Source organism: Passer domesticus, chromosome 3 (assembly GCF_036417665.1).
Source record: "Passer domesticus isolate bPasDom1 chromosome 3, bPasDom1.hap1, whole genome shotgun sequence".
NCBI lineage: Eukaryota > Metazoa > Chordata > Aves > Passeriformes > Passeridae > Passer > Passer domesticus.
Window position 1 is genome coordinate 43,445,715 of NC_087476.1, and position 144,179 is coordinate 43,589,893.

The 144,179-nt window shown below is 38.3% G+C and overlaps 1 protein-coding gene and 3 long non-coding RNA genes across 8 annotated transcripts in view; 1 reads left to right on the plus strand and 3 right to left on the minus strand.

Moving 5' to 3' along the window:
- LOC135298044 (uncharacterized) overlaps positions 1-9,144 on the minus strand; it is a 16,256-nt gene extending 7,112 nt beyond the window's left edge. The window contains exons 1-2 of the long non-coding RNA XR_010360012.1: positions 8,864-9,144; positions 7,297-7,375 (exon numbers count right to left, since the gene is read on the minus strand). This is a non-coding gene — a long non-coding RNA (uncharacterized LOC135298044). The remainder of the gene's footprint in view (positions 1-7,296; positions 7,376-8,863) is intronic.
- Positions 9,145-10,666: 1,522 nt separating this feature from the next.
- Positions 10,667-16,069, plus strand: LOC135298046 (uncharacterized). The gene is made up of 3 exons (XR_010360013.1): positions 10,667-11,005; positions 12,001-12,154; positions 13,583-16,069. It is a non-coding gene; the product is annotated as an uncharacterized LOC135298046 (long non-coding RNA).
- Positions 16,070-30,098: 14,029 nt separating this feature from the next.
- LOC135298047 (uncharacterized) lies at positions 30,099-83,445 on the minus strand. The gene is made up of 3 exons (XR_010360014.1): positions 83,342-83,445; positions 82,953-83,236; positions 30,099-30,227 (listed from the first exon to the last, which is right to left on the minus strand). It is a non-coding gene; the product is annotated as an uncharacterized LOC135298047 (long non-coding RNA).
- A 15,245-nt stretch (positions 83,446-98,690) lies between these two features.
- Positions 98,691-144,179, minus strand: part of HACE1 (HECT domain and ankyrin repeat containing E3 ubiquitin protein ligase 1) — a 45,989-nt gene continuing 500 nt past the window's right edge. For 2 of the 5 annotated variants that reach the window (XM_064412801.1, XM_064412803.1), the window contains exons 2-24: positions 139,980-140,034; positions 138,788-138,877; positions 136,848-136,952; positions 135,484-135,559; positions 135,042-135,173; positions 134,095-134,177; positions 131,747-131,843; positions 129,013-129,114; positions 127,322-127,428; positions 123,356-123,602; positions 118,007-118,344; positions 116,944-117,012; positions 116,171-116,258; positions 114,862-114,973; positions 114,682-114,779; positions 114,410-114,497; positions 113,651-113,800; positions 110,680-110,876; positions 105,916-106,047; positions 105,112-105,210; positions 104,736-104,806; positions 100,025-100,138; positions 98,691-99,598 (exon numbers count right to left, since the gene is read on the minus strand). In XM_064412801.1, coding sequence (XP_064268871.1) covers positions 99,496-99,598; positions 100,025-100,138; positions 104,736-104,806; positions 105,112-105,210; positions 105,916-106,047; positions 110,680-110,876; positions 113,651-113,800; positions 114,410-114,497; positions 114,682-114,779; positions 114,862-114,973; positions 116,171-116,258; positions 116,944-117,012; positions 118,007-118,344; positions 123,356-123,602; positions 127,322-127,428; positions 129,013-129,114; positions 131,747-131,843; positions 134,095-134,177; positions 135,042-135,173; positions 135,484-135,559; positions 136,848-136,952; positions 138,788-138,877; positions 139,980-140,034 — 2,753 coding nt within the window. In that variant the 3' untranslated portion in view covers positions 98,691-99,495. Of the gene's footprint in view, positions 99,599-100,024; positions 100,139-100,174; positions 100,925-104,735; positions 104,807-105,111; positions 105,211-105,915; positions 106,048-110,679; positions 110,877-113,650; positions 113,801-114,409; positions 114,498-114,681; positions 114,780-114,861; positions 114,974-116,170; positions 116,259-116,943; positions 117,013-118,006; positions 118,345-123,355; positions 123,603-127,321; positions 127,429-129,012; positions 129,115-131,746; positions 131,844-134,094; positions 134,178-135,041; positions 135,174-135,483; positions 135,560-136,847; positions 136,953-138,719; positions 138,878-139,979; positions 140,035-144,179 lie in introns of those variants that run through there. The other 3 variants (XM_064412802.1, XM_064412805.1, XM_064412804.1) reach the window with 3 other exon arrangements.

A 144,179-nucleotide genomic window follows, 5' to 3' on the forward strand; every position in this document is an offset into this window, starting at 1 on the left:
GATTGATTTGCTTGTCATGTCGAACAGAGTCTAACACAAGTTTAAGGAACAATTGACCCTGAGCAGATCTGCAGCAAATTCTTCTGGGCACCAAGCAGAAGGCAGCTGAAGATTTTCAAGATAACTCAAATTGTCTCAGTTATGAAAAAAAGCAACACAGCTCACTGTGGACTGACTTGAGAGGATTTTCATAATTACGACTAAGAGAAAAGCTTCTTTAAAGCTGCATTTGCATAAATACAGTTAAATCTCCACTTGGATATGCTTGGCAGGAAAAAAAGTCAATACAGATTTGGGATTGTATTGTCTTCATTCTTATTTCCACTTCTAAATACAGTTGTTCTAACTTAATTCACACTGGGATTCTTGCTGAAAGAAAGAAAAGGGGAAATGAATTGGTGCTGGCATCCCAGGGCAGATGTGCATGGTGGCTGCACATCCCTGGCAGCACTTAATGATGCCCAGTCACGCATCTCAGGCTGCAACACTGGCAGGGTGAGAGAAATGCATCCCTGAGGGATGCATTTAGGCCCTACAACACTCATAAGAATTAAGGTGCTGTCTGCTTGCACCTCTCTGTCCATGAATATCTATAAATCCCAATTCTAGAGTAACTACCTCCTAAAAAAGAAAACCTCAGTTTTCAGTTGCTAAACATAGTAGTAGGCTTGAAAGTCTGTTTCTGACTACCCACTTTTCAGACAGTTTCAGCTTTTTAATTCCTGGATAGGCAGAGACCCCATCCTATGTATCTGTGCTGAATACCCTCACGTGTCATCCCAGACATTTCCAAAGTCTTTAAAAGCAATTAAAGCTAGGAAGGAAAATAACAGCTCCAAGATGGTGCGCACTCCTCTGTGATACATTTATTTCAAGGATCCTGGCTAGCAATCCCTGAAAGAATTACAATTGGATTTTTGTACAATTGGATTAGGGTGAGCTGCAAAATATTTTTTCAGATAGAAATACACAGTTAAACTGAAATTTGAAAACATGTCCACATCTATGAGATTTTCACTTGGAGTAAACTCAAATGAAAATTGTATCAGTAAAGTTGAAATTAGTGCACTTAGGTTTGCTCATAAGAGAATACTTGTTATACTTGTTATATCATAATATAATACTTGTTATATATATATATAAATATATATATAAACAGTCGTCATATGCATTCTGGGTTTTTTATGCAGGTTATACACTTATGTAAATTATGGCTCTTTTATTTTAATCAATTCATAATGTTATATAATTTCAACATATTTCATTCACAAAACATTCTGATAGCCCCAATCCAATGCAATTTTTTTACATGAAGGCCAAAATATTATTTAAAATGGCTGAATTGCCTATAAACTGTAATCCCAGCTTCCGATGATTTCAGGCAAGTGAGAAAATCAATAGTTAAAGAAATGTCATTTGATTATCATTGTATTTATTGCATCTCAAAAGAAAGTGGGTTGTTCAGATCTGATGGCTCAGTAAAACACAGCAAGCTGAGGAGCACTGCCTGAGCTATAAAAAGCAGCAGCTCCTGCAGGCCAGGCTCTGCTGCACGTGGGTCACCCTGAAGAACACACTGCCAACTGCAGCTGTTGACTGGCACCACAGATGTCCATTGCAGACTGCCTAAAACATTTTAACTGCTCATTAAGTCCATTAAACTCGGGAGGTGAGGTGACAGTCATATGTACACAGCAGCAGTGTAAATTAAACATGCAAGTCACATGCTTCTATTTTCAGACGATTATTTCAAATTTGGCCAATAAAGAATGAGTGCTTTTACATCAACAGATTCCAAGGTTGAGCTGCTTTATAGCATGCAAACCCAATCACCTCAACTGGCTGTGTTCCCACTGGCAAAGCAAAAAGCTGGCCATTAAACTGCTATATAAAGTGATAGCGTGGCTATTGGCAATGTTCAAGTTAAGGTTGTGTCAGCAATAGCTTTTCCATTACAAATTCACATTTTTCACGGGTTTTATGCCTTGAGGTAAAATCCAATTGTAATTCTTCATTCAGTGTCTCAACTTGGCTGTGAGGTTTTTTGCATCCATCATGTTGCACCCATGGTATTTTTTTTTTCACTGATTCATTCTCAGTACTAAGCACAAAATACTACGAAATGGGCACAAGGAATCACAGCAAAAGGGAACAAGCAAAGTCTCTGCCATTTTTCTGAAAAAAGAAACAGGAAAGAGGCCTCCAACTCCCTGCCAGCAAAACTTCCCTTTTCACCTCAGGGTATCCTCTCCCATGCATCATGTATTCTAAGCTAAAACCACAGTGGAGATAAAATCTGCACCCTTGTGCACAGTTACCTAGTGCAATGCTTTCACTTGTATTTTTACCTCAGGCTACCTGAAATACATAGTACCCTGAGGTGAAACACAGCTATTGTGGTAATCAAGAAAAGCCCTAACAGAGATCCTAATCCTGCCAACAGTTAAAGGTAATTTTCAAAGAGGCAGTAATAGCCTGACATCAGGAGCTGTGCATGCAGAAAACATCACACTCCCTAGAGTTATAACTGTGGCATTTTCCCTTATACCCAATTTTAGAGATGCCAGATATCTGTTAGCATGCCAAGCAGCCACCTGTGAAAAGCTGGCTGTGAGAAGGGCACCTGGAACAGCACATTTTTCGATTTCTTGTTTCAACTTAGATGGTCTTTACCTGTGCTGAGCAGGCATTGTAACATTCTCAGATGGTGTTTATTCAGAAGTCAGTACTGGATTTGATAAATAAGAACATTTACATAAGAACAAAATATAACATTTATATATATATATATGAAAAAAAAACCTTAAGTGAAAAGGACGAATGAGAGGAAAGTAAAGTCTCTATTTCTCTCATTTCCTGCCACTTCCCACTGTCTAACCAGCTTCTCTGCAGCACCCATGGTTTTTCTGGGGCTGTCGTACTTCAGCACAAAACTGGCAGGAGCACGTGTAGGTAAAAAAGCCACATGGGTTTTCTTTGTCACCTTGCATCTATACTTGAGTTATCAGTGTGCTATGGCCCTAAAGAGAGTCCTCTGAACACAGGCTGCTGGTACACTGTGGTGCAGGCACAGCGTACACACTGTGCCCCCACAGACACAAACATAAATAGTTATGGAGGAAGGCAACACAATCAGAGGCATCACTTTGAGTCTGAAGTTCTAGTCCTTGCAATAGCTTATGCTTATTCAAACCACTTCTTCAAAGTTACAGAAAAAACTACTGGATAATTCTTTTGTCAGCATGTTTTTAATGAGAAAATGTGATCATTGAGCATCTCCTGTAAGTAATATTTTAAATTTGATAACAATTGTTTGGGTTTTTTTATTTAATTCCCACCACAAAAAAAACCCCAAACCATCATATTTTGCTTTGAGTTGATGACTCCAATGAAAGCACTTCATTTCTTTTTTAAAGCTGTGGCTTAGCATCAATATACAGCTTCATACAGCCAAGTTCTACCACGGTGTACATATTGGTGCAGGTCTCCATTTCTCTTTTCATCTTCTACAAATAAATGTTTCTGGAGCAAAGACATGAAAGTCTGGCCCAGTGAATATAAAGAAATTATTCAGAGAGAAACAAGTCCAGAGACAAGAAAGAGACTGAGTCTGTAGCTGAGAGGTTTGTGCTGAGAAGGAATTGAAAAGAAGAAAGCAGAACCCGAGCAGATCAGTTCAGCATTTTTCTGCACAGACTGTTGCTGAACTTTGACAGCACAGTTAGCATTGCCCACTGTGAGAAGGACACCCTGAAGCCACTTATAAATTAAAGACTTGACCTTCCAGCATGTATTCTTGTATGCTGTATATACCAGCTGCCTTAAGTCCTCAAGAGCTATAGTGGCATTCTTTGCTGTTCTGAAAGATGTTATGCAGTGTTGCTTTCTGCTTTAATTACTTCAATTATTTAAGGGTAGCATCAGCAACATTCAAGACACATTTAAATAAGAATTTTCATTGTGAACAGGACAAAGTATTTAATGGGAATGCTATCAGTACAGCAAACAAATATCCTGACCTTGAAAATTTTCAAAGCCGATGGATACAAGACTGAATACAAATATTTATTTAGTTGAAAATTTGCTGCACTTGGCTTTATCATTCTGAGTTACCCACATTTCAATTTTAGTAAATATGCTCAGAAACCATGGTTTGTGACAGAAAGGAGACTAGTGGATATCGTTGCCATGGAAACAAAAACATTTTTCTTCTGCTCCAAAAATGTGGTCTATTAGGGACCAGAGAGGGAAAAAAATAATATGTGTATATAATTAATTTTAGTCTCTGCCATGATTTCCAAAGCTTGTTTCCATTAGTGTTTTCAGAAACAGAGATACTTTACCACAGTAGGATTTTTTACAGGCAGTGAGGTAGTCCTGTGCTAATGCAATGAAGCAAACGTGCATTTCTCCTTGCTATTTCCCATGCTTCGGTAGGAATTTTATTTCCTCACTTGCTGTTGCATTGGATAAGACATTCAGACAGGATTTAGATCTGCATTTTATATTTGGAATTTGGAGTGATTTCCTTTTGATGTATTGCTGTTAACAAGCCAAATAAAAACAAGGGATACTTTCTATAAGCTGACAATATGTTAAAATGTGGGTGATCATTGTTTATTCCATAAAAGCTTTGTCAGCAAATTCCTTCTCAGACTGAGCTCCTTCCTTTGTTCTACACACAGATGGACCCTGAACTTTAATTCCAGTAGCAAAGCTCTAATTTTCTTCAAAACTTCTGTGAGTTCTGACATTCAACAAGATAACAGTTTTGCCCTCAGTCTGGACACAACTACAATCCCCCTCACATACTTCAACGTGCAAAAAGCATTTAAGCAGTACTTTTACTTAGGCATTGTCTTTCTCAGCTTGATTTTTGTGCAAGAGAAGAGCTTTTTTTTTTTTATTAACAAATAAACATATTCTTATGAAACTTTCAACTTTATTGTTTCATTCATGTAAAAGATGCACTTCATTGGGTGGGGAAGAACACTGGAGTATTCAAATATTCTCTACTATTTCAGTTGCCTCTGTTTATAAAGTAGTAGATACTTTGTACTCCTCTTGTCTTTCAAGAGTATATTGTAGGTAATTATGTGATTTCTCATTAGCTTTTTGTTGATTTGAGCTTATTTGGTGCAGTCACTTGTGATTCTGAAACACACGCTCCATCATCTCTTTGATTTTTTCCTAATTAATTGAAGAGTCTGATCAACCACTTCCAGCTAGTTTTTAAGTACCCTCAATTATTTTTTGTTTGGGAATTGATTTAGAGTTGAAACATGTCTCAACCTAATTGTAAGACATAACACCACAAAACTCTATGAATTAAAAAATATTAATGCATACTTAACCTCTATTCTAGATACCAATATTTATACACACAGTCAGGATGCTGCAACAGGCTGAAATGAAAAAGCAGCAACCATGTAGTTTATCCAAATTCTGTTTTTCTCTAGTAAAATTTGAATCAGCCCAAGAAATATATCTCATTCAGACTAGTTGTTCAGCATCTTTTTCAATAACAGAACTTTCTAGATGACCTTTATGCCAGCAGAGGTTGGGCTTCTAGCTGGTATTACTTGATAAACATTCAGTGTGAGGTATTTCTCCAAAATTTTTGACTTCTGTTTCAATTTTTTAAAAAAGTACCACATGCTTTTAATTTCTCATGTTTGACGCTAAAATGACACATGATAAAATTGTCAAGTTATGCAAATGAGCACTATTTTCTATTCCGGCAGACCATAAATTTTCATATGAGAGAAAAGGGGTTAGAAACAGTAGGGTTTTTTGAACATTAAGTGGTGTAGTTTTTAAGTACCATTTTAAGTACTTCCATCCCTGAAGTTGAGCCACCTCTGAGTATCAAAAATCCAGCATCAGAAAACAACAACAACAACAGAGGCTGGAAGGGAAGAAAAGGAGAGAGAAAATCTGTGTGTGACCTTTGGTGGTTTTAAGACACATTTAGAATATTGTACCTTCATCAATGATTAAAAGTGTCTCTCTTTTAAAATGTATTGAACTCTCATTTTTATGTGGACAGTTACTGCCATAGAAAATTCAACCTCTCATTGAGAAAAAGGTGTGTCATAAGAATGGAGAAGCCATTCAAACAGTAAAACCAATGCACATGCAAATCATTTGCCAACTCGTTGAAAGAGATTGACAATTGGAAGTGTAAACCCATTGGGTCTGCATTTCCCAAAATAACAAATGTTGGCAGATGTTCAGCTGGCACTGACAGTTCAGGTAACCATTGCTGTGGGAGGACAGGTGCTCCCTGAAAACTGGGCACTTCTAAAACAATTTGAAAGAGACACTCAAATATTGAGGTGCCCAAAATGTTTAACTCAGTTGCAAAGAGAGATTTTTACCTCTTTCCCAAGTCTTTCACTCTTTCTTCTTTGCATGTGTCTTTTCTTCCTTGCTCTTAAAAGGACATGTCACAATATTGGACTAGAATAACAGGTATATATACACGTATTAATTGTATACATACATCAATGAACAGGTTAATTTTTAGATGCTATTTTGAATGCATCTTTCCTTTTTTTTTGGTTAAGGATCTTCAGGAGCTTTTCATTGCATATATTTACACATAGAAAAGACACTGCAATGGAAAATGCAACGTTGATTCTGCCATATTTGAGAGTTCTGGCCACATACCAAGAGGCTTCATTTTGATGCGGGGAGGAGAGGAAGGAGTGAAATGAAGAGCAAACATGGTCCACTTCTTTGAACATGATCCTCCGGGAAGGCTGAAAGATGAGTGTAGGAAGCCTGGGAGCTCTGGGTCTTTGGATGGGCAATGACAAGAACATACTGGATAAGGGAAAGAGACTATTTTTTTCCTTTTTTGGCTTGTTCTGTACTTTCCAGCAGCAGATAGATTCCTGCAGACAGTTCATTGAAAACCTTGTGATGATTTGCCATAACTGTCTTAGTCTCTAAAAATTCAAACTGTAAATTAGACAGAAAGTAGAATGCAACTAAGGTATCCAGCCTCTGCAGGCCTGCATTGGCAGGCACTTTAAAGCAGCTGGGTCTCACATTGTAGAAAGGGATTTTTGACATTTTCATTCTACAAAGCTGTATCAGTGAGTAATCTAGAGCAGTCTAAGGCCATTTTGAGCCTGCCCCCACTGGGCAGGTTTCTGGGTGCCCAGAGCTATACTGCATCCTCCTGGTGCGCAACACAGGCAAGGCACTTAGCCCGGGTGGTAACAGAGGGATTGTTGTTACCAGAGCTTAGCTCTGTTAAGCTGAAATTTCAGAGCATTATTTACTTACATAGAAACACTGTGCATAGAAACATATAAGATCTCATGTTGACTGCCTTCTAGCCATGACCACGTTGACTCCAGGAAAGCTGTGAAAACAGGGAAAGTTACTCAGCTGAGGAAGAAGCTGGTGATGGTAATCATGTGCATGCTTTGCTTCTGTGTACATTTTAAGCACCTTCTAATCTTACTTTAGAGTAGAGCAGGGATTACATATGGTTTTGTTCACAGGCATAATATTATCAGTCTGTGGAAAAGCACTGCAGACTGAAAACTACATTAGGCTGTAGAAATTTCTGAGCGAACTTTAAAGAAGCAACTTGGGTATCAGAAGCAGCTGGTGTGGCCACCCAGTGCTCAGTGCAGGCTAATTCAATCTGTTTAATTGTGTGTAGCTGGCACAAAAAGCAAAGCTAGATTTTATCAGATAAATCTAAATGCTTCTTAATGACTTGTGCTTTCATCAGTGTTTTCTCTATGCCTTGTTCTTTGTGAGAAGTACTTAGCAGTTATATAGTCCTTCAGAGAGAGGGCTGACAGCAGCTGAGAAGTAATCTCATAGAGCAGTGACACAGATATCTTTCATGTTATACATTCAGGCCCAAATTCCACACATTCATGACAGAATTTACTTGTTTTGAGATACAACATGACAGGAAAAATCAGTTTAATTTTTTTTACTTCAAATAATTAAAGAAAAATTGTCCATCCAAGAATCGCACCTGAGTTTCACCATGTTCTACAAAGGAAAGGTTGGCTTACTGGACTTGACCCTCACTGCTTGCCCATTGTGTCTGGCTGCTCCACTCCCAAACACACTCATGCTGCCTGCAGGAGTCGTGCTCTCAGCTGTATTATTTGTGTGAAGGGACTGGTGGCAAACAGCTGCAGAGAGCAGGGTGGCAGTGAACACGCTTCCCAAAGTGGCAGCGATGCCACATGGAGCATTTTCCTGCGAGTTGTTGGCAGGCAGTGCAAGGAGCCAGGCATGGCTGCCTGCCGCAGGGCCTGCCCACCCTCATCCTGCAAGCAGAGGAAAGCTAGAGAGGAATGCATTGCCCAGAGCAGGAATGCATGCCCCATCCCTGGAAGTGTTCCCAGCCAATTTGGCCAGGGCTTCAAGCGAGCTGGCCCAGTGCAAAGTATCCCTGCCCAAGATGGCCATGGAGGGGATTTGGAACTACATGATTTTTAAGGTCTCTTCCAACCCAAACCATTCCATGGTTCTGTGATTCTGTGCTGCTCCTCCCACCCACCATTCCATCTCTTTCCCTGGCTCAGAGGCCTGGGATTTGGAACCAGTCCCTCTGTAACATCAGCCCAGGATCTGAGGGCGCTGTGGGCAATAAGCAGGAACTGTGGCAGTGGCCATTCTGAGAGCGAGGAGCCCTCATTTCTTGCAGCCAACATGTCACAGCAGTGATGTATTTGCTGTGCCTTCTCACCCTCCTGGCCATGTGTGGGCCTATGCTGGGCACATGGGACATGTGGATAAGTGGCCCCAAGCTCTGGAAAAGAGCTTGGCTGATATTTAGGGGTTTCTCTGGCAGGTGCCTGTGTGTGTCCCCTGGTCATACCACATGGAGAAGCCGGAGTTCCTTGCCAGCACCCAGGTGCTGGGGTGAACATGCCACAAGTTTCTCTTGGCCTGCTCTAGTGCCAGGAGGGTAGGGCAGAGAGCTGATCTTGAGCCTGAGCAGCAGCAAGCCATCAAGCAGGACAGTGATGGCTTTCTGCTTACAGAAGGACCTGTGGAATCCATGGCTGATGAGCATAGCCCCATGGCTTATGACTAGGCCGTGACACACACTGTGGGTTGCAAAGGCCCCAGCCAGGAGCCTTGTCTTGGCTCATCAGCATCCCTGGCTACCAGACAAGTGGTGTATGTGCAGGAGGTCCCTCATCAGCACATAGGGGGTCCTAACAGCAGCCCACCTCTTGAGGCGAATGCTCCATGTGTGGAGACACGAGGCTTGATTCCATTTTCTCAGAAGGCTGATTTATTGTCTTATATATTATATTAAAATACTACATTAAAACTATACTAAAAGAACAGAAAAGATGATCAGAAGGCTACAAAGAACAAGAATAGAATAGAATGCATAACAAAAATCCTGTGATTGCTCACAGCCTCGGCACAGGTGGCTGTGTTTGGTCATCAATTGAAAGCAATCCACATGGACCAATGGAAAATGCACCTGTTGCATTCCACAGCAGCAGATAGTTATTGTTTACATTTCTTTCCTGAGGCCCTCAGATCTCAGGAGGGAAAAATCCTAGGAAGGGATTTTTCATAAAATATCATAGCTACACCCAACGCTTCATCAAGGCCAGGTAAAGAGAACAAGGATGGGGACAGTTCAACATGAACACGTGTTCTGTTGGCAATAGCATGTGCTGTTCCCATCCCCTCTCCTTACAGTACACCCAGTGCCTGGGCATTGCAGAGTCTGGATGAGAGACTGCTCAGGAGGAGGCTGGGCTTGAGCTTCTGCTTCCTAGCAGCCTCCAGCCAATATTCCTGGAGTTTCTAACTTGTGAAGCAGAAGGTAAGGAACTGCTGCCTGCTGCAGCTCATGGCTCTGGTCCCTCCAACCCCTTTCTCCATCTGCCACCCAGGAACATTGGTACATGGCATGTGGTGATCAGTTGACTGAGCTGGGCCCTGGGGCCAAAGTGCACCAGATTGAGCAGCTTCTGCTTCACCAACAGCACAGTGCTGTCCACCAGAGGAATAACATCACCTTACTGTGCAGCGGCTACGACTGGCCTCTGGGTCCCCGGCTGCTGTGGGCAGTGCCGCCGGCAGTACCGAAGCGGGAAGGGCACTCTCCCGCGGAAAGATTTCCTGGGGAGAGCGCTTAAGGCGAAAAGCCTTTAGGAGCGCGAGAATTCCCGGAGCTGTCTGCAGTGTAGTCAGTCTGCGTCTCGCAGGAGAAAGACAGGACCGCGCGGACAGGGAAAAGGGAGATGTTTATTGAAGAAGCGTCGGGCGCGGACAAAAAAGCTTGCTCGGCAAGGTCTTATAACTAGAACACAGCGACCAATCTAAAATTTTGAGAGGAGGGAATAACGCATAACAAACAGCTCAGATGTCCAGTGTAAATAAATTAGGGGTTGAATCCTGACCTCTAAACCAATCATTCAATGTCCAGGCCAGAATGTTCTGGATGAGTGGGCAAGGACCCTGAATAACAGACAGGCAGTTAGGGAGGAATTTAGGAAAGATAAAGTGTAGCTGACGGGACAATTCAGAAGAGGGAGAGAGAGAAAGCCCGGGCAGAACCATAAACAGAATGGGGGGTACAGGAATAAACCAACTTAAAACTAATGCACCCCTACATTACTGGAATGGGAGCAGCCTGTCCAGTGCAACCTCTGCTGCTTAGAGCTGGCCTTTGTGCTTGCTCCATGCTGGCAACACCTGCTATCCTTCTGGCTGGAATTCCAGCACAGCAAGACCAAGCCAAGCCCTACGCATGGCTTCCTAGGTGGACTAGGGAAGGAGTCCACCCTCAGGCAGGTGAGAACTGACAACGAACTGCTGGGTGCTCGTTCCTTTCTGTGCTCACAGCTCAAAGGCCAAGGGATGTCCTGCAGGAAGCCAAGATCCACCTCATCAATGTGCAGCTCTGAACAGCAGCCAGTGATATGTGAGGGACATCCACACCCACAACTTTTGTGCTGGCTACCTGGAGGGAGACATGAACATCTGCCAGGTAGGAGCATGCTACAAGTCACTCAGCCCCCAGCAGCACAGGCCATCCTGTCACCACCCTTCAAATCACCTTAGGATGAGAAAGAAAATTCTGTGCCGTAGCTTTCCTGCAAAGGAATCTCAGACATCCAATTCTCAGAGAATGGTATGGAGGATGACATGTAGGGCTGAGAGCAGGAGAATCCTTCTCTATCTCTTCCAGTTGCTGCACCTCCCTGCCCATGCACGCTTTTGTCAGTGCAGGCACAGAGCAACCACAAAACTCAGCAAGGGCATGGAGCCTGCCAGAGGCTGTGTCTGACATGGCCAGACACAGTGTGGACTGTGCTGCACCTGTGTTTCACTGTGCTTGGCATGGGAATGGTGACCCCTCTTGGCTCCGCTTGGCTTACTTAGCTGGCACCTAACCCCTTGCCTGCTGTGGCTGTAAGCAGATGGGCTCCTCCACACCCAAACACATGCACTGGCTGTAGGAGTTGTGTTCTTAGGTGGTTGCTTTTGGGAAGGAGCTGATGGGAAAAGCAATATTGTTGACAGTTACAAAGGGAGTGAGAATCTGTGTGAGCTCAGGGTAAGATTGCCTTCATCTTATCAAGATGTTGAAGGCATGCAAGGTTGAGTAGCTTGAGATAATTATCAGGTCTGTAACTTTACTACAGGGACTGTGTCAGTACTGCTCCTGGGTGACTGCAGCCAGCCAGCTGTGCGTCTAACAGCATCATCACCTGCTGGAAAGAGAGCACCCTGCACCTTTCCAAGGGCTATGCACACAGGTTTCCTGCAAGTAGCAGGGAGGAACTGAGGTCAGAGGGAAGCTGCTAGCACACTGGGAACAAACACTTCAGAGGGAGCAGAAGGTTCATTGTATTTTCTGCATGAATATTCCTGATGCCAAAAAAAAGGCTTTATACCTGTCCCTACTCTCTCCACCACCAATACAAAGTTAATGGAGCTTTGTCATCCATTTTCAGCTGCCAGCCTCCTTTCTCTTTCTAGAAGCTCTCCTTTACACTGAAGACCTAGGGGCATATAGCTGGAAACAACCTACCCAGAAATTGAAGAGCAAGTAAAATATATCAAAGAGACAATGAAGCACAAGAGGATGTCTGCACACATGTCCTGCTCAGCCCTCTCTGGAAAGAAGAATCAGGTATATTTCAGGAGGCATAAAAAGGCTGGAATAAATCATTGACCTTATTCCAAAGATGTAAGTCCAAGCACAGGGAAAAATTGTGATTATAATAAAAAAGAGGATGAAAAATTTAGAAAAATCTTAAATATATGTGTTAGCCAAAGATAATGTGGACAAGAAACCCTGGGGACACCCATAAGAAAAATCCAGTTTTCATGGGACCTCTTTGATATCAGTCTGTAAAGCCAGTAGCTGTGTTATATCCCCAGCAGGCACATCTGGAAACAAATCTGGGAAAACAACACACAAAACAGCAAAAAGTCTTCCTAACCTCCTTCCTAGTTCCTGCATTTGATCATGTTATTGCAACTTCTCTTTTCTGCTAATACACAAGCAAATTTAGACACAGAAATCCTCCATTTGCTACTGCAAATTGCAGAGTACTAATGGCTGAAGAGACCATGTTACTCCATCTGTAGTTACTAGATAATTTACAGCATTACAAAAAGATTGTAATGTAGAACACAGAAATGTGTGGCTTGTGGCTATTCTTTAGCAACATGGAATTTACCATGTAGTGTCTTGGTCAAATTTTAGACTAAAATTCTACAGCATTTTATATAGAAGCTTGTCTGCACCCAGTAATGTGAAGAGGAAACCAATGGCAAGGACTGATACAGGTATATTGAACCACAAGCTTCTTGAAAACTCTTCTCTAACACTTTCTGGTAAACTTCTAATATTTTTGAAACTATTTGTTACATTTTGCATATTTTAAAAATAATCACATAATGTCTGAAGATTTAGAGGGGATTGACCTAGATGGGCCTCAGCCTCTTTCTGTTCTAAAGTTTCTTAAAAGGATAATAGTCCTATTCTGTGAGCCAGAAAACGTATCACTCTCATTGCCTATGAAGAAAAATGCCTGAACTAAGTACCTTGCCTACTTTTATTTCCTTGTTTCCTCAATACATCTTATCAGGAAGACTGCTTCAAAACAGGCATTGTAAATTCTGTGGATGCCAGAATAAAATACTCAGGTCCACAGTTCACTCAGAAGATGAAAGAGCCCAGAGAATGGAGAGTCCATGCTGCTTTTCGATAGGCACATCAGGAACAAAAGCAGCTCCATTCCGAAACATGACAATCTTGCCTACGCACTGTGGATTTATGATTTTGTTTGTACTGTGAAATTTACTGATCATGAATATCTGAAATCCTTGTCTCACCTTAAGGCAGTCGATGGACCCCAATGCTGCAAAGGCAGTAAGCAAAATTATCAGGGAAGACACAGGCATCCAGAGGGGACAAAGTGGTGAAATAAGAGAAAACCATTCAGTAGGGAGTAGCTGTGGGATGTCAACCAATAGGGGGCCAGTCTTCATCTTACACTGAATTTATCAGCATCACTTCCACTACTTACACTGGTTTCTTCCCCTTGTACAGGTGGGACCTAGGGCTTAGAAGTGATAGCTGAATCTCCCCGAGGGAAAATGACATCTCTATGCATCCCAAACTGCAAATAAAGCAGCATGCTGCGGCCACAGGAGCAACTTCTACCATTTTCTAATAGAGGGGGAGAGATAAGTATAAATAGTAAGCTAGGATTTGTGGTGGAATTATAAAGACCTTCATGTGGTTTATGACAACACTTTAAATGTTACTGTCTTTCCGTGAACACTTGAAAAAGATTTGTCTTTAAAAAAATAAAAATTAAAAATTCCCACAAATTTGTCAAAAACAGTCTTACTACAATTTTACAGCAATGTAAAATAGTGTTGATATGCTGCAAAGCACTGTTCCAGGACATTACAATGCATCTTAAAAGGGGAATGAGGACCACTGTTTTCACTTTGAAAAACAGTCTAGTATTTTCCCTCATACAGAAATCTTAGAATGAGAGAGAAATAGAGAAATAAACAGCCAAATGGTAGCTTTCTGTTTCTTTGCTGATTTCCCTTTGCAATAAATAGACTGTGGTATTTGCAGATGTTGCCATGGTTAGAGGAAAAGCAGGGTGTCTCAGCTCCTAGGTACCTGCAGCTGTGCTGAAATTCCAGGACAACTGTAGCCTTTCCTAATATGTATCTGTAAAGAGCCAAGAGTGATGGTTGGAGAGGCACCATCTAACTGAGTCTTTTGGTCAAGACTTTTACCTTCATTCAGCAGTAGGGATTTTTCATCCCTACTATTCTTCCAACTACTCAGACAAGATACTAAATGCCAGGTTGTTGCCAGAGGAAGAGCTATTTGCCCAGCTGGTGGAAAAATATAATGCTCATTCTGCAAACCATACTGAACACTAACCAAAAAGAGGACACAAAATAGTGAACCAGACTAGCACTGCCAAGTCAGCTCCAAATTTGGGAAGAAACATCAGGTTCAAGCAGTCAGGTATAACTTTAGGGCGGATGACCAACAAGGACCACCAGAGGGACCCTCGGGACAAGAGTTTTCAGTTGCTCATAAGTATCACTGGTGTTTCAAGTGTACCCAAGAGTGGTTTATAGCATAAATGAATGAGGAAGTTCTTTGGGGGTCAGACACCAGTGAAGCAGGGAGCCATGACATAGTCTGTGCTCCAGCAGGGATGTGATTCATCCTAGTGCTGCCCCTGGTACCACATCTGTCCCAGCTGAGAGCCAATGTACATGTCACAGCCACACGTCCTAGCTCAGGAACATGTGCACACTCACATCATGCATGTGCTACCTCACTGTTGGCATCCAACTCCCTCGGTGAGTAAATCCAGGTGAGGTTCAGCAGACAGTTCCTTCTGGGGACTAGTTTCTGTACATTATGGACATGGCTGTGCCTCACAACGCCTCCCAGTTCTGTTTGATCAAACTTCCTCACTCACCTTATACAACAGCTGGGGCTGCACAACACGTCTGGGAAATCACATTAAAAAAAACATTCTTGCATGCTGCAACACAGCCTCCTCGGTATTTACTTGCAACTTAAAACAACAAAACGTCACTAATACAATCAATTATTAATGAGTAATTAATTTTATTCATTATAATTAATGATTACTACTACAACATCTCAAAGCCCAAAGGTCTGCATAACCAGAATCCAAATGCTAGGTAGTACTGGGACAACCCATCCATTGTACAGAAGAATAGTTTTGACCAATGGGAACATGAGCCCTTCAGTATCACTTGGCATTAAAGTGGTCAGCGATCAGTACCACCACATTTACAACATACCAAAGTCTTCACTTTGTGTTCTTTTTTATTTTCCCTTCCATGAACAAGCACTACCTCAGAGTTGGACTAGCCTGACAGTGGATGCTATCTCAATCCCAGAGCTGCTCACTTCTATAGAGGATTTCTGACATCATTTCCTATAGAAAACTCAGCCATGCAGCTGCATTTTGGGCTAGATCTGATTATGGTTTGGTTTTGATATGAAAAGAAGTAGCTAGCAACAGACAATTTAGGGGGCACAGTTTCCTCAAGGAAAATTTACGGCAACACCATAAAGAGCAGGACTGGGAGAAGGAAGGGTAGCTGCCACTGCAGGGACAGCCAAACAGCCAGCAGCCAGGTTTCCACACTGTGTAACCACTGCAGTGTATCTCTGCAGCCACACTGTTCAATGGGGAGGGCTGAAAGCTTTTGAGATAGACTAAATGTGAAAAAAACAAATGCCATGTATGCAAATAAATGTAAAACTGGCTGAAGGCTCAAAGGGATAACCCGAGGTCAAATTAGCAAAATTTTGAAGGTCATTTAATTTCATTAACTCATATGTAGCATCTTCAAGTAATTTTTAAGCGTGTTTTTCCTATAAAATATATGTTTTCATTAAACGCATCATTACTTTTATGGTCTCTGCAATCAATCTCCTTTTTCTTCCTTTTTAAACATGAGAAACCAATCAGACAGAGACACAAACATTTATATTGATGAGTTTCTTCCTAAGTGTGTGTGATAGCTTAGAGGCAAGAGAATGAGCTATCATTTCATGACATATGATAAAAGAGATGGTTTTGACTACCAGAGGAGAAACACACTTCAGAAAACAAGGCTTGACACCATAGATGGGGAGCACACCCATGGAAGATAGAAGAATACAAATTTATTTTTCTTACTCATATGTTTCTTTTTTTTAGTACATGTTGTTTCCAGTATAGAGCTGAGTAGCCTCAACTGCATCTCTCTTTCCATAGTACTTACACAAAATACACAGCCTTGTACACAAAGCACATCTCAATTCATCTCTCTGTTTCTACACAAAATCATAAAACACACCATTACTTTAACTCTGTCATCATAATTTCATCAAACTTCTTCAATCAGTGCCAACATTCTAGGGACATTATACAAAGAAATGCAATCAGAAAAGTGCATGGTATCAATGTAAGATGCCATTTATCCCTAACCTTACACTGTGAAACTGAATTTCTGGTCAACCATCAAAAAATTCCATTTATGCTACAGAAGCAGTAGGGAAATTTTCCACAAAATAGGAAAACTCTTTCCTATTCAGACCTGTAGCATCCTACATTATCAGAAAGCACAGATATTTGGAATATTCTGAGAAATTTAAAAAAGGTGGAAATTGTAGGTTCAAGGGCAGGTCTGAAGTGTACCACACAGCAACAGCTCAGGGTCTTTCATGTGCAGCCAAATTTATTAGCAGCAACCCAGTGCTGGCAGATTTCTTTTCCTTATGCTGACAGTCTCTGCAGTTTATCTACATAAAGTGTTTTCAGGATTGGGAGGCATGGGAATGATTCAGCAGCCTGGGTGCTCTCTGGGCAATCTTGCTTGGCACAGGCAGTCATCAGCTGGGGAAGGGCTGCCGCCAGAGCCCAGAGCAGTGGGGACACCACTGTCACTACAGGAGCCAGCTGGTCACCTGTGCCTGTGGCCCTGCACAACCACCTCAGCCAGCCACACTTGTGCAACAAGACACCCAAATTTAACACCCCTCAGCTACACCTGGCTCTGCACACAGCTAGCAAGCACATTACCCCATGTGTGATACTGTAAATCCACCAATAAAATAAATCCTGTATGGATAACTGTGTTGACTGTATTTGTAATGAGAAGTGGAAATCAGATGCTTGTAATGTAAACATTTTATAAAAACTGCAGCAAATAAAAAAACCCCTATGCCAAGTACAATTATGTGAGGATAGTGCATACACGTATGATTTTTGCCAAACTATAAATTTTAACTTCTCCATTGTGTAGAAGCTATACTGCAGCAACTGTCTGTCTATTATTATACACTAGCAGTGTCTGACACAGTGGGGCTAGGCTCTCAACTTTCTAAATAACAATAATTAAATGAATCACTGAAATCACTGCCCTCTTCACTGCATTCCTTTTCCCCCCTTTCTTATCTCTATGATAAGATCTGTCTACCTCACATCAAGTTTAGAAATAAATTATTCAGAAGTGGTTTATCACAAGCAAACACTATCTCTTTGCTTACAGTGGAAATATTTGCTTGTGCATTTTTGTGTAGACACCCTGTACTTCAGGAATTCAGTTTTCCTTCTGGCCTCTGAGTGACTCATTAAACAGCAGATCTATACAGCATAAGCAACCGAGGGGAGGCAATGAAAATAATTACCCAGACCTGTGGTTCTAGAAAGCTCAAATAGTAATTAAAGTAGATGGCTCTGCAGAATAAATCATGTTTTGAAGAGTGAATTATTAAGTGAATTCCTGCTGGTTTGGAAAGTAAATGCACTAGCCAGTGCAGTGGTGTATGCTTGGACAGAATTTTTGACTCTCCTGAGAGATGAAGAAAGGAGGGGGAACCAAGACTGTTCATGAACTGTCACAGCTGTACACTGGGCCCACAGAAAGCTCTAGGGGTACTTGTACCAACTCCTGGGAAAAACCAGCTGGTGTTAGGGGGTGGGCCTGGGAGCATTTCAAACCTTTTCAGCCAGAAATTAGTCTACCTGAATCCAAGCCTCTCCCTCATGTCATCTTTCTCATTCTTTGAATTTGTATTCTTTTCAGTGGAATAAAGAACAATATGAATTTATTTATTATGGATATTGTTCTGCTTCCACAGCCTGTAAAATCTCAAAATGCATTTTCATTTTGAATATATTCATGATAGAGTCTTTAAAATTCTAGCTCCCAGCATTTTCTCAATACAAGTCTGCTACTTTTGGTTTGAAAAGGAATCAGGGACCTGGAGGTCATTGATGAATGCAGTGAGGGGAGAAAGGGCACACCTACAAATGTATTCATTTTGAAATAGCATCTTGCAATCTAAATTTGGAAGCCAAAAGATAATTCAAAACACTAAAATCTTATCTGTGGTCATCTCCAATTCATCAGGGTATCACAACCAATCAGGGATTTAAACAGACATTTCAATAGTAAACAAAAAATATGAGAGATGCGAGAAAAGGTCTTGAAAATAAAGACAAGCGACACATTTGAGAGAGAAACAATGACAGCTGAGGAACTGAAAGGGACAGTTGATTTCAAATTAGTAGAGTAGAGAAATTATCTTTGTAACAACATTGTGAGTGGTGTGAGCAAGGTAAGACAGCAGATGTCAGAGGAAGAGATTCCAGGAATAAAGATATGAAGGGGACCTGCACTAGCAGTGTGTACACGTAGATGGATAAGACAGCCCGTCTCAGAGGCTTTGTATGGAACAATTCCATAAGATGAAAACACAACTCAAAAGTGAAGACTTAAAGAAAAGTCTCAACAGGTTACGGAAAAAATGAGTGGCAGGTGCTGATAAGCAAAAGCCCTCAAAGGGAGAGACAGTGGATAAGAAAGGATTCTGCCCACACACACAGCCCACATATTTTCCTTTGCACTGTCACTGCCACTGACAAGAGCTGGATTTGGCTTTTCTGCTGCTGGAACTCACAGACTGCTTGTCCCCAGACAGACAGAGCTGTGTGATACTTGGTACAATCTGTGTCAGATTTAGCAACTCCATTGTTAATTAATGATGAAGATCTGAGCTGGGACTTATTAACGTGGATGCATATAAGTGCTGTTTAACTAAATAAGCTACAAATTTAGAAATCACTCCATCTGTGTGATGAAAGCTTAAATGTTTCAGATTACTTTTATATATGACCAAATTAAGAACGTCTTAAAGCAGAATTGTCTTTGTTAATGTGTCCCAGTTGATGCAAATATCCTCAGACAGTAATTAAATAGTCTCTCTGCAAATCCAAGTGTGGTACTTGGATTAGACTTTGGACTTGCACTAGTGCAGCTGGCCTGTGAGGCAGGTGAGTTCAAAAGTCGGTTTAGTAACAAAAAATAGTTGAAAGATTTCATTAATGTTCCTGCTTAAAAAAAAAAAATTATCTGTCTAATAATTTTTGCTTAATTCAATTTATCTTTTTTTTTTTTTTTTTTTTTTTTTTTGCTGCAGACAAACGCCAAGTCATTGTGATAATCTGCTTAAGAAATTAGTACAGGCTGGAATTTTCTGTGACAAATTTTAGCTTTAACTTTCTGTCATTTCAGCTCAAGTGTGGGAGATGCGAAAATATTACTTTTAATTAAAGAAATGTGTTTATTTTTATTCTTTTACAGAACACTTTTTCTTTCAACTGGAGACCAAAGCAGAAGTATTTCTTATAGTTAAAATTAATTCCTCTTTATATGAAAATCAGAAATTGTAGCTGAAACCAGCATATTGTGTAAGATGCAGCAGAACCCAAACAGCAGTGGTAGAATACTCAACAAAAATTTGATTTTGGAGCTTACAATGGTTTAGTCATCATTAAATAGAGTGAGGCTCTATTTGAGACTTTATATGTGTGAAGTGACATAAAAGTCTTTCGCTATTGTTAATACAGTAAAACATCAAATGCAAGGAGATTTTGTAGTATAATTTTATCCAGTTGTTTTTTTTTTTTTTCTCTCCTTAACAAATCTGTGTGAAGAGAATTTTAGGCTTTATTTCAATATTCCATTTTAATTCCAAGGAAATATGCACTATAAAGACCAGTAAAAAAATCTGTATAAAAGCAATCTATGTCATGCTTTTAGGGCAACTAAAGGACTGAAAAGAGCATGTATGCACACACTCAAACATTCATGCGAAGTTATGTTCCTACCCAGCCACTGAAACACATTTCATTGCCCTGGTCTTGACATTATTTGCCAACGAACACGTTAACATTCATTGGTATTAAAAAGCAATGGAAATTAATTCATAAGAAGTAACTACAGAGATTATTTCTAGGTCTTTGCAACATTCTTTTGGTGACCCAACTTTCGCAGCCAAGGGCATTTGTAACCTCTGACACTAACTTGGATAATTAATCACAGTCTCTGAGGTAGATGTAGCTCCTAACACGACAGAAACAGAGAGAGAAGTAGCATCACCAGTCTCGTTCCTCTTTACGCCACACATCTGTGTATCTGAGCTCAAAAAGAGTTAGCCAATTTGTTGGGAAGCATTTGCTGTTCATGTAGGTTCTGGTGATAGTTCAAAGATTAAATGGTAACATCTCATGACTCTTGAGAACTAATGAATACAACTGAGGTACAAATAAACAATCTCCCTGGCTTCCTTGACTCTACTTCTAGTCCTAATGGCACAATTCTGATACTATTTACTCAATAGTTACAAGCAGAAAATCCCATGAGAATAAATAATGGCAGATCTACTTCTTCCAAGCAGATTCTTCTACTGATGATCCATGGCCTGCACTGTTGCTTTAACAGAAAAAAAAATATTCCAACTCAGTCATTTGAACACAGTTAAAAAAATATTCAGGAAAACAAAGGAGATTTTTAAAAATTCAGATTCCACATAGCTAGAAACAAGAGCAAGACACTGTAAAGTTTGAAGCCACCTCTCTGTCCAGCTTACAGCAAGAAGGTCCCTACAGCTACACCCAGTCAGGCATTATTTCCAGTCAATCCTTACCATCCTCCGTGGGGGTAAAGCAGAAAGACTCATATTCTCAAGCATAGGAGACATTTTTCACCTGGCCCTTACATGTCACCATAGAAGGATGCATACCTGAAATGACTGGAGGATTCCCAATCTTCCCACTTCTCCATATTATTCTGAACGCTTTTAAATTTCCTTCTGATCTGCTGAACAAAATATCTTAGACATCTTCTGAGAAATTGGACTGTTTTGTGCCCTCTAAAAGTCTCAGCAGACATTTTTGCAAGGAAAAGCTTGGCACAAATCAAGTGGTCCTGGAACAAATCTAAACCTGATTGAAACTGCAGTGTCACTGTGACACCAGAAATTTCCTCTAAACAAGCCACAGACACTGAAAGTGACTGACACAGAGGACAGCTTTCTACAATTTACACTCATCTACAACAAAAATTGGCCAACAGCTCCACTACCTGCTTCAGCTGCTGATGACCAAAAAAGGGAATTTTGGATGCCAGTTTAGGATAGGAAAAATACTATGTGGAATTTCCTTTTAATTCTCCACTCCCTGGGGATAAGTGGATGAGGCACCGGAAAGCAGCAATAAACAAGAAAAACAAACAAGAAAAAAAAAAAACACAAAAAAACCCCTCACATGCCGTTTCTAGGCATTTTTCTGGAACATTGTTTTTTAAGTGCCTCTGGCAAAGAACAAAATTTGTGAGCAAACTAGCCAAATATTTTATTGTTCACAGTAAATGCTGAACTCCCACTAAGATTTGTGCAGGTGTAAATGGAGTTTACAAAACACATTAGTAGAGCTATCCAAGCCCTACTAACTGATTTTTAAAAGTGTGAATATTAACCTACAATCAAATTAAATTCTGCCAAAAAACTGCTAAAAGCCAAGCACAGAGGCAAAGCTGTTCCTCCTGCTGAGATCCAAAGCTCCTAACCCCAGGTTCTGATCCAGCAAACTGCCAACACACAGACCAAAAGCCCAACATGCTCAGCTGGAGCCATCAGCTGACTTCCCAGACTGTGATTCACTGCCCTGTTTGTGTGACCCACAATAGGCTTGACCACAGGCTAAAGAAGAAAATTCAATTAGCCAGCTTAAGACTTCACTCAGTGTTATACTTCTTAGGTAAAGCTGTTAGCAAAATAAATTAAAATAAAAATAGTGAAGATTTAAGAAAACTTATTTTCATTTAAAATGAACTTCTTCAGAAAATTAATGACCTTCTCCCAAAAAAAACCAAAAACCAGCACAGTCAGATCATTATGACTTCCTAGAGGAATTGCATTGCAGCTGTGACTAGCCGTTCAGTGACCTCCCTACAGGATATGATAACCCCTTGCTCCAGTGATGGGAAGCAATGGATGTTGCTTGCTGTGGGTTTTTAAAATCCACTTCATAATCCCTGAAATGCAACACTGGAGAGAGGACAACCCTGCCCAGAGCAGCCCTGAGTGCTGCAGAAGGACAGCACTGCTCCGTGATGATGATCAACAGAAGTTGCATTACCAGTCTCAAACAGCATCAACCTGGGCCTGGTTGATGCAAAGGACAAGCCTGACTTGTACCTTAATATTAACACAAAGGCAACATGCCTTTCATGTGTCAACACAAAAAAGGAACTGCTCAAGAATGTAAGCAGACATAAAATTGAAATGCATTTCCCACATAAACTTCTGATTGACTGCAATGGAGAGAAGCTGCTTTTGTTCACATTCACATTACTACTGCAAAAATGGGGAAATGCTTTCTTCTCAATTCTCCTTTGAAAAAAAGAGAGAATATATGTGGACAGTAGTTCATGGGTCTGGTAAAACAATTTTAAAAAGAGTACCAAGATAAAACAAAATTTCTCCACACATAAGAATCCCCGAAAGAAAAATGTATTTTGTTGACATTCTCATAAGTGTTTGCAGGAATAGCAATGTAGCATGCATTCCAATTACAGTAACTATGTAAATGTAAAGGAAGCTTTTCTGTGTGTGCATTGGGAGCTGCTCTGGCAGTCCCACCCTTGGAGCACCTGAGCTGGGTCGAGGCCCCTTTGCAGCAGGCGGCTCTGGGAGCGATGGGTGCCTCGCTTGACTCCCTGCACACCCACACAGCCAGACAAGGTTTCCTTACCTGCTCGACCTCGGTTTCCCATAGCAGAGCCTCAGGCATCTGGGTCCTTAAAAGAGCTTGGTCATGGTGTAAAAACAGAATGACAGTTTGAGCTGGTACCCTGAGCAGGGACCCCAAACCAAGGAACCCCTGGGCTTTTACACCCTCTCAGTCTGTGTGTGACAGTGTGGGGTTTTTCCTCTGTGTCAGTGGCTCCTGCCGTGTCTCTTGAGTGTCCAGTCACCTGGCAGGGCCACAGAGCCCCGTGCCCTTTCCTGTGCAAAGGGTCAGCACCAGCTTTGGCCTCTTGCTTGGGGCTCCCATCACGCAGAGCTCAACCTGCAGCTCCCACCTAAGTGCATACCAAGCTATCTGCACTAACTGTATTCCTCAAAGTAATTTTATCTTTACTTCGTTACTATTCAGAAGTCTCCAGGGGAACCAACGACAGACCCAATGGGCCTGTTAAATGCTAGAGAGATGCAAAGGAATTTTGTCCATAGCAACAAAAATGTTATTAAAAAATGCAACAAACTAAAGTAACCAAGCCAACCAGTAATTATATCAGTTCAAGAAATTGATGTAAAATGTTCAGAATTACTTGAGAAAGGAAGGAATAGGCTTACCTCATGGACAGACAGACTTCAACTGGATCCTCTCAGTCCTGGGCTCTGCAAGAATATTTCTTCCACTGATTATGCACAGTTTATTTCTGTTTCCATCTCCATTTAGCTCAAGTCTCCCATTTCTGTGTGATTTTCTGGTAGCTTCTGATATCACTGCTTCCATAGCTTTGCTCATATTTCCCCAAACTCATGCCCTATTTGTTTCCATTCTTTCTCCTGAAGTCTGCATTCCAGCTGCATTTCTTTCTCCTTGCCCTCTCCTTCCCCTGAGGACAGCAGTAGGAGCACCCAAGAGCAACAACCCATCCCTGACTTCACCCTGAGCATGCCTGTCATTGAAGCATTTCAGTGTTTCCAAGAAAGTTTCAGGGAAGGTCTTTCTCACTTCTTCCCAATAACTGTTGGCAATGCCACGGTTAACAGTAGGAGAGGATGGGCAATGCTCAATCTTTGAAAAATTTCATCTTATAAAATTAACAAACTTCCATTTTCTTTTCTTTTCCCTCTGTGTGTGCATCTGAGTGTTCAGATTTAGAATTTTTTTCCAAGGTGTTACCCAAGAAATATTTCAGGTTGCTTCTCCTCTCATTACCTAATAACACATTCCTAAATACAGAATATTCAACTTTTGTCGAATTTTTAATTGTAGAATTTAAATTTTGTAGAATTTTTAACTCTTCTTTATGACAGAATACCACGTTTCCCTAGTTTCATATTCTGAAATTGGAAAATTGTTTACATGAAGAGCCATCATAAACAGATTGAGCCCAAGTGCCTGTGATGAGGTCTAAGCTTTTCAGATCAGTGTCTTCTAGAAGTATCTCTTGGACAAAGTGAAAGGCTCATCTCACTACCTGCTCCATCTATAATACAAAGTATATGAAAAACAGCAGGAAATAAGCTAAAACTCTATTTGCAAATAATAAGAGGCTTTGGCCAATTAATTTCTTAAAGACAGTTCAGCAATTTCAATCTTAAAAGCAGCCATCTTGGCCAGATGGGAAGGAGCTAGAGCTCTTTGTGTATTTCAAGAAAACTAACTGAAGTTTGAGGAGACTATGATGTACTTTTTATAATTAATACACATTTTACAAGCTTATGCACAGCCTTTCACAAGACCTTTAAGCACTGGGGGTTTTATCTGGCACTGTTCAGAGAATGGCAGGAAGCTGATAAAATGCTCAGTGGAATTTGCCATTCATTTATCTGTCCTTCTGCGGCCTTCAGAATTTACAATTTTCATTTTTGGGGGGCTTTCAACAATATAATTATAAATGAAAAGGCTTCTCATACCACACAAGCTTCCATTATGGCATATTAGAATTAAATGAGAGGAAAAAACTTTTTATTATATGGCTTTCATTGTTATTCATTGATGCATTCAAGTAACAATACTGACTCAGACTTCTGTGGTGTACTTTAAGTTTTAACAAACAGTTTATCTCTTAGTGCTTCATCCACCAGCCAGTTAATTAAAAGGAGAGAATAGTTCTTATTCCTATTATTCTAAGTAGCAATTGATGAACTGCAAAGGCTCTGATTTTTATCAGAGGTCTCAACAAACTTTCACATGGACTTTTAAAAGCTTGTGCTCTCTATGCAAGCCTGCAAAGCAGCTTAGTCTTAATACAAGGCTGTTTCATTCAGAAAGGAAACATCCCAGTTGCTTGTGTAAAAACACATATTTTCTGTAAGTGAATCAAAGGCAACAGATTCTGCATAGGTGTTAAGAACTGAAAATTACACTTTATCATGTCAAAATAAACTCAGTTTATGGCACAGAGTCATACATGATATTATTCAGATGACATACAGAATCTAGGTTTTAAAGGTTTATGCATACAGCCTGTGACCAACAGTGAACTGGAACAGTCTCACCCTCGTTTTCCATATCTGCCTTGAGGCCTAGAAACAAAATCTGAAGACCTTTGTACAAAAATGGGGCTTGTTCCTAATTTTGAACCAAAACAGATAAGCGTAGAAATTAGGTCTTGAAAGTAACAAACATTGTCTGCATCTGTTTAAAATGATGATAAAACTTTGGGGGTCTGTTTCCAGTTTAACCGCACATATCCATGTCTGCCTGTGTATTTACACCCATGCTGATAGATAGGCATGTAACTTTCCTCATGCATTTGCAAGTTATGACTCTGAGAAGATCTGAATTCACATCTCAATTCCTGCGAAATACACACAAGTCCAGGTTTTTCAGCTACTGCCCATCTAACAAAAATTGTATATGAAGAAAAACCAAAATGGTTTGTTGCTAAAAATGTTTGGAATGAGGTGGGAAAGAATTCTAGAGAACAGGACATTTTTCAGTGAAGCAATCCAGTCTCCAATGGTAGCTATGCATTGTTAAGATTTGTGGCCCCTTCTAAAAGTTTCACTGGTCATTTTGCTTTATGGTAGAAATTACTGTTACATTTCTGATTTCCTGTTTCTTGTACAGATGCTTCTGGTCAAAATACATTTTTCCAAAAAGCACAGTGAATAATGACTGCATTGCAAAAATACAACTTTTCAGATTTTGAAGCTCAGTAACAGAGTCACAGGTGGAAGTGAGATGTGTCTCAGCATCATTATCCAGTAGTTCACCCAAGATACAAACAGTAATATGAATCCGGATAGAAACCTTTTTGTGAACAAAGTAATAAGGGAAAATGTTGGAAAAAATTAACTTTAGTCTGAATTTTGGACACTGACATTGTACCTAGCCTGTGTTTCCATTCCTGTATCCATGGAATGGTGAGGGAGCAAGAAAGTCTTACCAATTTGTTCATAATGGAGCAGACTGCCATCCATGCTAAACTCTTATTGACCATTTTGATCTTAACATTCAGGAACATTATTTACAAGGATGTGATCTTATAAATCTTTGTTTTGGATTATGTCAAGATCCGTTTTTACAGAAGACAAGGTTGATGCTTGTTCTGACATTTTACTTTTTTAGATTTATGTACTGACCTTACATTATCTGAAAGGACAATACAAAATACCCTAGAAATTATAGATCTAACTTGATTATGCTGTGAGTTATTTCCTTTTTCCAGGGTATATATTACCCAGAGAAAGCAGAGGCCAGCACAGGTCTCCACTTACTGCAGTTTTTGGCAGTCTTTTTAAGAAGGGGTCATTTGAACAGCATGTTGTGTTGGAATCCAATTTAAGGGCAAGATCATAGCTCAGATATGTTGATGAGATTTTGTCAGAGTTTCTTTGCTTTCTTGTGCTCTTCCAGCATCTCAGTATTTGATATTGGATATTAAATTTATTGACATGATCAGGTCTTGAGGAGAGGAGAGCAGTTCTGGTTATTCTAGCTGCTGTGACTCATTTTCATCTATTTTGATTTTTCAGTGACTCTGTCACGATCCTTTGGATTTTTCTGGGTGTTTCCCCTAAGAGCTTAAGCAGAATTCTACTTGGGCCCACAACATCTCCTTAAATAAGTATTATTCATAATTCTTGCTAGTCTGAACAACTTGCTTCAAACGTGAAATTCTTATTTTATATTAATTTACCATGACAACAGATGAGAGATTCTCTGGTGAATCCTCTCCCATGCTAGATACCACTCAAGTGTACACAAAGTCCCTCTCTTAGAGTTAACAGAAAACACCTAAAGGAAAATAGCATCCTCTGAGAGGCTGATTTTCATGTCATTTACCTCATCCAGCTACGCATACAGGATTTCTTTAAAGCCAGTGGCAGAAGGACAGATTCCTCCATGAGGCCATTCAGAGCAAAGGCTAATTTAAGGTCTTTGAGTCAGCATCCTCACTCAATATCAAGGGACTGGAAATTTGAGCCAGCTATATCTGTTATCACAGTTAGATTTTATGAATAACACCTTGGGTATTTTACCACTGCATCATTTTTCCCCTATTATGTTTTGTTCTGGGTTTTTTATTTTTTTATTTTAATTGACTTAAAATCAGATTCTTGAATTCTGATAAATCAATCCAAATTTTAAAATATATTCTTTACCAAATTCTGGTTAGGCTTTCTGGCTGCTATAATAATGAAAGTATAGAGGCATCCTGCTAGGACATTATGATTTTTTTCTACCAGTATTCTTTTCTTGTTACCAGGCTGTATGGGCAGCTATGTGATGCAGAGACATTAAAAGAGAGCTAGAGGAGAAGTGATAATAAAGAAGTGTCATGGTTATCCTAAAAACTTTGTATGTGTAGAAGTTAAAGATATTGTACACTATTTACTTTCTTAATATAATTTGTTTCATAAGTCTCCCATAACTTCAGCTATCATAAAAAACTGAAGGGGAATATAAAAAATTGAAATTATATTATAAATGTACTATGTAGTTATCATAAGGCAATCATTTATCTTTCAATGCCAAAGTGAAGTTTTCAGTGTAAATGAGCCTAGAACAAACTCATTTGCTAAAGTTTAGGAAAAAAAGAGAAAACCTAAAAAACTATTTATCTTTTTTAAAGATGTGTGTTTTCAAGCTAATCAAAGCATAACTGCCTCTGCTCAATTGCTAAAAAGTATCTCCAACCTTACAGAATTGTTCCTTTGTTTGAGAAGCAGCAGAGTTCCTTTTATATTTCTGAAACTTTTCACCTCCATCTTCTTAGCAGGTGTTGCCATGTCAAGAGCTCCAAAGAGGGAACATATCCACGTGCTCTGGAGAGCATGAAAAAATCAAAACCAACCCTAGAAAAGGATAGAAAGGAACATGAATAAACAGCACTAAGCACAAAATCTTCTTAAACAAGTGGGTAAATAAGCTCAGGGAATTAGCAAGCTTGACAACAGTGTTTGTTGTGCTGCTAGAACTAACCTGTAATGAATAACAATTATTAGTGCCACCAAAGGGGTTCCGTTTCAGAGAAAATTTTCCCAGCCTCCTGTCATTAATCTTACCTAGGTTTATTACTAGCTATGTCACTTGCAGCTTGGGTAGCTAAATTCTTTAATATGCAATCTGTACAGGCAGCTCTGCACTTGTTTCCCATATTAGAGCACACAGACATGCATGCCATATCTGGTGTGCGTTTGTTTAGAGAGAAAGAGGAAGAAATTGTGAGCTGTGAGTGTCCTAGAACACAACCTCAGATTTAATATTCTCAAGCTTAAGAGTTTTCTAGTCATCACACATGTAGCAGGGCTGCTCTGTCAAATGCTTTTGTGGATATATGAATATTCTCAGATGCCATTATAAAAAATTAAATTTGAAGCATTATACAACTGTAATAACTGTTTACAATCACATATTTTATTTGTATGTACCAAAGTAATTCTATAAAGCCCAGTGTATATTATTCTGAAATTACTTCCATACTGCCTTTCACAAATTTCATAACCACTAAATATCCTATAAGACAAAGCAAACAAGGAGGTTTTTTTTTCCTCTAAGGTGAAAGAGTTTTTCTTTCCACTTTGCAGACTGTACTCAGCAGCTCAAAGGAGAGAGACCATTTCTCTCTGCAACCTCAGAGGAGGAGAGCAACATTCCTGATCAGCAGTGATAACTAGGCAGATAAATTATCTGTTTCCTAAGCCTCAGGAAGAACAGCAAGGAGCACTGGGAGGGGCTCCAGTGGTGAGAAGATGCAAGGTGCAGTGCCAGGGGCTGCCCATGGGGCTGCCCACTCTACTTCCCCTTTGAGCTCAGGGAATGGTCCTGGATCACCCCACTCTGACACAAGCAGTTAAAATACATCTAATTAATTGCATCTTTAAGTGGCAGTGATTAAAAAGAGGATATAACAAGTCTGGGACTTGTGACATTGTGAAAACCCTTGAGATTCATATGTGGTAAAGTGAGTTCTTTGTCTTCATCTCCCTGCCTCAGTTACAGGCACTGAGGGTCCTTGTACCTGCTTGTCACATGCAGCTGTCCCCCAAAATGAGTCTGCATATGCACAGAGTGTTCAAAGAGATGAAATCTTTATAAAAATTGAAATAGCTTAAAATCAAAATACTCTAGTCAAAAGTTATATTGCTTTATAAGCAGGAAAGAAAAAAAAAGCAGCCCAAATTTTTACACTTTAAGATAATCCACAGAAGAAACTAACAATTTCTTTAATTTAAAAATATTAAGAAGTAGAAAATTTAGTATTTGCGTGCCTTGCATGGTAAAGGAATACAAGTTATATTTTTCACAATATTTGTAGTGAAATGAGAAACCTGACCAAGTATTTATTTATAAGTTACCTGTGAGCACATTGATAGAGATAAACAGCACAAAGATAAAATAAAAATCACTATGGACATTTTACTTTGCAACATGGGAAAAAAAGACAGAATTTCTATATTCCTTTGACATTTACCTTCATTCAAGACTCGAACAATCATGTTTTATCTGCACAGGCATAGGCAGAAAGCACATTTTGCACTTGTTTTTGCAAGTGTTCTCACTGTTATACTGCAGGCTTCACAATGCTTATTCTCTCAGGTTCTTCTCTGTACCCAGCCAAGCAGGAAACAGAAATATCTCCTCTAAATTCATGACCTGTTACCAACATAGAACAGCATTTAGGAGGCCTGGTTTTAAATGACCACTGCAAAATATTTTCCCTAGCATAAGTGCTGGTGCTCACAAAGAAGTCTAGAGTAGCTCTGCCTGACAGCTGACCATACTCACTGCTGGTGGTTAATTTTGTCACATGCATTATTTTCTTTAATCTACTACCAACTTATTGGGTTATGTCAACAGCTATTCAATTCTGCCAACAGACAGACTTTAAACAAGGTTTTCTTAGAACCAGTTCCCTTTGCAATTGGGTTCAGAAGAATACCTGATAGAAGTAGACCTAGCTGTCACAATCAGCTAAGGCAGGGTCAAGATCCTGACAGTAACTATTCCTCAGAGCAGAGATTTATATGTATCATCATTAATAAGTTTGGTTTAAGTTAAGTTTAAATGTCTAAGGCAGCAAGACTTCAGGTTTCCTTAAAAGCATGAATCAGGATCTCTGCAGAGGTGAGCTGGTGTGCATCATATCATCAATGTGAAGTGCCCAGGGGCTTTAAGCTTTAACAGTGCTTTTTCAGAGCATTATTATTAGCAATACAGTAACTTCAGCAGATCTCAAATAGGAGAGAAATGTCATTGTCCTAACACTCTACAAAATTTTTAAAAGGCATTCTACACCCAGAAGCTCTTATGCCATAAATTGGTCAGAAATACAAGGGAGAGTAAGGTGGCAGCATTCCAGAATCTTGTCTGAAAGTACAACAGTTTTCAATTACAAAAAATAAAAATAAACACAATGAAACAAAATTCACTTGGTGCAGTGCCTTGCACAAATCTTGCCTTGGTGCAGAGATTGCACAATAATTTACACCAACCATTTTTATTGGGTTTTGTTCAACTTTTTCCTCAAGATCTTACTGTAACAATAAAAAAAGCCTAGACCAAATAGCCTTAAATAATATTATTGCTTTAACAGAATTAATTGGATTTGTAAACACAAGACATTTTTGAATTTGTTCAGCAACACTTCCATGGAGGGAAGAACTTTTTTAAATGCATCATACTAGAAAATTTTTTCACTTTTCATTAACAATTCTCACAAGCACACATGATTCAAAACCAATAGGCACTTCTGCCCTGACACAAGGCTGTTAAATGATAGCAAAACTGGCAGCAAAAAAGAAGCAATTTATCTGCACACCCTCCTTGGTGCAAGGTGAATGAGTTGAAGGAAGAATGGCAGACCTAATGTCTGGCATGGATGACCAATGTCAGCCTACAGAGATTCTGAAGATATAAATATACACCAGAAAGGGCATTAAATAACATTTTATTGTATTTCGAGAGCAGATTTAAGATTCGAAGAAGTGGCGACAAAAACCAGATTTTACAATGCAGTTTCCAGAAAAAAAAGGGAGAGAGAAATGGATGCAGATTGCTGTGCCATTCAGGCTTTGAACAGCAATTGGCAAGAATCTTAATTGAATTACAATGGTCTACAGGTAAAAAACATGGCAAACTTTGTTTGCCATGTATCAAAGAAGGTTAGTATGAGAGGTAAGATTTTCCTCCAGGGTTAAAAATTGGTTTCAGAGTATCTGGTGCTAAAGTCACACCATTTCTTCCATCTGTGAATATTTCCATACTTGAATCTTCCCATTAAAAATGTTGTACAAAAGTTATTTTCCTTCAGCCCAGGATATTGGCTAAGATGCTAGTTATGTTTCCTATTATAACACCAAACAAGGTTCCCTCCATGAAATGGAGAGTAGCAAGAGCTCCTAGAGAACAACTATTTTCTTCTATCTCACACAGACCAACTTGGGCTACAACAAATCATCTTCTGTCTCTTCACTGCTGTGGAGGCAGATTGGATGAGCTAAGACTAAATAGAATCATAGAAGGGTTTTAGCTGAAAGAGCCCTCAAAAGATCATCTAGTCCACTTTGCCATTCATGGTCAGGGATATCATTCACCAGATGAGCATCCAGGATACGAGAGTGAATGAATATAAAATTATTGCTTATAAAAAAACAGAGACAAAGAATGTCTTCTCCTCATTATGTTTTTCTAGGACAGTGTAAAGAAGTAAATTTACTATTAAACATTGCTTACTCTTTGTTTCACTTTGGCAAATAATTATGATACCTATCCATCCATGCATTTCATTATCAGCTTTTTCTAGGAATGGGTGGCAGCATGGAAATCATCTGATGTGCAGAGTAATTCAGAATGCACCCTATGTCTCATCAAAGAATGCTGCATGAAATTACAAACTATCACAGTACACTGTGAGTCTATCTGCATTTCTAAATGATGTCCCAGTTTTTAAGATTCTGAAAAGAAGGAACAGATGCTGAATAGATACATGCAAAAAACAAAATATGAGGAAAACAACCACAGCAGCACAATGTTTAGGAAAATCACAGAGGTATCACCTATAGAAGGGCTCCTCTGACAAATCCATTATACTGGGTGTTGTGCATAGGCATGGTTGTACATATTTTTGGTTCAGGCAACAAAACTATAAGGCTATGACATTCATGGAAAAAAGTCCCTACCTTACCTGCTACTTTCCCTCCACCCAATCAAGGCAGTTCTTTTTCAAACATTCAGACAGCACTCATAAAGTCCATTCTTGATTTATCAAATATGTCTTGGGGTACAGCAGATGCATAAACAAATAAGCTGTACACATTTAGAGAATGCCACTGAAGATGGCAGTCAGTTTTCTTTTCAACCTCAGTTTGCAGTGATGAAAATAACTGAACAAGTTATTTCAAAATGCTGGAGATAAAATACTCAAAAATATAGATTCAGTTCACACAGAAAAACTACAATACTTCCAGATTTGCCATTTCAAGAGGAGTAAGATTTCCTTTCTTGTTTTGCCACAGTGAGACATTAGTGACATTTAGAAAAAATGATCATTCCTGAACAGGGCAGTTATGTTACAATAGAGTTTACAACATTGAGATTTATTTTGGCTCGAGGCAAAGTTAAGATTAAAGAGATGGTGCCGCTCAGACTACAAAGGCTCATAAAACACTAAGCCATTATCTTGACCTTAATATAGAACTTAGGATTCAAGACATCAGTAGTCATAATAGTCTTATACTCATTTAAAATTCAGCTACAGTTTGTCACAGTCCCCTTCTAGTTTTGATCTAACCTACCCTGAACTTAAGCTGCACAAAGTATTTATTATTTCTTTATTATCTGCAAAATTCACAAGGTCAAAGGTGGGAAGCACCAAATCTCTGAAAAATCCAAGAAGCAACTGTAGTATTATCCAGGCTGTCCTCTTTTGCTGCCTTTTTATTGTAGAAGGTCAATTTACAACATAATAGAAAACAGTATTACTGCAATTTCAGGCTTGCCATGCAGGAATACATTTGCAGTGCATTGAAGACTGAGACAAATTTTCACACCACAACCTTGCAGTCATTAATAAAGAAGATTGTGGTCTCTGACAATATATGTTGCTCTCACAAAATATCAAATCTGCTTTCCCTGGAAGACGGAAGGAGAAAAATGAGTTTGTGGATGCTCTTGTCTTAAATTCTTTTAAAAAACATGCTAGAAAACTGGAACTTTTGCACCTTCTGTTTGTAGGTCACCCTAGGCTGAGCAATTTTTAAATTTCACTTGATTTGAATGCTCCAGTGAGAACCCCAACTTCACCTGTATTCCCACAAAAGTAAGGGGGTTTTTTGGTTGGGTTTTTTTTGTTGTTTTTGTGGCTGAAAACCGCACAAGCAAAAGATGGGCCAGTTTTCTGAAAGAAGAAAAAAGAAAAAGAAAAAAATAGGGGAAAAAAGTGTGCAAAGTTTCAGTAATGCAAATAGAATCTACAAGAAAAGCGTGGGGAAAAAACCACCCTGGCCCTTGGGCAATGATTTTGGAGAGAAGGCACAGGGATGCATCAACCTGGAAAACCTGAGGGATCAGGTCCAACAAATACTGGCTTTTTAACCTTTCTTCTGGCAGGAAGTGGAAGCATTAGCACATAGCTGAAATGCAGGCCAGAGGTGACAAGCAAAAACACTGTATAACAACCCTCCTGTCATGAGATTTGGGTTTTTAACCATCATTACAGGAATTTTAAAATTAATAAGAAGTTTAAAGGAGGGATTTGCTTTTTCAGGAGAACATATGAAATTATGAAACAGAATCCCATCCACCACTGAGAGACACCCTTATTTCTACCTTTAAGCCTATACACACAAAACAGGTGTTTCCAGTAGGAGTAGGAGACGTTGTATTACAGGTTTCCCAGAATCATTATGCTGAGAAAAAGGAGGCTCCTAAATACAGTAGCACCCAACAGCTGATCGCTCTGGCTAGGATTTCCTGGTAACGGTACTAATCTTCTCTGACCTTCTTCCTCATTCCTACCATTATTTTGACTTGTGTGGCCTCAGAGTGTATTCCCTAACAAAGTGGATCTTCAACTTACAAGTAACTTCTTCATTCTAAACCAGATCTTATCAAAATATAACCCGTGCATGTCTGTGGGGTCCAGGAGCCAGAGCCCCTCCACAGACACAGTTTCCATTGGGAGCAACAAGTCAAGTCTCCCACGGGAAAGAGAACACCATAAAACTGATCTGGACCATTTTATTCAGCTTCAAAACCCAGCAAGTTTTCAAATGTAGGAGGATATAGTTTAGCCTGTTTTTTCAACAGATGCATTTGTCAAATATGAGTTATGACAAAAGGTGTTTCTTCACTCAACTGGTCTAGTCCAATTCTACCTCTTTCTGGTTTTCTCATTTTATTTATGGGAAATTTTATTCTGCTCACTCCCTCTCCTACTCTATTTGCTGCAGTGCATACTCACACACAGGAGTGAAAAATGGAAGCAATCAAAGGGTCATAGAAGGCTCAAAAACCTTAAGCTGCTGTTTTCAAGTTTTATTTATGTTTATTAAACTTTCTCAACTCATTTTATTGTTCTTATGCTTATCCACCTTGCCAAACACCTCTTTGATGAATAATGAAATACTTCAAATAATGGGAAAAACAGATATTTGATCCAATTTGTCTTGGCAGGCAAGAAGAAGAGGGAAATACCAAAAAGAGGGAAATACCAGTTAATTATAAATAAAAAGAAGATAGACTATTGATAGTGCCAAAAAGACATTCCTATCAAATGATGTCTATTTCCTTCTAGGTGTTCCAAATCTTCAGGTAACTACATGATGCATATGTATCAGGGCATAAAATCTTATTCTCTCTGTGCCTTTTTTCTCTCTGTACTGTCCATGTAAGCCACTACAATTGATCACATTTTAAAGCCTTTGTTTTTAAATGGCCTATAAAGAACAAAGATGAAAAGTGTCAAAACTGCCAAGAGTTAATATTCTTCACAAAGGAAGGGAACCACCACAACCCCTATGCCTGGTTATGAAGCTATTAATAAAAGATGAATAGATGAATTTCAGTGTCTTTTCACAGTTTATTAGCAGACTGGTATCTTGGAAAATGTTCATTCATAGTGGCTTCACTTTTCCCTACAAACAAACACCAATTTTAATAAAAATGAGTCTGTCTGATCTCCTCCAAACACCTTGCCATATTTGTAGTACCTAATTTTCCACCCTCACATCACAGTGCTGTGTCTTTTTCTTGGCAGAAAAAAGTGTTGTATTAATATAGAGAGTAACAACAGGTTTAAAGAGCTGAACTTTGGTCACTGAGAGGAGAAAGGTATTTTGTAAATCCACTGACTCCTCTCAGATTAGAGTTGCACCTCTTGACTTAGGTTATGCCTCTTGGCCTAGGCTGTGCTCTGTAAGTTTTCATTAGGCTAATGAGATTGCACACACTATTTTTATTCCATGGCAGTCGGATAGTACATGAGAGGGGATATCAGGCTGTGCAGCTTCAGTCTGAGAACCCCTGATTAGATGGGTTACATTACCTCTATTCAGATCTGAAAAGAGGGGCCATTGCAGGTGTGAGTTTTCCATTTATCCCCTGGGACCACCAGAGCACAGGCCCTGGGAGCAATACAAATAGTTTCACAGAGCTACCCAGCCACAGCCCCTTGCAGGGTAAATCCTTTGCACCCTGCAGAGAAAGGAGCAGTGTTGCTGGCATCCTTCAAGCACATCTGGTAATTCTGCTGGTCTGTAATGAACAACTCTGTCACCATTCAAACCAACCACTGTTACAAGCAAACTGAGAAATATGTTGGAGGGAGATGTATATTCCTGCTTGGGTAGATCAGAGTAACAGAATCACTGAATGGGTCGGGCTGGAATAGAGCACAGTGGGTCATCTGGTCCAACCTCCCTGCTCAAGCAAAATCATCTCAGGGTACAAGCAGTGTTCGTGGAATTTAAAAAAAAATCTCCCCCTTTCTCAGTAGCAGAGCTTGAGAGACAGAAACAATTATTTTTGATCTCAGCAAATCTTTCAGCTCTGATTTCTCTCAGTGCCCAAGTATGAGACAACTTTTGAGTTGACTATATCATGTCTTCAACTAAGAAAGTTGTCTTTTAGAGCATGGTATTTGGATTGGGGGAAAAAACACCATGAAACATACACAGTCATGTTGAATTGATTATACTGCCATAAAATGCAAAATATATTTTCATCATTTTTCTGCATTTCACTGACACAGAGATTGGGCTTTGGCAATACGTGTATCTCCAATCTCCAGTCTTTTAACCACCATTAAAATTACCTATCCAAAAACTGTAAGATTTCACATATTAGCGTTTTCAAAACATTATAGCCATTTTACAGGCTGAAATTCAGGTGACCAGATTAACTTGAATTTTGGAGCATCCCAGCTGCACAAGACAAAGTTGACTTTTGCTTAGGCTGAAAAAACGGAAAACTGCTTGTGGTTTACATCACAAGCAAACCTTTATCATGCAGAGTTTATAACAAATGCAAGGGTTAGAGATTCAAGAAAATGCAGCTCTTCACTTGCAGTTAAAGGAGAATGAGATTTGCCTCCAAATAGCAGAAAGAGAGGGAGCATGACATGAGCAACAACCTTCAAACCACTTGCACATGTTTTGTCAGTCTACTAGCATTATTCTAAGTTATTTATCACAAGGAGCTGAGCAGGATTTCAATAGTCTTGCAAAATCTCTTAATTCCACCATGACCATTAATATGATTTCAGGACTGGGGTATTGCATTTACATGATCAAGTTTCTGTCTCTTCCACTCCTCCAAGCACAAACTGCTGGGAAGCAAAAGAAAAAAAGGTATTTATTTTAGAATGAGTTCTTACCCAGAGTGTATCACAAAGTTTATATTTTCCCATTCAGAAATTCTCTATCCCAAGATAAAGTTTGCCAGTATTTCAGAAATTATGTTACGGCTGCTCTGTGGTTATGGTCACTGAGGGAACAGAATAAAGAAATGTTGTTTTGTGTCAGCTGTGAAATGGAACATGTTAAACAAAGAGTTTTGGACTTTGAAATCATCCCAGAATAAGTGCCACGTGCCATAAGAATCAATTGATTTGTTTGGTTTTTTTTTTAAGTACAAAAATTGAAGACCGACCAAACTAATCATTGCCAAATCCTCTGCAAATTCAGACATCTAGCATATTCTTAAAAGTAAAAAAGTTATATGACAGAGAGAAGAAATGAGAAAAGAAATCTTGATGGATGTTTCTCCAAGAAAGCACCACAGGTGTTTTAGTGATATAATGTTTGTCTTTGATCACACAGCAATATCAAAAGTATCTCCAAGAACACTCCAATTGCACACATTTGCTCACATATGAGGTTTCTAAAGAAACTTTGGACTTTTAAGCTGACTTTTTCCATTCTAATGGGTATGTTGGGGTGCTCATTCACTATATTTAGCCATTTTACAGAACTCCAGGACACCATAATTCCTCTGAAGCTACATTGTGTAAATTTTGTGCAGTTCTGTAAGTACAAGGAATGATTATTCTGTAAGCAATCAATTAACTCTTCAAGTGTTTTAACTTCTAACTACACATCAGCAACACAGAACTGTAGGTGATTCTTAAATATCCAGGGAAGCGAAGGAAAACATGATCTGAAAACAAGGCTACAACACAGACTTCTGTGTTAGTGTCATGATTTGAGCCTAAATGAATAAGCAGTGAAAGTCCTGGTTATCCACACACTTACACCTGAAGTAATGAAGTAACTTCAGTCAGAAAAATCATGCAGGGGTTTTTGAAAATCTGCTCACTGTAAAAATTCATGGTCATTTGGATTTCAGGCTCAATATTTTGTATGTAGTCATCCCTCTCATAAATATTGAGACACTTCACAACTCTCTAATCAAACACATTCAATCTGCAAATCCCCACAACAGGTGTCTTATGCAATCCTCAATATGCAAGATTTCTCCCTGGATATTAATTATAGGAGTAAATAACACAACGATAAATGTAATTCTAAACAAACTTTGCAGACTTGCTGTAATTTTACACTAACAGTCAGCTTTCAAGAAACATTATTCAAAAGGAATTGCAGCTCCACCAGTATGGTTGGCAAAGCAAGAAATCAGGCCAGTGAAGTCATTCCTGAAACAGTCTGCCCTCTGACAGAAGCAATTTATTTAAATAGTGTGTAATTGTGCAGTGATAAGAAACTTTGTATTCCACATTTAGATGATCTCATGAGTCTTTTAGCCAGATATCTGGGAAGTCTTTGGAACCCAGAGGCCCTACGTGTAAGAAATCCATCAGATTCAGTTTCTTTACTTCCAGAATGATTACAGGGTCTTTGTTCCCGTCACCTTTTATAGTATCTACATCTTTGAGTCTGGTAACTCCTGAATCTTCCTCAGACCTTGCTTTTTCTTCCTCAGCTGCAACATTCTTACTGTTATCTTTCCAAAGACACTTTTCTTGGCTTCATTGATCTCCTTCTGTTCTGCTTAGGGAGTTTTAAATCCCACAGTGGCAGCTATTTTTCACATTACTTTTTATGGCTCAGTCATTGGTTCCACATGTAAATGTGCTGCCAGTGACAGACTACTTGGTGTGAAATCCTCTCTCTGGTGGCTTTCTTAGAATAAAAGTGACTTGGGGACCATCCAAATCAAGGTCTGGTATGGTAAGTGCCTCCACCACTCAGCATCGCCAGAGATTTAGGCAATAGCAGAGCTAAAAGTTCTTTCTGGCATGTGCACTTGATCAGCACAAGAAACACAAACATTCTTGGTGTTTTGGCCAGGTCATCAGGTTGGCACTTTTCATCATTCAGCTAGCAAAGACATCAGGGGTCACTGGGATGATGTTTCCCACATTCGCATTCACAATGTCACTACTTAAGTGGACATTTCAGAAGAAAGAATATCCCTTGGGAATTGCTGTGCAGGCTAGCACAGCCTGATGGAAATTTACAAAGTAAGACATCCACGTTTAGAGACTTCAGCTAACTGGATCATCTTAGAGGAGAGCCAGGTACATTCTGTGGATTTGATGAATTGATACTTACAGATCCTTTTTCTTTTAAGAACCAAAGCTCTTTAGAATTAGCCCTTGGAAGAATCTGTTCTGACAATATTCATCCCACTTCAGCCTATTCACTCAGTTACCTAAATTAGGAATCAATGCTTACACTTTCTCATTTATTCTCTTGAGGAACAAAGTAAGAAAATATTAGTAAGCATCACTCATGAAAATATGACACTACTGGAAATAGTCTGAATGCAAGTGCTTTATAGAAACACTACAGTCATTTTAATGTCCCTAAACAATAGCTGACATGAACAAAAAGAATAAATGTTCCTATTGATTTCCTATCTGATATTATTTTTCACTCCCAAGGTATATTATTCAAAATATATCAGCACAGATACTCTGTGAAGAAAGAGACAATGAATCACATCAAAAACATTAGTCACTAATGGGAAAAGGATTTAACCTTATGAAATCATGTTATCTTGTTTTTCTGCATTGGTTGCTTCAATATTTATAACTCAGTTCTCTCCAAAAATCATCTCATATATTTATTATTGGCATATTTCATCAGGTACTAAACACTTCTTAGATGGTTTAGACATCCATAAGGCCCTGCATGACATGAGTTAAAAGTCCTATTCAATAACACAGAAGCCCTCCTATACAACAGAGAACAATTTTTCCGTAAGTACCCAACGAATAATTGGGTATGTTAAGCAAACAGCACATGACCTGCTTTTGACATGCAACTCACACAGTGTGGACTCAGTTCCTGCTGAAGCTTCTCTTTTTGCTGTCCCCTGCTGCCCAGGGTGAGCAGCAGTGAAGCCCCATAAGGGCAGACAGGAGCAAGGAGCTCCCGAGGGGCTGTGGTCAGCACAGAAGTGGGACAGCGCTACTGTAGGTCTGGTGCTGCCTGGCATCACCCTGAGTGACAACAAAAAAGTGAAAGGAGTCCAAAATATGACAAAATTTTAATTAATCTGTCCAGAGTGAAGGAATAGATGTTAAAAGGCAATAATTACATGCAGGTGTCCAGAATTCTGTTCCAAGATCCATTTTTAAAGCCATCAAAACAAAGTGCCCAAGTATCACAGATGAGGTACGATGCATCAAAGATATATCATCTTCCCCTCCATCCTGAAATGTATCATGTAACTCAGGAGGTTTCCCATTCCCTTTGGGAGCATATTGGCTGCTTTCCAGATCTATAAGATTTTATGCTCCAAAATTTGAGCAGCTGCTGCTCAGCTACAGCAACGCAGCACTCCACTATTCCATCTGTGCCATCTTTCACTTCCTTGAGAATTATCTCAGTACCAAACTAAATGGTGCATTCTAACCCCACGGTTCCCCTGTGCCCTTGGACAAGACTGATACAACAGGCTAAGTAAGGAAGTTAATGTTTCATGTTTGAGTGCTTTCCTATAATTAAAATTATTCTTGTACTTGAAATCTAACTACTGGTCATGATTTCTGCTCTGGATCTGTGGAGAATAGAATCATAGAATGGTTTGGCTTGGCAGGGATCTTTGAAGGTTATCTAGGCCAACCCCCTGCAATGAGGAGGGATATTTTCAACTACATCAGGTTTCTCAAAGCCCCATCCAACCTGACCTTAGATATTCCCAGGGATGGGGCATCTGCAGCTTCTCTGGGCAACCTGGTTCAGAGTTCCACCATTCCCACTGTAAAAATTTCCTTTCTTCTATCTAGTCCGAATCTACTCTCTTTTAGTATAAAATCATTTGTCCTGTGACAAAAGGCCCTACTAAAAACTTTTGTCCTCATCTTTCTTTCTTTGTCCCTTTCCTTCTGTAGATCCACCTTTGTGTACTGGAAGGCTCCTCTAAGCTCTCGCTTTTTGCCATCTCTTCTCCAGACTGAACAACCCCAACTCTCTCAACCTGTCTTCACAGGAGGGGGGCTGAGACCTCTAAACATCTTCATGTGCATCCTCTGGACCTCCACCAGATCATATCTTTATTTTGTTGATGGCTTCAGACCCAGATGCAATACTCTACACTCCACTTCTCAGTGCAGTGAAAGAAATAGCCTTCAGCTTTAGCCATCTAAGAATTAAAAGTACCATTTAAAAACACTTGTGTCACGTCACAAAGAAATTTAGAATATTCTGTTCACAAATCTAATTTTACTTCACAACTACAACTGTGAAATACTAGAATTAATATACTTAATATCTGATTGTAGTTTTTTTATTTATTACTATATTTTTTAAAAACTCTAAACAACTGTCAAAATTATGGCTGATTGAGTTTAAATTAGCATGTCTTTCTTGAAACAAACTGGTAAATTCCTCATCTAGAGAGGGTAAACCCTGAACTACTTTACTAACAAATCCACTCTTTTCTGGCAAGCCTTAACACCAAGGATGGGTGATTAGATTAGCTGAGAACTGTGAGCTCCCTTTAAGACTCTCTCTACCCTAGACAGCCAGTGATTCACTTCTGAGCCTACTATTTTCTAAAACATTGATTTACATTTGAATAGAGGAGTTACTTTTCTCTGCTTACTTTTTCCTAGTATAAGTTAAAGTATTATCTCTTCCTACAAACACTGCCTGTTGTTACTCTTAAGCCATAACTATCATCATAGCTCTTTTCCTCTCCCAGGGCACTGCAGCCCCTCAGCCATGCAGCAGAGATGAGCAGATTCAGTTTGATTTCAGCATCCAGAACCCTAAGATCCCCAAATGATACAGTAGGTATCAAGACAAGGAGGTCTCTCTCATTGCCCGATAACCATAACACTGACCTGTGCTCCTCCTCCTCCCAGCATCAGGCCCCAGATCTGTATTTCTGAGCATCTGGAAGGTGCTCTGGTTAAAGCAATGAGCTTGCACTGGAAACTAACAAAGCTGTAAGAAAGTCTTTCATTTTCCATTACGCATATATGTGTGGCATTCCTCTGCACTTACTGATTTTTTTTTATGTGCAAAAATCCTCTGTGGAGATAGATGAAGATTTATATATTCTCCTGAAAAAAAAAAAGTCTTCTAAATAAGGAGTAGGAATGTATTGCATACATTCAGCTTTTCCAAGTTTAATTCATATACTCATTATCTTGAGAATCTTCTCAAGCTTTTGATAAAGAAAGACAGTGTTTCCTATCACTCCATTTCCAGGAAGTGTTACATGATTAGTGTGCAATAAACTGCTTCATTTTGTAGAGCCTGAATTCCCAAAATCACCCAAGTGATTTAAGGTGCCTTGACTTTATATTTCCAAAAGCAAAAAACTGGAGGTGATTGGGGGTCCTTAATCTTAACAGCACCCATCTGCCATTTCCTCCTGTGCAGCAGAAGCCTGTCCACATCTACTGCTGCTGTGGGTGCTCATTGCTTTGTACATCTCTCCCAGGCTCTAGGTCAGGTACAAAATATAGAGGATCACATTTGTATGTTGCTTTGTAGATGTTGACTCAGACTCTTGTTCAGGCACAGGGAGTGGGTTCAAAGCAGGGTAAACAACACAATTGAAAGAGTCTTTGTTTAAATCCATAAACCATGCAGTCAACACTCAGTTGAACAAAGCTCAGCTGAGCTTGTGTGAGCTCAACATGTATTAAGAACCCATATTTAAAAATAGTTACTCAGACTAAATGAGAGTTGATATCAATTTTATCACAAAAATACGATGGTTTGCCTGGAGGTAAAGATGAAATGTTAATGAGATGTAAAAATGCCTGTTTAAGGGAGGTAAGCTATTCTTTCACTTATTAGAACTTTTTTTGGCTTGAGTAAGTTTAGCAATAAAATTTCCTTTCATTTTTATAATCTACTTCTCTATAAGCTATATTTTCTGCTTTCAAGTTTCATTGTTAAACTGATGCTGAAGGCAATTTAAAAACTCTTAAATCTCAATTTTTCCAGGCATAGTTGCTATGGTTACATATATGCCAATATATACCTGGGTAAAAGGAGGAAAACCACCTGACTGCTCTCCTTTTAAAAGGAGAGCACTATGTTCCACAGATAAAAGCCTGACTGAAGATCATTTCAACTCTCCTTCAAGTCAGTGGAAGCAGAGCTGAGTTCCATGCCACCTTCCTTCAGTCTGCCATGGACCTCTGAACCAGAGTGAAGATTGACTCCCCTGCCTCCAAAAGCAGCACAGTTACCCCTGCGTGAGCCATACCTGGCAGAGAGGCAGGATTCCTGCATTCACCAGCTATGTGGGATGGATGCCAGGCCTCAGAATGGAGCTCGGCTCCCTTGCACAGAGAATTTCAACCATCATTCCCCCTTCTGTTCCCTCTCACTCTTTCACTGCACAGTCTTCTCGTCCAAGGCATATGCGCTCTTTGTCATCTCCAGCTCTGCTTTATTTTGCAAATAAAGAAGGGGATACTTCCCCTCCTCTTCTCACACTTCATTGCCTTTGTGATTGAGATTTGTCTTCTGGTTATCGACTCAGACAGGCTTCAGTTTTCAGAAACAGCCAAGCCATGTAAAGCAAGCTCTTATTCAGCCTCAGGGTCACCACTGAAAAGCCAGGACACATCAGGTAGGTCATAATTTGGAGCAAGAAGAAAAAAAATTCTAAAGGGACTTGGTGACACTTTTTCTTTATATCTATTGTGATTTGACCCCAGCAGACAGCTAAGCTTCATTCAGTCCTCCACAGTGAGACAGGAAAAAGAACAAAAACAGCAAAAGGTAAAAATCTCATGGGCTGAGATAAAGACAGTTTAATAAGGAAAAGAAAGAAAAGGAAAAAAGATGATGGGCAAAAAAACCTAGCTGCTTACCACCAGACAGTCCCTGAACAACAGCAGCCCTGACAAACTTCTAGCAATTTTATTGCTGAGCACAATGCTGTAAGGTATGGAATGTTCCTCTGATCACTTGAGGCCAGCTGTCACTTGACCAACATCTTGTGTACCCACAGCCATCTCTCCGGTGGGGTGAAAAGCAGAAAAGGCCATGACTCTGTGCAATAGTGAAAACATCCTTGTTATTATCAACACCGTTTTCAGCACAAAACCAGAACACAGCACCATAACAGTACTCTATCACAGCCCAAACTAGTAACAACAGCATTTTGCTATTTCAACGTTCCTGATTATCACAGTCCTTCAAGTCAGTTATCAATATTTGAAGATTAACAGTTTTGTTAGTGTGGAGGAAAAGCAGTTACCTTTCAGTTTCATCCACATTGCAAGGTCAAATTTTGTAGCATTAGCACAAGGCATTGATCCTGCCACAAAAAGCATAAGTGAATGTGAATTGGCTTCAAATCTCCCAGAGAGAGAAATAGTACTTATTTTATAAATGAGCAGATTTCTTACCAAAGTACAAATCAATTATAAGTAGATCCTAACTTCTGTGGTTTCAGAGAAAAACATTACAGTAATTTGTCCATCAAAATTTTTGAAGCTGCTCCCCATTGCATACACAGATGTAGCTCTGGACAAGCCTCAGAGCAGAGAGTTCCACAAATAAACTATTTCTCCCTGGGAGCCAAAAACCATGGCAAAGCATACAACAGATCCTTCTGCTGATTTGACCAGACTAAGCAAGAAAAATTGCCACTCACTAAAAATTACAGTGATGACCATGTAAATTATGAATATTCATTTGCTACCTCATTCTTACCATCAACTGGAGTCAAGCAATACGAGGAACCAAGTTGTGAAAATCCCTCTCCCTTGGGAAATCTTCACTCTACTCATGTTTATGCTATTGCAGTGTCATGAAAATTAGTATCAAGATTACACTGTATTAACACATTTTCACAAAGCCTGAACAACAAGAAGATAGTCATTACTGATATTAAGCTGCTGATAGTTAAGTAATTTCTATTCTTTATCAGCCTTATTATCAAATGATCTTGTTACAGCTACAGAATTACCTATAATCACTTGCACAGAGAGGATTTTAAGCCTGATCAGAAAAGAATCATTAAACATTCATTAAAGTCCTGCATGTACACTCTGTATTTGGCTTGACAGTTTGCAGGAGCAGTCTGTTAAAAAATCCTGGCTAAGAACAGAGATAAAGCAAGGTGTGTCTGAGCTGACTGCCCCACTGGGAGTTAGAAACATGACTTTAGTCCATTTATAAAGTTTTCTCATTAGGTTTCAATTCAGGAGCAATGCCACAATGGTATTTAAAGGATATTCAATCACTCATGACAGAAAAGCTAGACTGACATTGCACAAATGGTGTTTGATTATTACCAATCTATCATGTCAGTTAGCAGGAGGAAAAGATACATTTCAATTGATTTCAAAAGACTGCTGTGACAAATGCGTTCCGGGAAGCTGGGCAGCAACAGATTTCAGGCCCTGATTAATCTGGTATACACAAAACTGTATACCCTGGTCTCTTTTAAGCACACAACACACTCTTCAACAGAAAATTAGAGCAGCTACATGACCAAACACTGGATTATTTGCTTTCCAGTCTTTTATTTGATTAGCTCAGCTCTCCAAAGGGTAGTGGTTAAAACACTCATGAAAAAATCTGGACTTCTACTTATTTGTTATATTGTCATCACAAGTAAGAAGTAAAACAGCGTCCTTGAGAAAATTAACCAAAATATCTTGGGATTGTGTCAGTTGGATTACACAGGAGAAAGAAATTATATCAGCCATCTTCAGACACGGTGGAAAGAGAATGTCACCCACTGACAATGCGTGGCACAATCGGCTACCTCCAACTCTTCTGAGTGGCATGCCAGGGTCTACAGAGAGATCTTCTTTTAACAAGCAGGACTGTTTGTAAAATAAATATCTCCACCGAGTTATTTTTCTCTCGTTGTGGGCACTGGTAGTTGTACCTGGTATGTAGTGTTTTCCACAAACAATATGCAGGCTTTCTCATGGTTCTGTGCTCCCAGGTTTGTCAAGTAAAGAGAGAAGAGATACCAACCCTTCAAACGTGAAGGAAACATCAAAGAAAGCAAAAATTGTATGTTGAAATTCAGTGCACCCCAAGCAGAGAGTACTTAAGCATATTTGATTCCTTATAAATAGTTCCATTACAACAGGGAAAGCCACAGAAGTGTGTTTAGTTGTTAGTTAGATTTTTTGCTGATTAAGACTAAGAATTGTCCTTGCTGGAATTCCCTTTTCTTTCCATATGGGTAAGATAGATAGGCATTTTTCCAAGCCTTCTCCACTGAGGATAACACAGAAACAAAGAATATAATTTTTTTAAGTTCTCTTAAAAATGCATTATCGAAGGTGGAGAAAATAGAGGACAAGGCACAATTCCTTCTGAGCCTATCTAGTTAGAACCATGTAATTGGGGAATATTCCTGTATGTCATGGAAGACTAAGCACAAGAACTCATAAAAAGCACAAGCTCTTCCATCATGATTCTTTCACATTAACTCTGATGGTCTGGGCAATCAACAGAAAGAGAAGTGCTACCCCTTTTGCTAATGTGGCTAATGATTAACTACGACTGTTTAGCAGTGAGGAAAATATTCCAACAATTAATGGGAATGTGTGAAATGTAATTTTATGTCTTCTTCGTTAGCTGAGGAACTTGAGAAAATAATTAAGTCTAACAGTAATGGATGTGGGCTGATGTAGTGAAAAAACAGGAGAATTAATCCTGTGGTTCAAAGTCTTGCTCTCTGAAGCACCAGTGCAGTCATAGGAAAACATTTTTTGCCTTCACACTGGGAAACTAAACCTGAAAATGAACCAATGCAAGGCAGTCTTTCGTTGGAATGGCTGCACATAGAGACTTTTTTGGCACTTCTACCACATTTTCTTCTTCTCGTGACTGGCAAGAAGCTTAGCACTGTTGGATGTTTCCAAATAGATTGATCTATGACAAAGGCTTTAAGAGACTCCCTGAACAGCTGATAGGACTTTTGAATTCTCTCTTGTGAAACAAAAAGGAAAACAGGCAATCAGCATCCCTCCATATATGTCTATAGCTGCTGTTCTCTCACTGAGATCACAACTACATCTGAAAGTTTTCAAGTCTGATCTCAACATTTTCTAAAGGTCAGTTCCTCAGTATACACATCTTTCTTTCCAGCTGTAATGGCAACAACGTCCAAAAAAATACCAGAAGAAATCACCAGTTTGCCTCACAGTAACACTGAGCTACAAGGTTTAACCATGATTAGCTAACAGTATTCTAAACACATTTTCTCCTCGTGTAGTAAGGCTATAAAATCACAATCAGAAGCACAGCAGCCATTTATCCTTCAGAACAAATTTTGCACTTCGATAAGCTTTTACTCATGTTTTCAAAGGCACTGTTCATAAAGTAAGGGGCTGTTGAGTGAGAGTAAGGGAAGCAGAAATGAGATTGCTGATTGGCATCGTCCTTGTAGTCACATCAACCCCAGAAAGGCATTTCTCTCCAGTTAGGTCCTACGGAGTGCTCTGAGCACATGTAAAAACAAAACTGCTGAACTAATTATTTCACGCCTCTCATAAGAACAAAAAACAAATCTACTCTTGGGTCTGAAGTCTTGTGTGACAAGTTCCAGTCCATTTACTATAAACCCTTGTCGTGTGGAATTCATAACCACTGTGACAGTTTTAGCTAAAAACATGCCATTATAATCTGTCACACAACATAACTATTACCCAAAAATGATGTTCTGCATATTCACTTTGTGAGACACGGGTAAGAGGGAGGGAGCTGGAACAGGGCAGCATGACACCTGAAATGGGCTTCACTGTCTCAGACCATTTGTTGAAAAATGCACTTTGAAGTTAATCACATTACTTTCACCTCAATAACCAATGTAGACCCTGAATGTTTAATTATGCTACTGGTTTTATACCTAATCAATCTTTTTCATTAAAATCCAGTGAAGCAGACAACTGAGATAATTACTGAAGAATCATCTTAATTAAAATTTTTTGCTTCTAATTAAGAGTCATTGTTTACCTCATCAGAAAGCCATTAGGATTCAGGACAAGGTTGCCCTGTTCATTATGTTTTCACCTTTTTTTTTTTCCTAAAGCTCTGGGCAAAGAGAGTGATACAGGATTTTATGTTAAAAAAGGAATTATTACAGTTGTCCCATGAAAAGGGAGAAAATGTACAAGCCAGGGTCACCATTTTTCAAAAGCCCCATAGCATATTTACATTCAAAGTAATTGAAGAATATGTTTGCATATAAATTGACACTGCCTTGGTTCTTGAAGATAAAGAAACATCTATACTTAAAATGGACGTGACTGCCTAAATTATTTCTTTATTGCTTTCCAGCTACAGTGAAGATAATTTTTAAAGCCCTCAGTCTTCCTATCCTGCAATCAGAAACTTCTTTATGCTTTTCACTGTTGTGTTCACAAGTGTCTGACATTGAAGTCCGCTTCAACATCAAAAAAGTCCAATCAGACACTTCAGCTGGGGATTCAGAACTGCTTAGCAGTCAAATGCCACCACTGGAGATGTGCAGCTTCAACAGGCTCACACTCACTGCAAGGCACCAGCACCAGCTATACAGATGTGATGATGCTTCAACTGACAGAACTAATCAGGGAAAAATATTATCCAGTCCTAACTGGATTCAGTTGCAGGTCCCCCCAGATATGTATATACCTAGACAGCAGCAAAAAACAAAGTCATCTCCGTGTGGGAGGTTTTTTCCACCTTCACCCCAGCAGGGAAATTTCTAAAAATCTTGATGATGTCACACTGAGAGTGAGTTCAGACATTTGAAATGCTAAACTGAACATCTATAGCTGGAATTGTTGCTAATAAACACTGAGCATCTACTGAAGACAAAGAAAACTATGTTACGATCAGCACTAAACCAAAACCAAACCTATTTTAGAGAAACATCTTATACCATGTATTAATTTATTTACATCTAGTGACATCCTACAGGATATAAGAAGCAAGACATATCTCCAGTTATCAGTATTTCTCATTCTTTGGAAAACTACTGACCCATACTTACCACAAGGAATTGAGAAAATAGTATTAAAATAAGAATTGCTTTTCATGAAAATTGTTTGTAACTGTTAAAGTAGGTGAGGATATAATGAACAGCTGCCAGGAAATTCATGTAAATCTTTCAGGTACCACTGGGATTATTAAGTAACAGTTGTGCCTATCAGTAGGAATGACATTTGCCAATAATAGAAGGCAACCAGTTATGGCTCAGGAAAAAGTATCAGATAATTTTTTTAAGGGAGAAAGTGAGACCAAGGAAACAGGAGACATTTAAGAGAAACCACACAGGAGGTTTCCTGTGGTTCCTCACAGCAGCTCCTAGCTGATTTCAGATAAGAGCTCAGTTGTGCTAGCTAGTGCCAGCACTTTTTAATCAGACATATTTCCTCTAACCTCACAAAAAAGTCTGATTGCAGGAGGCTGAAACAGCTCTTACTCCTCTCAACAGGCAATTGGAGCCTGCACTCCTGAGTGGTAGGTAACCAACACTGCTGGCACACCAAGACAGAGAGACTTCAGGGGTCTGAAATGCCAGCAGCATATATTTTCCTGGGAAACACACAGGGGAGAGGCAAGTTAAGTCTATGGTTGCACCTGGATGACTTCACTGAAGTTTCAGGTGACCTAATGTAAAATTTAGATCTTCACTATAATTATCACGTGCTGACTGTACAATTTCCAGGGCACAGATATTTCTATTACACTAACACTGAACTCACCAAAATCTCTTGTCCAGTAATCTCAAGCCCTTTGGGGAAGACACATCCTGTAAGCATGTTCAGATATCAGAGATAAGGTTCCAAACATCATACCCTCTGACTTGAATGAGTAAGCAGGGAAAGACCCACACCACAACCTAGCCATAGGGGAATTCAAATCTAACACAGCTTTCCACATTTCTGCTCCTAAGTAAATATGGGACCTCATCACTGGGATCTTGGATGTCAGGGAAGGAGAACAAATGAGTCACTTTAAGAGCCACTCAAGTCTCCTAACTACTGAAGCAGCCTTGTGACCTCTCATCCAAAAGGAGAAGCCAATCATTTCTTTCTAGTCGAGGTTTGGGTGCTTGCCTAGTCATGCTAGAAAACAGGAAGATTCCCATTCCCATACCTGTGGGAGTTTAAACATCTCTTCACTTGATTCTTTTGATGCTCAGTTGTCAGTTCTGCTTCCCTGTACACGACAGGGAAGCCTATCTAGCCTGCTTTTAGTACAGAAACTTTCTAGTTATTAAGTTAACAACACTAGTCCTTGTAAAGCTAAACCCTATTCACCGTCACAGAATTGGCTACAAGTCACTTTTAGTGGTCACTTTATATTGTGCCACTATAAAGCCTTTATTGTAGTCACTAATGGAAAACACATGCCAAACTAGTTTCTTATTACAGCTGTAGGAAAGTGACATAAAGCAGTCACAGTGCCTTGCCATTGAACCCTTATTACATTTCAGGCCACCATTTTAATTGGTGCAACCGAATTAATTTATCATTTAATTATGTGTCAATTTATGAAGAAAAGAGATTTTGTATTTGTTACTGATCAAGGTTGCAGTGGCTAGAAAGTCAGAGATTTAAACATAAAAACTGTCTTTGCCATACCCACCCACTGTAATAGCTGCTTTGAAAAAAATTATCTGTTTACCCAAGGAACCAAATTTCAGAGGATCTGAAATGGAAGAATAGCTAAGAGCAGCTGTAAGGAGTCATAAGGTAAATGTGAAGATTATCTAGGCTGGGAAAATATATCTACAGTTAGAGTAGATGAGCAAACATTCTCCCTCTCAGTCTTTTGCTATCCAGGAAACCCTGAGACAAACAGCACAACAAAAAACTCAGTCTTTTAAGCATTGAAGTTACTTGGGCATACTTAGCTACAGATCCTCATGTCCATCCAAGTCATCAAAACTCACAGAGGAATTTTATGAAGTCTAAATAACACTCAAAACTGTATATGCAAGAGGAATGGGAGCTGAAAATGCCCATGTTTGCTCTGTTCCTGGGGTTGATTTTCTTGGTTGGTGGCAGGCCCTTGTGTCTGGGACAGTGATGGCAGCATCAACAGCACAAAGAGTCAGTTTTCATTATAGGAACACAAGGTCTGGCAGAATAAAAACCACCAGGAATTGCTAGCCAGCAGCAGGCTCTCCTGCTAAATGAATGAAAGGTCAGTAAAAAAGAAACATCTCCTCAAAGGAAACCTAGTACAAGTCAATAAGCTCTTGAGACCAGTGTAGGAGCCAATACTCACTTAGGCCAGTTTGAGGAAGGGGAAGCAAAGACTCTGACTACAGAAAAAGTGGGCTGTAGTTCTCCTTTCTATGGAAAGCTGATGGGCTTTTCATTTAAGGGGCAATATCACCTGCCTGCAACACTGATGGCAGCCTGGGGATGGATAAAGTGCATCAAAACCAGTCCATGTGTGACCTCTCTTGCCTTTAAAGCAGAGTTACTACAAAGCCATGAAACAGAGTAAGAAAAGAGATAATGAGGAGCTACAGCTAAACAAGCATCTTAATGGGTGCAGGAAAGCTGCTACCAACCCTCAAAACTCCCAGAAAGGCATTAGTAAATTATATCCCAGAAAGAGAATGAAAAAAAAAGCCAATTGCTACACATGGCCTGGGAATACAGGGTTAAATGGTCAGATTTACTTCAGATTAGCACAAAAGGAAAAAAATTTTTTTTCAACCCAAGCAAACATTTAGCAGTGGGACTGAAAGTTGCAAGGATCAATAATCTTGGCAATAAACAGGGAATTCGCAGAAGGACCAGTTCAAGGCAGAGGAAATTGAGAGATTTACTGACATGTTGGAGAGCATGAGACATTTGGAAAGACATTTGGAAGAACTCAAGCTATCACTGAAAGCAGTGCTAGTGGTGCATGCAGAGCAATGCATGTCAGGAGTGTTATGGCCAAAGTGGGAGAGCAGCTCCAGCATGCAGCATAATTAAGTGTAATTGGAAAGGTGGAGGAATCCTCAGAATGGGTTAGCTTGATTGCTACAAGTAATAAAAAAACAAACACATGCTGGGCCAGTCTGAAAGTGGGCCTTTGGGACCCACACACAACTAAAACAGGGAAAATTGTACCACAGGCACCCTCCCAGATGTAACTTGCAGGAATTCCACAAAGGCTGAGTTCAGTGCAGAGGAGCAGGTACAGTCTACTCTCATCTGCTGGGGGAAGCTGAGGGATCCCTGCTTCCATTACTGCATCAGGAGGAAAGCATTTCTATACATTAGAAGCACTTTGTATTTTAGAAAAGGGAATGAGATTAGAAGAGGGGAAGTGATCTGATCTAATCCTCTGAGGAGAAGACGTTCAAGGGTTTAAAGCACCATCATCCATGAAAGAACTGAACCATGCTGAGGCTGTGAACTCTCTTAGTATTTACAGAAAGATAAAGAGAAACATCAGCACTTTCATGAGGTCTGAGGAATAAGAGAGAGCAACTGGTAGTGAAGGAGACGGACAAAAGCATCCAAAATACAAAGGATGACAATGACACTCTAGTGACTCGAATTAGAAGTCAAAGAAATATAAAAAAATCCAGTAGCAGCTGTCCTGTCATGCAGCAGGATGATGGCCTATAAAAGAGAAGGGACAGATGTTCATTCATGCTTATGATCTGCCAACAGAAACAGGGAAACAGGAAGAGAAGCACACTGTAGATACCACTGATTCCTTTTTAATATAGTCATTGAGGCCTGAATGTCAGGCATCAGAGATATTTGGAGTAAAAAATAATTCAGGCTCTGAATGTGGGATATGAATAAGTCCAAAGTGGTTTAGAGAAAAAAATCCAAGGGATTTGAGACAATATTTCTGCCAGTCATTTGGAAGGAAATCTGTGAGGGACGCTAAGAAGTGGTTCTGTACAAAAGGTAAAGAAGTACACAAGAATTTTCCAGAAAGATGTCACAGGTAACATAAATTCTCCTAGACTGTTTTGTTTATGTAAAATATCAGAAAAACCCCCCAAAAAACAGCAAGGAGGAAACACTGATAGTTCATGATGCACCTAATAGAAGCTTGGCAGCAATCGGTGTGTGATTTATATGAACAGAGGCAGAAACACTGCCTGCTGATACTTGATTATTGCAGTCATTTTATCAAAGTAACTCAACTTAGAAACACATTATACAGCACTGCAATGAGTCTGGCCACAGGAATATTCACCAGGTATAGTGTGTACAGTAAGCTAATTTGTAAGAGTAGCTTACAATATATACCCAAGGTATTCTGAAAATTTGTAAAGGATGGTATTTCATACACCAAACAAGTAGTTTGTACTACCTGCAGTGCAACAGAAGGCCTGAAAACACACATTTGAGTAACTGAGTAGACATTACTCAAGGCAAATGAAAAGGGGTTGAAATCCATACTTCTGCTTAGTCAAATCACCAAACCAATTTGTGAAGTTATGTTAGTGCCGATGCTACAAGTGCAAGAACCACCCTATCTAAGAGAAGGTGTAACACCCACAGGTGCGAATTACTGGATGAAACAAGACTTTGGGGGACAAAAAATAGTGGAAATTTCACTACAAAATGTCAGGCTGCTAAAACTATTGCAAGAAACATCAATGTCATAATAGCACATCCAGGCAAAAAGGTGCAGTAACAGGAGGGTAAGACAATTTATTCTCTAATAGATATAGATAGAAATAAATATAGCTACTATAATATAGAACACATCATCTGCAGTAAATAGCAGCACCAAATCTACCAAACCCATCAGCCAGGCTGATCAGTGGGAAATTGTCACTCCTGCTAATGCACCTGCACAGTCTCCCCAGGTTATATATTTCCCACCTGCAGCTGATGGGCCTTCTGTTACCTGACCAGATGTGCTTTGCAAAGCCTGTTAAAATCCCCAGACAAATGTCACGCTCTCTCATATAATGTTCACATTAATAGAAAATTAAATATAGAATAACACAGGAGTGAATAGTAAGAGCATTAAGTACATCAAGATTCAAGTATTCAGTAGTTAAGAGAACACCAAGATAATGCTAATTCATGCATGCCTCATTCTGTCCCAGGAGGTATTAGCACTACAAAAAAAATTTCAAGTGTTTCTTTCATTCCATACAAAAGGGGTAAAGCCATGGCTGCTGCAGAAAGAGATTGACCCAGAGGTGCTGCACAAACCACCCAGTTGTGAGGTATGTCCCACTCTTCAAGGTCAAGTTACCAAAGAAACAAAAACAGAAGGTTAAACAAAGGCAAAATAAACTTACTTTGGATCGTGCACCGCATCAGTATTAAAACTGGGACTTACACTAGTCCTCCTGAACACCAGTTGAGAGTTTATTCCTTAGCTTTTGCATAGTAAGAAATCTCAGCCATTGCCCCACAGCTTGGACAAAGCCCAGGATGACACAAAGCCATCGATGGGGTTCTGAGTTTCAGTGCAGGAACACCAGAGTATTCACAGACAATAAAACTTTCCTCCCAAGGTCACAAGTCTTGCAAACTCAGTGGTGAAGCAAACTGAACCTGCTGGGAATAAACAGTCCTTGGGCTTATAGCTATGTAACAGAATATTAAAACCTTAATATCTAACTAATGCAAAGACTAGACAATGATGCCTCTCCCTGGACTGTTATAAGCAATAACTTATTTCCTATAATACCCTAACTGCAGACTGAATATGTAATAGATTAAAAGTACACTGAAAGAGATGATTAACACATGGTCCATTATGGGTTCCCTAAAGTAACATTTTCTGAAATATTAATACTTAATTATGGAGGTGGCAGAAGGCTGCAGGGTTTCCCTTCTTTCTTTTCTCTGTTCTTGTTATCGGTCTCTAAAATATTAGAGATAATGAGAAATCATGTACCTGTGTAAACTCTAATAGGAGTAATACGAAAAGAAGAACAGAGAAAGAAAAAAAAATAGGCCTCAAGCTGTTCATGGGGTCTCTGGTAATTGGAAGAGTCAATGGCTATATGATTCAAGAAAATACCTTCCCTGGAGAAGGAGACTGATTGTGCCACATTTATACAGCAGCTAACCAACACTAAGCAGGCTTTCCTTTGCATATTATTGGTGCCAGCCCGATGAGGCAGAAAATTGCATCGTGTCATTTAATTTCCCAATCTTTGTTTTCATTGTATTAATCTTTTGGCTTTACTTCACTTTATAATTTGAAGGCTCAGCAAGAAGCAAACCAAATGGAAATTCAGCTTACTTTAATGTCTAGCTGAATGTTCATTGCAGTTTTGGAAACTTTAATTCTGCGTAATCTCACCCATGAATAATAATCATCTGGTTTTGTATGCAGACATATTAGTGGTTATTAAAGACTCCCTTAAAAATTCCTGTGCCCAAAAGTCAGTCACCAAAACATGATTAACAAATAGGTTACAGGAAGAGAGCAGATAGTTTTTTTCAACAGAACCTTTTCCCTTTAGTGTTATAGAAGAAAGTAAAGTTGGCAAACTCCGTGAACTTGAGTAATAATTTTAAATTTTACAATTCCCAGACTGAAAATTTCAGCACTGAGGATGTTGAGACAGAGTGGTTGTCTTAGAAAAAGCCCAGCACATAAATATGGAGGTTTCAGTTAGATAGAAGGAAGAGGAGAAAAAAAAGCCCTGACTCTTTTCCTGTGCTTGAAGTTACTTGACTCACCAAGGACTGGGCTGGGCTGGGCCCCTCTCGGACAGCAGGGCCCTCCTGATATCTGCCCAGAAGCAGAAACAGATTAGCAGAACCATCTGTACCTCCTCCTTCATGCCAGGGCAAAATTAGGAATAAATCCCAAATCCAGGACTTCAGTTTACCTTTATCCCATCCCAAAGCACATTGACGCCATTTAAAAGGTCTGAAGGCTGACTCAATTGCTATTGAGTGTCTGAGGCACATTAATCTTGTTGTCATTTATTGCACTGTGATGAAGACACACTGCAAATTTATACAACATGTTTAATACATATTTCATGCTGTGGTTGTATGATTCCTAGTTCACCCAAATAGGATTCATAAGCCATATCTGATGATTAAAGCTTTATTTAAAACAAAATGTCTTTTTCATTACTCTGTCACTGTTTTGTCAAAAAAAAAGGGTATTTTTATTTTAACCAGAATCTCTCATAACCATGATGAAAAGTTTAATGCTTCCTCTGCTCAGATCTTCAAGGACATGTCTTACCCATAGAAGTTTTGGTTTTGCCTATTGGCTTCCAGCTGTGGGAAGTTTCCACACTTGCACATGCCTCAGTCACATCAAAAAAACATACAGCAAATAATGCTGTCCCTGTCACAAGAACAAAATTGTGAAGACCTAAATAAATGAAGCTTGTGTTAAAAAAAAAAAAAATCAAAACAAAACAGAAGAGGGTTTCCAGGAGAAAAGGAAAGGGCACTATTAACTAGACCCTGAACTGCAGTACAGCTCTCCACTTCTTTGTAAGAGACAGAAAACATTGGACCTGCTGCTGACTAAATGATGGCCCTGAGAGAATCCACCATCTGACTCATGAGAGCTGAGCCTCACTGCAGAGGTTGAGCAAAAGTATTTCCTCCCTCTCAGGGTGTGTAGCCCTACCCAGTCACTTTTCTCTGCTTGGCAAAAACAAGGTGTCCTCATGAAACCTGTCAGAAAAGTGGATTGCAATTAAAAATCTCCAGTCTTGCTCTGCTGCTGTTACTTGCTCAACTTGTGCCCCTTGAATGCACAAATCACATGGGGGGGGCACTTGCTTCCTGCCATCATTAAACAGCTGTTGAAGTACTCAATTATCACCAGGAAAGAGATGTTTTAAGGCCTCTCATGAGATGGTCATCATTCAGAGAGTTTAAAATTAGATTCTTGAATTCAGATATCAAAATGGAGTTCTGAAAATTTTGCTAGAGCCACCCATGCTCCAAATGCACCAGAAGTTACTGGACTAGAAGATAAAATATGTCAGGAAATTCTGCATCTATAATATTTTAGCTGTGCAATCAGATAGTCAATGTTCCCTGTAGCTCCCAAATTTCACAGGAAAATATGAGCAACAACTCAAAGCTCCATTAGTCTTATTGAAATACCAGAAATACCATCCCCTTTCATCTGAATTAATCTAGCCTCAAGCAAACTCAGAGCACACTGGGCTTCTTCAGTTTGCACATTGAAATAATAATTCTTCATCCATTTCAGAATTCCTATGAGCTCATTTAAAACAGACCAGAGGTACCCAAAATAGTTTCACAGATCTCAAGACACTCTGACATAAATTCAAATACTCCACCAATTAAGCTCAATGAAGATTTCAAAGTTCATTAGGACCAAGAATTGCATTTAGTTCCATACATCTAGAATAAAACAAGCTCCAGTAACAAAAAGAACTTATTTTTTTTTTTACATCCTGACTTAAGCTGCCAAGAAAACTGGCTTGCTTCAGCAATTTGCAATTGAGGCAATAATAGATGGACAATTATTGAATACTATGATATGGAATAGATTTAAAGGGCTTTCTTGCATAAAAGTTGATGTGTCTTGGAAAGTCAATTACCAGAATTTGTACAAAGTGTCATGCAGCTTTCATTGCCAGGACCTGACATGAATATTTTGCTGATATTTAATTGCAGAATTGAGAGAAGGTAAAACATGTATCAAAATAATCAAATTACAAAAGACAGTTACAACTCCCAAGCTGGTAATTTATGGAGTATTTTCTACACTTGATATCACTTTTTAGTGCACTTCATGAGTTCTGTAAAAATGTTTTTCTTTTTGTTTTTTCCAGACACTTGTTTTTCCTTCTTGTCATGATTTGATGCAGAAAAGATGAACCTCTTCCAAATTTTGGGTGCAGGAGGATCATGGGCCTTTTGCAAGCAGTCAAGGAGAGAGGGCACAGGTCCAAGGCTGTAGCACAAGCATGTCTGCAAGATAAAAGAATGTGGCATAAGACCAGGAGAAAAAAAGGCTTTCTGCTATGACTCAGTCCAGATGCTAAGGAGAAAAGTGCAAAAAATGAAGTGCTAGCCTTCCTCAGAAGTCGTTCCCAAATTCTTCACTTGACAGTTAATTTATGTCTTCATGAAGGCCTGTATGTGTGTAGACACATTCATCAATAACTTAAGCTAACACTGAATGCACAACCATAACTGGAATAATAATGAAGCAAACATAATTATAACACTCAGAAAGTTGAGGACTTTTTACCAAAAGAGAAAAGGACTGTGCAAAATGTTAAATACACTAAATGCACTCACAGACACTAACATATTGTTCAACGAATTAACCTCCGTGAGAAAATACATAGTGAAGTAGCTTAATAAGCAATTTATTATAATTTAAAGAAAAATAAAATTAAAATTGTTGGCAAAAAACTCCATAAGAAACATCATTAACACTATAATTTGCAAGAGTTTTAATTTTTTATTATGCCAATTATTCTTATCATCCAGACTGGTTTCAGTGAAAAAGTGAAAATAGACCTGGTCAGCCTAGACTAAAAAAAATTAATAAAGACCTGCTTGATAGCAGAATTAAGAGATGACATCTTTTTTCTTTCAAGCCCAGTTCCATGAAACATTCGCAAATCATTTGACAGTCATTTACATTCCTAAAAAGTTATCAGATATTCCTCTTAATGTATCATAAGTCACAGAATGTTGCTAACCAACAATAACCCATACCACAGAATAAAGGGCAGGGGGCTGGGGGAAGGGAGAGGGGAACAAAAAGAACCAAGCAGAAACCCAAAATCAAACCAATCAAACCAACCTAGCCAACCCAGCCATACTCCAAGGTACCAAAGCAAGGAAAGACTGTAAGAATCACCAAATTTTAGGTCCCCATAATAGCAGGATATTCATTAAGAGGTAAAATCCTATGCAGTCTGAAAAATGAGGAAGCAACAAGGAAATGCTCACACTGGCAAAACAAGTACAAGAGAAGTGATGTTAGGAAACTATTTGCATACAAAAATAAGGTAGTATTTTTTAATTATTTTACTAGAGTCTTGAATTTGGTGTCTCCAACTCACTGACAGTATGTTTTAGCACAGGTCAACATTTACTTGCTTCTTGCCTATCCAAAGGTAAAGGTTCAGAAGACCTGATATTAGAGAAACAATTCACAGTTTCAGAAAGTGGCCTTCAAAATGTTTGTAATGGATATTGCAGCACTGTTTCTGGAATTTGTATCAAATTGCTTTTCCAAACCAAAATTCTCAGACTTTCCACATCTATATTTGGGATGGACCATAATTTTCTTCTACAATTTAAAACAAAAGGAGAAAGACTATGAGAGTTTGATTTGGGTAGGGTGGGGGGAGAGGAGAGTGAGAGAAGAGGGAGTTCCTTCTGTGTGAGCTACAAGAAACAGACAACAGCAACAAGAAACAGCTAACAGTAACAAAAATAGTATTTTATGGTTTTCTATCTTTTCAGAGCTTTGTATGGGGCTGTCAGGGACAGTAGACTGCTTCATTTTAAATTTTCACAGAAATTCCATTTTAAATTACTGTACCTTGCCATCATTATAGCCCTCTGCCTTAAATAGTCAGCATGGCAAAATACCTTCAAGTTTTAAAACACTGAAGAAACTTGGAGAACAGTTTTAGATTCCTCAATCCTATGCCCTTGAGACTGCTGCAGCCTTCTAGTGCCAATGGAAATGGTCTTTTGACTTTTCTGGACTTTCAACAAGACCTTAAAAGTTCAGTTTCAGTTCTAACTAATTGGTTCAGATGAAAGGAAATTGTAGTAATAATTGCCTGTAGCATTGGACCCATATGTAGTTCCATGAGGTCCAGATATTAGTGCAGAAACACTGTAGCTCCTGTGGCCCTGGCCTCTGACACCACTTTTTAGGAAGACTGTCATGTTCAACAGCTCTAAACAATAAGGAATATATGATGGGAGTGAGAAGAGATACTGAAATTATGGCTACAGGCACACAATACTTTAAAGACTCCATAAATACCTGAATTTTGGTATCGTGATTACTATCAACTCCTTTACAAGGAGTCTGAAGCTGACACGCTTGCAGATATTCTGTCCTTACCTGTCTGTCATATCTTGCAGGTCACTGCTGCTGTATTTACACTGGTGTGTACTGCAGCCCTTCAGCCTCCTATGGCCATCCTGGGACCTGCAGCTTCTTAGTTCTGCTCTATTTGGGAACAATGCATCTCTTTAAATATGAATAAGAGGCCACCAACAATAAGAAGCAAACAAGAGGAATTCTGCTAATAAGCATTATAGTCTCCATGTCACACAAGGGGAAAGTAGGACAGAGAGATTTATTTGCCTGAAATTGAGAAGAAGGTCTGTGCCAGAACCAAAAACTGTAACCAGCCTGTCCTCAGGCAGCTGTTACCTGCATCCTGTGGGTGCCTTCAGCCACTGACAAAATTACCTCTGGTACCAGGGACAACATCAGGAGCAGCAATGGCACTGTGTGAAAATGTCAGCACTGTCAGCTTAGATTTAATTTTGCCCATGAATTGCCCTGTGGCAGTGCTGGAGTGTGGACACTGAGGCAATTTGCTCATCCCAACACGGGGACAATGACGTGTGCACTTTCAGAGAGATGAGTGTGCCAGCAGGAACAAAAGGCAGCCCTGCCCAGAACTCTGGAGAGCCACATCCCTCGGACTGGAAGGAAAGGAGTGAGGGGTGGAACCAGATGGAGCTATAAGGAGATTCACAGAAGAAGTACAATTGGAAAAAGTAATCTCTTGGCTAGAAAGAGTCTGGTAGCTGGGAAACGGGAACCAGTCCACACTCGGCAGCTTATGCGAAGAATTTTGACAACCATTTGGAACAAACATTTTGAGTTTGCATTTAAAGTTAAATTGGGAGGGACAGGAGAGACAGAAAATAATAAGAAACAATGCAGAGAGATAAAGAAGGTCTTAGAGTAGATATTTTAAATACCAACACAGCTAATAAATGCAAATGAAGTTCAGTGCTGATAAGCACAGAATTATGAGACTGAAAGCAAAGAATGAAAAGGAGGAACTATCTGCTTAGAGGCAATCAGCTGCACTGTAATGGCCAAGAATGAGATCTGGGGAATTATTGTAAAAGAAATCCCTAAAGCTTTCAGCCCAATGAAGAAATGATTGAAATAAACAAGATGATAGGCTTTATTAAACCACCAGAATATAACGTTCAGCTTCCACACCCTGCAAAGGGTAGGAGTGAAATGCACCAAAGCAAAAGGATTAAAACTAAAAAAGCAGCACTAACCTCACAGAATAAGATGGATTTTTGCCCTTGGCTTTTGTCTGAAGCCTGAATCTTCTCAGTTGTTGTGCTCCTTTGTTACTATAATGTCCTATTTTATTATTCCACTTCCTTTTATTATTTTTCAGCCTGTCTGATAAAACTTTATGAGAACTTACCCAGGAAAGGACAGCATCTCCTTCACAATCACTGTACTCTATTGCTCAAGTCAGGCAGATTTTTAAAGCATAAATCTAAATTATATATTGGATGGCTACCTGGGTTACCATATTACCTCAGAACAACATGCAGGAACAAAATTAAAAGCAGTATTGCTGCAGTATAGCAATATCCAGAGAGGGTGTCAGCAGAGCCTAGAATATGGCAAGGAAGAAGCAGGTTGGAAGCAGTAGAAAGGAACTTGCACTAGCAAAGGTCCAGTGTAGACATAATACAAGAGTTAAATATGGAGGAAACCAATTACTCCAGAAATTTCTCAAGGGAGTTTGCCCAGCCATCCCTCAGCACTGGACCTCCAGAACCTACTGGGTAGCTCCTAGCAGCCATTAGCATCTTCTGGTATAATCTCCAATCCCAGCCCTCAATCTCATTGCTGGCTCTGAGACCACAGAACAGAAGAATGGACATAGTGTGGCAGCCTGAAAGTGTTTAACTCAGACCTGCTGAAGGTCCCACTCAGATCAAACACACCAACAATATTTTCCCTGAGTTTTTTTTTAATACCCTAAAGAAAATGCTGGTTTTAATAGGAAACTGTTAACATTTAATTTGCCAGATTGTCTTTTAACTCACATAAAATTTTTATACCCATGCAGTCATTTGGCAAGAAATCTCATGGGTCCATTCAAAATAAGACCATTAGTTTTGCTGAGGCCCTTCTAGTGATGAGCAGAAGAGCGAGTAAAGTTTTCCTCCTCTTCTTTATAGAATTTCCTATCCTGCTGAAAGAATATTCAGTTTGTGATCCACAACAAAAATCCTTAGACTTTTTTTCACAGGTCTGGTTTCTATTAGTTGTTCTTAATCCTGATTTTGGCAGCAGTAAACAACTTCGGTGACTGTGGAGTCCCATCTTTTCCATTTTTGGGTTTTTTTGTGTTTGGTCTGTTTCTGTATGTGGTCAACATCACTTAACCTGTTCCTCATGTGAGGCTGCTCTCCCCTCCTCATTTTTTCCTGACTTGAAATTTAATAAGATATTTTTTATCCCTGAAGTAAGACATTAAAAACAACATTGACTTGTATCTGAAAAAGAACAGATGTCTGTAGATACATTTCCATTCTAACAGTGAAATATTGCCTGATGACTTTTCTGAGGTGTTTTGCCTCTACCTTGCATAATTCCCACTGTGCTTCCAAAAATGCTGTAAAGACAGACTCAGAAGCATCAAAAACTTCAGGAGTTTTTTGGTTCAATTTGGGGTTTTTTTCCAGTAGGCACTTCTATGTAGGTCATCTACTCCTGTATTTTCCTACAGCTGAATTCAAGCTCACTGGCCTTCAGCAGTTCTTCGACCCATTTCACCCTTCAGGAAAAAAGATCCTATCTGCCCTTCTCCCAGACGTCACCTACACTCTCTTTTCCAGCAGAAATAAGTTGCTGTGGCTCCAGGATCATTTGGGGCTCTAAACACCCTAGTCTTAAACTTCCTGGTGCCCTGCAGAAGCAGTAAATTTGAAAGCTTCAGGCAGATATTCTCCACCTTCTCACACTTAGTAAGGATGTTCTGAACCTGCAATAAAAATGAAAATGGAAAGGGTTTTAGGGACTGTGTTTCAATGACATTTTTGGTCCACATTTTCCTGCTCCATTTGGGCAACAAATCAACCTTTTCCTTGGCCACCATCACCCTTAGCAGATATGGCTAAATAATGATTTGTTTCTGTTCCTTGTGTCTCCTGATGGTCAAGTTGATTCTTTTCATGCAGAAGAGTAACAAGCAGCTGAAATGACAGTGACACAGGTGCTGATGTGATCAGGCTTCAAACTGCTGAGCCACAGGTGCAGCTTCCTCATTTCCTGGTGATGTATTAAAAATGCCTCCTTTGGTCTATTCCTGCAGACAGCTGTTTTCAGATGGATTTCCTCATAATTGCACTTTCCAGGACACATTGCTTCTCATTCTGTTCTAATCCTTCTATTTTGGTCAGCCCAGTTTATGAAAGCTTAAATTGAACACTTTCAGGCTGCCACAAAGGTTAAAAAACCTATTTACCACAAAATTAGACTCTGACTTGCAGGAGATGCCAAACTCCCCCAGATTCAACAGGACTCCAGTCCTTATTAGGACCTCTGAAAACATCCATGCTCCTAATCAAGACCTCTCAAGAGTGGGTCATTTTATCTCAGCAAGGCTATTTTACACTTCTCTGCTGGCAAAACAGAGCCCAAAACCTGGGGTAATTGCCACCTAGGCATTTTTAGAGGGCACAAAATCTTCATAAACAACTCTAGCACTTTGCCTGGATGCTCCCAACACGGAGGTACAGAGCTGCTTCCTTTATCCCTTTCACTCCTTGAGTATTTTTGGAGGCAGCTCCCAAAGGGCAGAGAAATGCCTCCACCACCAAACCACCCAAGCATCTTTGAAGTGTGCCTGGCTCAGGGATGGGGCTCAGCAGCCCCAAGGGGAGCTGACATGTCAGAGCAAAGTGGGCAGTACTGGAGTTAACATCTCATCTTTGGCATCTCCTGAGCATAGCTCTGGTTTTGGGTCATTGACTTTGTGACTTTCTTTGCACCAAAAGAAGAAAAAATAAAAGAAGGACATGCAGAAGCACAAGCATATAAAAAGTACACTTTTAACAGCCTTTCCTGGGCAGAATCAACTGAACTCAGATGCAAAACTACTTTTTGCCAAAGTGCATGAAAACATCATAAGATCTCATTTTATCTCTCTTCTAGATTTATTGTAGTGGTGCCCTCTCACACTTCCACTCCAAAAGACATTCCTATTACAAACCTCCTCCCTTTTTTAAAGAATTTAACTCATCTCCATATGTGCATGATGCTGTAGCTTGGCATATAAAGTGCTTAGTCCAGTTGTGGAGGGTTTTTTTTAGGAGGTTAAAATGTGTTCTGCAGGTTTTGATTTACAGACACATAAAAACTCTAAAATTTGCACTTTTAAGAGCTAGGAAGTGTACCTAAAAAAGCGAAATTATTGAAGCTGGGGGAAAATGAACTATTCCAGATTTTAATCCTAGAATCATTTACTTGAAAGGCAAAATATGTTTATCTCAGACCTCATCTCCTGGGCATCTACTTTTCAAATATGGCAAAGGCTCAATGTATTCCACTTGCAATAAAGTTGCTGGAGGGGAATAGAGGAGGAATAGAGAATTTTGCCTGTGATATGTGGTATCAGGGAACAATTATGGTATTGGTAGTTATGACTCAAAGGGTTACAAGGCATGACCAGAGGAGCCAGTACCACGTCATCAGACACACACAACAGTAAAATGGCATGCTAGCAAATTTGCTAGCAAACTGCATCCAAAAGGTAACAAGTTCAGAGAAGCAGAGGACATGGTGACTGATCCTTTAGAAATACAGCTGCTAAAAACTGTCCCTGTGCCCACATAAGGCAGCTTTCTGCACATGTTCTGAGCCTAGCCTAATGTTTAAGGTAGTCATAATAAAGTCAGTTGAATTTTGCTGAGAAATAAAATCTGCCACACACCAGTACCCAGGACACTCCAAAGGGGGCTGTAGGTGTCTCGAAGCAAAGAACAGCCCACCTCTGCTTTCCTGCATTATTGCCTGAGCCCACACTCCTAACTGTGGAAACAAAGAGGTGTAAAATCTTTAAAATCTAGTTTACAGCAAAAAGGAACAAGACTCTGCTGGCAAACGACCTAGCATATTCTTGCACTGGCTGTTGGAAATTTTGCATAATTTTATAACCCACTTGATGCCTTGTGTATTCAGAAGAGGAAACCACCAGCAGCAGCATCTTTTACAGCTTCTTGCTGGTAAGTTAGGGTTGGTAGCACATGAGTACTGATGGTTAGATATTCAGGGCCAGAACAAACTGCTGGTCTCGTTTACTGCCTCACTCTTAAATGGGTAAACAAATGTACTGCACTGCATATCTCGTGACTCAGGTGGCAGAACCCAAACTCTGCAGCAGGCTGAGGACATGTGTTGTTTTGTTTGCCAGTCAGTGTCCTTGCCCCACCACTGCCACAACCCAGTCTGGCCGCTGCTCTCCCAAGCCCATTTACTCCTCAGTCCAGGCAGGCTTTAAGAGACTGAGCCAGCAGTTCCCAAAGTTGTATTAGACCCTTGGTGGATAATTTCATGAACATAATTAACTAGGGTTTGTGCTGCCTCACAACAGGGAGTGCCCCTTTGCATGTGTGTAGCCTCCATGTATTTGAAAGATATCCCAAGCACTGAGATGAAAGGGGAAACTGAGGCTGTGTCACACCTGGTGTCACATCCTCTGAATTCCCTTGTCTTGCTCTTTTTCTCTCTATCATCAAACATGCAGTGAAACTGTCTTTTGGCTATTTCACGAGCCATGGCAAAAAATGAGTACTTTACCAGGGCTGTCTGCTGTAATACTGCAATACAGACTTCACCTCATGTGTTTGGAAGTGATCCAAATGGGAGAAGCAAAACTACACACTCAAATTAAATAAGTTCAAAAGCTAGATCACTGACACAAGCCAAAATGTAGCAAACCAAAAATGGGTCAAGTCATTGTTAATGGCCTTTATAATTGTTTTTTGCCTGAAAAAAATTGACTGTTTCATTGTGTTTATTTTCAATACATTGCCTGACAAAATTGACATATTTGTAAATGAAAGTAAGCAAATGTTTTAGATTTCCCTTGGCAATATTTTTCTATATATTCTAGAAAACATTTAGCTTATTGAGGCCTAAAACAATTGAACAAGGAAGAGTAAAAATGGAAGTGACACAATTTTCTTTTTAAGGTGATTCATAAACATCTTGGTAACTGCTGATCCAGATATTTCATTATGAACTTCAGAGAATTCATTCTTAAACTTCCCCAGTCTGTTCTGCAATGAGCGAGGAAATAAGAAAAAGGATATTAACAAAGGTGCAGCTTTCTGATAATCCATTAAACCAATAATGTACACTGCTTTTAAAAAATGAGCTTCATTTGCTGTGATTTGGTTACATTTTCTCTTTATATGTAAATGCTTTTTAGATGTAGTAGTCTCACTACTTATCTTCTGCAGCTGCAAAGGTTTTGTTTTTCTCACTTGATGGTGAGTAAAATTATCTCCTAATATATGCCCTAATGTTAGGACATGGGGCTGTATGACATTTAAGACAATTCTAGAAAACAAAGTGTCATGGCATTGAAGTGCAAAACAGTAGCACTTATTTTTGCATTTTCAGAACACAAAATTATTTGGAAATAATTCAAAACTAAGTCAGGAAATTCAGTATTGTGGGCTGTGCTTTTTCCACCACACAAGCTCAGTTGTGAGCAGGGACATTTACTCCAGAGCAATGAATCCTGCAATAGCACTCAAAAGTAAAGCATTTACTTTCCCTCATAAATTGTCACACTTCAAAACATTAAAAAAAATTTTTGTATTCTCTTAAAATCAGTTCTATAAAAGCAGAATACAGGTTTAAAGAAGCCCTAGACATACATTACCGTGACACTATAAAGCACGGTGTGTATGAGGCATGCTACACTGTCATTGTTACTGAGCTGGAGAGACCTGCAATGCAGTAAATGTTTGATAGGAAATGAAAGGCTAGGAAGGTTTACATTTCCTTTACATGTACCCAAAGCATTTCATATTTCAATGTACTTATATAAACATGCCCTTGTTTCAGGCTTTTAGCAGGAAAAAAACAAGCGCAGTTTACTACTAAATGACTGCTATCTGCAAGTGGCAATTCCAGCTAGCAGCCTGTAATTTGTCAGGGACAGATAACAGAATGCTGTTATCCTGCACCTGGTTAATCCCAGCCCAGTTTATCTTGTGTGCGTGTCTGCACAGCCCAGCAACGTGAGCAGTAACAAATCTCACGGCATATGCACACATCCTTGTTCATCACACTATATTGTCTTTTTTTATAAGCTACATGTAAAATGTTCTTCCAAGGTTTGCTAACTATAGAATGTACTTTTCAAGTCCAGGACAACTGGAACTGGATGAGAACTTCCACTCTCATTCAGCTGTTTTGAGAGAGGTAATGAGAGAGGAAGAGAGGTTTTTCTGAACAAGCGAGTTTTCACGTTGGAAATAGCCTATGTTCTAATGTGCCATGGCAGAACATTAAAGTGTGCTGTGCAGGCCTTTTAAAGAGAGAATATTACCATTTGTGGTTGGTCACCATCCATAGCCCACTATTTGAAGGAAAATATTATCCACTAATGGCAGCACACAGGAAATTGCTCCCTTGATAGAAATGGTTTACAAGTAGGAAACAACTTTGGAATGGAGATTTGCTAATAGCTTTACCTTGTCTTCACAACATTTTTTATTCTTCTTTGCCTTTACTGCAAAGATGAATCCTTAATAGAATAGAGCCTCTATCAGAGAATATTAGTTATTCATGTAGCTTCTGTGAGCTGTGGAAATAAATTATTGCAAGCTGCAAAATGTTTCTCAAAGATCATAAAAAGCACCCCTTTTATGTTGCTCCATTAGGTACAATTATTTTATTTATTTCCAGCTTTATATTTCTCTGTTAGTATCCTGTTCACTTGTCCTGAGGACAAGATGTAATTTGTCTTATCAAAATCACCTAGCCCAGTCTGAGGTCAAGTTTAACTAGGAAAGCAACTGGTAATTATGCAGATCATCATTAGTAAATTTAAGTGAAGGCAAGTATTACACAGAATTGCACGGATCCAACATAAAACCTGGATGCTGCATCTTCCATTCCATCAGCTGACATTGTAAAATGCACAGGTTTCACTGAAGCCATTTTTCCAAGTAAGATTTAACCGTGTAACTCTCTTACTACAGAATGTGCAATAATGCCTTTTTTCCATATTGTCTCTCATCTGACAATCTCAAGTGACTTGTCAGGTATTAAGGTATCAAAAAAATTTGTTAACATGCTATCAAATGAGGGGTTTTTTTCTCTGATCTTCATGCATTTGGGTTTCTGTTCCCCATATGGCTGGAATCCAGACATGGGGGTTTTTACAGAAGTCTGTTCAATGGATTGTTCTCACAACTAGTTTTGAGCTGCCAAGAGACATAATGACCTTTGTGGTGTGTTGATATTTACAGAGTGAATCCCTTTATGATTGCCACCCCTGGTACTTTTCCTCAGGAGTTTGAAGGGGCTGGAGAAAATTGGCAGAAAAAAAAGTAGTTGGTTATGTCTCAAGCCTCTGATTTCTGTCTGTCAGAGAGCAAGCAGTCAGCTTAGGAAGCAGAGGTCAGGGGAGACACTGCTTACCATGAGAATCATGGTAGCTGATGTGGGAATCTGATCAAGCAGCAAGCTTTTTATATCTCTAGCTGCCCCAAGGAAAAGAGAAATATTGATATTCACCCTGTAAGAAGAACAATATGCTTAATTGACACTCAGCTCACTGTTATTTAGATCAGAATATTGAACAGTTTAGACAGATACCTGCTGTCCTCAGGAGACTGAGTTGCCAGCTTACATTCCAGCTGAGTACCCTCTTGACTATTCAGAGAAAAGTTTGCAGGTTCAAGCCTTACAAACACCAGACCACTACAGTCTTCATGCTTACATAAATTGGCATGTATTCTGTCATCTCTATTCAGATGTCAGCCAACAGCAGAAATTAAAAACAAGCTAACCAGCTCAATCATCCCTCCTGGTCAGGAGCACAAGTAGGCACAGCCCTCCCCTCACATTGCTAGCCCATATCTCCAGAAGGCAGCACTTTTAGTCAGCTCAGGGCTGAACTCAAATGGATCAGTTCTTGAGGGGGAAAAACAAGCTAATCACCCAGGAGTGACAGGAGGAGCAAGATCCTGAGCCCTTCCAATAAATTCTCTCCACCTAGTAAGAACGGGCTGTTAGCTGTCTGCATAAGTTATCCCTACAATCCATAAAAGAAGTAGATTCTACCTGTCCAGCCTTCCCTCCAGAAATATTATAGGAGTGGGACATAATTCAACTGCTGCAGATTAAAAGTGTAATTCTGATGCCTAAGTACTTTACAGGTGAATTAAGTCTCTGTTTGAATTTTGTCTATTAAGCATTTCACTGAAAGAGAATGAGAAAATTGTATAATTTATTATTTAATATTTTCAATAGACCTCGCTATCATACTCAGAAGCAAATAGATTTCTTGAGATGCATATGTAGATGGGAGTTATAAAAAGGCTATGTCAAAAGGTTTTATGGTGATGCAGATGCAATAAGACTGCTTCATAAACACATTTTCCATGCAGTAGCTCATTTAAAGACTGGAGGTTTCCTTGTTCATCATCACAAAAATGTACGAGACAAATTCAGCTTTTTTTAATGACTGTGGAGAATATGCCTCATTCAGGCTTCCAAATTTTGGTTTTACTCATTTCTTACCTCTCCTCACAGTATGACACTTGTCCATTTCCTAAGTAAAAGTTAATTTATTTCACATCCCTCATAAAACTTGAATCAAAATGACATATTTCTTTATGCTTTTCTTTGGAATATCATCATTGCAAGCTACCTGTCTGTTGCTATCTTATTGCAAAGGTTTCATACCTTCTTGGAGATATCTCAGGGGCAGCTCCTCACAGCCACAGCACTGACTCCTTCTCCTCTGCACAGCCAACAAACTCCATCTTACATCTGGAGCAGCCAACCTGCTCTTTCACAATACCCCTCTTAATTGGATCCAGCTGTGGCCCATTAAGGGCAGGCGTCTTCTTAATGCTTGATAATTAGCACAGCTGTAACTCCTTAGGGGCCAGATTACCTTCACCACTGTCTCCATTCTCCTACCTTTTGTCTAACCACAATTCCCCCTTTTCTTTTAATTACAAAATTACTTAGACTTCTATATCACAGTGAAAGCATATGTCTCTAAAGTCTAGTTCAGTTTTGCTTTTTCACAGTATAACTTGATTCATTTTCTAAATTCACAGAGTATTTATCATCAAAATCTTTAGATCTATGTCTAATTGCCTAATCAAAGATTAACTCACAAGAATGAGTTAAACTAATGTTGTGTTTACTATCTTTTGCAGGGTCCTTTGCAGAAGATAGTAAACCTAGTATAATCATCTTTTGTGTCATTGCTATTTAACTTTGGAATGCGCTTGTGCTAACCTTGATTCATTGCCCAAACTCACATTACATATCACCAGAAACCTTTATACTTATATCCCTAGAATATTGACAATATCAACAGCTGTACAGCTTTAGATGGTAACTCACAAAAATAAGTTAAAGGCTATATATTAAGACAGCAACATAACTTCATCGACAGCTATAGAACTTTGAACAACATTGATCCAGCATCTATCAAGTGTACTTATGCTTATAGAATATAAACTTTTAAACTCATGCTTAATCAAAGAGTCATAGTTGCAATTCACAAACAAAATGCACATGTTTCATCAGCAAACAAATACACCATAATAAATAATAGAGTTACTCTTTCCCCAGGCCCCACTGCTGCTTTAATAATTCTCTTCTTCCTTGTGCAGTTTTTGTTGTATTAGTTGATCACTCTCTTGTACTGCTCTGTTTTCCATTCTTTAAAAGTCTTCTAAAGTGATTTCCAGGTGGCAGCCAAATCTGCAGCTGCCTTGCCCCCTTTTTCACACTATATTTCACAGCTTTTTGGTTTTTTCTTTTTTTTTCTTTCTTTCCACGTATATCAAACAATCTGTTCAGTACTCAATATGTTATTTCTCATTGTGTCCCCAGCGGCTCACCTGTACTTCAGGTGTTGAAATCTGTCAGGTCCGGACCAGGCAGCTTCTCCTGTTGTTCTCAATGCTATGCTGGGCTCCATCTCCGGCTGCACCTCATCCTACAGCCCACTCCCAATCACATCAGGTTACTGTGGAGATGCCCACTGTACAATTTTAGACGGCTGCTCTTCCATGTTATCTGTGCAGCCCTGACTCTGCCTCTCAGAGCTCCATGTTGCTGTTGTTCCAGTGCTCGTGTTGCAGTGACTGAGCAAACCTTCCCCCATACTCCTCAGGGGCCATGCTATTGCTGAGGCACCAGCTGCTGCTGTGGCCATGCCATTTGCCACTTCTGTCACACAGCTTGTGTCCTGCTGCACACACTGCCATTCAGGGGGAACCCAGCACCATCCTGGGTCCTTGATCACATCGGGGTCACCAATTGTTGCCATCTTATTGCAAAGGTTTCATACCTTCTTGGAGATATCCCAGAGGCAGCTCCTCACAGCACTGACTCCTCCTCTGCACAGGCGACAAACTCCATCTCGAGCAGCCAACCTGCTCTTTTATAACATCCTTCCTAATTGGCTCCAGCTGTGGCCTATTAAGGGCAGGCTTGTTCTTAATGCTTGGTAATTAGCACAGCTGTAACTCCTTAGGGGCCAGATTACCTTCACCACTATCTCTATTCTCCTACATTTTATCTATCCACACCTGTCATGTCAGCTCTCATTATCTGTTAGCTAGATTGTTTAGTAGCATCACATTGGATTCCACCAGGAGATGTGCAATTTTGAAATGGTGTTTAAAAACATTAAAATCACAGGACCCAGCTACCATCACTACCCAAAACATGAGCAGCCTTTTCAAGCATCGGAATTCAGATATTAAACACCACCAGCCCAGAAACATTTCCACCTGCTTTTTGCAGTGGCTCAGGCATCTTTCTCTGCTCAAGATGTGATTACTGTCTCTCAGTCTCCCAAACCCTTTAAGGAGACAGAGCCATTAGAGGTGTCAGCTCAATACAATGTGCTACTAAAAAATCAAGCACATACTTGGCTTCACAAAGCCGTGCAACAATAATAGCTTTTTTTTTCTTTTTTCTTTTTTTTTTTTTTGTTATTTGACCCAAGCATACTTAACTACAAAACACTGTGATCTGTAACCCAAAATCCTCAGAAGGTCTCCTGTTTGAGGGACAAAAGGCAGAAGCTGATATCATCAAGCCTGAATTATTAGATTGCTTCAACAGTTTCTTTGTCACCAGGCACGTAACTTTACACATCAGAATGCTGCTAGCAGGATTGTTGGAAGCCAGCTTGCTCTATGTCTAGATGCTACTGCAATGACATAGCAGCTGTTTGAGAGAGAAAGGAAACCAGCAATCCTAACCTCGAGAGCCCAGTTCTGCACAGGGGCACTAGAGGACTGGGAAGCAGCAGGGAAAGAGAGAAAAAATTCCAGAGACTGAAGTTCAATCAAGGGACGCTGTAGGACACCAGCAGTTAGCAACAGAAGCAATCATCAGATGGGATGGGGAAAATGCACAGATAATTGATTGGAACAACATTTGGGCCCATATAACCCTCCAGTTCTCAACTAATACTTATAGGAGATGTCAAAGGAGCAATTGAGCTACCAATAATGATTATATCACTTTTCATCCCGTAAGATCTTTGGATGCTTTTCAGGCTGCAGGATTGCTCATTCACTGACGAATTACAGCCGGCTACAACAGCCATTTTGCAGCACTATAAAATAGCTATTATAAAGGAAATGAAGAATAAACTTCTTCTATTGATCCAGCAATAGGAATCTTCAATAGACAGAATGTAATTACCTGAGGTAGAGGAAGGTTACAAAATGGCAGGAACCACGAGTATTAAAAAAGCACAAACAAAGTTAGCCTTGAAGCAGCCAAGAAATCTCCATGAGAAGTTACATAGGAGAGAGGACTCAACAACAAGTTTTAATATAGCATCAGGGAGAAAATGAAAAGGGAACATCAGCCCCACCCGATTATCCCACCTTCCTTCCCCCACAAATACAGCATCCTTTCCAGCCAAAACCATCGCTCCCTATGGTCTCGTCACAGGAGTAAACAGTGACTTCATATGCAAACATAATTAACTTGGTCTGAAAAAACAGAGTGAGAAAGGAAGATAAAGACAGAATCTTTCCGAAACAGTCTTCTTCACAATGCCTGTGGGGAATTAAGCTACTTACAGCCTTTTTGGGTGGCAGTCCTCCCTCCTTCTCTGGATTCAACAGGAGCCCTGGCTTTGCTTACAGAACAACAGTGCATCCCAGAAACAACCACACAATGCATCTCCTGCCACTGCGATTGCCATTTCACAGGGTATGTTTCATTCCAAGACAAAGGAACCAAAAGTCCTACAAACTCTCACTCTACAGCTTGAGGGTCCACAAAAAAAATAAGCATTGTATATTCAGGTATTTCCTGCTCAGATTCTGCAGCACAGCTTTGCTGTCTCTAATTAACAGCTGCTGCAGAGGGCAGTTACTTTCTTCTGCGACAAGGTTTTCATGTTTTCACCCTAAATATGGCTGCTTCAGAGCACTATGGAGAAGAGGAGCAGCAAATCTCACCCTCCACATAAACATCATGATTTTCTGAAATCATATGTTACTTGTGCAAAATTACTGTTTTCTGTGTCAAGGACTGCCTGATACATACAGCAAAAGTGAAGAGCAAGGGTGGATCTAAAATTTGCCTATAAAACTAATGAGCTCACAACTGTCTTCTTTGAGAGCAACTCCCTTCTCCTTAGCACTCAAACCCTCAGATCTTCCTGTCCTTTCTGATGTCTTCCCACCCTGTCATCAAACTACCCTTAGGGTTGTTTTTCCAGCAGTGTGTTGATTTTTTTTCATTAATTCAAAATTTGAAAACAAAGGACATGGGGCTTGAATGAGTTGATCGGTTTGGTTTCATTTACTTTTAAGATTATCCAAAACATCTTCAGCTTTGTAAAAGTAAGGCATGTACCCACTGACCCAACAAACATATATCTGCAGAAGAAACAAATACCAGCTGCTGGTAGTTGAGACCACACTTTGATTTGACCCCTAGACATCTGAAGGCACCTTATTCATTTGAATGACAAGATCTTGAGAAATGTCAAAAGAAATATGAAGTCATTACAAATTACAAAACCCAGGAAATGCATAAAAAAATACTCCTTGACAAGGTATAACTGTATACACATCACTCAGGGCTGGACAGGGGTATGAATAGGAACATGCATACCATCTTCCACTGATACAGAAGAGGGGGGCATGGTAGTCACTGGACTTCTTTACAGCTTCCAGCATTAATCTGACAAAATCTATCTGTATAGAAGAGTCCATTTTAAAAAGACTTGTTGAACTGCCTGCTGGCATTTTTCTACAGTTTTCAGCATGTCAGATCAGCAGAGTCAATCTAAAAAAAAAAAAAGCTTTCATCTTCTATTTGTCAGGAAACTGGCTGCATCTCAGGTACATTTAATCCATATTTGAAAGACTTTGTAATATTCTGCAAACATTCCAGTAAATGTTAATTGTCGTGCTGTGGCATGATGCATTTATGCAACCTGATGACTTCATTGATTTAAATGGCCTCTGGAAAAGATCCAGGCTTGCATCCTTGCCTAGTCTCATATTTGCCAAAACCCAATTTAAAAACCATTAAGTCCTGTGAGAAGGATATTATCATTAAGAAATTATTTTAATTCAATACCATTTAAGCCTAGAGTAATAGCTAATAACAGCAGTCAATGCTTAAAAGAATGTCTGTAGTGCTTTGAAGATAGACAGTGTTCCTTAGTATTTATACCAAAGAAGAGAGCTGATTTTGAGTAAACACTATCTCTTTCCAGGGAAGGGAGAAGGAATAAAGCAAGCTATTATGTGTCAGTCTGTAAATAAATAGCTTTTGTACTACTTGAAATGGCTCAGGCACTAATAAGATTGACATCTGAACCAGAAGATTTCGAGTGCTTTGGTGCTATTAGGTCCTTATCTATTTCTCTGAATGCTTTTGTGAAAATAGCCATCTTCATCAGACAAGTAAAGTGGCAAAAATCATGTCTTATCAAGGCAGCTTTTTCAGAGCTCGCCAAATTACAGAAAAGAATACACAATTAATTATGGATTTGTTTTAATTAACTTGGGTAAGCTACAAACTAGTCTTGGGGCTTTTTTCCTCATAATTATATTTGGAATTACTGTGCTTCAGTGACCAGAGGTGGATGAATCTCACAGGTGAACAGTTCTCCCATCCAACAGATAAAGCTGTTAATGTGTTGATTCATTTCCACCCTAGAGAGTGAAGTTTATTGGGAGCTCAGAAGGGTAGAAGAAAACCCTTCTGATGATATAGCCCTTAGTTATATCAACAGTGTGAGGCTGCAGCATCTAAACCAAAAGTTATTTTAGTATGCATAAACAAGGATTTAATTTACTAGTAGCAAATGGATTTTTCAAGAAAGCCTGAGACTGCTGCCTTAATAAAAAAAACAGGATCCTTGGTTCAGTGTTCTGCCTTCCACACTGAGAGCAAGATTGAGCATCAAGCCCAGAGTGTGCCCACCTGTATCCCTAAGGAGAAGGTGACCAGTTTTCATTTAGGATGAGGGGCAGAGTTGTTGGTACTAAAATCTCACAGAACAAAAGGGCGTAACCCATTAGCATCACCAAAAAAACCACTGAGCAGTTCTGCTGTGAACCCACTACTTTTGTGTAGTCTCTATTTGAGTGTCAAGTCTGTGATCAGCCTCAGTTTGACTCATGGTTGTCAAGTGATGTTCTAAAGTTGTCTGCCCTGATCTGAAGGGTCACCTTCTGGCTTTGCTATGTGGCAAGGACACGAGTGCAGAGCTGCCTGTGAGGGCCAGAGACATGTGAGGCTGAGACAGGGTCTGGATAACTCCTGACTGAGTGTGCCCACACACTGAGGGGCAGTGGAAATGCTCTGCTGCTCTTCATGCCCTGAGCTGTTCCCTAGCAGCAGCATTATATTAAAAAACCCAGACTGAAGCTAACACTGATTAGCATCAATTAGTTATCTTCTTGCAGCCTCAGCTGTGCCAGAAAAAGGGGAACCATCATATCTGCTGATCACCTTTCTCTCTCCCTGGAGACCACTGTCTCTACCAGTCTCTAGATGGAGAAACCTGTCCAAACACTCTTGTCATGTTCCAAGCCAAGCCGTGTGAATTAGCTCACATAACACCAGAGATGTTTTGTTCCTGAAGAAGCAAGAGCCAAAGCTTGCACACAGTTCCCCATAGCCTAAGAAGGGAAGCAACATCTTCTGTGAGCTCAGCTGGAAGATATGCATAGCCTATGCTATGTTCTTATGCCACAAACTTCTTATTTTCATTATCAGATCCTCCAGATCTCTACTACATGATGCCACAAAACAGTTTGTACAAACAGGTTACCCACCTCTAGATAATTTGGCCAGCTGCCCTCAAGTTTCACTGTTTCAGAAATGCAGTAAAAAAAAAAAAGTTCAGCTAAAGAGGAAAAATAGTAGCAGCAATGAGATGACATCTCTCTATCAGAGTCTTCCTGAATCCAGCAGGAATGTGCCAAGACAGAGGGACCTCAGGACTTAAACAAATGGCTGCTTGTCAGATGCTGTTATGAAGCTCTCAGTTTTGCTGAGAGGTGTCTCTTGGAAGAAGTGTTTTCTTCTTGAGAAGTAAATGAAGCAGGGAGATCCCCTTCAGAAACTGAGAGGGAAGGAGAGCCCTTATTTTGTGAACTACTGTGGGCTGCATGAATCTGCTGCAGATTCTGCTCTTCACCCCATGGCTGCCTGTGCTGAATGCTGTCTGAAGGCATGTTTGCTTTCAGGTGTGTGTTTGCTCAGGGTGACTTTCAGCAGATAAGTACTATGAAAAATCCTCTTACCTGTGCTAACAGCAAATGTCTTTCTGGATCATGATGTGAAATCAGGATGAGAAAAGTGACATTGAAATGGCACAGAAAATGATAGTTATGAATCAGTAGGAAGACAAACAGCAGTTCTGCAATTACATGTGGTACAGCAAAAGCTCTGTCAACAACTGACCTCTTCAAGTTGCCATGAATGATGTCTGATTGTACCATTCAGCACCAAGAGCAGTGAGGGGAGTCAGTTGTCAAGCACCATTTCTTTATTATAATTTTCCATAGATATAAATGCTCTTTGAAGACATTGGAGATTAATAAATAGTAATAATTGGTCTGTTCCGTCAGTCTGCAAAGGTTAACACAATCATGTCCTTGGTGAAACCTTGCCATGTGAAGCTAACATGAATGCAGCAGAAAGGAAGATGTCCAAAGGACTGTTCCAGATCCCATCTACAGCTGCATCCTCTGGGTGTCAAAACATGAGTAAAAGAGGAGGACTTGTCCCATAAAAGTTGAGCCTGTTTTAATATATTTCAGTTAGAGGTATGAAAGGAACTGAAATTGGCAGTGTATTTAAATAAAAGTTAGAAGAAAAAAAACAATAGAAAAGGCTCCAATCTTTCTTTTTATACCATCCTGCTGTGATGACCAATCACCTCAGAGGCCATTCCCACAACACTTTCATGAGCTGCAAAGTGAAGATAAACTACATGCCCAAGCTTCTTTAGGAAGTCTGCAGTAGAGCAAAAAAAAAAAGAAAAATTAAAAAAGAAAAACCAACATGATAATCCAAATCCCAAACTAGTCTCCCAAGAACTGGAGCACCTTTCCTCTGCCAACTATTTATCAGACCACTTCACGATTCATTGCCTTCCAAATGGCTTTTCACTGAGGAACAGTGAGTTGCAAAAGGCTTTGTAGATTGAACTAGAAAGGTCCTCAGAAGGTGAACCAGGAATGATTTCAGATACAGAAAGAAAAATGCTGTCTTGAAAGAGGTCAGAGAAACAGATGCCCATCACTTCACTGCTGTTGCAGAGCTCATATGCTGAACATTTAGCCTCAAACATGAATAGAGAAGCCCCCATTCCCACCTCTCTGCCCTTGCAGCCTATTATTTAGGTGCCATTTGGGAATTTTTCAGCTCTTTCATCTCTTACAACAGTTTCTCAGAGCTCTTCTACAGTCCCAGGGCAGACTCTTAAATAAAAATAGAACTGTGCCAGATACGGATGTGACTTTTGATTAATTATCAACATAACCTTTGGTGTAGACACCAACGGCTTCATGATGGTCTCATATACGAACATTAATTCTTTTTCTCCCTATCCAGTTAGACAACTAGTCTTACTGACCCTGTGTACAAAACCCCTATGACCAAGAGCCATTAAAAACAATTTTTATGTCAGCAAGGCAAGGGGAGAGGAGTGGCAAAGTCACAAGAAAGGGCATGGGATAACAGCTTCTCAGACTCTGGCGCTCCATGGCAGGATGGGGCAAAACATCCAGCCAGATCCAAGGGCACCCCAGCCACATTCAGCCAAACATCATCTAGCAATGGGATCTTGCTGCACATGGCTCAGGAGTCAAGGGCTGGCCACATGAGTATGTCTTGATGAGCAGCATGAAAATTGTGGGTTCCACTATCAAACGCATTCCTAGTGGTACTCACACGTCCTTGTGCCCTTGCTATTATCCTGGCACAATTAGAGCACTGCAACTTCCACACTCTAGCGAGATTTCATTTCACTTCTCTGACAAAATAAAAAAATGCAGAGTTAAACTTTCTCAAGTGAATTTTAACCAAAAAAAAACCCCAATCAAACAAACAAGAGAACTACTTGCACCTCAGTTATTCAGGACAATCATGCTCTTTCTGCCAGAAACTCTCAGTGGTCCCCTGCTTGGCAAAACATTGAACCCCATGCCACAGGTTCTGGGGGCTGCAGGGAGGAAGAAGGAAGATTTGAAACAAGTCTCATCGATAATATCTTACTGGGTAAAGTGCAAGAGGCTCTTAGACCCAGGATCTTTCAACAAGACTTTCAGTTTTCTTCTTCTGAAATCCTGCAAACTGAGTTTTCAGATTCATCGAATATTTTCCCCAGTCAGAACAGATAAAATGTGATTGAGGGATAAACAGAGACCTGGACACTTCACCTGAATATCTGTTTTCAAACAGCATATCCAGTGGTGTTCAGAAGGCCATGCCACATGAAGTGCTCCCCCACATTTTTCTTTAAACTCTCTACAGCCTACCAGCATTTTTCAAAATCTTGACAGTATGTCTGTAAAGAGATAGAAACTAAAAAAAAGGCAGTCAGTTTAGGGTCTTGAAGCCAGTTACTGCTGTGCTAGAGGAAGAATAACTGCAAGCAAGGGGGCTACCACCAGCAGAAGAAAAAGGAGGAATAACTACCCAGGTGCTTTTTTCATCCAGTATGCTCAGCTCAACTTGCCTTAGGGAGGGAGAGAGGGAGGAAGAAAGGAAATGCACCTGGCACAGTGCATGAGCAACTGTTCACTCATTCTGAAAAGAAACTGCAGAGAAAAAAGGTTTAAAGTTCTCCTAGTTTGGGGGAACTGTTACTGATCACTTTCACTGAGTTGATAAGGGTTTGGGGTCAGCTCTTTAAAAAAAGAGAATGAAGCCTAACATAACAAAGCATTTGGTTTCTAACTACTATCAGCAGAAAACTCACCTGGATTGTGGTTCAGTTTTTTAAGACTGCATAACTACCTTGAAACCACACCAGTTTAGAGAGGCACCAGGCATACCCTGAGTCTTTAGTGAAACTCTTTGAGAGGTGAAACAAGCAGAAACTGGGCTGCCAAAAAAGTGGGGGAGGGAGGGGGGTATCACTGTCACCCCCAGACAAGTCAGACTGAGAGAAAAACATATTAGAATCTGGGAAAATGGTGAGTGTAGAGAAGAGATGTATTGTGAATAAGCCTGGATATTATATACTGAAATGTTCTGTGGTGTCATAAAAGGTGTTTTCAAAAACTCAGCAATAAAAGTCATCAACATCTAAATAAAACACCTCTTGAAACAATCTATTAGAAGCTGGGGAAGTATTCATAGTTCATTTCCTTATAAGAATATCTATTTGGAATCTCTCATCCACTATTAAGTGGCACCATAGTTTGATGTTTACTTCTGGATCAGCATTTTTAAAAATAGTTTTAAGGCTTGTGAATTTACTTGCACCATAATCCAGAGATTTCCTTGTTTCAGTATCTCATGACTGGTTTTAGCATTTATTTTGACAAAAAACAAATACATTCATGTAAGGATATTAAATACACATGCACTCTCCCAAGGAATTTCAATCTTGTTTATCACAAATGTGTCTTTCATTTCAAATTTTTCTATTGCATGAAGTAACCAGATGAGCCTTTGCTTTGTTCATTTGCATCCAATCCTGTCTCACATTCCAGAAGCTTAAAAATCTACTGCCAGCTAGGTGCCCTGTGTTTAATGCTTGCCTGAAAGTTCCTACACATTTGGAGCTGTACAGATAATGCTCTTACTTTACACCATTAGCAATCAGTAATGTTGGGCAGCACTTTCTTTAGATCTCCACTCACCTGCTCCATCTGGATCTCCAAGCACTTCTGTGCTACAAGTACCTGCAATCATCATCTGCATCTTATTTGCATGGACAGTATGTCTTGATGAGCAGCATGAAAGCAGCATTGCCTCCTGTTGAGACCAGTAGGGGATGGAGTGCAGTGCCAAAGGGCAGCAAAATATTTCCCATTCAAAGCATTAAGGTGGAGTGTGTTAAACCAAAATGAAGAGAGGAAAAAAAACCAGGAAATGTACTGCACATTTTCTGTTCAGTTACACGGTGGGGTTTTTTCTTACATTTTGTTTTCAGACTATCAAAATTATGTTAAATTTGCAGTAAATTCTAGAAATGTAAAGGGGAGCCCAAGTGATGCCAAGCAGGCATTCATCTGCACATCTGCCCTGTGTAAAACTAGGGTCTAGGAAAAAGCTCTGTGGATAGGAAGGCATTTCAGTAAAAATGCAAAAGCCAGAAGTGCTCTGTTTCCAAATTAAACACCTCTGACTTCCTTCTGTTCAAAATGGACATATCTCATGTCATTATCCTAACTTGTGAGAAATGCAATTGTTGAAACAATCTTCCCAAGCTCCTTCTCACAGGGCAGGAGGGCTAGACTTTTCCTAGAGCACTTCCATATGCTATAAGACATTGCTATTATTAAACCTTCCATATGTCAGAACTACATAAGGAATTTATCAGCTCATGCATGTCCATCCAATAATGGTCTGCTGGCCTTCTGACAAAAACCTTCCAATAAGGTCTTGCTGTGGCAGTCCTGACAGCTAGGGTTGGCTTGTTTAACAGCATATAACATGAAAAATTACCTTTCTGAACCTTACAGAAGCACTGCAGTGTCCTGGCACAAGCTCAGTGAACTGTGACACTGCCTGAATTTCCTTGAATTGCTCTGGGGAAAAAAAGTATTTATTAAATATGAATTCAAAATGGAATTTAAATGAAAATCAAGCGGCTTTGGCAGGAAGCTGCTCCATGCTCTTTATCAGAAATCACTCATGATTAGCAGCCCACTAGGCACGTGCCAAAATCAGGGTCCCCAGCAAGAACTGGAGCATGTCACCTTCATTTTCAGTCCCTGAAATTTATTTCAACCTGTATTTTCCTCTTTATTCTAGAATTTGTTTTGCTCACTTGCTACAGAACAGTTTTCAAAACATGCTTTCCAACTTGCTGAGTTGTAGGGGGTCATTCCCAGAGGTCCATCTTCGCATTCATAGTGGCATAAATAATGGCCTTCCTCTACAGCATTATCTTTCTTGTTCCAGTACCTCTCAAAGTGACATTTTGTTTGGTGTTCCTGTGCCTGAGATGGATTAACAATACTCACAGGTGCTAAACCATGTTTATTAGAGAAACATTCTCTGGGTTATTGACTTATACTCCAACACGGTTCTCTCTTGGATTCCTTGCAAAGTTTAGAACTAAATACTTTGAAGGAGGTTTCACAGCAGAGCAGTGCAGTTTCTGACAAACTTTTCTTTCCTCTTGGAGGCAAGCACTTACATTAGCAAGTTACACTCATGTTTTGCTGCTCATAGATTGAATTACATTTATCATTCTGGAAGCAGCAACAGCATGGCTGCCCTTGCACATGTGAGACATGCAATTCATCGATTTCTGGAGCTGCAACCACAGCTTTACATTTATCATATGTCAGTTCTGGTTTACTTAGCATTCCCCTGTGTGGGACAATGTAGTTTAAAATGTTGCTATCAAAGAGGGGGGAAAAAGAAACATTTCACATACAATGGCAGCATTCATCAACTGTTCTTTACAGAGTGATGTAGCACTATTTATCAACTACCAGTTTCCAATTTCTCTAGCAATAACTTTTTTACTCTTATAGACAGCTCGGAGATCTAAGAACAAAATGACAAAAAGAATAGTTGAAATACGACTCACATAAACCTGCTACTTGGGCTGAGCAGCAGCCCCTTTTTTACAATAGGAAGATGAAGTTTTTGATCCCTGAACTTTTGCCTGAAGATATAGATCATCTTCATGGCCCCTAAAGAAATTAACTGGCCCCCAAAATTAAAAGCTTCACTTACAGTTTTTAATATCCCCATTTGAGTGAATGACTCCATATTAAGGCATCCTTTTTCAGAAGCCTCTGAATTCCTCAAGCACTGGGCTTCATGTAGGCAGCCCCTGCTCTAGGGGACCTCACAAAAAGGCCCTTGCACCTGCCATGAGGTTATCACATTAAATAAAAGTGAAATTGAGTGACAAAAATCTCGTCCCTGTCTCAACTGTTTAAGTTAGTATCTCAAAAGACGAGATACCTTTACCTAGTTCTAAAGCTCTTCCAGTTTTGGTGGGTTTTTTGCTGGTTTTTTGTTGGGTTGGGGTTGCCACCTTTTAAAATTTGTGGCTGCGAAGAGCATGAAGTCTCTGACAACTGATTGGGTGTTCAGGGACAGTGTCTGTGGTTCCTATTCTGTTGCCCAGGAAGTCAGGAGAAGGTGGTCTTCCCTTCATTTCTGGAGGTGTTGCAGGCCCCTTACAAATCCCAGATGGACAGTGGAAGACAGGCTGCAGAAATACACTTAGAATCATCTGCAAAATATTCTCCAAGCAAAATTTCAACAACTTGGAGTTTTCCACATCTCTCTAGGCTTTAAGGAGCAGAGTGTATTCCAGCAGGAGGAGAAACAACATGATGGTTTTCCCCTCTGCCAAACTGGGAGGCACTGCAGGAGTCTGCCCAGTACTATGAGAGAGGGAGCAATGCAGTCACCCCCTCACTCCTGCTCAAAGACCTTCTCTTAGTCCTTTGCACTGGAAGAGACCTCTCTTGCCAGAGGAATAGCTTGTCTTGGGGTAGGAGGGACATGAAGGGAAGAGGGTGGTGACTGTCACCACACTGGAATATATTTTCAAATGGTTGAGGGGAAAGGCAGAATCCATCCTGTCCAGATGATGCAGCAATATGCCAGCACGACTGCAAGAACCAGCAGACTTCAGCCTCTCTTTGAAAACATATTCTCTAAGGTAAATGAAAAGAGAATGGCTTAAACAAAATGATGCCTTCTTGTGACACTTAACCTTGAAGATTTTCTTTCCTATCAGAGCTGCTTTCATGCAGCTTACAATATGAATAGCAAAATCACAGACTCTTTAATCACAAGGCAAGTCCTATTTTTTTCTTGTTTTCTCTGCTGAAAATTGCTTTTCTGACTAATGTCAAATATGCCTGAAACAAAATGCTGTAAAAGAAAATCTCCCAAAAAAGATTTGCTTCCACAGTACAAAAAATATATTAATAAAGAATAAATTATGTAGTGCTGTTAACTGGTTTTATCTGTCTTATCTGTTCAAGAGTAAACTGGTTTTAGATTAAACAGGGCATAGGAAAAAGTAACTCCCAAGAACTGTCATTTCTACCTTCTCCAGAACTTGCTAGTATGAAAATAAACCTAGATTTTGCCAACATTTCTCATGAAGAAAATGTTGTCATTTCCACTAGTTAGCACAGTCACTTGGAAAGTAGAAGATCTGCTACCATCAGATAGGGAAACTAGAGACTTATGTCTTTCTCAAATCTCAGGTATGCATGGAAAGGATCTCAAAATATCAAGTAGTTTGACCTCTTTTTCCAAGTAGATCAACTAGATCAGGTTGTTCACAGCCATGTTCTAGCTCTGAATGTCTGCAAGAACAGACACACCAAAACCTCTCTGGTCAGGCTCTTACAGTGTTTGGCCATCCTTGTGGTGGACAAAAAATTTCTGATATCTACTTGGAATTTGCCTTGTTCCAGCTACCCTTTGGTCTCTGCCATTCTTTCCCTCTGCACCTCACAGAATGGTTTAAAGCATAAACATCCCCTACCACAATCCCTTCATCTACTTGCCACTACATGAACATGACAGACTGGTCAGGCATAATTTTCCCATGGTAATTCCACTCTGGCTGTTCCCAGTCACCTTCCCATCCTTTGTGCTTGGACATGGCTTCCAGGAAGACAAGCTCTATAACCTTCCTGAGAACTGAGGTTAGGCTGAGAGGTCAAAAGTTGCCCAGATTCTCCTCCTTACTTTTCATTAAAATGGCATTAAAAAGGCATTTGCCTTTGTCCTGTCCTGATGGTCATCACATTTCCAAGATTATAGAGAGGGATTTTGCAATTTTATCAGCCAGTGCTTGGCACCTTTGGATGCAGCCTATGTGATTCCACAGTCTGGTATTTGCCCTGTTGACTTCAATTGTTCCTCAGTTCAGCTTCCCTGTCAGTGAAGCATCACTCTCCCAGCCTATCACTGGATGCAGAGCCCTTCACTAGATCAAATCATGCAAGCTACCTCAGCACATTTCTGCTATTCCAGTGGCATTGGTCTGCAGCTGCATGTGGACTCCAAATTCCTTCTATCTTTTTTCCATGCTGTGTATGCACCTGCACAAGCACTTGATTGAGAGTCTGGTTTTAGAGAAAATAAGTAAATAGATTCTCCTCCTTTCATGCTTCTCATTGGAATTTCTGTTTATCTATATTCATATCAATGCTATCACAGTCCTTGGCTATTTAAAAATTGGAATAGTAAGTTAAAAGCTTCCTATATATGGATTGCATAAATTCAATCAGACACTAGCTGTAACTCCATATCCATAGTCTGAAAACAAAAACCAAGAAAACTCAAATCCAGATAAACTGCAAATTGTGACATAAAGTCTGAGGAGACTGTTACAGGACAGGTAGGAAGGGATGTACAATTGGAAACTGATACGCCTCTCCAATATTGAACAGTATTCCACAGTACTGAGCACAGAGTTCAAATTATTTAAAAGTCCCAAGAATTAATTAGAAGCAAGAAAGATTTTGGCCATGGTGTCCAAGAGCCATGGACATGGAAAGCACACCTTACATAAGGAATATTTAATTGAATGGTCAAGTTTCAAATATCAGTTGAAGCCAAGTAAATTTAAGTTATATGTAAGTTGTGTTACATGTATTAAAGTAAGATTTTAATACAGTGTGTCCGCTAACTATTAAAATACATTTGTAAAGAAAAAGGCAGAATTTCCAGATCTTCAGTTCTCTTTGCCAATAATCTTTCTGGAAAATGTATTTTAATAGTTCACAAATAGTTAACCCATGAAAAAAAACCCATATCTTGTAGCCTCGAATACAAGTCAGAAGAGAACATAAGAATAGGCATAGACCTCTACATTCAGATTGAAACTAGTATAAAGCAGGCAGTTTCTTGATTCTGCCTACAAGCAAAAAAAATGGCTCAGTGGGCACCATGGCAAGTCAGAGATGTTCCTAACAGCACCACAGCCAGCGTTCTGCCAAAGCAATTTCTGCTGGAAAATACCCAGTTTAATTTTACTCGCATTAATAAATTCCAGCTTTTTGGCATATTGGTGTGAATACTCCAGTTATGCAGTAGAGCAACAGCCTGTTTGTATTCCTGTGGAGTGACATTTATTGCAGCGATGAACTTTACAAACACTTTGGACCAGATGGCAACCGCCTTCCTTGACGGCACACAGGGGAAGGGAAGCCCCTCGAAACCGAGCACAGAGGAAACCTCAGGAGTTCACAAGGTAACACCTCCACTGACTGCAACTTCCCTGAGGTAATAGGGCTTTGCCTCCTTGCCCTTTACATGGGGGTAAACCTGTGTGTGAGCTCACCAAGAGAAACAGATGTGGCAACCTTGTCAAGATGGGCATAGCTGTCACCTGCTCCTTGCAGTATTCAAAGAGTGTGGCCTACTTCAACCACGCTTATGAAGGTAGTTCAAGCTTTTGCTGAAGTGAAACAAAAAATTTGGAGAAATCCTAAAGTGACAACAAATAAGGACAACATTTTCTCATGTACCTATTCTTTATTTCAGGTCATGTCTCTGATAATTTGCTTACACTCAGCAATTCTTTTCTAACCTTTTTTAGCTCTCTTCTATTGCAATCTGAGTCAGGCCCTTTTAACCAGCTGCCGTCCCAACCCCTAAACTGCAGATTATGATATTGGATTGGTACTTCACTGTGATGAGCAGAACTTCATGCCCATGCTGCAGGCATGGGGCAAAGCCCACTGCTCCTGCCTGGATGCAGAGAGGACTTTCCCCTTCTCTCTTCCCTAAGAAGACTCACAAACAGGCTTCAAGTTGTTTGCGCATAAATGCTGCTGTCCCACCCACACTTTTGTCTGCACACCCCAAGTACACTCTTTTGGCTTTATGAAAGGCAGATATTCACACCAGCAAAATTTACACACCTTACCAGCCTTGTTAATTCTTATCTGTACCAAAGAAACATTTGAGATACCCAGAAAAGGCACTTTTTAATAATTTGACATTGCATACCTAGTGCATACAAAATGCTACTCTTTGCATTTACCTCTGCAGTGCAGGATTTGAGAATGTACCTACATATATTACTTTATTGTGGACAACAAACACAAGCCTGATGTTAAAATCATATCATTGTGACAATCATCCAATCTATATGTTCGAAGGACAATTCTGCAGACCTATTTGCATAGCCAGCATGGCAAAAAACTATTAGAAGAAAGAGCTTTAGAAATAAAAACCCGGATGCTACAAATCTAGGATAAATAAAAAACTAAAAGTTACACAAAATCATTCAGACCTCATTTTGTACTAGCGGAACTTACAAGAACAGCTGCTTCAGACATTTTTCCAAGAGAATTGCAAGGTACTGGAGGAAAAAGCATTTGTATGCATACATGCATATCTTGTGCATACACACAAGCACATACATTATATTTATTTATGTACCCGACAAGATTTCTCCTTTACTCCAAATAAAGCATACAGGATCTTAAGGACTACCAGTTAATTTGGTGCCTGTATCTTCAGATATAGAGCACAGCTGCCAAATGACAGAAATGGATTGAGTGCCACAGACTTTTTTTTTCCTTATTTGGTGCTGATATAATTTATATCAGAAGCAGAGCTGGAATGCCAGCCTGGAGCAGCGATCAGCTGCAGCACTGGCACATTTGCTCCCTGTTCCTTCTGCTAGTTGTGAACATCTGTATATCTACCAGCCTGTCAGGCCCAACTTCTGAACACCTTTCATGTGCTCCAAAGATAAACACTTCTATATGTAGGACAGGAAATGAGGCTTCTTTTGCTGATAAAAAAATATTTACAAGTGTAGGGAAAGAACCTTTCCAATTAAAACACAGCTTAAGCTTTTCTTTTGGTCTCAATATCAATGAAATCAGAACATTACTGTAATTCTGTTTGATAATTTTAACTTAGTTTATTAGAGATTATCCCCCTGAGCCAATAGCTAACCTCCAAAGCACTCCAGCTTCCTGTGGGATAACAAAGAATAACATAAAACATGCTATTGTAAAATAAGCTTGGCTAGTGTGAAGTTTGTTCCTCTGTTGCCAGACAAACCTATAGCAAGTACTCAGCAGTGATCTAATAAATATCCAGAAACCTTTTTCTAACAGACAATTCAGCAACATCAAACAGATTTCTTGAGCTAATTCACTTGTGGTATGGGCTGATAAAGCAGTGTTAATCTCCTGCTTTAAATCAAGTCTCTGTCATAAGGCTCTATTAATCTCTCCCAGGTTATGGAGTGCCTTAGTGGTAGGAAATTATACTTCTAAATTGAATTTTGTTCTCTTTCAGTGTAGCAAGAAATATTTTTCGAACTTCTAATAGGAACTGAAAACCTGTGGTGCCAACAATACGTTTGAATAAATAAAAGCCATAATTTAAAGCCACTTTCTTCCAAGCTCAAACATTACAGAAAAATAACAGAAACTGGTTACCTACAAAGAAGAAATTAAACACAAAATTTTAAATGAAAGCAAAGCAGATGGTTAACGTTTTTATCTTTTTACAGCAATTGGATTTTAAAAAAAATCCTTTATAGTCAAACAATCTCCAGACACTAATAAAACACTTATTGATTCTTAGTATATACACTTACTCTACAAAATGTCCTAACCTGCAGTTTCCATTATTTTTAACAGAAACAGACGCCCTTTGCATAAGCCTGCAAAGTTAGTGCCCCTTTGTTTCACAGGAGACAAGTTTACAGCAAGTAAATATCTCTGCATTAAATTTACTATTCTTAAGTTAAAATTCATAACCATAGGTGACAAAATAACTTAATTTTATGGCCAGCAAGAGTTGCTGGGTGTGTAGTAGTAGGAGGCACCAGAATGTAACTGCAGCATCGATAAATTTCATGGCCTTTGCTTCCCAAGAAGAGCCCCACAGTCATTTGTGGTTTAGATAGACCTGTCCCACTGGCTTATTTGAACCTTATCTACTGCTGACCGTTACCATCTCACCGAGTGCCACAAGCAGCACTGGCCAGTGCTTAGATCAGAAGTACTGCCTGCATGGTCACACAGCAGTAAATACAGTGAACTCTTACACATCAGGATTTGCATTAGGCAGAGTGTTCAAGGCCACAGGGCCAGGGCAACACCACTCAACTCATATCAGCTTTGCAGTCAAACTGAAATCCAAGTAGCACATGGAATCACCTTGACTTATCAAGTTTGAGGCAAGATGGATTCAATTTCACTTAGATGAAATTTACATTAAAAAAATGAACACAAGAACACCAAACAAAAAAAAATCACCCATGCTTGCTATGGATTTATTCTCTCTCTGTAGGAATCAGATTTTTCTCACAAAAATGAAAAAGCTGTTACCACAAAGCTGTTTCTTTGGGAGAGGCTGCGGGGTGGGAAGGACAGTGTTCTTTTAAGTTCTGCTGGAACACATGGTGTAAGCATTGAATACCACCAAGAGCACAGCAAGATTGGAGCAAGAAGCATTTTAAAGTGACTGCTGCCTCAAGTTAATTTTAGCTGACCTTCATTAACTGCTCAGAGTTGAGTTGTATTAAATTTTCCTGTTTTCACTGCTATGACAATGGTCTCAGAATCTCCTCCAACATCACCATCTCAGATCTTCCTCGCTGCATTTTCTCATATGTGCCAACTTTTAAAGCATCTGTCCTAATAATCAGAGCTGCTAATGGAAACTGGAAGTAGCTGTGAAAACTAAAGGGGAATTTATGGTTAACATTTTTCAAGGCTGGCACAGGCATGTACTTAGTGTATGTGCAGGGAGGGCAACCTCATCCACACACAAAACAAGCAATAGGAGCCAGCTGTGGTGGAGCACATCTCAGATTTCTGGTTCTTCTGGTGCCAGGAACTAAATAAGATTTGATGCAGAGTAAAAAATGTTAGCTAAAATATATCACAACACAGAACTCTTTCTTTTTGACCTGCTTTCTTTGCGATAAATGGAAGGATAACCCTCCCTCCCTCACAGAAAATCAGGGAAAGATGACAGAGGAAGGAGAGAGAAAAGAAGAGGCAAGAGAAAGAGAAGGGTAGCTGCAGACACCAAGGCTGGAGAGAAAGGTGGAGCACATCCCAGAGCTGGCAAGCCTCAGGTGAGCATTGCAGCAGCCCTCCCGCACTTTCTGCAAACAGTTAGAAATGAAAGGAGCCTGCTCATGTCCATGCACCCAAAGGGGCCTCAACAGTTTTTATAGACCCTTTGTTTGCCCATCAGGCTTCTCCCCCAAGACATTAATTTTATCCTCTTTTAAGTAAAGCTGTTTTGGTGACATATTTGAGTGATGTTTGCAGCCCCAGCTCTGAAACAAAGAGATGATGTATTCAGCAGCCTGTGCATACCACATTTCCCTGGAAACTTCCCCAGTTTGCCCTAGATACCCTGTGATAAGCAGCAGAAGAAATGTCTTATCAAGACATTGAGGTTTTCTCTGGAGACTGCTGTCAGAGTCTTTTCCTGCCACAACTGAGATCCAGCAAGAGGAAATATGGTCATAGGGCAACATAAGCAGAAACACATGCTCCTCCAAAATTCAGAATTTTAAGAACTCTTCAAGATTATATATGAAAATATGTAGTGTAGGGCAGATGTTAACTTTCATATTTCAAGGTGGTCATATACTTGGAGAAAGAGAATATAAAGAGAGTAAAAGGCTCCTTAAAGGTAAGTGTCCTCATTTGTATTACCTGAATTCAGTACAGATTTAGATAAATCACCGCTCAGAATGTAAATTTAGCAGTTTGGCAATAAAAAGAAATCAAAAATGGCAGGACATTTTGAGGCATATTACTCAAAGGTCAAATTCACCCTTCCCATAGACAGCTGTCTATGAAAAAAAGGCTGACATACAAACACTAAATTCATTAGAGGAAAGACGAATTGGACTAATTAACTCTGAATTAAATACTATCCATTAGAGGCACATTGTATGATCCTCCCATTCCAACAACTTACACCAATTTAAAAGCAAAAGACCATTTGCTTAAACAAGTCATTGATAAAAATGATGCTTTTGCTCAAAAGTTAAAAGCCTTTGGAATCTCAGCAAAAGTTTCTGAATAAAGACCTTCCCTTACCCAGCAATTTACATGAGTCTGATGAACAGGATATCCCACATTCAGTTTGGCCTTTGGCAGCTGGAAGACGTGGTATCCTACAAAGATTGAAATCAGATAAAAATGCCAAAATAATTAAGTTCCCTTACTTAAGCAGGTCCAGACATACTGAACTAGCACAGCTTTATGGTCCAGGATCAGAGTAAATAGCTGTCCTAAGGCAGAAAAATCAATGGAAATATTTTAAATACTTGGCACTCCTTTTTTGAGGGATGGTAGGAGTTGTTGCTTGGCATAAATCACCACATAACTATGTGTCACCTTCAAAATTAGAGACCTTCAGACCCTGCAGAGTCTTTGCTGGTTTACAGCTTTCTATCCTGCCTTCCAGTCTGCTCAGAAGCCTTCCTGATGCTGTGAAGTTTGATTTGTCTGAAGGGGAGGGTAATTGCATGAAGTTGAAAGATCTAATATTCCACAGTCATAGGAAAAATAAGGTATTTTTTTTTAAAGTTGCATCTTTGTAGAGCAGCTGGAGGATAGCACTCTGGATGAAAAGACCAGCACATTTTTAGAAAAATCATGTAACTCCTCACGCTTGTTCCCCAAATTATTGAGGTTTTTCTTTAAGTGCCACCCACTTCAAACACAGACCTGAAGTTTTTTCACATATGTTAACTACTCATCTTAAAAAGTTACAAGTGCAGTAGGCTTTATTTTATTAAACCAAAAATCACATTCATTTCAAATACACATTGAAGGTCCAGATTAGATTTAGGTTCTCTACATAACAGAAAAAAATGCAGACTCTAAGCATAGACTGCACTAGTGAGAGCTTGTATGTATAGAAAAAAGGTAGGATCGACACAACATGGACTTTTGGGATGGTTTCAAATTTAGGTGGTTAGTCTTGGGACAGAAGCTATCAGATGATGTTGAGTGGATACAGAAACAGACCCAAATAAGAGGAGCATGACACTTGCCATCAAGGCTTCTGAAAATTAAATTCACTTCTGCTTTAAGGAGAAAGTAAGATTAGCCATAGGAAAACTCCTACTGCTTAAAAGCAACTTTTCAACTTTGTCACAAACAGGAAAGCAACACTTAAATGCTTATTTATCTGAAAGTTAAGGAATCAGCATTAAACCATGGGAATTTCCCACCTTATCAGAGGCACCTCTCCATTCAGACCATCCGTGTCTGGGTGTAAAAGCCTCCAGCATCATGGCTACGAAGGCTCTTGACAAGATGGTGCTTCTAGGGCAAGTTAAACACCTGAGTCACACTTGGATGGAGCATCCCCAGCAGTTCACTGGTTAACAGACATGACTGCTTTCCAGACAGGAAATGAACGTATTTTCCCATATTTTACCAAGCATACAGTCATGGTGACAGGAGAGGATGAGACACTGAAGCAGAAGCAAGCCTTGGAGAGAGTTTGGTTGATACTGAGCCCTTCTGTTACTTTCAAAATTTTATTGTTACTTTCAAAATTTGTGATTGGTGAGCACTAAACAGCACTTCCAAGATACCAAGGTTTCCTAAGCACAAGTTTCTGAGAGCCATCTGCTCCAGTTTGCTCCAGCTGCCAGAAGGGCTCAGCAGGATGGGTGAGACAGAAGAGCAAGTACACTCCTGAGACCCCACTCAAGGACAGTCCCTAAGGAACAGAACTAAACCCTGGGTAAAACCACAGACACTACGTCTGGGTACTTCCACATATCCCTGCCAAAGTCATCTCCTCTGCATGGCATCACACAGAGGCTGTCCCTGTCCCTCAGAAGTTTACAATAGCACAGCCTACGTGCAGAGACACGAAGGGATTCACCGAGGTTACAAAGGGGGTCAGTGCCAGACGCAGACACCAAACACGAGCCACAGCAGTCTGCCTGTCATCTGCCTGTCCATTGAACTTTGCTGTCTGTTAACTACAAAGATACATGACAGAGCAAAAGCCCCTGGTGAACTCACATCAAACCAGTCAAGACTGAGTAACTGAGAAGCTCGGTAGTGGAAACAAGACAGAGAGACAAGCAGAAGCAAAGCCTACAGGCCAGCAGGGCAAGATATGGTCAAAGGTATACATTTTGGTTTTTTTCTGTAAAAGACAGTAAGAAAAACCTTTTCTTCAGGCATTTACACATACACACACACACACACACACACAAAGTGCACATTGCTATGAGCTGTAATAACACACTGCTGGACTTTCAGACAGTTTAAACCAAAGTATTAATGCACTTTATAGAAAGGATAGCTTTACATTAAAGTTTATCACAGTTGTTCACTCAAACATTTTTATTACTTCAGTCCATTCCTCTGGTAGCATTGCCAGTGAAGACAGAAGATTGTCACACAATACACAGACACTCTAATGAACAGCAAAGACTGAAAAGATATTTACCTGGTCTAAGACAATTCTTAAATTGCCAGAATCCAGTCAATAGTGAAGATGGAGATTCTAAATACGCTAAAATAAAAACACTTCCATAAAGAACCACAACCTAAACAAAGACACACAGAGACTATTTCCAAAACAAACACACAACATAAATAAGGTGCATTTCAAAATTATGTCAAGGTGCTAAGGACCAAAAGCACAGATATGACTATTAACATCCCTGCCGATGGAGTTTACATTTAGAATTTTCCTAAACTGGAGACACATTTCAGCAGTTATTCATGCCACTGTGCTTAATGGGGAGCATCTCACCTGCACAGAAGGGAGTCCCTTCTCACATAAAATTTGAAGTGGTGCCCTTTCAGTAGAACCTTAACTTGCTTTAGCAAACACTGCCAAAAAATCTACCTTAAGGCATGGGGTGGGGAGGATATACCAAAATTACAAGTCAGCAGTAAGCTCATTCTGAGCTAGCATCAAACACAAAGAAAATCCACCATGCTCCAGCAACCCTCCTGGCTGAGCCCAAGCAGTCTTCCCAATCTCAGTGGCAGCAGACTGCAGCCTTTAGACCAGGCAGGGAAGAAAAAAGGATCATATTTCTACGAGGCCCAGGCACTTTTCCCATCTGCCAGCTGAATGACATATCTGTTCCCAAAACACCCCTGTTATTCCACATTTAAACTCAGGACACGACTCACCTCTTTCCTGAAGATACTCTTCACTTTCAGAAGTGTACCTCTACCATTTATTTCCTGTTTTCTCGCACTTATGGTCCTACACCTAAGAGCATCCCTAATACATCCCACAAATCAGGGGTAAAGCACAGTAGTTGTCTCCAGGTCACCTCTCCAGACCTAATCTAACACAAAATTTAGATTCCCCATAGTACAATCCCATCTTTTAGCTGACATACACTGAAAAGGCATGCTGTTGTAACATCCACAGGCATCCAAATACCAATCAATAGCTGCATCACTTTGTAGAAATAAAGACAGCAATTAGAAGAATTAATCTAAAACAGTGCTTATACATTGATCTAAATACATCAGAAAAAACTCACCAGCACAGAAAAGCTGTCTATTAGATACCTGTGAAATCTTTGCCCTATGCATGTTAACTAGTATCATTCTTCAAGTATTCAGTTTTCTTTCCAATCCATGTAATTTGTAGACTGAAGGTGTTTTTATATACTGGACAGCACTTGGGTTCAGTTTCCTTTTACCAGGGGTTATAAATTTGACCAGACAGCAACAATTGCTTTTTAATCTAAGCAAACTGGTATGTCAGAGGCAATCAGTATGGCCAAGCTATCCCAGGAGTATCCTAATAATCCCAATGAATCACTTGGCGTTGTATGAAACTGAATAGTTGAACTCTTGGCACAGAATGTCACAAACACTTAATGCAGCAAGTATATGCAGCTGCAAACAGTGAGCTCAGGGACACTTCCCTTCATAGTGTTTGTACTCCTGATCAACTTCTGCTCTTTTGGCATTAGTTTCCAATCATATTAGCATATTTTATTTTTTTAAACAATTTCCCATGGGAAAAACCTGATAAATTTAGGGATGTTATTTGCTATTCCTACCAATGGTTATACGTTACATTCAGAGAAAAAGATCAGGAAGGGCTCTGATATAAGAAAAAATCTATCAGTATAAAGTAGTTAATAAAATAAGGAGACCAAAGTGTTTTCCATGAGAGACTTTTTAACACACAAATGATTACCACACAAATGACATTGATATCAGAGGAAATATTTCAGTGGACCACTGCAGCCCTTCTTAGTGGTGTCTGGAGCCTAATTTGTAGCATTTCAAACATATTGAGCATTTCAAAAAGCGTTCTCCAAATAAATTATATACCATTTATGGAAAGACATGCAATAATGCCATTATAAACCCAAACCAAAGGTGCAGTCTATCTTAATTCCATTTTTATTAATATATTGTATTAGTGTGAATTACACGCAGATTTTTAAAACTGAAACTAGAAATACTGCTTTACACACATAATCAGAAATGTTGCAATCTACCTAACTGCACAGAGCTATTTTCAAATTAAACTAGCCAGTAATTAACCTAAGACTAAGTCAGTAACCTTACACTAGGTTTCTTTATGTGGTATGATTCCTACTGCCTCTAAATAACAGCTAGCCCCACAGAAGTACATTAACTCTGTTAAATGTCCTTAGAGTGTAAAATGTTGTTGAATTGACAAGTGTGTCTATAAAACATGTATCACAGTCTTTTGTCTATCTTGTCTCTTGTCTATAGTAAGTCTGGATAAAAACAGATGTTCTGACTTGAAAATTACTTATCTTTACAACTCAAGAATCCCTGAGGAGGTTTAATCTAGTTGATTTAAAGCTTTGGTTCTTAGCACCAGTTTAGCAGTTTGCTGATTTTACTTCTTAACTAGACAAATGCTCTTCTACAGACATGCTAAAAATTCTCTGTAATAATAGCTGCATAAACTACTGACTTGCCCGTAATTTCTAAAGCACAGGTGATCCTGACATTTTTTCACTGTGCACATGAAAATCTCCAAGTATCTGGAAAATTCAGGCCAACCACCATCTTCCTCTCATTCCATTTTCCATCTTATTTGACTATGGAACATACAGTAGAAGTCATAAAGCTGCATTTCACAGTTTCTGGTTTTAATGGTTTTGCAACATTAGATGCACAATACATTTTCAAGCATCAAAAACTAGGCTTTGCTATCTAACATTTCATAAAGATAATAAAAGCTAATGAGCACTCATGATCTATGATCTGACAAGACATCTGTTCTGTTCTTTCCAAGATAAAATACTTACCCTGCCTTGTTCTGGCACAGTGGGAGAGAACAAATACAAACCAATTAACCATTCCAAACTATAAGCTATATTAAGTTATAGTTTCTCAACAGGCTTTTCATACCCTGCTGCTAATAGGGCACAGGTGTCCTAAAAAACAGTCTTTCAATGCAGTAATTAAATCCTGCTAACTTCACATGGTCAGCTGCAGTCAACAGCATTGTTCAGTTGCAGCAGGAAAAAACCCAGTTCAAAACAAGCAATAACAAGGTTGATGTTATACCAAGAGTCCAGCATCAACAGCTCTCTTCCCATTATCTACATATTTACATCATGCTTTCTTATTACAAGAGGATTTTAGAGGAATTTTATTCTAATCTCTTGGGGGGGTAAGTAGTGCAAACATTACAAGAAATCCTACAAGATACATCATAAGGGACATGACTAATGTGGGGCACAGAGGCAACAAGAATAATTTGCTTTACCATTGTGAGGCTGTAACAGGGAGATGTGCCATAGGAAACTGCTGAGAACATTAAAATTCTGCTCTCCCTCACACTTCAAAGCCAGCTGCCAAGCATATTAGGTGAACTGTTTGAGACCAAACTCAGCTTTTTGTCACCTATAGTGTAATACAGAAGTGGAAAAAAAAATTCTTTTTTGTCTTCATTCAGCTTTGCAGTATGACTTATTCTGAACACTGCAGGAGCATGCAATGTTTATACTGCTGTATATTACTGTAAATAAAACATGTGAAAGGGGAAAAAACCCCACAGATTGCATAGCAGTTAACGAACAGCATTATTTACAGTAAAACCTTAGATAAAGACAAAAATCCCGGTTTACATAAAGAAAACAAATACTCAATGCCTGAAAAATACCTCGTACTGCTCACAACACTGTCCTCTATCAATGTACCTTGCAGAAGCACATAACAAAATAAGCAATAGAATCAGGGAACCAAGCACAGCCAAGCTGCGCAAGAAAGCCAAGTACTTTTGCTAAACTGAAGGATCCAAAGCAACTGGGACTAAATGTTAAAACCCCACACATCCTCAAACATCTAACCTATTAAAATAGCCTAAGCTTCCTCAGCATGCCAGAGAAGAACAGTACCTCCCCATTTCCTTTCAGGAAAGGGAATGAAATCTTGTGATTTCAATGAGGATTAATTGGGCAAGCTTTGGTCCATTTCCCTGCACTTCTTGTCATCCCATTCACTTTTATTGTTTTCACTTGGTTTGGGGTTTTTATTTTCTTTTTTTTCTTAACATTTCATTTCTTTAGTTTCTTCTACTCTCTCTTTGTTACCTTTCTTCCTTCATTTCAGAATTTTAATTGGAGTAACTTTGGCAAGTTTTGGTCCTTTTCACTGCCCCTCATTTCATCTCAATCCATTTGGTTGCCATCACTCCATTTCCAAATTTTCTGGTTTTTTTTCAATTGCACTATTTTTGGTCATATCTCCTCTCCAGAGCATTTTTTAAGACTTTGTTGTCTGATTTCAACATTTCATTCCCTTTCCTGAAAGCCACAGCCAAGCAGGTTTCCCTGGACTGTCCTGCTGGAAGTATCTGCTCTTTCCACTACCTAAAACTGGTATTCTCTTCATGTTGCAGTCACAGACTCTGTCTCAGAATTTAAACCAACATTTAAACAACATGTGCACAAATGGAACCAAAAAGGAAATGAAGCTAATAAGTTAATGTATAAAGCTTAGTCCAGAAGAAAATTACTGTGGCAAGATGGTCCATGGATTTCTCTCTTACTCCACCAGAGAGGTTATGTATGCTTTAGATAAAAATAAATAAAATCTGAAAAAAACAGCAGTAAATAATTCTATATAAATTTTTGACATGAGATTCTATCACAGTTTTTTTTCAGTTAACCTCATAAGCTCAGTTTACTTCCTTGTGCATTTTTTCATGTCTATCCATACATTTTGACAATGACTCCTCAAATACTGGTTCCATGACAATTTAAATTATAGAAAGATTAACAAAATTCTGATAGAAACAGAATAATCTGCCCACAGAGACACACAGATTCGTCACATTCCAATTCTGGTTAAAATATTAAAATTTAATTCATACCTTTTGAACATACAATTATATCAAGGAAAGAGTAAAGGCATTCAAACAATGGATATAGATATTAAACAATATTTACAAATTCTAAACTCCAAGTTGACTATAAAGTCACAAATACTTTAAATATTTAGTAGAATATAGTGTAAATTCTAATATAAACTAGATAAGCTCAATTTGTTGGGTTTTTTTCCAGTCATAACAGTCTAATCTTTACATATTATATACATTAGAATACTAAAAAGTTATAAAATTTTCTTTCTGTTACTATGCAAAGAAATGGAAAATACATCAGCTCTCTCTTACTGTACAATATTCCAATTGAACTTTCTGTAGTGGTCTGCAAAAATAAATGGCACTTTCACATGCAACAAGGCATGAAGTACAACTCTTTTCATTTGCAGTATTCCATCTGAGTGCAAAGTAAACTGCAATGCAAAAGTCATTTAACCACATCGGTGAAAATCAAATGTAAACTGTGGAAAGAGATTCTGACAAACTTTCTCAGATTGAAGTAATAATGAAAAGCATGTAAACTGATTTCCATACAGATCTGTAATTTAAAAAAATGAAAATACAGCACACTGAGAAGTTTGTTATGATGGTATCAGAGCTACCTTGACAACACAATAATGGAGGGAAAGCTGATGGTGCTGTTCTGAAACCCAGCCCTGGCAATGGGCTGCAGCATCTAAGATGCTTTTCTATTGACAGTTTCCAAAATTACTTCTGCCACTCAAAATTGCACATTAACAGTCAGATGGGATTTCTAGACTTCATTATGCCATTGTGTAACCATAGCTTCCACAGTGCAATGCCACAAGAAGTCTGTCTTTCAGGATTTCTTTACTTGGATATTCAGGTAACTTGAGCATGTTGATACTGGAAAGAAAAAAAAAAAAAAGGACATCACAGTTCAGAAAAAACTCAACAGTAAAGATTTCTGATTAAAAACCCTGAAGAGATCACATGTATGGAAGAAAAAAACAAGCCTGTGCAGACTTTTAGTAATTGTAGGAAATTAAATTGTTTTTCACTTCAGTAAGTTATAATACAGTAATTTAACTTTAATATTCCTTTATTAATTTCACTACCTTTAATTACACAAATTCAAGTTGCAAACAATGAGCAAACATACTGTAACATCTTTTGGGATAAACCCACCACTTTCATGTTGGAGACTGAATACTACAGAAGCTGTTTAAATTTTTTTGGACCTTTTAATATTCTAAAAAACTGTACTTTTCACTGTGACTGACATGAAAAAGCCCTGGTTTTAAGATATTTTAATAAGAATAGTTATCATACCATGTGCTTGATGTTGGTAAAAGATTTGCAGTATATGGCACAGCAGCAATAGTGAAATTTTGCAACCCGCTGCCACCCATTATATGGGCAAAACCACCATGAGGCACCCTGGAACTGAGAAAATGTACAGAAATTAGAGCAGGGCAATAATGTTATAAGACAAAAAAAATGTAATCTTTACACTGAAAATATCTCTTAGGATAATTTGACAGTTACCAATGCTTTTACTAAAGTTCCCCTTTTCTTACTGGTATCAAAATTCTCATTGTTTAAAACCTTTTAATTACAAGACCAAGTAACACATTAGTCCACTGACAATAGGCACCATATTGTTTGGCTGACATTTAAGATCATGCTGCCTGCAAGAAGGACTCATTTCTATAACCAGTTTTTGTTCATAGAATGTTCATAGAATCAGAATATTCTGAGTTGGAAAGGACCCACAAGGATTGAAATCTGACTCCTAAGTCTGCAGGGACCACATTATGTGCCTGAGACTGCTGTCCAAATCCTTCTTGAACTCTGTCAGGCTGATGCTGTGACCACTTCCCTGGGAGCTGTTCCAGTGCCCAACCTCCCTCAGTGAAAAACATTTCCTGGTATCCAAACAGAGGTGAGGGTGCCCCAGTGCCCAACCACCTTCTGGGGGAAAAGACTTTCCCTAACATCCAACCTAAACCTCCCTGACACAGCTTCACATCATTCCCTTGGGTCCTGTCTCTGGTCACCAAAGAGATCAGTGCCTGCTCCTCCACTTCTCCTCCTGAGGAAGCTGTAGGTCTCCAAGGTCCCCTCTCAGTCTCCTCTTCTCCAGGCTGAACAGACCAAGTGTCCTCAGCCGCTCCTGATACGCTTCCCCTCAAGGTCCTTCACCATCTTCACGGCCTCTTTGGATGCCTTCTAACAGATTTATATCCTTCTTATATCGTGGCATTATCTCAGTTCAGACAAACATGTCTATTTATGTTTAAAGTTTAAGCTACATCACAAAACAGTTTATTCTCTGATTACTATCTGTGGGACAAATGACCAAAATGCCCTTGACATGTCTGTTCATTTACTACTTCAGACCAAATATTTCAAGTAACTAATGAAACCATTACATCAGTCACACTATAGCCCAGTGACAAACTACGGCAAAACTAGAACACACTAAAAAATCACTAGCATCTTCAGGAATGCAATCTCACTTAATCATATTGCTCTTTTTTTTTTTTTCCTTTTACAAACATATTATTCAAAGATTATTCCAGGTGTAAATGGGCAGTAGCCCATTGTTCAGACTCCCTCTCTCATTCAAAATCAACAAATATAATAAAATTCAGATATTCAGTTACTTTCATAATATCAAATTAAGCTGACATACACTACAAGATAACACCTTGCTAGCACAGCCCTTGCATCAAAAAAACCTAAAAAGTCAGAAGCAAGTGTAACAGAAGAAGTAATGTTTCCACTCACAGTAAAACTGCCTGACAAAAAAGCACAAGCATAATGGTTGCTGCTGCTGAATGTGAAGGAGCTGGGACACAACTCACAGCAATACCTTTTAAACATACCTTTTAGAACTAGCTGTAGTATCCAACACATAAATGTGTATTACCCAGCATTACAACAGCAATGTTGAGCATATAGTTCAAACACTGCTAGACAAAGTAACCCCTATGGAGAGAAGTGCTGATTATTTGCAGCATATAATTTCTGATACAAATGGAATTGTGCTTACAGCAACAATTCAGAACAGCAGTAAAGATGGTACATCAGTACTCTTATAGCATGGTTTTGGCTCACATTCCAATACAGTCCTGCCTCCCATGCAATGACTTTTTTTTCTCCTCTCTGATAAAACATCCCACATTCAAGTCAGCAATAAAACTGCTGAAAATTTATTTCAGTCCACTATTATCTAAAAGTTTTTTCAATGTAACTTATTATAATACTTTCCATATAACAGGTCAAAATCATAAAGCATGGTCAAAGCTTTGAATATTTAAAAGAAAGTTGTGCCTCCAAGAATAAATTTTCTCTCCAAGCACAACACTGCCAATATAGTAAAGAAAACCTTCTAAATAGATGTAAGAAATATCACAATACTGTGTGCAAGAGCAACAACACAATTTCATAGCTTTGGTAATTTCTACGTTTACATCTGAATCATGATGTTTCTAACTATTTTTCCACTGACAAGTTTTGCATACATTTGCTCAGAATTAAAACACTGTAGAAGAGATTTTAAGCTTGTTTCCTTATGTTTTCTATCCTTATATGACAGCAGACACATATATCTTTCATATTTAACAACTATGCTGAATTTTCCTTAAAAGAGCATAAGCATATTGCTTATTGCGCCACAAAAACTAGAGTCCCCAAAGAAGTTCTATACAATCTTTGCAGCTGTAGAATTCAAATAAAGTAGAATTATCATTTAGAATCTATCAAGCTGTTCACTAAAAACCCCATCAGAAGTTGCCAGCAGAAAATTAACAATAAATTAGCCAAATACTATTATAAATATCAAAGAGATCAAGAGGAGGAAAAATAAGAAAAGTTTGTAGAATTGGCAATATCTCAAGCAGCTATTAGCTGAGAAAGAATAAATGGCATCATAAGTGAACTTTCAGATCCCCAACATGATTCACAAAAACATTTAGACTTTTTCTTGAGTGTGCTAAGACCTCCAAATATGTTCAAACTTTGCTCATGATAACTACTTTACAATTAAAAGATGTCTCAAAACTGGTATTATTGACAAATGCAATGTTATGTCTACTGAAACTACCAAAGCAAGACTTCGTAAGAGAAAAAGAGAGAGAGATGTAAAAATGGGGGAAGAAGACTAAAGGAAATATTTAGAGATGTCAGAGAAACACTGAAGACATAATCATAAATCTATTTTATTTAATTCACTAGATTAATTTCATAGACTGGAAAGAAAGAACAGTTCCACTTCACACACACACAAAAAATCAAGTAAGTGAATGTACAGAAGAGAATAAAGGGAAATGGAGGGAAAAAAAAGCCTTTTGAATGTAGCCTGCCAACCAGTACCCACAGAAACAAATTCATCACTAAGACCAGAAAAACATCATAGTTTGAAATTAGGTGTACTTTTAATGTAGAATTTTGCTTAAGGTATCAGCTGACTACTGTACTAGGCTCACAGAAAAGTCAGCATCTAAATCTTCCATTTAAAAGAAAGTAGGACTTATGTGCAAAAATGCCAGCTGCATATCACTATTAGAGGTAACTTTCAAAAGTTAAATATTTGTGGAAAAATACATCTATTACATTTCAAACACTGAAGAAAAAACAAAGGGCTCCTCCTAGGTGATACAGAAAAAAAATCCTAAATAGATTGTTTTTAAATTCTAGACCAGAGTTCTTAAAGCCACACCACAAATTTCTTTCCTATCAACAAGAAAATGGGTAAGAACAAGACAGTAGGTGATTTGTGAGCAAAACAAATGATGCTGACACACAAATTAATCAGACAGTGTAACTGTTTACTTGATAGAAAGCGCCTCTTAGAATCCAGTCGATTATCCCAAATGCCGTGAAAATACTGAATGCCACTTCAGTATCATTTGGAATGTTTTAAGAAGCATTTGAAACATGACCTTACATTTTAAATATCCTTATTTTCTGTCTAGATTTAGAAATGGACCAGCCCACTAAAAATGAAAGACCAGCAGTAGGCATGCCACACATGTGCAGTTACAACTTCAGGAATCATTTCTTCAGAGGACAAAAAGATCAATGTGCGTACAACTAGCTTCTTAAATTGTCCATGATCCCTAAAATCAAGGAAATTCGTAATAAATCAAGTGACACTAATAGAATTTGGAGACCAGGCCATTTGATGATACATCCCTGGCTGTGAAATTTCTTAATATAAAAGGTAGTTTTGATGATCTTAATTTGTATTTTATCCTTGCTTAACCACAAAACTTATACACAAAAGGTCAACTACTCTACTAAATCTAGAATATTCAAACAACATCAAACCAAGATGTTGGGATCTCTGCCTGCAACCAGAAAAAGACTGGATTGCACTACTCAGGTGTCACATTCATGCCTATGGATCCATTTTGTGAGATGTCTGTACCCACAAGATCAGCAACGCACCCAGCTTACAGGAGCATTTATTGCTAAAACATTCCCTCACTGCACCTAAACCATAAGGAAAATAAAAGTGGCTTTCCCTAGACAACAAATAGAACTTAGGACAGAAAACCTTTATAAAGGAGACAGTCTTCCATAAGGCTACATCTTTACTTATCTTCACACACTGCACTGATGTTAAATTCAACTCAGCTTGAGGATATTCTGTATATATTGACTGAAGTGAAAACTATTTATCTCATCTACTACAGCCTCAGCTGATTGCTAGAAAAGTCAAGAGTCACATAAACATTCAACAGGAAAAAGAATATAAAGCTCATTTAAATTCACTATGGCCTTGTCAAGAACAGCCTGGACAGCAACAAAGGCCTCTTGCAAAGTAGTCAAGTATAATAAATAAGTAATCAATCATTTTGCAGGCAACAGAGACAGCAAAAGTATTAACACAGGCTTTGTCTACTTCCATCAATGTATAGAACAACCAGTATGCAAAACAGTTTCTAGATGATCTTTTAGGGTCTCTCAAGTTTCTGATCTTATTTCAGAGTATCTAGACAATTGTATCTGTTCTTACAGAAGAGTCTCTCACCTGCCAGTAACAAACTGTAATAGTAACACTCTCTCTTCCTGAGTTAGTTCTTCCACCACATCCCAGAACCACTAAATGAAAAAAAAAAATTAGTTTGTATTTGCCATTACATACTTGTAGTACTTGAAAATATACTGACAAAACAATAAAAGGAATATACATATATTTGCTACTTAAATTATGGAATTTTTTGTACCAAATTCATAAATAAGTCACTTAATGTAGAAATACAATATTAAAAAAAAACCGCTCCACAAATTTCAACCAAAATAAGCTTCCACAAACACACACAGATAATAACAACAAAACCACATTTTTTTTGTTAAATAGTCTACATTATTTAAAAAAAATAAAACAAACAAATAAATCATTTTACCTGAATAACTTGGTCTCCTCTCTCATAGCCACTGGTGTATTCTGTGTTTTTTAACCAGTCATTCACATCAATTTCTGGCATACCAGACAACAAAAGCTCCTTCAGGAAAAGCACACAGATTGTGATTAGTCGTCCTGACTAACCACCTGTTTCAAGAATTTATGCTATTTTAAGAAGTAATGTTTTAAGAAGCAGAAAGCTTACAGTGCTTTTTCAGTTTATTGCAACCTTATGGAACCCACAACTAAATTTTAATACATTAACATTCTTGAATTCAGGTAATTTCACATGATCTGTTTAATTCAAGTATACACTAGCAAGAGAGAAAAATTATTGCCAAAGAACCTAAAAGAAAAGACCTCCGAGTCCTTTCATGGCTTCAGAGAAAATTTGAGATGTGTTGGTTACAGGAGATCAAGCCACCAACAAAATTTACTGGAATTTGACTCAGTGACTCAGAAAAAGTAAAGACAATAGACAGCATCTCCTTGCTCCTATAGGATTTCTGTCTTCCTCGAGGAAAATACGGAAAGACTTAAAGGCCACAACATGCTGATTCCGTACTGAAATTACAATTTAAGGCATTCATTACTGCCATGTGAAGTTTCAGGAAGATGGCAATGCTGAGTAATTAGAAAAAGCAGGAATACACATAAATGAGATCCTCACTGATAGATACCCAGGAAGCAATACCAACGTGAAAGCTACAAAATCTTTATTTTGTGGTTACTGACCTTTACTTCTACACTGCTGATGAAATATGCTCAACAAAGCATTTAAAAATATGTAGGCATTTCAGCTTACCAGTTCATATTCATCAAAAAGTTGGATCAAAGATGGTGGAATGAACATATGGAAGCCTTGTAAAAAGGCATTTATCTGAGGCTGAATGGCTCTTGTCATTCTGAGCTCTGTCACAAGCTGGACATACTCAGCCTGCAACACAGAAAACAATATTAAGATAGACTCCAGCAAAATCACACAGTGCTCAAACAAACTCACACACACAAATGCAGTCCTCAATGCATTACAAATCTCTTCCACTGTAAGGCAGTAAGAGTCCCTTTGCATTTTTCACGTGGAAGCAAGCAAAATAAGCCCCTTCTGCTCTTCCACCTTCCTTCCTGAGACAATTCCAAAACAGAAGTGTTTGAGTTGTTACATAAACCAGTCAAAAAACAGGGACTCAAACTAGGATAAAGGAAGTAAACAAAGCCTAATTTGTCATGCCCACATCTAATACCACTTATATTAAGCTCAATTAAGGCCACAAACACACAAATGTCTATAAGCAAAAATACTCTATTTAAGCAAACTGACAATACTCAGGAAAAAGGGCTAACTTCTGAAGGAATATTTGTGAGACAAAGCTTCCTTGCTTTCCTTCCACCCCCACCCCATCTCTGGAAACCTAAAATAATACACAATAAAGCCTGCAGAGTTTATTAGTCTTAATAAGAATTTCAATTTTTTTAAGAAAGTCTTGAAAAATCTCCTTCGTTTTTGAAAAAGAAAAACACCAGAAAATAACTTCCATCATAGCCAGGGAATAGACTATAATGCACTTTAGAGATCTGGGGGCTCCTTTCCCTTTGAAAGATGCCAGCCAGAAAAGGAATCCACCAGAACTTTGCTTTTGTTAAGAACACAAAAGCCTAGGAGGCATTAATGGAAGAAGGCTTTTAGAAGGAGACAAGTGCCTTTTAGAAGGGAAAAGTGCCTACATTAAAATTCTATAAACATGTATAACATTCTATAAAATGTCTTATCTACCCTGACCAAATCACACAAGTTTAATGAAGTTTCTTTACTCAAGAAAATAGTTTTCTACTTGAAAACAAAATTTGTTCCTAGATTATTCAGGTACTGTGTTTAAAGAAATGTTTTGACTTCATAATCATGGCTTTTAATAAGAAAATCATGAAATGTATCTCGCAATTAAACCATCTCAACTATCAGCTTCTTTCAAGAGAACAGTCTTACGAAAATACTACTTTGATTTTTAATTTTAAAATATTTCAACCTAAACTTTCATGTTCTGAACCTACACAAAAGCAACCAAGCATTTTTTCTTTCCTCCCTTTCAGAGAAACAGAATAAACTATGCAACATTTCAAAACAGAAGGATACTTTTTAAACACAGCTCATTACACTCACAGATGTACAGGGGTTGTTTGCAGATACTTTTAAATGTATTATCACCATTTTATTAGATTCAGAGAACAATTAATTTGTGAAGTTCTCTGAAGAAGAAGAACATGACCTAATAATATCTTCAACTGCAGTAGTGGTCCCAAAAATCTAGTTTCAGTCTAGTAATCTCCCCAGGTTGCTTCTACTGTCAGTGGAGCTGAAGACAGCTCCCTTCTCTGGGGACTGAGGAGGGGCCAAAGGAGATTAACTGCACTAGACAAAAGTCTGTGAATACAGAAGAAATCAGAAATTTTTTCAAAACCAGGATTTAAAATAACATTAGTACTGGTTGTTTTCAATGATCAGAAATGTTTGTTTTACATCTCTTAAACTGTTCTTATGTAAATTAGGCTACCCAGAAAAACAGGAGTGCAGAAAGAAAAATTCACAATCTTATTTTGAAAAATCCATTAAATAAAATACTTATTTTATGCAGGAAAAAAATACTACATTGAACACTTCAATTATGAGAGAAAGCAGTTGCTGTAGTTTAGGTGAAACAAGAAATGTTTAAAATAGCCTGGAACAGCCAAGCATCCTGGCTATCAGCACTGGCACATGATGAAAGACCTGTAGCACAGAATTTACATAATACATGTCAGTAAACAACCTGGTCAATTTGTTTTGCTTTCTGTGCACTTCATTTACATTTTTTTCCCCTCTGAAGCCTTAGGGGCACATTACAAAACAGAAATACCCACATCATTTCAGATCTACATATGCATTCCTACATAGTACATAAAGTTATGATCCAGGCTTCTTTAAGGAACAGAGATTTGATTGAACACACATTAGATGGGCATCACAAATATAATGGCAAAGTCTAGTTTGGGTGAGGGGTTGTTCTGTATTTACTTTGAGGTAAATAAAGCAGAGATCATGCTTCCTCGATTTCACAATCCCATATACTGTGAGACAAGGATCAATGGTTATGATGATTTTCAGATTCAGAGAGCAGCTGCATTATACAGCTGCCTGGAAAAAAAAATACCTACTATTTTACTGCCAAACAGAATGGCCAGCTCACAGACAGGTTCTGGGAGGACCGAGAAAGCCACAGCATTGTGGAAATCTGCACCATTCTTTAATATAACATAAAGTCAAACTTTGACTGCGTCTACTTTTATTTTTTTCCTAAAAAGTAGAAAGCTGCAAAATGATACACAGCAAAGAGCAAAGATAAATTCAGGACAAAGCCTGACTTTTCCTTTGAAGTCTCTCCATTACCATGACAAAAGGCATTTGAACCAAGCTATAACTGTATTTCAGCTGGGCTACATGGACAATTGCAAGACATGAATATTTGCATCATCTAATTGTCCCACAACCATTCACCTATTACACAGTTGATATAAAAAAATAAAATTACCCCATTCAAAGAAAATAACACTTTACAAATAGCTCTTTCTAGTAGTGCACTTACTCTGTTTCAGTTTTCAATGAGAGAAGGGTGATTTCTGTGCAGGGTGGGGCAAGGGTGTGTTTTATTCTGTTTTTGGCACAGGAGATTTTTTGCATATCTGTTTGATGTTTAGGTTTTTTAAGGGACAAAGATCCATTCATAATTTAATTTTAACAGGTAATCTGCACAGCAGATTATTTTAGAAGTTGAATTTTCTTCTCCCAGAGGTGTAATAAATACAATGAGTTTTAAACAGTGAGCTATTATTCCTTGGGTAAAGGCAGAAAAAAAAGCAAGATATCACTTGCAGGAGAAAAAGAGATTTTTGTTTATAAAGTAGACACATTCCTATTTAAACTGATAGAACAGCTAAGCCAAAACATACTGCAAAACTATGTCACATGAAATTAACTGGAAAAAAAACCCCAAAACCACTAAAATACTTATCACCAATTGTCAACAACTTTGTCAGTGAACAAAACAGTGCCATCTCACAGATGTTTTTTGACTTCACATTTTGCACGTTCAAATGCAAAAAATGCAATCATATTAATAGTTTCAAAGCTACCACCAGAGTCACCTCCTTCCTACCACCTTTGAAATTAAAGCTATACCAACTCCAATCCCCTCCTGCCATGCTGACAAAGGCTTGATGAGATAGAATGGAAGCATCTCCTCTACACATTTTCCATCACTCTTTTTAGACTGTGTCCCAGCTCTAAAATTAAGAAAGCAAATAAGGCTGCTAACTGGTGGTACCCTCATGTGGGCAAACTTCTAATTTTATGCTACTTGAAAACAGGTTTTCAATAGTTGTTATGAAACTACAGTTTATGCTAAATACATCTTTTTTATGTTCTGAGAAGGTAAGACTGACCAGACACAAGAATCAACATCTTGCTTTCTCCAACAGATAATAAAGAAATTAAGCATCCACTACCTTCACAATTAGAGTTCTTTTACCATCTGTATTCTTTCACAAATGACTGTATTGCAGGAATCAGTGCAGAACCAGACTAATAATACGTATTTCTGCTATTGGAATGACAACGTGCCTTAATGAAAATAAGGATTAAGGCTACAAGAATCCAGTGCCAATTGCTCCAACACAAATTGAATGTCCTTGTAACAAAGGCTGACACCAAGTGGCTGCTCCCCAGTGCAGCAGCTGCTGTGCCACTCCTGAAGCCAAATGCTTACTGAGCATAGAGAACAGGCTTAGCCAGCTCAACACAAATAAAAATCAGAACACAAAGCAGATATCAGGAGCAAGAGTCAATGTTACAAAAAACTGCAGGTCTACCCATGACACTCCTGCTGTTACTCAGAACTGTTTAGTCAGTAACTGCAGGATTCAATTAGACTTGTTTTTATCATAATTTCTAGACAATCGTCAAAATCTGGCTGAGTTTTCCCATATTTCTTTTTTTGAATTAATGCTGCAGAGGAATCAGGGGCTTCTCAACCTGCTACTAGTAAAGTAAATTTAAAAAGTAGGTTATTTCCATACATATCAAGTGACTTGCAAATGGCTGAAAAATCTTCCTGCAGACTTTTACTCTGTCCATTATCTGCATGTTAATTAGAGCAATCCAGTGCTATAGACTGGCCTAGCAGGCAGCACACTTTGCAACATTACCTATAATTTTATGTTTATCAATTGCTACTGTTCTACTTCCTTGATATATATACCCAAGACTTAACTTTAAAAATAAATCCTTCATTTAAATTGATCCTATTTTCGTTCCACAGTTCCGTCAGAAAGAAGAACCTCTAATCTGAACTCTTTTAAAGATTTTTAGTACTATTTCTGTAACATGCTAACTTAGAAAAAGAGGAAAAAGTGTTGGCATCTGCAACCTTTTTTGTATTTTCTCCAAAACAGGAATACCATTCATCCTTCCAGTTATTCAGAAGGTGAGTCCAATGGCTTGTGTTATACTACCATCTTCTGAATAAACCTGCATACTCACCTTGTTTTCCTGTGTAACAAGTATACTTGCACCCCCTGGCTTCAATGGCACTTCTTCCATTGCTCCAAACACATCGGTCTCAACAGAGAATGTCAGCTCTAAACCAAGATCACTGATATCATTATCTAAAATCCACTGCAAGTTCTTTGCATATTCTGGATCAATAGATGCTACATCCTGATAATTTACAGGTATGCCTAGGAAAAAAAAAAAAACACAAAGAGACAAAACTGCTCAAATAAATAGGAAAAAGCAGAAAGGATTCTAACTTAATACATGGTAGAAGATTGCCCTCTAGAGAGAAACCAGAATAATGCACTAATAGGAAAAGAGAAAAACTGTTGCCAACTACAGCAGAACTGTGCTTGCTGTATTTTTAAAATACTACAGAATCAAGTTTCCTCCGTATGTTTTTCTTCCTAGTGAAGCAAATGACATATCACTCAGGAAAAACCAATTTGCACCATTTTAGTTCACTAATGGATTTCAGTAAAAGCATCTACCCATTCTGAACACAAAATGTTAAATCTCTCCCACAAAGTCTTAAAGTTTCCTACCTAAATTTTAGCAACACAAATACCTTATTTCTCTATAACTGTATCTTCTCCCTCAAAGCATCACTTGGGTGACGGGGGGAGACAACCTTCCTGTTGTTCTATCACTCTTCAGTGTTCTTCTTTTTAATCATATTTGAAATGAACTCTATTATACAGTTTTAAATTATTATTATAGGAATTTTATATTTCAAACTGAACTTGCAAGTCATTTAGAAGCATTAATAGGAGAACAGCTAGAAGTCTGACTTTTATCCAGGTACAGAAAGTGTCTATTTACAAATCCCTTTACAGGCATGGCACTCAAGCACATTTGAGCAAATGGGCCCAGAACAAGGTGACCCTAGTTTATGCAAGGGAGCTACCCTCTTCACAAGAAGGCAGACCTTGATTATTTTAACTCTGGCATGATAGATACTTCAATGCTACCAAGACAGATACAATATCTGGGAAAAGGGGCAGGGGGTGAGGGGAGCAGTAGGCTTAGGGAAAAGCAAGTTATTGGGAAGTACTATCCTTGCTTCACCATCTTCCATGAACCATGCAGTGTCATAAGGGTGCCCATTAGTAGAAGCCTTAGCACACTATAGATTGTGGATTCAGTACCCCAGAGAAACACAAAATTCAAAGGTTAGCAGCCACTGCCAAACATCAAAGTATAAAAAATGTTACAGTATTTCCTTGGAATGGCTGACAACTGCTGCAATGGTGTGTACACAGCTGTAAGGCATTGTTTTTCAAATAAAATCAAGCAACACTCCAGTTTAAGAGAAGGATATCTTACTAATTAAATATCATTGCCACCTCTCTCAAAATAAAAAAACTAACAGCTGTCTAGTAGTTTCCAGAGGACTTTCACTTTTGCTAACTAGCAAGCATATGTGCATTTGACACACGAAATGTGGAAATAATGAGGTCTCTGAGGGATAAACGCAAAATGTGGGAAAAGAAGACTGAAAAGTAGGAATCAGAGACTCCTTTAGAGAAGAAACTCAACAAGTATGAGAGTACACTCATAGTCAGAGTTGTGAGACCATACAGCACTAAGCTCAGTCATTTGATTGACAGATATTTTACCAATGAACAGACTCAAGCAAGCAGTTATAAAAAGATTCCATCAGATTTATCATGAAAAATGTGAATCCCACAAAATACTATGTATCTTTCTCTTGTATACCCTTAAGGCCCCTGTAGTTTGAAGAGAAATCTATCTTAGCATAATTGTGAGAAGCAGGTATGTTCTGTGTGACACAGAACTTTAAAGAGATACTACAGGTAAGTTTTGAGACAAGCTTATTCAAGGCCTCCAGTTCAAAATACACCAAGCCAGAAATTAATTTTCAACTTTTTTATGCCATTTCAAGGATTACTTTCTTATATTATAGAGTGGAATGTAAGAGTAGATAGAACAGTTAAGAATTAATACGCTGTCTTTGTAAGCTGAAGGTGGAAGTTAACAGGAAAGTAACCGTATCTCTATAAAGAAATACAAAGTAAGTGGAAAACAGCACTAGAGAAACCATCTGCTCCTCCCCTGTTCAAGCAGAAGGCCGACAGATAAGAAGTGTGAGAAATGTAAACCTAAGAGGTCTTGCTAATTTCTAACTGTATTTCTCCCTGTGCTACATCTGGAAGAGAGTGCAGCCTTAATAAATACGCAGACCTAGGGAACACTGGTTTCACAGCACACACACACACAAAAAATCATGCACACTACATATCTAATACCTTATAAAGCACATTAGTTGTGTGTTAGCTGAGTCATCACATAAGTTAATGATCTTTCCTCACCTACCAGAGGTTGTGCATCAATCAAGAGGCACAAAGGCTCTTAAAGAAGAGCAAAGAAGAGCTCTAGACCGCAGACACCACCAGCTAACAGAGGTTATCTCTACTAAAAAAGTTACTTTTCTATAAAAATTCTGTCCAATCCTCTTGAATACTAAAGTAAAAGCATATGAATTAACTTCTCTCATTAGAGACAGGATGAACCTGCATTAGTTCTGAAACCCTATTTTGGGAAATAAGTAGTATTTGTTGGAATAGGTAGACAGAGGTTTCCAACAGCAGAGCTTCACCTTATTAAAAACCATTGCATAAGTGAAGAACTCCAGACATGATCAAGAATGCCTAATAGATTTTTGCCAGAGTTCACAAACATTCTCAACTTCGTCTGTCTTAAGTTACTAAGAAACAATTATTTCCATTTCTCAAGAATGACACTACTCAGAAGAACAAATGAATTTCACAACTGTGATGCAAAGAATTGTTGTGACTCTGGTGTACAAAAAAGACTAGCAAGACATTAATTTGCAAGGCTTTTTCACTTTTAACACACACACAAAAGTAAAAAAGGAAAAGGTTTACTGCTCAGACAACTGTTACGACTAATAAGCAGGATTTTGATAAAACCATACCAAGAATATGTTTGTAGAATGACCTTGTGAAGTAGATGTTCACCAGCTGCCTGTGATTCAGAGCCAGCCCCAGGATCTGGCCTGCAAAACGGAAGTAGTTCAAATGATCTGGATTTACAGAAGAGTTGCTGTTCGGCTGGAATGTTGTTCCTACAAAACAAAAGTATTATCATCTTCCATTACATTTTTTTTTAATTAAGCTTTTATTTATCAAATATACTAAGCATCTGAAAACACCGCAAGAGTTTTATCTTGGGGTTTTGGAAGTCTCTTTGGGGTTTTTCATTTACACAAAAAAGATGTCAGAAAGAAGTGTCTTAGAATGTAATGACATCTTATTACAATGATACTGCTTAGCCACTCTCCAAAACACTGATCTAAAATAATTATCATCAACAAAAAGGTAATTACCAACTGCTAAATTTGGTCCTCCATCTTACTATATTGCTCTATACATGTTTTACTCATGCTAATGGGCTTTGCTTCTGTAAACTTGTGAACATGCTCTAAGGAAGGATGAGAATATGTCTACTTCCTCTCATATGCCTCAGCCAGATGCAGGCAGGAGACAGTCCAGTCCTTGCCTCCTTGGAGAAGACTACTTTAAACAGGCAGACCTGAACCTCTCCTTTTAGCTTTCATTAAATAATCTGTGCCTCTACACAGTTTTTTTGCATTATAAAAATGCTTTTATAAAAAATGACACCCTAAACTTAGGAAAAAAAAAAAAAAAGAAAAAATTAAAGGGCAGAGACATACCATCAGCTGACTGGGTAAATAAGGCATAATCTGGGTTAACTATTTCACTGGATAAGATATCAAACCATTCACGCACCACACCCTGTCCCTGCATGTCAAGAGAATAAAACATATTAGTACACAAAACTTTCACTCAATAGTTATGCTGAGTAACCACATATTTCTTTTAAAGTAATTTTAAAGTAGGCTTTAGCTCAAAACCACACTTGTGAATGAGAATTAGTATTTCCATATGAAAATGCCATAAAAGAAAACCATGCACTTTTACCCACCATGCCTTCTTCTCCATGAAATCTCACAGCAATCCCCTGCTTCAATTTTGCACAGTTTGCTTTAGACACAACTTCACAGCTACTCCTAAAAATAGAATCTAAATACAAAATACCAATTAATTTTTTCATTTTCATTCATTACCTTTCCAAGACACACTAATTCCATTTAGTATACAATACCTCTGTGAACCAAAAGTATGTCATTTTCATTGACAGGCCTGTGCACCATGTCTGAATCTGGCTGCCCGGCGTGTAGATGTTCATAGAACCATTCACAGCGATCTTTAAATGGCTACAAAACAAGGTGCAAACCATATTATACACATGCATTCCCCTGAATAATTCCTCTCTCATAAGCAAATGGTTATGCATAATTCTCAATTTTTGAGATGCACAGATTTACCCCAATATGCTGTACAGTATTTTGGGAAGAAGAAAGGACTAGACATGAGCTTGAGTGCTTGCAGAAAGCCTGGACCACCAGCTATCCAGAAACAGCTATTTAAGTTTTCCACAAAAGAGAAAAGTAGCACAAAACTCCTTACAGGTTATGGGAGAGCATGAAGGAACTTAGACAAGAAATAAGTCAGTGGCTTCTGTAAAACTACTGATACTTAACCACAGGTGAGCACAGAAGAACAAGTGATATGAACCAGCCCTATTTGCAGTAAGGTTCACTGGCAATATAAAACAGCCCCAAGGAACCAGAAACCTTACAAAGCAATTCCTAGGTGAGAAGGTTCTAACTTGTTTGACTCAGTGTTTGTGTTGACATTTTGCAGCTCTTTTGAGACAGATATGACACAAGTATGGCCTTTCTCATCCTCTGCAATTCACAGCACATATATGAGTTGATCTAGCAGACAAGGTTTCAGTTCTCGGGGTCTCCTCATTACTCATAGGTAGTGAGTTTCAAAAACACACATTTCAATAAAAGATTGAATCAACAATACACCTACACCACGTCCCAAAAATTAAACTGGATTAATGAAAGCAATTTATCTTTAAAAATAAAAGTACAGTATGGTTCACAATTTAGGAAATAAAGCTGTTGGAACAGACAACATGATGTTTCATTTAAAGGAGCTGCCACTAACTATGACCAAATCAAGTAATAGTGATGTATTTATCCTCTGGTTTGTCTTAAAATATAAGTCATTTAGGGGAAAGTAAAGTTCAACCTATTAGATGTGCACAAGTAGATTTACAAACAGAATTTTCACTCTTTAACTGAAAGTTGGACTTGTAAGACACATCCAACATTGGCTATCTCAAATGGGCTCACCCACGTATTTTAGAGAATTATGAATACAGAAATATGGCTGCCATGTCTGTTTAATATGATTTTTTCCACACTACAGATTCAGAAACACTAGAGGCCATGTTTAGTTCTTTCATCCTTCCCAAACGAAAATTCTTTAAATTATTTTCTTTTAAATGCCCTTTGTATATTCACAGGAGTTGTAATTAAGCACCTCCTGACATTTACCTGAGCTTTTATGATGTGCATAAATCTGGACATTAGTTCAGGACACTCCAGAAGAAAATGAAAGTGATCAAAAATTATTTTGGGATTTCTGAAAGAAAAATAGGTTAGAAGCCTGTTAGAGATATAGTAATAATAACAATAATAACAATAATAATGCTTCACAATACAACGCAAAATGTCTACATAAAGAAACAATGCAACAATGCAATTAATCATATAGACAATTAATCATATAGGCAAGTTTCAAGAGATTCTTCTATTTTTATCACTTCTTCCTAACTCCTGTTTCCAAACAACCTCATCTGTTAAACATGGGAGGATTAGAAGCAGCTCCCCACACAGAAGTAAGGTCATAAACCTGGCAGTCCCACGGAAACTCTGGAAACAGCCAACTGTACAAAGATGGTTTAGACTCTAAAGTTGTCACATATTTGAGGAAGAATGAAAGTTTTCATCTACCTTAAAAGGGAAGGCCTTATTTGGAACAAATATAAGGAAAGAATCCATTCATCAAATTATTCTGTTGCTCTGTGAAATAGCTTTTGTTCTCAAATCTTACAAATAGATCACTTAAATATGCAGAAGAGTTCATTTAAGTCTGAGCTCTGAATCATTAATCTACACTATTGAGTTCAGCAAGACCATTAAATTGCATATTGTTCATATATCACAGCAACAATCTAAAAATACAACTCAGCAAGAAGAAAAAAATGAATTATTGCCAGAGAGGAAGAGAGGGATGGATTACAAGGTCCATATTTGTTGAAGCTTACCGGTTAACAAAACACTTAAGGACATCATCATGTTTACAAACAAATTCTATAAAACGAGGTGACGTCATCCTGTTCAAAAATCATAAGAGGTTTTTGGTTAGTGCAATCGAAAACAATTTGAATTACATAAATTGTTGGGCTTTTGTTAAAATAAATACTACACAAATAGAAAAACTGATGCTGTTTAACTAGTCATCATGAAACTAAATATTCAACAGCATTAAGATCTCACAACGAGAAACAGAAATTTCAGAATTCTAACAGAAAAGGCAAAAATGTCAATAACCAATTATTTTCCATAACATCCACAGAGAACTATGCCCCAAACAAATATTACTGGCCAATTTGAAAGCTTTTATTCAACTCAGTTTAGCAGAGAAAGAAAAACCTTTATGGTGATCAGGAATCAACCAAGAGTTGACATGTAGTAGGACCCTTGCTTCTAGATTCCTCAGGGAGTTTGTAATACCATCTTACTTGCCTAATCTTCTAGTCATCAGGGCCAAAGTCATAAATATAATCCATAACAGACTAGGACCTCAGTTACAAGTGGTCATACTTGTTTCCTTTTTAAACCACACCTCAACAGTATCAGGCTTACCTAAGCTGAACTGCATGTTTGACACCTTGACACCAAACTCACTTTTTTTTTTTTTGTTCTGAGCTTATAGCTCTTCTTGTTGGATAATCACATTAAATTCAGGGCTAATTTCAAAGAACCAACAGCAAATACAGCTAAGCTTCAAAATATCGAAATCCTACTACCTACAAGTATACTACATGATTACAAAGAGCCATTAAACATTCAATACAAAATGTGCCCCAGTGCAGCTACATTCATAGGCAGCAGCACTATGGAAAACTTGCAGTGCTGTTTGGTGTCTTTAGAACCATTAAAAAAAAAAAGAAAAGCATTTAAATTGAACTAGTGAAAGCATTAAACAGCATAGCCTTAACTGTCACTGATACAACATGTATTAGAAGTATTGACACTCTTCCAAAAAAGTATGTATGATTTTAAAATGGTAATAGTTTGGGTAAGATAAATGAATCTCCTCCTTACCCCTGAGGCATCTGACAGGAGCAGCACATATAGAAGGCTTGAATGACAGCACTTAGCCTGTTTGCTGTCATGGAGATAACATCCTGACAATCAGCACAAGCTTCCTGCTTCCCAGCAACATCATATGTTTTTAACTCAACAGCATCAGGGGACAGCTCTGTTCTTCCCTCAGCTCCTGCAGTGGCAAAAGAAGGTGCAGAAGTAGCATCTTGATGATCTGGTCCTTTTTGCTTCAATAAAATAGAAGTAATGTTGGAAGAGTCCCTTTTGTTTTTCATCAGCTCTGTGGCTATCAGAACAAGCCATTCATCCAGAGAATGCCAAAGCAGTTCCAGCGGCTGCAATAAACACATGAAAAAACAGACAAAAAGAAACATGCTGACATTAGATAATATTAATAATGGGATAATTCTCTAAAGGAAAATAAATATCATGCACATTTTAAAGATTTAAATGATCCTTTAGACGTCATGTTAGAGATAAGAAGCAAATACTCATAAAAAATTCTGCACTTGTAGCCAAACAGCACAAAGAGAAAATATGACATAGAAGGAAAATCAAGCAGCAGATGGAAGAAAGAAAAATTCATTTAGAAGGAACTACAGAAGAGCTATAGAACTGAACTATATGACAAAGTTTGGCTTCACACAGCACACTACTGCCTAACCACTGCAGCAGCCAAGCAGTGAAACAGGAACACACAGGCTGAGTTTCTAGAGGAAGAGAGTGCCAGTTCTTTAGGAAGAATCTGGTCAAAGGAGCTTCCTCTGCCAAGAAGATGGAGGAAATCCCAGACAACACTACAAAGATTCAGGTTCATGTCTAGTAAGAATGTGCTTTATGCACAATGTGAGTTCATACAACTCATTTTAATAGTACCTCAGATGTTTCAGAGTAAGGGTCACTAACATCTAGCTTTATGAAATAGAAACAAGTAACAGCAGAATCCCATATCAAATTATAAGGCTATACTTTTTATTTTACTTTAACAAAGACATGCTTTTTTTACTACCACCTGCTAAAACCCAATAGAATTGAAATCCAGTACAATTCCCTCATTACACATTTACTCTGAGCTACAGGCCTACTACAGAGAAGAAAAAGGGATAAGACCTGTTGCTTTCTCATGAGCATAAAAAATCCACAAGGGCTAACTGTGTCATCCCTTAAAGGTGTTTCACAAGGCCACATCCTACTGAGCATAGGGATATGAATCCCACAGGGTGGTAATCGACTCAAGTATTTCACAGCATTCCAAAAGTAAGAGTGAACTTCTACATGGATGCCTTTTTCCGTACGTTACTGTTGCATCAACATTTTTCATCAGTGAAACATTCAAAGACTTAGCAAACACTGAGAGTTATGTTCTCATATTCTCAGGTTGCTTTTGAAAATAAAGAGCTGCTCACAGCATCTCTACATTGTCAGTTGCACCCCATAATTGACACACTCTCAATACACAATAAATTACTTCTCAGGGCCAAAGTCATAAATACAATCCATAACAATCTTGGACAGACTAGCACCTCAGTTACAAGTGGTCACACTTGTTTTCTTTTTAAACCAGACCTCAACAGATTTCTCATAAGAACTCTGTATTAAAAGATTCTGCTAAAATTCACAATTTAAAAATTTACAACTAGGCTTCCATTTTCTCCCAACAGAAGTGTGGGGGGAAGCCAGCCTGATCTCTAAGACTGGTAGGCTTTGCTCAATACTTTGTATGTCACTCACTTAATGCTTGTGCTCCTAGTGACCACACATTTCTCTAGATGGTGATCTGAATACCTCCAGCAGAGGTAGCGTTTTCTACATAAATGTCTGCCATAAAGGATCAAGTTCTCCTCCTCCCAAACTCATCTGGCAGACTTTTACCACAAAACTTAACGTAAAGAAATTTTCTAATTGAAAATGGGATTAATTGAATACACAGAAGAATTAAAATGTAGATGTACTCTCAACCTATAACTCACCAGAAACTAGGTAGTTATTTACTAAAATACTAAAATCTAGTTTTTTCCCCTCAAACTTGTCAATGTTTAGCTTGCTAGACGCCATAATCCCCCAAAATCTTGTGCTTCATCTTTTATTTCCAACAGATTTAGCACACCTTTCAGAACTTTTCCACCCAACTTGTTTTTCCAAAGCTAGTTCTTCACAGCATCTGATCATAAACTCATTTAAAAGTCTAGTCAAGCACAGTAGCTTTAACATTTCATTTTCTTACTTTCTAGTCCAACTTCAGGATATAAAACACTTCTAAATATTGCCATCACCTCCATCCATGACTGTCAGCATTTTATGTTGTCATCCATGATCAGACCTTTTCAAGTGACATATGGACACTAGCAATGTTTTTTTCAAACAACTAGTCAGCATTCTTCAGATAATTCTTACCATGAACTTCATATTAAACAAAGACCTCAACTTAAACTGCAGTTGTCATATTTCACAGTGCGGAAAATTTACTCTAGAATTATACAGCTGAGTCTGATGGGGTACCAAGCTTTTAAAGCTTCACACCTTACCTCCCAAATGCAAGAATTTACCTATGCCTTCCTCTTTACTCATCTAGAAAGCAAGACCAGTAACCAAATCCATACTCAAACTGCAACACTGAAGCAAAATCTTTTGGCAGATGTCAGATAGCTTTTTAAGACACAGGGTGCAGGAGATCACTAATCCACGAAGTGACTTTGTCACAGCAGAGAAGTCACCCCAATTCTAGAAAAGAACAGTATCTGAAACAAGGAAAAAACATTAAGCACTTCCCAACCTTTTTCAATTGCAGAGAAATTTTGCAGCAAGTTTCCCTAATATGTGATCACATTGAACAGCAACTGGAAGAGCAATACATGGAAAAGTAACAAGTGTAAACCTAGCAAAAATTACTACTCAAAGTTTCTCACTGGTAAGATCTCATCTGAGTTAGCACCTTGTTTCAAGCTTGGGAGACAAAATTCAATGATAATTTTGTATCTTTCAGCATCAGTATAAGAATGTATTGTCATTAGCTAGTGCTTCCACTTTAAAACATCTGGATAGGCTGAATCACATAAGGGAATTCCACAAAAGCACAGCCCTGTGATTTGCTTGACCTCATCAAGCAATAACATTCACAGGCCCAGATCAAGAATATTCACATTTTTAATCCCTTCCCAGCTACATTACAGGGACAATTCTTCAAAATATGTTCAATAAGTACATTGATACAGAAGAATTTAATGAAACATTACAGAAAGTCAGGTCTTTTTTATCTCCTCCCAAAAGGTGAAAAAGACCATCAAAAGTACATTTTTAAAAAAAGGCCAAAACAACAGAAGGAAAGGTAGGACTAAGAGAAAACTGGAAGTCATCCAATTCACTCAGCACTATATCTAATCTCCCACCATGCAGTCTACTGTAAATTCAGACAACCAACCACAACTGTAGATAAACAGCATTGCCAGACCTGTGTGCCCATTCCCAAACAACAATAAGTTCCCATCAGCACTTTTATATTTCCAAGTTTGAAATTTAAATCAATCTTTAAAATATCATGGACACAACAGTGGCTCTATTGCAGGGTTGTCTCATTCATAAAACTTTTTAAAAAATTACAAAAATTGCAATAATCATTTTTAAAACATCCTGAAATTTCTGTTTTGTTAGGTAATGCAACAGTAGTATACATTTTGCTTATTTATTAACAACATTCACGTTGTTTTCACACAAGTGTGAAAGAATTACTGATATTTTCTGGGACAACTATGGCAGTTGTTTAATATAAGTCCACTGCACCAGACTTAAATGCACAGTAATTTAAGAAAATTCTTTCTTCATATAAAGTCATTTGGGCATGCAGATAAGTGATTTTACTGATATACCACTTCCTGTGCAAATTGCAGTTGAATGTTTTTGTTCATTTCATACTGACTTCTGAAATTATATAGAGTTGAAAAGCAGGAAACTTTCCTTTTTTCCTTTTTCGGCTTGGTAGCAGAGTATCTCACTGGAGACAGTTCTTGCATGAAGTGTGTTTAACATCTGCTTGTTATTTAATCTGGTATGCTTGGAGCAATTATCATTAAAACTGTTAGAAAGTTAATTTAATAAAATAATTCTTGTGATTTGGGTACAGCTTTGTTTTTTAAAAACAGAATTCTGGTTAAACCCACATTATTGCCTTATTTTGATGAACAATTCCAAAGGACAATTATTACACTGCACACTGTACAATGCATTACATTTTGTACAGACTCAAAATGTACAGACCCATTTTGTTCAGACTCAAGCACTAGTTTCATATTCATTATATAAATCAATTTGTTCTTAAAACTATTGTGCTGCGAGAAGAACAAACATCTGTACTTGCATGTTTTTTGTTTTTAACAGTCTAATGCTTTTCTTCTTTCCAAGAGAAGGAATTTAAACAAAAACTCAGATACTTCACTAAATAAACCAGAATTAAGAGTATCATCTTCCACGATCTTATCAATATAGCTCTGTTTTAAAACCCCTTAGAAGTAACCTGACGAACATATATCATCAAATAATTGCAGTAATTTCAAAATACTGTTTTCATAACACAGTGGAAGAAATGTAAAATAAAGGAAAATCCTCAATTACTGGCATCTAAATTTCTTGGTATGAGCTGTGCTGGGTAAGAGTATGGAGTAAGATGGGAGAAGAAAGATGACCCTGCAGTTCTTTTTTATTAGGTGCTCTGAAAAATATGACAGCTGTATATCCAATGAAGACTGAGTGGCACACAGGAAACTGAAGTATCTTTACAAAAAGGCAATCTTTGACTTTCTACAGAGGGATTCCTTAACAAACACCTTCAGGAACTAAACCTCTAAATGGCAACCTCCTAAAACGTGTTTGAAAGCAGCTATAAATCAGTAACCTTGCAAGGGTAGTAGTGAGCTGTTATGTTTCAAAGCACGTAACAATAAAATCCAAGAACAACTTGGGAAAAGATTTCATGACCACAGTGAGAACAACAAACAGATCAAGAATTCAATTGTTTCCACTTGTCTTGTGAAGCTGGATAAAGCTTACTGATCAGCAGTCCATCTTTGTATCTCCAACTACCATTTTGAAATTACATTAATATAATCTATTATATGAATATCACCATATTTTGATATTACTATATTCTTAACAGAAATAAAAACAAAATTTACCACTGTCACCTGGGTAGCTAAACCTTCAATACCTAGCAAACAACCTATTAAATAAGAAATAAACAGAAATCATAACATGAGATGTGCATCAGTGGCTAAATTAGTTAATTCAGAGGGAAAAAAATACAGGAAAAGGAGAGAGGTAGGTTTAACTTAAAAAGGGAACATCAACCAAACTTACTTCCTGTTCATGAGATGTCTGATTAATGAATGCATGCTTTGTGAAATTCATCTCTTTAACATCTATCTTCCTAACAACATCATATACTTTTCTGACCTTGAACACCTGACTTCTTGGAGTTTTATTTCCATTGTAGCCCATGTCATTTCCATTACTGGGAGAGGATGGGCCAATGCGAAAGACATGGCAAAATATCCTCACGATCCTTAAGAGACTCTTCATCTGAGCTTCATAATTACTTGACAAGCTGGGGGAAAAAAATGGAATGTTTAAGTTTCCTAGATTAAACAATTTAGTATAATAAGGAGTAAGCAATGTAATGGTAGGGTCTGATACATATGCTGAAAAAAACCCTAAGCTTCAAACCCTAGAAAATTTTAACTTTCATTTCCTGCACCAGCCCCAGAAGTCAAATATAAGCATTATGATTTTGCTAATATGTACAGCTAACTTTAACTATAAGTAAGAATAGCAAATTCCAGATCTTTCAAAATACTTCCTTTTTTTTTTTTTGTATACACTTCTTATGAACCCCTGGGAGGAAATCCAACTTCCTAAGGATCTCAGTGCATGAAGCAAATTGGGATATCCAGATGAAAATGTTTCTCAACCCAGAAAAGACAGCATCCAACAGTAAAAGCCTATTGACTGATCAGTGGCTGCTGCCACAGCCCATGCTCACCAGCTATTATTCCAGATGTCCATTAACTACCTCAACCAGACAAGGGATCAGGATGGTATGGATGCCACTTTTCTACTAAAGAAAAATGTAATCTAAAAGATACTAAACAAAACCACCATGTTATTTATTTATCCAACAAATATACTAAAAGGTTTATGTCTCCGTAATTGAACTAGCAAACACTCAACTCTATACCAAAAAAGTGCAAAATATGAGATATTCATGACTTTATGCACAAGCAGAACATTCTCCACCAAACTCAACTAGGTTTACTTTCTTAAACTCCAAGTAGTAAGAATTCTTCTGTCTTGAATGCATAACAAACTGCAAGAAATTAATTCTTTTTCATCAAAACCTACTAACTTATAAATATTATAGAAGTGAGCACATACTCAATTCTATCTTAAAGTATTTGCATCTTAAAAGCATGCTTCCCAGCCACATCAGTAAACACCAGAAAATTGACATCTTACAGGGTGCTTTAAATATCTCTTGCAATTAATAATCTGTTAACACACAAACCTGAAACTCAGTTAGTTGTAACAGCTAGCATAGCTTTATTATGATCTCATTCACCCAGTGAGTGGAAGACCTATTTGTTTTCAGCACTACATTTTAATGACTGTGAGTTAACTTTTAAAAGCAATGTATTAAGAATTTTACCAAACTACCATACAAAGTACAACTTTCTTGTGACAATTTATATTTTAACCAGGTAAGCAAGCAGTGCTACAGTAGGAATGTTAAGTTTTTAACCAGGTAAAGCAAATCCCCTGACTGGCATCTACCATTCTGTTACCAGAAACTCTCATCACAGCTAAAAACTAGCATTTGTAAAATCTTTGCTTATATAGCAAAATAATCTATGAATAAAAGAAGCTAACTCAAGAAGTTAACTATTGAAAAGAGAGAAAAAATAAAAACTTCTAACATTTCAACTGAGGTTTATCATGTCTCAGCAGCGGTGTTTTCCTGGTGAAATTCTCTGGTCTCCAGGATAAGGACCCACACATGTAGAAAAAACCTAAGAGGGCTTTTAATAGTTTACTGGAACTTCTACTGCCATGTTTGTGAACATTCATCTAGGCCTAACCTGCACCAGCAAGACAAATCATGTCACACGTCAATTATCTTCTTGGAAAAAGAGAATACTTGGTGAAGATAATGCAAAGTGAAACAGGGTCCTTGCTTGTACTCAAGGCAGAAGTCTTCAGGCAGAAGCTTAGTGGCACTCCTGGATACTTGCTAGAAGCATTACAAGAAACAATTTTGGACACTTTTGAACTAAACAAACCCAAAAGCAACAGGGTGTGGGTTAGTGCCCAGGAAACTAATAGAGATTATATTAGTTCAGCCAGGCAAGAGTATCATTATTGGAAGTTTTCATGTACAAAGTACATTTTACACACTTTTGTTGGAAGAAGGAGAGAGCCCAAGCTCAGAGTATTCACCAAGTACTACCTTAATCCTCATTGTGTTTATAAGAAAGCACCTGAGAAATATTTATTGAAGTAGAAATTCACTGCTTCTGCCAGGAAACCAAGCTGTAGAGAAGAGAGATGCAGTTTTTGCAAAACTGCATCTGTGAAACTGTCTTGGAATTGTTTTCTTTTCCTATCACATTTCTGCATCACAAAGTACCAAAGAGAAACTGGCCAGTAAGAGTCCACAGGACACTCCAAGTACTGGCATGTCTAGAAAAGAGCCCTCATCCAATGCAATGCAATCCTTCCATCTTGTCTTCAGCCTCCACCAGCCCACCCATACATAGCAATACAGGAGCACACACAGGCTCAAACTCAGAGACAGTACAGGCACAGAGCTACTGTTTCTACAGCCACACTGAGGGAGCACTGCTCAAATCAAAAGAGCAGTAACAGTAACAAATCAAATCCAAATAACAATCAGTTTAATTTACCTCTGAAGACACTAAAACAGAAGCAAATACTACCTCATATGATGTAATCCAGCTACCACAACTTCCAGTAACATCCCTATACAGAGCAAGTTTGAAACCCTTTCCTGCACTATGGTTTTACACCTTATCACAATTTACTTGTGGGAGCTCTATTAGCTCTAAGGAAGTCTGGAGACAAAAAGGAATGTGTTACAAGTTAAGCTGATACACACTGCAACAGTAGAAATTCTTCAGAAAGTTATCTTTGCAGCAACAAAATTTCATTAATATCTACACACTTTAATCCCTTTAAACCCCAAAGTTTAAAGGGATTCAGACCTTGCCATTAATTCATCAAAGTGAACAGCCACCAGTACAAGATTTATTAATGGTGTAATTAATTTCCTACCATCATCCAGGAGTTCTGACCTGCTATCTACAAGCTCCATTTAAATTTAACATGACTAAAGGGGAAGAAAAAGTATCTAGGAGTAAGAATATACTATTTATTTTTCATCTCACTGATGGGCTCCTCGGATCCCAGCCCAACTTAAAAAAAAGCTTCTCAAGTCATAATCCTCTACAACCTATGCTGACAGGTTTCTCTGATTACAGAACACTCTCAAAGCTCTCTTTGCCAAAATGCCATCTAATGTCAACATGTTAATAAGGAACTTCACTCACGCTATCAGACCCTTGTCTCTTTCAGTAAAGATTTTCTAGTAAAGCATAAAGGTTACACCACAATCTGTTAGCTGTTGAAAACACTAAAATGTTCCAACAAATTGCAGAGGAAGTGTTTTGCATAAACTTAAACAGATGCCACAAAAACTAGGAAAGCATATGAGGTAAAGATGCTTGCCTATGTCATGCATCTCCCCAAGTTACTGCTGCTTGTGCTGCTGAGACAGCACACTGGTAGATGAAATTTTTGATCTCATATATATTAGTAGCTACATAAGGCAACCAGAGCCAGCAAACGTGAGGTGTCTGAAGTAACAAAACTCTCCTCAAGCATACAAAGAAGCATGTAGAAAAGTAAAACTGTGGGAGGGAAGAAAAAGTGAGAAGGGTGAAGACAAAAAAAGATAATGATTTGATAGTTGTCTGAAAAGCTTCCCTTCCTAGGGCTGACATAGCCAAACTAACCAAACAAAAAATACACTTCTCTGCAACTCAAGCTTCTAGACACCAGCAGCTATACATGGACACCAACTTTTTCTCTTGAAGTCTTTGTGAAGATAGTGCTCTAAATAGACATTATCATGTAAATCAGATTTGAGATCCACCTACTCCAGCATGTGCTGAGCATCAGATAGTTTGACTTTAAAACTATTAAGAGGCACTAGTTGTGGGGTAGTTTACCAACCTGTGACCTCACACTTACCTGAGCAATTTGTGACCATTTGTTGTAGCAACTTCAGCAAGACTTGTCAAGATTTTAAGATACTGGCTTTCGCTCTGCTGAGACAAGTGTTCCAGAACTTGCCGCAACTGAAGGATTCAAACAAAAGCAATTGCACTGTGTCAAGGAGCATCATATCAACAATAATTTATCCATTATGTAGAACACTATCACCCAAACATTATAATATTGTATATCTATACTGTACGACCTCTAATCTAGCCTCAATTAACATTTCATTATCATTTACAAGGATTACAAATATGCAAAGGTACACATTCTAGTGTCGATGCATGTACTACAGGGTATTTAACATTACAGAATGTTACAAACACTGAATGCTTAACCCTGTATTATTAATTCATAAGTTATTGCATTTAAAATACAAGTCCTGACTTGTAACACATACCCAGTTTGCTTATGTCATCACTTCCAGATAATATGCACTGGTCATTACCCAAGACTAAACAGAACAGCTCAGACTTGGCCAGAGAAAATTTTCAATATATGATTACATTTTAGCAGTGAAGCAGAACTATACCATGTATTAGCTTATACATATTTTGTATACACTCTCATTAAAATCTTGTTTTTCCACAAAGCTCCACCATTACTCAGACAGATGAATAATTTCTCACTTTTTTCTTCACTTCTACAATAAACAAAAAGTCTTTTTGTTGCATTGTTTTAGTTCTTTCTCTTTCAAATTAAATGATCTATACCATCTCCCCTTACATATAACGTGCACTTTGAGAATTCTCACCTGCATCATTTCACTCTGTAAAACTCAACCCTCTCCAAGTAATTTAAACACTGACTTGAAAATCCTCAGTGTTATAGTGGAAGTAATGGAGTGATAAAGAAAATTAAAATATCAAAAATCTAGCAAACTAAATTAAGTAAATTGGCAGCCAACACCTTACTAAATCTTTTTTTTTTAACAGTCTGTAAGGTTGTTCGCAATAATTTTAAAACAACTAATGTATTAAAAACCCACAGCGAGCTAGATTTATAAGGGGGAAAAGGCATCCCATGCTTCATTTCCCTTACACAATTAAGAAAAAAAAACTCTTTTCCTTGATTTTTCTTTGCTTTAGATTGTACTACCCCACAATGACCAAAGAAACAAGGTGTAAGAGAACCATTAAAAAAGGAACAGAGCAGTTTCATCTACAGAAATAATAATCAAATGAAATTGTGGCTGCAATCTTTTTGTAGCTACAATCTTGTACTCTAATTGTACAAGGCAACTTTATACAGATGAGTGCTCATACCACAGACTTTTAAGTTAGATGATTCAGCCTCAAGACACATCCTAGAATGGATGCCTGCAGATAATGACTAAATGAAGGAAAATACGCCCTGTTACACAAAGTAACTGTATATATAGGATGCTCTAGGAATGTTCTACCAATACCTTTGTATTGAAGCTTGCAATGTCTGCTCTTTAAACTTTACTAAATGTGCAAATTTAGAACACTAAATGAAAACAGATCCTACATTTAATTCCAAATTCCTGTGTTTAAAATTAAGTGAAGACTGCCCATTTTTCATGAGGAAAGAAAGATACCTAGTGGTCAGCTACTGTGGTACTGACAGCCACTTATATTAAGCACTAAGCTCTCCACCACACACAGAGATCCCTGGCTATACCACACAGAATCCCGTATTACCATGTTTTCCCGCAGATCTTCATTCTGTGTCATTTGAATTATTGTCTGGAAAAGTCGAGGATGGTACTGTATTAAGACTTCACAAGTCTCTCCATAACCACCCTAAGAAAACATTTTAATTAAAAGAAACATTAGAATTGAGAGTTAGATTATTACAGGCAATAACATCTATTAAGTATAACAAATTTTTTTTAATGCTGGAGAAAGTCTATTCTAAAATAATTTGAAATTCAAAAATGTAGCAAAGTTAGGTATCCCAAAATGTTTGGGAGAAGACAGAATCAATTTTTTTCATTATACTGGCTCACATATACCCACTCCCATTTTTCTATTTTTTGAAACATTTTCCTACTTACCAAACCAAAGGTACTGTTGAACAGCACTTCAGCCTACAATCACCAGAGATTAAAAACAGTGCAATATTTCACTTCTCTTCCTCCTGCTGATATCTACTTAATTACATCCAGCATCTAATTCTCCAAAACAAACATTTTCTAGAGGTTCATATGACACATATCTGACTTGTTACAGGAAGAAATAGGATAAATCCATGAAAGGGGTTATTTAACTTTAAAATCAATACACAAGTATGATTCCACTTATGCCGTAGACTAACTTCACACCCTTCTGAGAAAAAATGTTTTCTGGAAAGAACAGAACTTGATTTTTTGGTTTATTTATATCAAATCTTATTTAACATAGGTGCAATTTTAAGCAGACACCTAACACCTGAATATGCATGAACTTCTCTGGGAAGATGACCATAAAACATATCAACTGCTGCAACTCCAGGGGCTCCTCTCTGAATGACAGTTGACATTACCTCAGTGAAAACCATACATTAAAAAGATTAATTTAATAGCTTCTGGTAGCAAGAAACTAAGTACTAAAAATAAACCCACCCAGAATCTGTAAAAATTAATTAAAGTCACATCTTCAAGATCAAGGTAATGATCTTGGAAGGGTTGGCAAGAAGTGTATGAATCGATAATTTCAGTCTTCTGAAAACATGTAATGACTTTGAAAAACAAACCTTTAAGCACAGAATAAAACCCTCAATGTAAAAACAAAATATTTTTGTTTTCTCCATTCTTACTTGGCATCATGAACTTGTATACTGTGCAATCTCAAACACAGTAAGATCACCACTACAAAACAAACACCAGGTGTCACCACTCACACTTAAAAAAAGTTAAGAGAAGTTTTATGTGTTAAAAAGGTGCCCTAGGGATTGCAAAACTGGAGACTGAAGCAGAAACTCAAAACATTAATTATAAAAAATAGTAACTCTACCATTAAGCACACACCGGTATAGAATCACAGAATAATTTAGGTTGGAAAATACCTTTAAGATCATCAAGGCCAAACATCAGCCTAGCAGCACCCCTATGTATGCCACTAAACCACATCCTCAAGTGCCATATCCACCATTTTTTTAAACACTTCGGAGTGGAGACCACCACTTCCCTGGACAGTCTTCTCCAATGCTTTACAGCCCTTTCCACGAAGAAATTATTCCTAATATCCAATCTAAACCTCTTCTGCCATATACTGTCTTACAGGTCTGTGGCTGCAGAATACATTGAAACTGATCAGACTCTGTGTGGCTTTATGTAACAATAAGTCATTCTCCCGTAAGAAGGAAAAAAAAAAAAATCTGAGTTTCACAATCAAGTCAGCAGTGAGATAGTATAGTGATCTGGCACTTCTCAGTGAGCAGAGCTGAGGACTTACTTGGTTTCTTATATGCAAAAAGAAATACTGTAAGTAACCTAACTGGATGAAGGTCTTCCACAGATAGTCTATGAAATAAAGCTTTCAGAGTTCAACATTCCAAAAATATCCCACAGGTACTGGAGACAGCACTCTTGCACATACATACAACTATTTTTGGTGCAGGTCTCAGGCACATGAGGACACCTCAGAAATTAAATAACTTGAGGTTGAAATAATCAGAAAATACATTAAAAAAATAGAACATTTCAACTTTATCCTGACAAACTAATGACACACATAGAGGTAAGTGTGATGTCCACTCACTCCAGTGAATTAGTTCTTTCAGCTTTCAGTTCAGTTTTCTAGTCTGATTACTAGCAAAGGTTCAAAGGCTTCCATTCAATTATGTTATATACACACTGACCTTCAACTGATCTGACAGAAAAAAGTGGAAGTGTTCACAAATGAAAAAAAGTCCCTTTAGCAAGCAGTACAAGCAGTACTTGGTATCAACCAAGACAGACAGTTTGCAGCTGGAAATGCCGTCTTAGTTAAAAATACATAATTATTTTGTTCCTCATCCAGATATAGAAATATCTTTGAAAAGTAAGAGCCATCATCATGCAAGTTTTGTTTGTTTTTAATAGCAACATCTCCTGAAAAGAAAATCTATTATTTGAGATTTTTAAAAAAAATCACTCCTTTCTGCATGCCTTTACTTCTTACTTGTTAACAGGTAAGCACCTAAATTGTGTTCTACCATTATAACAAGGATTCCAAAACTTTCTAGTCAAATGGAGTTCTTTCTCAGAATTCTTGCATCTGACTTATGTAAAGGGTAGAAATTATGAACCTGCCTGTAGAATCAATTTCATTATTAAAAAACTACATTTTGCACTTGTTTTGCCAAAGGACTACCATCTTTCAAAGGCCTTAAGAATAAAAAAAGGTAATAATGATCAGGTGACACTGTAGTAAGTCACAGAAATTCACAGAAAAAGTGTTGCTAACTTAATACCTGTACACAGAGATCCAGTGGAGTAACACCGTTCTTGTCTGGTAAATATTTGGCTCCTCTCATCAAAAGAATTTGTGCAGTGTCTCTCTGACCATGGCTATTTAAAAGAGAAGAATGACAGTTAATACAGCATTTATGATCTGAATCATAAATCTGTCTTTATTGCATCTAACAAACAAAACCAACACAGGCTAGAAGAAAATAGTTACTGCAAAAGAGCAGTGCAAAATTCAGGCTATTTATGAAGTCAGAGTCACTCTCATCGTTCAGAAATGATTCATCTTAGCCTTGCCTCAAATATTTATGAGCTGCATTTCCTGTAAAAAGAGAGCTCTTTCTCAATTTACATCCTAATTTACTTCACAGAGGAAGCTATCTTTGCCAAGTGCTTTGCTCACTTCTACCATATTTGGGGAAAAAACAATCTAATAGTGCTTTAATCATCAATAAAATATTAGCAAGATATTTTTATTGACAATTTTTTTTTGTACAAGAGATAACTACATCACTCAAATGGCTCTAATTTCTATACATAAATGTCTTGCATAGCCTCTAGAAGAGATGAGTTTTACTTTTGCATTCAAAGTCTATTCACTAATCTGCTTATAGGTAGTACAGGACCTTTTGTTCCCCCCACGTTAAAATTTCCCAACATGCCAGTATTGCCTAGAAAATAGAAAAACCAACTATTTATACGTCTTAACACTTTCCCAAATCCTTTCTCCTGAAAAAAATGAGAAACTGAGTACCAGTGATCAGAGGTTTACTTCATTAAAACCACATGGAACAATTACTTCAATATTGCCTTCACCAGCATTAAGTGCATATACTGCCAAACATAGAGAAGCATCTAAAGGCTGAAATGAAAGACTGATAAAAAAGACATAGCAATTAAGATGCAAGCTTTTTCAGTGACGTTTTATTCCTCAAGCTAGTTTGCAGTACACCCTTTACACCAATGGATATGAGTATTTGGCATCCTGGAATATACAAAAGGCTGCCTGCATCCTCAGCCTGATAGGTGCAGCCTGTCAGTTCAGAAAGGGCACACGTAAAGTGATAACTAACAGCTGAGGGGCAAGAGGTAGCTTCACTCATCTCTCAATAACTCAGAGATGAGTTTTCCTCAGTCCTGTCCTTCCAGCCCAGGAAGCCAATAGGTTAATCTAATGTCCCAGACTTTGTCCCAATGCAAACAAACATTAAAGGTCAGAAAGAAGCTCAGACTAATGGCCTACTTTCTGCATCTTCACTGTAATTCTCTAGACTAAGTGCACAACCCAACACATTGACAAAACAGGTGCTCTGGACTCAGACTTTGAATACTGATACCCTTCCTGCAGCTACCACCTGCCACTGCTACCACATCCTGCCCTCCCTGTCATCAGGAACTTACAACCCTTCTTTCCAGGTTTGCTGTAGTACACACCCTGTTCATTCTATTCTGCCAGATGCCCCAGTTGGTAATTTCTAAATAATATGACTCCTATACTTGCCACATTCCCTTCTTGTGAAAAACTTCCAAGCCAAGACAAGCTGCTTACTTCTTTTAAAGTGTGTACCAATACCAGTCCCTAAATCAAGGACCAAGGCTAGCAGCTATTTATTCTCCACCTTCCTTCTTCTTAACTACCACAAGTCAACATACACAAGTCTACACTCCAGAGACCACAGCTCCCAGAATGTAACTCTTAGCAGACCAGCTGTCAGTCCATTTCTCCTTTCGCTTATAGAAAGTTAATCTTATGTGAACTATTTAACCTGTAATCAAAGCACAGGGATTGCAAAAACTGTAAACGTTTTAACAAATTGTAAATGTTCTAACAAACTAATACTCTAATTAAAACAAAAGATCATTTATCATATGTGATTAATTTTGAAATATAACTATGGAGAAAAAATAATTGATCAAAGCAACAATGTAATTTTAATTCAATATTGTAATTTTGACACCTATAAGCACATTTCATGTATACTGTAATACCATACTGTACATTAAGGAATAGCCAAACTTACCTTATAAAAGGCTCTGGTTTTAGCATGCTAAGAATAATCTAATCTGGCAGAATTCATTTTTTCAGAAAAGGGTTCACCAGTCATCAATTTATGACTCATGCTAGAACATGTACAGGTATGTGTTTAACATGCCTGTTAGAAAGAGGTACATAAGCCTGCAGTAATAACCGGAGTATTTAGATAAGACACTGAACTACACTCAAAAATGAGACATGATTAAAGACCAGTCAGCTTTTATATTTCCTATATTTTGTAATTTCTAATCAGTTATGGCAAAAGGGGGAAAAAAAATTCACTTTTAGGCCGGTATTCAAAAGTTAAAAGTATATAACCTGCAAGCAAAATAAAGTGGAGTTGCCCCAGAAACGTTTGGCCTGTTTATGTCTGCACCGCTGTCCAGCAAGCACTGCACCGTCTGCAAGAGAACAAAACCATCCTCAGAAAAAGAGCAATGGAAAACCCTACTGGCTTAGAAAGATTTAATGCACGTGTAAAATACAAAAACACGGAGCAGACTCTCAAACAACTTTTGTTACATTTCACTCACAAAAATTTGCTACATTTATATGTAACAGTTTTTCAGAATTTTGCCTTCCAAAATCCAGCACTGACAAGGACAACAGGAAGGATCTAGGTAGAATTACAGTTTCTTCTTTTTAGCAGTAAATAGTTCTGGTGGCAATCTGTATAACTCTATAGGGCTCTAATGCAGCTCAAGTAAAGCATCCAGACTAATACTCTGAATATAAATAGTCAGCCCTGACACAAGTCCAGGCATAAAAATTATTCATACAGATCAATAATGAAAGAGTTTATTTGAACTTGTTTATTTCTAGAGTTAAATTGTAACTGACTCAACTCTGTTTTCATTTTTCATTCACAGTGAATTAATATTTCAGATTTCAAAATCACATAATAGCTTGCACAATTATGAATTAAACATATCCTGAAAAATAAGGCAAAAACATTTTCAAACATTTAACATTACATATAAACTTGATATTAACAAGCCAATAATAGCACTACAGAAAAGCTGAACAGTATACAGTAAGTCATCTCAACTCCCATAGGCACTGAGATCAATCAGCTCCACAAGAATAAATAAGTTGCTCCCATGGAAGTGCATGCACTCAATACAAAGACACACAACAGCATTCTTCACACTTGTAGCCATTACCATGTGCATTACTACTCTGAAGCTCACAAAAAAATGCAACGACTTTGAGGCATTACCAAGTTCTTCACAAATCAATTGTGTTCATACAGTTTAGAAACTTACTGTCTTGTGTCCATTTTGACAAGCTACATGAAGGGCTGTCTGTCCCATGGCATCTTCAACATCTACATTACTGACGTGCTGAACGAGATCATGAAGCAATTCTGTTCGTCCATTGACAGCCAACCAATGAATCTAAGCACAAAATTATGATACATGTGTCCTTTAGCAATGATATATATGTATATATATATCCCATAAAAATTATTTTAAACCTGGCTGTATTATTGTCAACGCCTTCAAAAGAGAAGCTTTGCATAATATTAGAAGAAGCTTTGAACAATACAATAATATGCTTAGGTATTTTGATCAGATCTTGTGATTCTTGATGGCACTGGACACGCAATAGTTTGGTTTTACATGTAAGATGGCAAAAGCTTAAAAACCAAGAATCTCCAAATTCTTCATTTATTTTATGAACGTCGTGATAATTAATAGCACTTACTGCAGTCAAGCCTTCATTATTACAAATGTTGACATCTGCACTGTATTCCAGCAGCTTGCTCATGCATTTTTTCTGGCTGTAAGCAAAAGAATACATTAAAATTCAGTCAGGAAAAATCACTTACAAAGACTAAATATCTTCTTAGAGCTCCACTAACTCTAATTTATCATTGTTTTAAGCATAACAGGTGGTTCCAATTTATAAGGAGTACAGTACAGAGCATGTGAGAGAAGTGATCTTCACAGACAGTGCAAGGGTAGCAAACAACAACATAGGGCTAAAATCAAAGCTGGTTTTGTGGAAAGTGCAAAAGCACTTAATCACTACTCTAACAGTTTCAGCTCTGCATGAACCACCCTTTCAAGACAAAAAGGCAGAGTTCAGCTAATAGAAGTCCATGAAGTTCACCACTGCCTGTACATGTCAGTGGACATGTTTATAGTACACCACTAAATCATTACTTAATGAGACAGTCATTGTAAAACTATGCAAATCTTTGTTAAGTACAAGTACTTTCTTAATAAAAGTAGAGGTATTTTTTCCTAATTCATGTTTTGTTTGGTTTTTTTAGCACTTTTAATGCTCTAAGTGCTTCACCTTTACAAATTTATTTTGGTTTTCCATTTTGCTTGGTACCTTTCACACCTTTCTTATACCTCATTTCCATATAACTGTCTTCTCAGTGTATTTATGCATTTCATCATACACCACTTGCCTGCTTCTTTCCTCTCCTACAAATAGACCTCACACAAACCCAGAAGCCACTAAACACTGCCACCACCTCACCTGAGTACCAGCTGTGATACAATTCAGTTATTGTATCACACACATGTCCTAAAAAGAAAAAAGACAACATTACCTTCACAGCTGCATGTTTTCACATACTACAATTCCAGAAGTAGGATCTTAAAAAGGTACTTGCTCGCTGGTTTGGAGCTCTTTCTCTGCCTCTCTCCTAACATTGTGCAGGCCAACTTTGTTTCCTTTTCTTGCAAAAAAAATTTCTTAGAGACACTGTCTCAGAAAAATCAGAAGTCTCTGATCCCCTCCAAAACCTTTTCTTGCTCAGCTAACTGAAAAGTGAATGTATCCCTCCTTCAATTACTGTTGTAAGAATCATTATGCCTCCAATTAACGGAAAACACTAAAATGACTGCTACTGGATTGGTATTTCAGACATGACTTACTATTTATAAAATATTATTCTGTGAATACGCAAAGTAAGGATTTTAACCTCCATGTTCTCAATTTTCAAAAGTGAAAACCAAAGGCGTTTTTTTAACTATGCAAAAATATTACAGAACATGCAACTCAAGTGTATTATGCAAAAAAATTTTAAGAGTTTAAGGATTTTAAAAGCTTACCCATTCCTTGCTGCTAAATGGAGAGGAGTACATCCTGAGATGTCCTGATAGTTTGGATTTGCTCCTTTTTTTAATAATAGAACAAGGCATTCAACTGATCCACAGCTAAGAAGAAAATAAGAAAGGGGAAAATTGTTACAAGGATATTTACAAATCGGTATTGGCATAAAGACAAAAGCAATATCATGTACAGATCACACTCACTAGAACACCTTTACATAAAATTGTTTTACACCCTCATAGTTCAGGCTACACAAAGCTAAAGGAAAGTCACTTAATGCAGCAAGAAATGACCAAATATAACTGGTAGCAATGAATAGATGCCAGCCTTTCCTGTGATTTTAATTACTTTAAAACACAACACTGAGTCTTTAGGACTGTTAATTCTTTAAACTATAAACTGTTTTAAAAGTTTTGCTTTCAATTTCCTCTCACCTCCCTCATCCCTAATCTATTAACAGGACTGAATTTTCCATGAAAGATTTTGGGGTTTGTCAAGCTTCTGTGTCTAGAAGTTATGTTTAGAAGTTTGAATATCAGGAAAATTCTAAAACTTGTACAAATATTTATTTGCTAGTACAAATATGTGTCTGCTATCAATTATGAACCTCTAATAAAGAGCTGAACTCTTTACTTTACATAATATAGCAGCTCTTCATGACAACCAATGTTACTAAGAGGACAGAAACTCTGCATAACATATTTATCTTGCTCCTGAACTCTTTTAGGAGGATGAGCTGTTGAAAAGATAAACAGAATACTTTTGTATCTGTTGTGACCAGCTAATCCATTTTTACAAATCTTTCCAACATCAGAACTGCTACACAATAACCCAAAGAAAATGAAGGGTAACAATATGTTGCAAAACCAGCAGTTTGATGACCGCTTTGCGACCCAGTAACTAAGTCAAGATAAAAGACAATCCAGAAACTAAATGTATCACAACTTCTTGTATCTTTAGAATCAGAAAGCACAGTGTATTTTCAAATATACTTCTAAAGTGTATGCTAAAAATTTACTTGCATTTTTGTAAGTACTTCCTTAAGTAAATTTTATATAAGCGCTTGTAATTCTCTGATTAAATAGTTGGGAAACAGCTATTTCTAATAGTCTGTTTAAGAAGCTGGAATTTCCACCTTTATTGTGACCAAATACTGCTATATATATGCAATACTACTACTACTACCTTTTTTTTTTTTGCACTTTTTTAACTGTTTAAATGTAAGAACTTTCAAGATATTTAAAAGGGCAGATAATTACAGAGCATTAATTCATCAGTTTAAAGTTTAGTTTCCTGAAAGGTCATGTCAAAAACTATCTGGTTAATTTCTATGTATATGATGGTCACCTGTCTGTTTCTTGGCAGAGTTACATATAAAATAGAGTCATCCCCATTGAAGAGCTACACAAACGATAAATAAAGTAGATCAAAATTTGCAATGAAGCCCTCTATCTAGGTTACAAAACTTATTAGAAGCGAGCTCCTGAGTTATATTCCCTTCAGTTATGTTCATATGAAGCACTTTGGAACAGCTGCTTCCCAACAAATATCCAAAAGCTTCCCACTGTTTTAGAATACCTCAAAAACAATCAGCACCTGCAAATCAGAGTTCTCTACCTCTACAAAGGCAAGAGTAACCCAGCTATACAGGACGCACATCATGGCTGCATTTTTTTAAAAGATTTGAGATTTCACAGAAAGGTAAAAAAGTATCTAGCCAGACTTCCTTCACTGGAATTTGGAAAGCCATTTGATACCATGTGTAAAATCTGTCCTCTTCATGAGGCAGGCACATTACTAGGAAGAACAAACAAGATACAAAAAGTGTCAAAACAAAATGTTAACTGACACTACAGAGTTTTCCAGCTTACATTGGTGCCTTAGATTTGTGGCAATATTTTCATTGTTAACTTCTGGACTGGACTCAAGTAAGTCTTACTTTGCTGCAATATGAAGCAAACTTCTCTTCACACGTCCAAAGGCATAATTCACATCAAATTTTGAATTTGACAGCAGCTCTGAGACAGACCTGCAAACAGAAAAATAATTTTTTAATTTTAAAAATAGCTCACAGTATCCAAGCAAAGTTTATACTCTAAACTGCACACAAGTACTTTATTTCTTACTTAATCACTATTTCTTTTCCCTCCAACTAATTACTAAGAGATCACACAGGGTTTTTTGCTGATTAACAATACTTTTCCATTTCTTACTGCACATAAAAAATGAACTGTGACACTGGGAAATTGTTCCAAATGCAAACCCGTAAGAATTAAACCAAACAACCAAATCACTTCTTTAGAAATACAACAAACAAGCACTTCAACAGCTTTGGTTTAAACAAAATATAGATTTCCATTTCCCCCCTTATCACAATCACCCCAACCACATATCCAACAGTTTTTCCAAACATAGGCAAAGTTCAGAGGGAAGACTGGTATGTGAAATCATGATGATGAAGTAGAAGGATACAAGATCAGGATAAAAAATTTAAATAGGACCTTTCCACTTCCAGTAATGGGCTGATCACATAATTTAAAACTCTTGCATGCGATCTCAAAGTACTATATAGCAGAACAAATGTTTATCCTGGCTGGAAAAGCAGCCTTCTCTTTCAGTCTCCTTCCCTACAAAATTCATGTCAAGGAAGCACCACTTAGCTGGCATTATACAGCCTCCAGATTCCAAACACTTTGAGGACGACTCAGTAAGTGAAACTAAGGAATACATCTGAGGAATTCCAGAAGCCTCAGTCTCATTGTCCAACTCTTATTCCATGTCTTTCTGAGAAGTCTAATGAGGCTAAGAGCTTCCATGTCATCCATAAATACATAAATAGTCAGAACTAAGAGACAGCTACAAAACAACACTTTTGTTCTCATCCTAGGACAAATTTTCCTATGTGCTTCAACAGAACAAATCCCAGTTCTGGGATATGACATAAATCAAAACAGGTAAAGGTGTGCTGGGATGCACACAGTCAGTGATTAAATTAGAAGAACACAACTCAGCAATTCAGCAGTAAACTTCTGAGAGTCTTGAGGAGCTTTAGGAGCTATGAATTCAGCAAACAGGCTGGGTTTTTCAGACCTTATTAAAAAAAAAAAAAGTAAATTTAAAGAAGCTCTCACCTGTGCTGGTCAGCCATAACCATCGGCATCAGTGTATAGACAGCAGTTTCATTATCTGGGAAGAAATTTAATTACTTTGTTACCATAAAGGTATCTTTTATGGAAAATAAATGTATCTAGCAACATTTATTTACATTTTCAAGTGTCCACTTGAAATAGATAATTTTTTTACACAGATTCTACACACACAAAGTTTCATTATAAAGAAAAAGCCACCACACTTAGATAAAAGAGAATTCACTGAATTGCAATACATGAAATCTCAAGGTGGCATTTTTCTTATACAAAGTCAACTTCTTTAAATTGACAATTCTGTTAATTAAATCAAACTTCTTAAGAGATGTTCATTAAAAAACCCAAAAAAAAAAACATTTAACTATTTAATTTTAAAAAGAAGGAAGTTTCCTGTCTTCCAAGGTGACTTCCATAGTCCTGAGACTATAATTTTGTAGTAGTGACTTTTTAAAATTACTTCATAACCACTCAATTTTGTCTCTATACTTGAATACCTGGGTGCAATAAGTTTCATTTTACTTTTTAATCTCTAATCAGTTTCATATTTCACACTCTAAGGCAGTCAAAAAAGGCCAGAACACAAAGATTCATGTCAGTGGTGGGAACACACTGACATTCAGCACACAGACTGTGTCATCACTACTGCTGCAAATGCCAGCACACTGCATGGGTGTAGTGAGCCTGTTTGGTCATTTACAGACTTCCTGAAGTAAAATACTCTTTTTAGAAGATTAATTTGACAAAACTTAAAATATTTTAACATATAACAATTATAAATATTACTAATGTGCATTAAGTTTTTTCTATTAAAGAAAATTATGGAAAATTAATTATAATTTTCCTTTCAATAAGCTACCTATTTTTGAGAGTACAATCCCCACAGATTGTTCATGTAGATACCAGCTTACGACAGGAGGGGCTATGCTTCCTGAGAACCCAGGAATATGGTTTGAGGATATAGAAATACAGGACTGTTCTCAAAAAAATTTTATTTTCAAGTTTTTCCTCATCACCTTCATTGATCCAAAATTACAAAGCAACCAGAACAGGAAGAACTAAAACAAGCACAGCATCTCATGTCTTTTACATACCATGCCTCTAACATTCACTACTTCACTAGGTAGGCAAGGTGACATTTAGTGCATACTAAATAAAGATTCTTCAGAACTATGAAGTGGAATCCAAGAAATTATCATGCTGTAGCTATGCTGTTTGTTGTTGTTACTGTTCTACAGTGCTCCAAGGTTACTGCTGCTATCAGCTGTTTGAAGTTGTGTGTCCCTAGCTAACAAAAGAAAGCAACAATGCTTCTTTCTAACAATCTATTATTGCCTTTGAACGCTGGACAGGGATAAGTCAAATTCAAATCACATTTCATCAGCTATAAAAATTTTAAAACAAATATTTTAAAAATTAACATTGGTCATAGTAAACACATGGTGCAAGAGACACAAGACTCCGAAAACACCAAATTATGATTAAACATTGCAGAGAGTCACCAGCCATCACCAAGCTCTAAAGTCTGAACTCTCTACAAATTGTTCCTTATGGCAGAGTTCTGTGAGCATCAGATACTCCATTTCCAACACACATCCCTAGAATTTGACTGTTGGGGGAAGAAAAAGCTGGGAGAGAGGGGATACAGAGAGAAAGAATCCTGAAACAAAATTAAATACATGCTAAATAAATATCAACTGTGAAAAATATTTGAACACTTTTTCAAAATCTATCCATGATTAGCTCCCAGTATAAACAAACTAAAAAAAAAAATCTCAAGCTCTGTTTCAAAAAGCTCTGGACAGGAAGATAAAGCCTTCCAAATAAAACAAAAAAGCCAAACTTAAGAACATCAACTAAATTTAAACATTGCATCCTTAGATATTTCCACAATCAGGCCCTATACAAGACACCAAAAAAGGTGACAAAAACTTTTAAATATATCAACACACTTAACTGAAATGCTTAATATTGATTCCAACTATATTTAACTATATTGCAAGTGCAGTGATCTAGAAAATGTCAAGTTAAATACAAGTGTAGCTGGGCCATAACAGGCATTTATGGCACAGTTACAAAACAAAGCCTTTTGCTATTCTATTAGCAGAAATTATGCTGTGGAGCACATGCAGATTTTCCCAGAGTTTTTCTGTAAGAAGTAATTAAGAGGGTGTGGGACTAAGGAGCTTTTATGCTTATTTCTGGTTATTATTTTCTCTAGTCATAAAAAAGAATTCCAGCTGACACAAACTACATGACAGCAGGTAGAGAAAAAGCATTATACACCTCATGGACTCACCAAACTTATTTTCTTGCTTTCCAAATCTTGATTATATAAAGACAAAAAAAAGGCACACCAAATACAGTGTCACAGCTTTGGGCTGCAAGACCTAGGTTTCAGGCACTGAACCTTAAGAGTAGCACCCAGAAATTTGTGTCAAGCTCTCAAGTGTCCAGAAAACAACGGCTGAAGGATACTTTGGGAGAGTGATTTAAAAAAAAAGTTCTACTTGCAAGCTCAGGGTATTCACTGGCACTGGACTCAGGTATTAAGACTTGCTTTAAGGAAAAAACACTCGAAATTCATCATGTAGAATCCTTCCTTGGCAAGATACACTGACTACTTTATTTCCTCAGAGATAGTGTTGTGAAGTTGGCAGAGATCACAATCTTAAAGAAGTGTCAGCACTGTGCACATAATACCCCAGTGGCTATGGCACATGCAATGGAAGTTTAATGCTTCCATTTATTGGGATTTATTGCCTTCTTCAGCATAATTTCCTGTGAGAGAACCATGACTCTCACTTTAAGGATGGAGGGGTAAACTATGTATCTTTCAAACTGAATGTCAAATTAAAGTTACTCAAATACAGTGGGGGTAAAGAGGGGGGAGTCATAATTCAAGAGACCAGACACAGCACACAACAAGCCACCAAACTACACATTATCCCAGAGCAGTGTGGAATATTCCAAGCTGATCCTGTCAGTACATGTTTGGAACAACACACTACAAGCCAAACCTGCTTCTCAAGAAGAGCTTGGGCAGACCTGCACGAACCTAAGGGACACCAAGGTCAAGAAAGAAGATACCTAACGAGCTAAGGAAGACCCAAAGTTGGATGGCCATTGAACAGAGACCTTCATGCAATGCAGTTTGAGACCTCCGTGTGTTAAGCCCATTTATCTCCTTATATCAGTCCCACTGATTTTTTTCATGAAATTCCTAAGGAATGCATAGAACTCGCACTCCTTCTGCACTAGAGGATGATAGAAGCACTTGTTCCAAAGGTCTCAGTGCTTGCACTTGCACTACAGGATGATGGAAGTACTTGTTCCAAAGGTCTCAAGGCTTGCACTTGCACTGCCATTCCATAGACACAACTACCTATGAAGTATAAGATAAAAATGCCCAAGATGTGAGGAAAACAGATGAAATTCAGAATCAATTTGCCTGCATTAATACTGAAGTAAATTTAAAGCAGCTCCAACTGACACAGGTTGTGCAAAGTGTTATTCATATTAGCATCTTCAATTAGTTCAACTGGCGCTACTCCATTATTTCTCTAAGTCTAAGCTTAAGTTAATAGTATTACATCAATTTTCACTGCTGCCATTCAAAGGCTTACAAGCAGCAGCAAAATCTGCCTGAAACTTGCCTGTCAAGTGAAATTTACAAGCAACTGCACTGCAAGGCACTGGAACTGTGACAGGTGACAAGAAGTGAAGGCTGTAGTAGCACAGTTCAGGAGGACACCAGGAAGTCCAAACAGGGAATGCACAGAGAAAACAGAATATTACTCCCTGTCCTCCACCACTGGAGATGAAAGCTGGCAGATCGGCAGCCAAAGACTCATCCATAAAAGTAAACACTGAAGAAAGCACAGCGACAGCACATGACTCACAAGAAGAGAAATTTTGCATATCCAAGAGTTTTCCAGTTAGTCCTCCCAAAAACTGGACCCGGCTGACCCAAACCACTTGCCGTAAGAGCCTGAAGCTCTTTTTTCAAACCCATCCTGATATGGGGGACCAGCACCCATGTGAAGTGATTTAGAGCCAAAAAAAAAAATCGGCTGTGACGCGTGACAGTGACTTACAACACCTTTTCAATTCAGCACCACCAAAAACAAAACCAAAAAAAAAAAAAAAAAAAAAAAGAAACAAGAAACAAGGACTTTTCACTTTTCA